This window comes from Podarcis liolepis (genome assembly GCF_965112155.1).
Source record: "Podarcis liolepis genome assembly, chromosome: 9".
Classification (NCBI taxonomy): Eukaryota; Metazoa; Chordata; class Lepidosauria; order Squamata; family Lacertidae; genus Podarcis; species Podarcis liolepis.
Window position 1 is genome coordinate 28,057,507 of NC_139564.1, and position 108,069 is coordinate 28,165,575.

The 108,069-nt window shown below is 42.2% G+C and overlaps 1 protein-coding gene across 2 annotated transcripts; it reads left to right on the forward strand.

Annotated features, from left to right (window-relative positions):
* Nucleotides 1-4,003: 4,003 nt before the first annotated feature.
* SYNPO2 (synaptopodin 2) lies at nt 4,004-100,307 on the forward strand. Of its 2 annotated transcripts, XR_014515980.1 has the most exons (6): nt 4,004-4,304; nt 67,032-67,183; nt 70,540-71,312; nt 74,876-77,193; nt 94,655-96,108; nt 96,191-100,307. XR_014515980.1 is itself a non-coding variant. In XM_083460269.1 (5 exons), the coding sequence occupies exons 1-5, from the start codon at nt 4,200-4,202 to the stop codon at nt 95,222-95,224; spliced, it is 3,918 nt and encodes a 1,305-aa protein (XP_083316395.1). In that variant the 5' UTR covers nt 4,009-4,199; the 3' UTR covers nt 95,225-100,307. The 2 variants fall into 2 exon arrangements, 1 of the variants encoding a protein (XP_083316395.1); XM_083460269.1 differs by having other exon boundaries at nt 4,009-4,304; nt 94,655-100,307.
* Nucleotides 100,308-108,069: the final 7,762 nt, after the last annotated feature.

The window sequence follows — 108,069 nt, forward strand, 5'->3', positions numbered from 1 at the left end:
GCCTGAATCATAATCAAAACAAAAAGCATCACACATTATAAATTTTAAAGAGATTTTGTGATGTGTGTGTTTTTAAAAGCAATTCAGTTTATCTTTGAAGAGTCAGTTTATGACTTTAAACTCTAGAAAGTTGAAACAGTCATTGAAACAGTCCCTCACAGGTCCCTGGATGGATGATTACGACACATAGAATCATAGAGTTGGAAGAGACCCAGAGGATTATCTAGCCAAGAGTAGGGAACTTCAGACTTGGGGTTCAAATATGGACCTCCAGCCTTCTTTGTTTGGCCCTGTGGGTTCTCCCAGTGGCCTTGCTGCATGTCCTCAGGTGCTTCCACCTGGCTGGAATGTGTCCTTGAACTGTGAAAAGGTAATGCCTCTTTGGGTGCATAAAAATCTCTAGACTTGTGCATGGCTGGCTGCTGGAATATAACACTGTGTACAAAGGTAAGATCTACATCCATTAGTCTCCCCACTTTTTGCTTCTGGCCCTTCCCACGACTAGCATGTACCTCCTGGAAAGTTGCTCATTGGGGAATGAGGCCTTCAGACTGAAAAAAGTTTCCCATCCTGGTATAAAAGGTAAAAAGCAGCAGAATTTTGTTTCTTGAGAATCTTAAACTGTGTTTCTTAACTGGCAGGAGAGCCTCTTTTCTATCGCACAAGTCACTGAAATACTGTATTTCCTCAGTAATTTGTTTAACATACATTTTGATCTCTGTTTTAGCTTTTACAGTAAGACAGCTGTTGATGCTTTTGCAATGAAGCATTTTCCGATTTATGTACAGTAACGCTTAAATCCCAAAAGAATCCAGCAAAGAATGTGGAAAGAGATAAAGATAGCAGTAAAAGCAAGATATACCAATAAATAAAAAAATTAGATAGTCGTATATGGTAACTGGAATTATGGATGCTCAATAAGAAGTAATTCGTAGAGATAATAAGGCTATGAGAACTACTTTTTAAACCCCTCTTGTGGGACTCACATTCTTAGAATGAATATTTCGCTGCAAGTTGTGTACTTATGTGACAAATGGCCTCACATTTTGATGAAGTGCATGGGTGTGATACACCAATCTTCATGCTGAATCTCAGAAATCCCTCTGTTGGGGTCACTAGGCATGGCTTTAGTAATTTGGAAAAGAAATGGGAGAGTGCTGTTTCGCCTGGAATTGCCATCTTTTACAACTCACTTTTTATACTAACCAGACAATGGTTTGGATCCAGAATGAATTAATTGCTTAGTTCCCTTTTGAAATAAATGAGATTTTAGTCATAACTAATTTTACCCATTGATTTTAATCAGAATTAAAATCAATTAACTTAGTCTGGATGAAAGGCAATGTCATCGCTAGTCTATTCTAGAATTGTCTGTGTTGCCCTCTTATTCCCCCAGTCCCAAGATATAGTTTGTAGCTGCCACCCTCCCCACCAAAAAATATGCAATTGTAGGCACAAGCCTGTCCAATGTAAAATGGTGAATTTGTGTTGATGCTTTAAAGTGCTTCTGTGCATTTAATTAGAAGTTTCCTTTCTGGAAGGCATAGCGTTCTCTTTTTCTTATTGCCTCCTCCAGCACAGCTAGCATTACTAGTAAGTAACTGCTGAATTTCCCCTTAAGGTTCCCATTTTCTTGTTCCTCACAGTGTAAAACTACTGGTTTCATTTCACTTTGCCTTTTTTCTTATCTTAATAGTAAAACAGCACAATTTCACATTGATTCTATTTTACATTAGCTACTAAGTATTAACGCATTATGTGTTAATACCCAGTAGTGGTGCCCACCCTGTGGAATGCCCTCCCATCAGATGTCAAGCATATGAGTGATTATATAACCTTTAGGAGACATCTGAAGGCAGCCCTGTATAGGGAAGCTTTTTAAGGTTTAATGTTTTACTATGTTTTAATATATTGTGTCAGCTGCCCAGAGTGGCTGGGGAAACCCAGTCAGATGGGTGGGGTACAAATAATAAATTATTATTATTATTATTAAGACTGTAAAATTTCCTTGCTTTGCCTTATTTTTATAGTAAAATAGTACTTTTCCACAAAAAATATAAAAGAAAAAGTGAAAAGAAATCAGCAATTAACACACACTTCTCCTGGCAGGAATTGGTTAATAACAGGACAATTAAGGAACAATTTATCAGTAGTAAGGAGCAGTTTATCAGAAAAGCAATGCTTAAGCAGCCATATAGGGCCCCAGTGCACAAGGAAACCCAGAAGCAGCCAAAGCACTCCTTCTCTCACAAATATAAGGCCTATTTAGACATTGTCATACCCTCCAACATTCCTCAGGATTTTTCTCACTCTCCCCAACTAAACCTCTTTGACCCATCATTGTTTTGTCGCATCCCCCCCCCCCCGACCACCCGAGCATTTCCTATCAGGAGGAGGGTGAGTGCCACAAATGAGACACAGCACACATGCTCTACACTGTCCTGAGAAAACCCCTTAACCCTGATTTTAATTTATTTTATTATTTAGTAGATTTACGAAAAAAGAAAACACACACACCAATTAATACATTTTAGAAAGGGGCAAGATTAGACACAGACACACAAAGCATTTTTAAAAAAATGAAGACTCCTTGTACTCCAATCTCCCTTTCTTCCTACTCGCATCAGCAACTCGTTTTGCTAAAGGACCACTTTGATAAGAGCTGCCATTAACCCTAGTACAGTGGTACCTCGAGTTACGAACGCCTCAGGTTACAAACGCTTCAGGTTACAAACTCTGCTAACCTGGAAGAGTTACCTCAAGTTGAGAACTTTGCCCCAGGATGAGAATGGAAATCGTGTGCTGGCAGTGCAGCGGCAGCAAGAGGCCCCATTAGCAAAAGCACGTCTCTAGTTAAGAACAGTTTCAGGTTAAGAACGGACGTCCGGAACGAATTAAGTTTGTAACTAGAGATACCACTGTACATGGTCAGATAGTCATCCATCAGATCCTGTTCCTGTAAATGCCATTTCACTACATCCCTTTGTAGGCACAGTTTCTGTTACAGTCCTAGATATCCCCTGAGTCTGATACACTTACACAAAGCATAGGTGTTTAAATTTTACAATTGCCTTCAAGACTTGAGAATTTTAAAATAATGCATTTGAGATATTTTTTCTGGCTGGGCTCTGTGGATTTGTGTTGGTCACCATGGCTTATCATTCTGTGCATGAGCCTGACTGAGGCGACACGTCCAATGTCTGTGCTCGTCTTGCCCTTAGATCCCTCCAAACACCATTGTTATTAGCATAACACCTTTGTGTGTGGGATTTCCTGCCCCTCCCTTCCACTGTGCGATCCTCCTCCCAATTGGTTCATCATCACCTCTTCTGAAACCCTGATGTCACATGCCAAGTAAACCCAATATTTAAGACCTGCCTGTTTGGAGTGCATTCATCATGGAGCAAAATGCATTTGGTACCCTTCTTTGGTAGGAGAAAAGCCATTATGGCAGCCTTAGATGTTTTCTGGTTAGAAATCCTGTAAAGTCTTTAATGGAGAGAGAAGGCCACATGTGCAAAAACCTTTGGAAGACCAGGGTGCTGCTTAATCATTGTAATAATCCCATGAATGTGAATAGCATTGTTGCTACTCCATTCTCAGTGGGACATTTCAATAAAGTGTATATAAGAGAAGAGGGCGGTGGGGGTGAACCCATCTCTTCCCAATATATATACACACACTTTGTTTGGATTAGGAGAATACAAAACGTGCTGCGATTGTAACTTAACAAGCCTGGTAACATTTACAAAAGTAAACTCTCTGCCTGGGGGAGATTTACAAGTCCTCGTCTCTGCTGTTTTGATTTAGTTGTCATGGGCAAATGCTCTTGGGTTTAAATATAGCCTTTTCTGCCTCATGGTCAAATAGTCCCTTTTGCTTGTGCTTCCTTGACATCATTTTGCTTTGCCATGAAGGTGGGCTGAGCACAGCCAACTGACGAAAGAGTGGGCTGTTCCCTCGATCCGGGAAAACTCCCTCGCTCTCAGTCAATGACTATGCTACAGAGTGCAGTGTGCAGGCAGTGTCAGCAGGAGTGAGCTTGCGCCTCTTTCTCTCTCTCCCTTTCTAACACCAAACGGGAAAGCAAGCTTCAAGTTCAGTGAACATCCACAGCATCTAGGATTTCTCTCTCTTTCCCCCCACCTCAAATTACTTCTGCAAATGAATACTGCCTAACCTCCCCAAGGAAAAAAAACATGGGTACTGGGGATTATATCTGCATCACCATGACTGGAGGAGCACCCTGGGGCTTTAGACTTCAAGGTGGCAAGGAAGAAAAGCAGCCTTTGCAGATTGCCAAGGTAGGATGGTGAGAATGTCTTTATCAATGTTTTGTGAAAAGGAAAGTATCTGCAGGATGTTTTGTTTCCTTGGGAGAGGGGTTAGTATGTCTAGTTGAGAAATCCTGATGAAGGTTATATTCCGGCTCCAGATTTAGGTTTGGGTTAATGGAATTCTCAAGTGTATTCTTAAGTAGTTGAGTTTAATTTTAAAAAGCTAACATTTCTGAAAGTTTCTTATGTCGATCAAAGTGCAAAGGTTTCCCCCTGCCTTGAACAAAAATACTCAAGTCCTATGAGATGCTGATGGCTTTTAGCTCCTGTTGAACTTGCTGAATGGTGTTGAAAGAACTCTGTACAGTTAGGACTCTGGGACTTCAACTAGCAAGCCCTCCTTTGATGAGAGATTTGTGACACTTTCCTTCTAGTCTTCTTGGCAAAGGAACGAATGTATGGCTGCGAGAGAGAAAATGTGCTTACCGTTTTGAGGAATCTTGGAAAGCATGTTGATGAAACTGTTGCTTAATATTTATCAGCCTCACACCAGCCTGAATTGCTTTTATGAGATGCTGCTTATGTCCTGATGTATATTTAATAATTTGTAGGAGATTTGTGATCTGCATTATGGATCATGTGAGAAGTTACTCTGAAATCTTCTGCATTTTCAGGAGTTTTGTATTGGGGGGGGGAATCATGTTTTAGAACTCTTTAAAAAAAAGAATCTGAGAATTACTTAGGGTGCCATTTTATTGTGTTTGGGGAGCAACTTGTGTTTACCATTGAATACGACACTTCTATGTCCATAATGCTTGAGAGAGTAAGTTTTAGATTTAATTTTGGATTACTTACTATAAATCAGAACATCTTAACTTGAAGAAATAGGTAGGCTGAGGCAGCCCTATCCTATGCATATTTACTTAGAAGGAAATGACAATGCTATCTAAACTAATTTTGGAGCAAGTTGAGTGAATTCAGTGAGACAAATATACTGCATGACTTCACTTAGGATCAAGCATTATTTAATTCAATCAAATTTACTTCTGAGTAAACATGCATAAGATTATGTTTCAATAAGAAAGGAAAAGAGAATGAGGAACTTTCATTGTCTTCTAGTTCTTCTAAACAGGTAACTAAGAATATGATGCCTGTTTAAAATGGATGCGATGATCAAGACAACTTTGTTCAGCCCTGTTAAGCAAAATAACTTGGAAGTATAAGATTATGTTTTAAAAGTTTTCCTCTGTTTGTAAAGAACATTGCCTCACTCTATACAAAAAAGACACTAGCTTTTTCTTAAACAGTGGTTCTAGGCAGTTCATATGCACAAATATCATATGCATGTATCATGATATTTGATTATTAAACATTCTGGTAACATACTAGTAGATTTCTTTTTGAGAGAGAAAAGCTTCCCATGTCTTGAATGTAGCTGCTGCTTTGCAAGAGATAGCAGAATCCTGCCACCTAGTGAAACTTTGGTGAGAGAAAGCAATAGAAACTATTTAAATAAAATAGATTGTGGTGGGGGACCACAGTCTAAAAGTGAAACAAGAATCTATGCAACGGGATAATCAGATCTGAGGGATAAGAAACAAAGATATTGCATCCTTGGGACTTCATTATGAGGTAGGAAGTTGCATACATTCAATTTTATCCAGTGCAAACATAACTGGTTATTTTGTGTTCTATTATTCCTATCACTAGGGATGTAACAATTGCCATTCTGGATCAAACCATTATCCATTTAGACCAGCATTTATTTTCTGATATCAGCCTTGTGGGAACTCACAAGGTAGCCACCCTCTGTTCTTTCCCTTTGCTTTTTGGAGGCAATACTGCTTCTTTACATGGATGTGTTTCTTAGTGAGCACACCTCATAGTCTTTTCAAGGACGATTCTTCATATGTACACCAAATCCCAAAAAAATAATAATATTTAAATAGTAATTAAGCTAATGTCTTAGATGACCACAAATTGTGGCAGTGAATTCCATAGAATCATGTACCTATTGCATGAAAAAGTGTTTCAAAAGTATATTTGGAGAAAACACTCTGAAATGAATGGGAGGCTACTCAGCAATTGTACTTGGTGGTATCATTTCATTGAAAACTGTGGAATCAACAGTTGAGTGAAATAAACTATAGCACACTAAAGCTTAGACCATAATAAACGTCTTAATCTTCAAGGTGCATTCAATTTTGGATTGGGCTCAAACTAGTGTTGATGGAGAAATAAGATGCATTTCACATTCACAGGTGAATTTAGCAAATCTGCACTTTCTGAAACACTAAGCGAACTGAAATACAACCATCACTCGAAAGTTACGATCTCCCCAATTTGGCAATCTCCAGCCAAGAAAATGTACAAAAATGCACATATTAGTGAAAATAACATGCAGAAATGCAAAGCATTATGGAAAATTGCTTGCAAAACTGCATATTTGTTAAAAGCCACATACAAGTGTATTTACTCGGAGAAATCCACACTAAAATGCTGAAGAATTTATAAAAGATTTTTTAAAATTTAAGATTGGGAAAATGAAAAAAAAGAGAGAACAGAAAATTGATAGGTTCATCCACTCGAGTCCAAAATGGCTGCTGATTTGAAGGCACTGAGATCTAGCAGAGGCTACTCACTGGAAGAAGGGAGTAGGGAGATGCTTCTTGCTAATGTGAGCCAGTGTAGTATGGTGGTTAAGGCTTTGGACTAGGACCTCTTCAACTCCCCACTTGCCCATGAAGCTCGCTGGGTGACCTTGGGCCAGTCACTGCTTCTCATCTTATCCTAACCTACTTCACAGGATTGTTGTGGGGATCAAATGTGGTGGGTCAGAACCATGTATTCCACCTTGAGTTCCTTAGATTTAAAAGTTTGTTATAAATACAGTAAATAAATTGCAATCTCCCCTTCCCTCTACAGAGTCCCAGACCTGCTCTAGAGCACCTCCCAGCCCTCTGGAAAACTTTTCCAGAGGGATACGGAGGAAAGAAGAAATTGACACACACAAAAAAGAGCCTCCACTAAAAGATAACTCCACCAAAAGCGCAACTCTGGATCCAACCCTTTGTCATTTTTGGCTGCATGCAAACAAAGAAATAAAAGCAAGAAAAAAGGGAGAATAGCATTTTGATAGAATATTAGAATCTCCTCAAGTGATTCCCAGCTCCACTCCAGTTCAGTGCTTCACTTTGCTGTCCTCTTTTTGTCGACTGATCTAAACACTATTGGCCTGAGCCATAGGCTGTAATATAAAACAAATGAGATGAAATGCTTTTAATTTCTTGTTTAAAAAATAGCAAGCTTGGGAAAAGGGGGCTTGTTTGAAGCAACCCTCTCACACACAAAAATCCATGATAGTCATGGGACTCTCTTGGGTTCTAATCTTTCCCAGCATACTATTTGCCTATGAGGGAGAGGGAAGACTGCCAAACTTCCAGTATGTTCTGATATTGAGATTTCCCAAGAGAACTAGTGACTCAGCAAACCTTCTAAGTATCCTGTTCTAACATCTAGGCTGTTATATGGAATTATAGGGTCCCAGGCCTGCCCTGCACTGAAAACTTCTTGAAGTGCTTCAATCTGTTTTTCTCTCCCCTCTTCTGTCCTCCTGGATATATGCACACTGGGATAAGGACCCAAGCATTTGATTTAGACCAGGGTTTGGGAAGCTGTGGCCTTTCAAATGTTGATCCCCTCCCAGCCATCATGGATAATGGTCAGAACCTGATAGACCATTAAACTGATCACATGGGAAAGACCCACATGATCCAACCCAGCTCTGTGGCTAGAATATACACAAGTGCCCTCCTGTGATGAGGTTAAATCATGGGAAAGTGGCTTCCACTCTGGCAGTAGTATGTATGGAAAGGAGGCAAGAGTGTAGCAAAGTTCTAACTCACAGGTCTAAATAATATACCTCTGGGTTGTACCTACTCTGAAGGTGTTAAAATGTTTATTTGAAGAAATTCCAAGCCATGTAAGAATAAAAGATAAATAAATGAAAGAGCAGTTTTATATGAACAATAGTGTTCCTATGACAGTTGTGCACATCATATTGAGGGTTGTTGTTTTTTGACAGCCATTATCTAATCTTTGTGTTACCCTTAACAATGAGCAGTTTTTCTTCTTCTCGTGTAAACTCATCTGTCTTTTGGGCATTGTACCAAATAAGCAATCATGCTAATGCAATGCTAGTTAACTGTGCGGCAGCCAATGGAAACATATTTGTATCCAAACAGACATGTGAGAGTGTGAAGAAATAAAATAAAGGATATATAAACTTTTTAAAAGGTGCACATAGCAATCAAAGATAGAGTCTTAATAGGGCCAAATCTATTCAATATGTGTAGTAAATATACCTAGTTAGGAACAGGACTAGAGTTGAAATAGCCATGAAGCTCACTGAGTGACCTTTGACCAGGCATCCTCTCACACCCTAATGTTCCTCTCAGGCTTGTTATGAGAGCTGTCCAAACTGAGTCATAGTGTCAAGATGGAAGCAACTACTGGCCTTTCTAAATGAATATTGTCCTACTACCACCTTGAGAGATCTTTGCATTCAAATATCCCAGTCCATAATGGAGTAAATCCAAAGTATTCAGACTCCACAATATTTGGGCCAGCTGAGGTCACTAAATCAATGGGGTAAATGTGGATTAAATCCATTCATTCTAGTTTACTGTGCATGGACTAGATTGGAATAAACCTTTCTGGTTAGGCCAGTCTATTATTCTGAACCAGGATGGAAGATTTACAGTCCAAATTTGGGTAACTGAAATGATTCATGTTTGTCATTACATTTGTTGGGTTCTTTTTTCTGCATGACATTCACTTTTGTATCACTTGCTTCAAAGGCTAGCTGCCAAATTTAATTGGCCCGGTTTTTAAAAGCATATGGAAATAATCTGGAAGGCAAGAATAATTTCATGGCTAATGAAACTAGGAGGGAAATCAAGTCCCAGGCAAGAAAATAATAATAATTTAGCTGTCTTCTAGGACAGTAGTAAAAAGATGGCACTAGATCAGTATACGAGTGTACATTTTAGCTTGCTATTACATAAGAACAAATGCAATGAACAAGCTGTAATTTGAAGTCTGTATCTTATGCATAAGCAAGGGTAAAGTAACTTCTGAAAACACCTGGGTCATGATTCATCTCCATGATTCATGAGACCACATGCTTGGGAATGTTGGTCGGCAAAGTGCCCAGCAGAGTTCTATTCTATTGTGTCCATCCTGATGGACTGCTTCTTCATTCATTCATCTTTTGGGGATGGATCATATGCCTTGTGATTAAGGTTTTGAATGTGAAGACTTGTGAAAATATACTGTAAGTTGCAATATAGGTCAATTCCTTCTGTAGTTATCTCTGGTTTCACTACAACAAGGCTAGTGAACCGATGGCCTTCCAAATGTTGTTAGACTACTGTTCCTCTCATCCTTGACCATTGGCCATGGAACCCACAGTATAATGTTTAGCCACCCCTACACTACAATATAAAGACCACATTTGGAAGTCACATGGTTTAGGGCAACATAAAGAAACCAAGCCTTCTCCTGGGCATGAGAGCTCCACCTTCCCTTCATCCCTTCCCATGTAGCCAAGAGAGTTTGGAATGTTGCGTTTCCACTTTTAGTTAACTGTGTAGTCTGAACTGAGAACCGTGGTTAGCACTAACTATAGTTTCAGCAAGCCAGCTTTGGAAACTACTGTTTGACGAAAACTTGCTTGAAATTAGCCAGTTATTTTATTTGTCCAAAGGTAAAGTTGGTGTTAATCAGATGATGCTGTTAACTGCTAGATGTGAAAGCAAAGGCTCTTTAAATTCTCTCCCCAGCTACTTGTAGGAAGGGTGAGTTCCTTTCAGGGAAAATAGTGGGGTATAAATAAATAGAACCATGGATCAACATAATGTTTTAATCCAACCAAGTGTACACCCTTAACTGAGGGTTGGATATCTCAAGTCCACATTTAATAACTCCTGGAATAACTTCCCTGTTAGCATTACAGATGGAATTTAAGGATGGAATACTCAAGCAGACTGAGTACTGAAGTAGTAATACTTGTGACTGAATGAATGTTTGCTTGCAGTTTCAGTTTTTAATGGTCAAACAGCATTACCTAATCTGGTGCCCTTCAGATGCTTTGGACTCCCAACTCCCATCAGCTCCAGCTACTGTGGCCAACAGCTGGAGATTCTGGGAGCTGTAGTCCAAACTATCTGAAGAGTATCCGGCCAGGGAAGGCTGCTGGAAATAATATTAACAATAGGAAAAGAACTTTGGGTGGATTGGCTGCTGAGTGGCTCTTGCGGTTTTCAGTGTCTCATGGGAACAATTTTGGCTAAAAGAGTGGTTTGAAATTCAGACCTACATTACTCTTCAGTGGGGAAAGCGTAACAGACCTTCCTCTATTGTGGCCATTGTTAAAACCAACTTGGGTGCATTATAAAATAATCTAATGAGAAGTGACGTGGCGAAATCTTTAGAAAGAACCGGGCACAGTGCAATAATTAGTTTGAGGTTTGGGGGAGACACTAATCCTTGTCCTTTATTTGAACAAACAAGGCATTGAAATAGTAACTGAGAACAAAGACATATTGCATGCATCTCTTGTTTGCCCCTCACTTGCTGTTTTCATCAGATTTTGATTTGCATAGCTGGCCTAGAAAAAAGCCCTCTTGAACACAATTAACAAAAACATACAGTTGGTACCACTAGGTGACACTAAAAATAAAACATCAGCCGACTGCTTAAATCAGATCAAACACTTGGCTTTCGCCATTGTTGCTCGGTTAGGTCGTATGATCAGAGACAGAGGACGCTTCTGTAGATGGAAATTGTGGCAGAATTCAGCTGAATTTGGGACTTCTAGGTGAAGTCTTTGTTGAACTTGAAAACTACACAAACACAATTGCCAAATCCCAGTCCTAGGCATATACATATCTATAGAGCCTTTGGGCATAATATGTCCTATAAATTATAGTAGAAGATAGCAAAGAAAGCATTCCCTACCTTACGGGTTTGTTGAAGGAAGAATAAAATTGGATAGATGGGTGCATGGTCCTATGAAGAGCAAGATAAAAAAAGGGGATTAATAAAATAAGAAATAAACCTGTAGTGATTTTTAAACTTTAACCAATAGTTTTGAAGTAATATCACAATATCACAATAAATCCCCTTCATTTCACATATCATTTGTTTGTTTATTTACTGCTTGATTGTAATGAAACCTCAAACCCAGTTTACAAAAAGAGTAATAATAATAAAAATCAGTAAAAAACCCAACTATTTAAAAGTGGCTGGGGCATCCCAGCCAGATGGGTTGGATGATGAATGAATGAATGAATGAAACAAATGACAAGCTAAAAACCAGATTAAAAGACATGCCAGCATTCAACATGCTTGGATAGACAAAGATGTTTCTAGACGGCACCAAAAAGAGATAGTGAAAGCACCTGCCTGATGTCAATAGGGAGTTCCAAAGTATGGGGGCTGCAATACTAAAAAGGACACAATTTCTTATAAATGCAGAACATTTACGTGGTCCTTCTTGAACAATGGTCACATGTTTTGTGTACTGTATAAAATGCTAATGGACCATACCAATAGTTTTGGGGTTCCAATAAGATAAGTATACCCACGCAGCCATGACCTTGTCACTGCCAGCCATGCCTTAGACCCATCCTGGTAAACTGCAGCAATACCATTATTAGGAGAGTGACTCCACAGTGACTCCATCATTAGGAGAGTGACTCCTTGATCACGCTGGTTGTTGCTGAGCTAGTGCCTATCTGATTGGTGCATGTGATCATGGGAAACAGGACAACCATGGAGCCTGTTTATTCATGTACCCTAGCTAGAATCTACAGCCCTGATAGCAAACTCCAGGATAGCTACCTCAGGACAGGAGCAACAGTCAGCACAATCTGGAACAGTGCCGTTCAGACCCGTGGGGATTTTGCCATTGGCTTTAGTGAGAGACTGGTGGAGTGCCCATTTGGGAAGGTCACCTAACTGGTTGGAACACCTGACAGTTCTTAGGTTACAAGAATCATAAACCAGCCATTTTCCATCCATTTCCTTGTATGCCATTAAGCAGAGTAACACTAGAATTAGCAGCCCTGAGTCTCAGACAACTACACATAAAGAAGCAGAAAGTTTATAAGAATGGAGCTATAGAAGATTGATTATTATACATTGGCGGCACATAAACTTTTGGAAAAGAATTCCCTTGTTGAACACAAATATTTTATTAATGATTCTATGCAGCTCTATAAGGGAAAGGTAAGTTTCAGGTCAAAATAATAAAAGGAACAGGAAACGGCACACATCTTAACTTTATTTTCATTTACAATGGTAATTACTTCTGACATCTGTTTAAAGGCTATCCAGTCCTTTAAAGTCTGTTTCCTGGAGAAAGCTGAGCTGACTTTTGTAGTTTTTACAGCTGAGAGTGTTGGAATGGACTGTTCCTCAGAATTAGATTAATGAAGATAATGCCACAACAGTTGAGGCCATTTATGAAAGCATACATGACTGGTAATCTGGAGACAAAAAGTGACACCATATGTTAGATTCCTACTTAGAAATTTGATACTTTGAACACAATAGCAAGGCTAATGGTTGCTGTCATCAGACCAGTTTTTGCGAAAATCATTAATAAAATGAAATGTAACTTTGACTGATAAATACATTTTAACTTTAGGATACTACTTTATGGCTTTAAATATGTTTGTTGCCTATTGTTCATTGCCTGGTTCTATTGACATTGCTCTCATAAATTTATGACTTATTCAGAAATGTTCCAGTGTGTGTTGAAATGTTTTATGGATTGTTCATATGCTCTAAGTTCTATTTGGATTCTAAAATATGGGTCTAGCTACCACTTTAAATTCCCATGGTAGCCTCAGTACAACCCCATGTTCGGGCATTGTGAGACATTAAAATGAAAGCTTAATCCAGCTGCCTGGTACCGATTGGAGTGTTTGACTAGAGCAGGCTTCCTTAACCTCGGCCCTCCAGATGTTTTGAGACTACAGTTCCCATCATCCCTGACCACTGGTCCTGCTAGCTAGGGATCATAGGAGTTGTAGGCCAAAAACATCTGGAGGGCTGAGGTTGAGGAAGCCTGGACTAGTGGGGAAAATGTATAGAAGGGCCAGGACAAACTTCAGCAATGGGTCATGGCAAAGAATCCCAGCTACTCACCCTGGCCCTGCATAAAGATGGTGCAAGATTGTAATGTACTAGATGAATGTCCACAGTTTAATATATCTGATAATGCTGTGGCTGTGTTAAAAGGGAAGGAAAAACAAACACATCTGTAAAGAAATCTAAACTAAGGCTGCAATTTGAAGTTCTAGGGTGCAACTCCCATTGAACTAAGTAATACGTACCTCTGCGTAAATGTGCTTAGGACTGCCCTGCAAAGAAATAATGCCCAAAATTGTGGCTTAGGGATTTGAACGCATGGATTTTGAACTATCCTAGCCCACCAGTGCCACCATATTAAGCCTACGTGGACCCATGGGTGGAGGATGAACCCCACTAAAGAAAACTTTGTGTAGGATCTCCTCACACCTAGATTTATGTCAATTTAACTGCCATGGTGCCCACCAAATAAGTTGATTCTGGGGTCAATAGTTTGGTAAAGTATTGAGAATTGTGTGTTAGAAATCCTTTGCCACCAGCTCTCCCCTCAGGACTAGCACCTCCAGTCTTCCTAGAAAGTAGGTATTACAGTGCAAAGCTACACATGTCTATTCAGAAAAACTGTAAGTCCCTTTGGGTGCAATGGGACTTATTCACAGGTAACATGCACAGGGTTGCAGCTTTAAACTGAAGTCTGCATGTAGCGTGAGTTAAGCTCCTTCAGATATTTGGAGTTGGAGACTAATATATAGGGATAGACTGGCAAGATCTGTCTCCCATGCACTGCACTGCACATTATTATTATTTTTTAGACCAGCAAAATGGCTTTATCACTGGTTTTTAAATTGCATTTGCAATATGCCTAGGGGTGAGCGAATCTGTCAATCTCAGTTTCTCCTTTCCCCCATATTAACTTCAGTTCTTCATATTTCCACATCAGCTAGTGATGTATAAAAAAACTAAGCCCTCATGAAAATTTGTCAGTATTTTAATGCAAATTTCTCCTAATACACACACTTTTGCGTGCGAAACATATTTTATTGAATTGAATGGATTTTTCTACACGACTTTCAGAAACATATGCATTGATATGCTCACTTTACATTAGTTTATGTATTTTGTACACATTGCATGGCTGAAAAAAATCCCACTGCAAAATTCAGGTGAATGTTTGTGTCAAAAGATAGCTGTACATATTTCTTCAGAAAGTGCAAACTAGGTAGGTTTGCCTTTAAATGCAAACTGACTCTAATGTCTCCCCCACCCTTAAATTTGCCCATACGCATATTAGTGGGATTAGGAAACTTGGTGTACAAGGAGAGGGGCCTTTACATGTAGGCCAATTGCAGAGTTGCGAAGAGATGCATGCTGCATAGGGAACAGATCCCGCCAAACAATTCCTCCATCATGGCCTACATGCATTCATTGAAAACATAGTTGTCCCTCCAGTACATCCCAAAGGGGCTTATGTGACTTGTCAAAAGCCACATAGTAATTGTCATGAATTAGCAGGATTTGAACCAATGATTCCCATATTCATATCCAATGACCACAGACCTGTTTGATTTACCTGCTTCAGTGAAGTTTGATACCAGTTCTCCTCTTTTCCTTTTAATTTTCTTCATAGTTATTTGTTGTATTAAATAAAAAGCAAACTTTTTTGTTTTTGAAAAACTAACTCTGACTAGCCAGTGTCAGACATTATTCCCAAGACAAATACCTTGTGTCAATGTCGGCCTTTTTCTCTGGATTATTTTTCTTTTTCACCAAGTATATTGTGGGGTAGCCCTGTGTATATGACAGGGAGAAGATGTAGCCAAATCCATTTCCTGTTTAATTCCGTTCTGATGTATTTGACCTCCTCCTGGGGGTTGGTGTGCCCTGTGGAGCTCAGATCTAAAGGGAAATACTACAAGGGATTTTGTTTTGTTTTGTTTTTATAGCTGCTATTTCCTTAATCTCTGTCAGTGAAACGCCTTGTAGAGGTCTGTGTTTTAGCAGTTCTGAAAATGAAGCAAGCTTTCAGCTTGTTTTGTCCATCCTTAATCTTGATGATCTGGCACAAAGGAAATATTCATGACTACCTTCACCAGAGTTAACTTGAGATGCAAGTAATGATGATGGCATGCAATAACACACCAATGGAGAGAGAGATGCACTCTTCACTCAGCAAAATTGCTTCCAGACAAACTTTTTATCCATTTTTAGTTGTTTGCAGGGAGATTAAGCAACGTTGACTAATTAATTAGCATGCTGCAGGTTGGTGTGCAAGAATTCAGTTATTTGCCAAAGCAGAAAAATAGCTAACAAGAAAAAGAAAAAACTAAGTACCTTAGGCTGTTTCAAATCATTTTACATATTTAATGATTGTAACTCTAAAAAAAGCAACATTCCAATATAATAAATATTAAATTTAGTGCTGAAGGAAGCAATCACTGTTCATTTTGTGACTCTGCAGTGTCCTGGTTTCCAGCAGTGGAACACTGACTTTCCTGGGTGTGAAAGCAGGTTCATTGTTTTTAATGGAACCAGGCCAAGGAGAGAAGGACGTTCCATAGTAGTTGTCCATCTCCTTGCGACAACTAGAAGTGAACTCAAGCAATTTTCCACCAGTCATGTCACATGGGGGAGGGGGAGCCACAAATATTTATACAGCTCCAGGGAGATTCTGTTTTAAACAATGAAGCTATGTGCCAACCGTGGTGCCAGGTATGAGGATGCCCTGGGCTACACCATCCTATTGAGTTCCCAGTGTGTATTGAGAGCCAGTGTGGTGTAGTGGTTAAGAGTGGTAGTCACGTAATCTGGGAAACCGGGTTCGTGTCTCCGCTCCTCCACATGCAGCTGCTGGGTGACCTTGGGCCAGTCACACTTCTGTGAAGTCTCTCAGCCCCACTCACCTCACAGAGTGTTTGTTGTGGGGGAGGAAGGGAAAGGAGAATGTTAGCCGCTTTGAGACTCCTGAAGGGGAGTGAAAGGCGGGATATCAAATCCAAACTCTTCTTCTTCTTCTTCTTCCCTGCAAGGTTGCAAGGGACAGTAGGGTTGGCACCAGTAGTGAGCAACGGCAGGGATGGACAGTGGCCTGCATGCCAAAGAGAAGCACTGGTGTGAGGAAGCTGAAGCCACCGTCATATTAGTTTCACCAGAATTCCCTTGGTCCCTCAATTGGGACTCAGAGGCATCATGGGAAACTATGATGATGCCACACTGTGGGAGATGCCCTCAGAAGCAAGAGTCCCAGTTGCAGGAGGACTTCACCTAAGTACTCACCATGGCGATCACAGCCCAAAGAAACCAAGGGTCAAGCAGAAAGAATCAGTCTAGGTCCAAATATGATTCAAAGACAAAATCAGGCAACAGTTCAAGGTCAATGTCACAGAGATTCAAGTAGGTTGCAAGGTAGCAGGGTAGCAAAACTAGACTTCCATACCCTCAAAGAATTCTCCGATAAAAATAGGGACATCCTAAGAAAAAGCAGGACATTCTGGGATCAAATCAGAAACCGGGACAGCTTCTGTAAATCTGGGACAGTCCCTGGAAAATAGGGACACTTGAAGGGTCTGGACACCTCATATACTCTGGCCTCCAAAATTACAGCTGTTGGCAGTGAACTATCATTGCTCACAAGTAGGCCCCATACTCATGAGAAGAATACTCTCAACCCTCTACTTGCCATCTGGAGACTCCAGGCCACCCCTGAAGGTCTGGCAACCTTACCGCTCAAGGGAATCCTCAGCATTCAGAGGGCCCTGGAGCTGTGGGGTGTCTGATTCATCATCTGAGGACTCTATGCCTGATACCAGCTGAGGTGTAGGCAAGGCAGATGATGGCTACTGCCTTGTCAGAAGCTTCTCTTCAGGATGCTTTTTTTTTAAAAAGTCTTTAAAAACCAAGTAAGCTGGAATCAACAGAGATGGACACTATCAAGCTTATGGTTCCTGGCATTTGCCTTGCTATGCTACATGCGGATTCCAGGAAAGCTGGGATAGCACTTGCTGCTGAATGACGAAGCCATGATATTGGGGGAAAGCTAGAAGTGGAGCCTCACTCCATGGTCCACATAATTAGGCCCTACACACTAGTAATGCATGAACAGGACTCTTGTGCTGCAGACAACATCATGTGCTTGTGTGAACTTGGAACGTTATTCGCTTTTTAAAGTTTTCAAGTGGCTAAAACAAACTTTCCAGGTTATGTCCTAATTTCTATAATGCTATATAATATGTAGCACTCTTGTATCAGTCATTGCATAGATGTACATGGTAGCGGAGCATGTTCAGCAAAGCTCTCTGCTCTTAATGCGTGTTTATCTTCCAAATAAAAGGAGGTTGGTGGTTTTGTAACTATCAGCTCTTGGGCTATGGAGAATGTCTTCAAATAGGACTGGAGAGAAGTTTATCACAGCAAACAGATCTGATTCCCTTAAAAGGAAACAGCTTCGTTTTTCTTCTGCCTCTCTGGAGAACTGGCTACAAACTGGGAATTGTTATTGTATGACTCATTTGAGGACCATAGCTGCACAGAGTTCAGATAGGATTTTAATAAAACAGACCCCAGATTACTGAAAGGCAGCTCTTTCTCCAAGGAGGAAAATCTCAAACTGTTTTAAGGCAACATGGTAATATGAACTTCTCTGTAGCAGCAACAGCCAAGGTGGAGTAAATGTTCCAGATACCGGTCTTAGCTGTGCTGGAGAAAATTCTGCTCCTTCTCAAATGAAATCCTGCATTCATTTTTATTGTTTTTTACAGCTCTGCTGATCCAGGGGGTGAGACAAGCTTTTAGAAGCCCAGGCGTGTAAAACTACAGAGAGCAGTAAATAAGCACACAATGTTTACGGTTACACATCCAGCTGAGCTAAGATATTGCAGCATGCATCTGCCCTCGCCCCGTGGCTTCCTTAGACCCTCGATGTAAAACACTACATGTCATGTTCTGCATTTGATTCCCACCCGTGATAATATATTTACGTCATGCTAATGCACTCTGTTTATAAAACTGTACAGTAAGATGTGTGATGCATCTTCCGAAGAGCCAGTTGTCCTCATGAGGAGTGCAGAATAAAGGCATAGAATCAGAATTTTAATCACGCAACGTATGTTTCTGTTGCATATGAGGAAAGATAAGCATCCTAGCCACACATTATTCATGTAATGCAAATTAGGCATACCATGCAATTGGGACACCCAGGAATTTTCAAATCATGTGACTTACCTCTGTACTGAGCAGCAGCTCATGCCTTTGGGGTTCATTGCAAACAAACATGTGCAACATGTATACACTGGAGGACAAAGAAGGGGTGCTGGAGCAGCCCACCTGGACTAAACATGGCAATGCCCTACATGCAAGTAACAGATAATAGTTTGTGGGTTAGGTGCATACTTGAATTGTTAAACTGTGGCTTTAAAAGAGGCTTAGGCAAATCTGGGGAGGAGACGGCTATTACTAGCCACAATGGCTATGTTTTACCTCCATAGCTAGAGTCAACAATGCTTCTGAATACCAGTTTCTGGGAACTAAGGGAGGGGAGAGTGTTTCTTTTGCTTGTTGGCTTCTCAGAGGCAACTTGTGTGAGAACAGGATGCTGGACTAGGCAAGCCATTGGCCTGAGGTTCATCTTATGTTTAAATTCAGTGTTAAATGCAAGACCTGCAGGGATTGGGTCCACTCTAGAGCTCCTTTTTGAGGTGGAAGGAAGACATGCATTCAGTTCTGTACGCAAGCCCCAGGAATCTAGCAGGAATCTTTGCAGCTGCAAATTGAATTCAAGCTGCAACTGCAAAAAAATAAGCTTCCTTTGAAGTCCTGACTTAAAGGTGGGACTGCAAAGGAAAGATTGGGAGCACACCTAGCATGTATGCTCAGTTCTTCCTTTAATGTTTTGTCCCCTGACATTATATGACTTGTCAAAAGTGGGTCATTGAGGGCAGGCCAGTTCTGGGCCCATGCCACCAGCTGGATACAATTCCCCACCTCAGACTATGTTATCTTCTAATACAGTAACAACCTTAGCTAGATGGATCCAACTAGATCCCAGGTGGCTTTGGTGGAGTTTCCTGCTGCCATAACTTGCGCTTCCCTCAAAACCCTGCTTAATCTCAGGAAAGGGGAAATGTTCCAGACTCAGGCAGCTGACACAGTTACTCTTAAACAACCTCTCACACTTGTAAAAGCTTCTGTGTTTTCTGGTGGTGATAAAACAGTTGGGATAAAACTGACAGAGGAAGAAATCTCATGACCAGCCCAAACAAACTAGACCCATGCACAAATGGTGTCTTGAAATTCTTCACATACTTGTAGGCAGAGAAACAGAATGGGCCATCCCAATGAATTTCCATAGAGGGATGGTTTCGCAGAGTTGGGGCTTACCATTAGCAGTAATAGCTGCAACAGCACAACTTCTTTTTTCCTCCCTAAGGTGGGGAATAGGTTTGCTGGCAACATGGCCAACCTTTTGCATTCTCCATAATGTTCCAGAATCAGCATTGCTCAAGAGAATTATGGAGGGGAAATGGTGGCTGTCACACCCACAAAACAGTGCTTTGGGCATTGGGTGTGCATCAGTCAACCAACCCAACTACTGGTTGATTTGGCAAAGTCCTGCCCACTATAAAGAGTGTATAAAGAGTGGGGGGGGGAGGAATCCAACAATGGCTGAGGCCAAGGCCTGGGTGTGGCTGGCTTTTACATCCAGAGACTGGACCCAAACATGCCCCATCACTCACCCGTGATGGGCTACAACTACAGGTGAGCCCCAGCAATCAGTTCAGCCAGTGGAGGAGGAAGCAATATCCTCCACTAGCCACACCAAAGCCAGGAGGATGTTTCAACCTGCTGTGGCCACGGTGGACCACAACCATTACTCCCCACCATCAGGCGGTATGTGGTCTCTTCTGTCCATCTTCTTCCTATGGTTATCTTTCATCTTTAGCTTGTTGAAAAGATCCCTGGAGTTGTGAAGGTGACCACCTGTTTTCTTAACTCTTGGTCATTCTGGTTTATTGAAGTAATCAGAGACAGAATAGCTGGATGGGTAGAGGAGATTATGAATGCTTCCGCAGAGAAAACCAAGATACAAGGAAGCTTGTTAAGGAATTCTCTCAAAGAAGCCTTCTTTAGCTCCTGGAGAATTACTGACCTGTGTCTAACATACAATTTTGGGGCAAAGTGGTTGTTAAGCATATGGCAGTAATCAGCTCCAGATATATCTGGATGATACTGATTTTCTTGATCCTTAATAAACTATATTTGAGCCTGGCTTTAGGGATGGCATTGTCTTGACCACCCTGGTGGACAACTTGTTCTGAGGCTAGACAGGGAAAGCATTACCCAGCTGGCTTTGTTAGTGTGGTGTTGGAGGGCTACAATTCAGTCCCATGGCTATTAGGCTATGGGTTCCCACAGGGTTCTATCTTGTTTTCCATGCCATTTAACATCTACATGAAACTGCTGGGGGTGTTTGTTCAGAGATTTGGAGTACAATTCTTCAGTATGCTTGCGCTACTGAACTCTCCCGTTCCTTTCCATCCAACTCCAGGGATGCAGTAGAAACCCTGAACTAGTGTCTGAAGTCTGTGATGGCTGGATGTGGTGTAATAAAGTGAGATTTAATCCAGATGCGACAGGGGTGGTTTTGTTAAGTAAGGAAACTGATACTTTGTTGTTGTTTTAAAAATGAGTGCATGACTGCTTGAACTGGTTATTGTTACTATGAGATATAAAGAAAATAATCACAACACGTATCCGGAAAGTACATGGGTTTTCCCCAGAATTTTAATTTGCAATGCATTTGGACATTGCACCTCTTCCCCACCCACACAGAAAATCTGAAATTGTATCTCTGTGTGATGGATTTTATGTATGTAGTGAAAGAAAGTCAAAATATTGAGGTGTCTGACTGATCTGCAATGATTGGTACATCCTGAATGAGAGGCTAAGGCTTCCTTCAGAATCATTAGAATCTGTTCCCAGAAAGCAACAATTGCATTATTATTCTGTGAATGCCTGCTAAAGTACGCCTGCTGGTAAATTATTTTAAAAGTACCTGGTGTCTTCCAGATGTTGTTGGACTACAATACCCATCATCCATGACCATTGGTTGTGCTTGCTGGGTTGATGGGAATTATGGGAAATATGCAGAGAGTGATGGGCTTCCCATTTTTGCTCTACCATAATGGTCCCCACCCTGCATGTTACTTTCTTAGATCAGCTTGCCATTCAGGCAATCTTAGGCACAATACATTGGGAATCCCATTGAAGTAAAAAGGAGAGTAAATGTACTTGTGTACATCACCTTTCCATTTCAGTGGGGCTCCCATAGGAAAAGGATTGTGCCTTTGGCTTGTGCTTGCTATTGATTCACATGCACTTGGGTGGGATACTGTGTTTATTGTAAGAAACATCCTAGTTAAAGATCTGCTAAGCTTAATAATTTCCAAAAACCTTGGATACTTTTGCTCTGTTTTGTTTAAACTGTTTGAGATTGGAGGAGCAACAGACACTAATGTTGAGAGTATAACTGCCAACATCTTGGGAGTAGTCATCTGGAAAGAAATATAGTATACTGGAAAAAAAATCACTTTAAATAAAGAGCTTGCAAAGCAAAATCAGAGAGATATATGGGACATAACTGGGCATGCTTTTTCCTATGCATTCCACTCTATCTCTGGTGTTTGTATTTGGGGTTGTAGTTTCAGAATCCATTTATCTGAAGGGTGGCCTTAGGTTTTTCACTTTTCCTTTCTTTTCTATATTTGGGGAGGTTCACATTGACCAAACCACATATGCTCCGGGTGAGCATGCTTATGAGAGCTGGGGTGGGGATTTTCATCAGGAAATTGTGATCAGCTCTATAAGGAATTTTTTTTAAAAAAAACAACTTTAAGGTGGCCACGAACATCTATTGATTGAGATAGCAGGGGGATGTTGAACTGTTTCTGCTGTGACCTTTTCCTGACCTATAATCTCCTCTTCAAAAGCTGTACTGGAGGCTGATGGCACTGGCATGGAAGGAAACACACCGTCCATCCTTATGTCTATTGCATACATTGCCAGAATAGCATGGGAAGTAGTTCATGGAAACCTCAGTGCTACCACCCTAGCAACACAGAAACAAGGGCCAAAGGATTGATGTGTGTCAATCCATTCTTCACGGTTCTTTTGAACTGGTTAGATGTTTTGGTTATTGTCAAATTGCTCTCTGATGCTTCCATCATTTGTGATGAGGATGAGGATGAGGATTTGCATTTATACCCCACCCTTTACTCTACAGAGCACAAGGTCTCTATTCTAATTTAATTCCCACAACAACTCTGTGAAGTAGGTAGACTAAGTGGCAGTGACTGGCCCAAGGTCACCCAGTGAGTTTCGTGGCTGAGTAGAGATTGGAACCCTGGTCTCCCAGGTAGTCTGACACTCTAACCACTACACCCTCACTGGCTCTGATTCACTAGTTTACTAAAGCATTATTTGCTTTTTAACTTTGTGAGGATTACATTCCTTTCTTGTTCACACTAAACATGCATGGATAGCATAATGGGAGGGTTACTTTTTGCCCAGCTGTGTTGTGTTCAACAAGTGCAGCTGGTTTTGATGTGCAGGCAGCAGACCAGAGTGAAGACTTCTGCACCATGGTCTGCCACCCTGGCTCCACCTAGCAGCTTGCCCCTGATTAGGCAGTTTGAATGTATGGGTTTTGGTAGGCTTTCCTTCTATCCACTGTGGCTAGCTGGGGAATGATCTAATGACCAGCCAAGAAAAAAGGATTTCACTTCCTGGAGTAAGGCAGGTAGCCACAAGGGGCTACAACTGCTGCTCACCCTGGATCAGGGTAAGTGGCCATTCTGGGATTTCCTGTTAAACTTCTTAAAATACTTGCTCTTGTTTCTGATTTGTAGCGTGAAGTTTAGAAACCAAGACACAAGGCCTCTGTATGATGAGCAGACTCCCAACAAGCTGTGCTGTACCATATGAGATTATAAAAATGCCAGAGAATCTTTAGATAATACATCACACAGATTAAACACACCTGGCAACAACCCCAAATTTGCAGGTGTTTAGAGTATCATTCTCAGCAGCAGTCCTTTTACAATGCCCTTCTTCCAGTCTTCTTAGGTGCCTTTAACCCATGCCAATTCTTAGCTGACCTCTATGGCCACTGAGCAGTTGTGGAATAAGAGATGCCCTCTTGTGAATCAGGAATCAGTTTTAAATAGCACGAAGCAGAGAGTATGAATAAATGGACAGTTCTCTGAATGAAGAGATGTAGAAAATGGAGCCCCCCAAGGATCAGACCTGCACTTTTTAACTCCTATCATCCCCACATTCATAGCGTAGGCTGGCAAAAGCATACATTTAGGGCCATATGATAACCACGTTGCTGTGTTGGGAGATACTGATTTCATCATCCCACTTGCTCCTCTGAAAACTGAGCAAAAAGCCTAACCTGCTTCAGGTGATATTTATATAGGAATCCTGGTGGCAAGTTCAAAAGAAGTATCACCGCAGGAAAGTGGGAGGAAAAATCCTCATGTGGTGACTTTTTCAGCCATAAATGTTCATAGGTCCATGCTAACATTAAAAGGTAGATACTGCAGACTTATTCTTGTGAGCGAGACAAATTGATGTGCACTCCCTTCTGTTACTCCAGCTGCTGGCCTGCCTAGTGTCAGTTCTATAATACGGTCAGTATCTCATTATTTCCGAGAGAGCAGAATGAGTTCATCCCATGGAAAACATTGTCCCCTTAGGGTATTATGTTGTACTTGTTAAAACCAATTGCATAGTTCCTGTTGGTTTTTAAGACAGATGTATGCTGAGGAAGAATTGGGTCGAAGAACACAGGACTTGGCCCTGCATCTTTTATGACCGGTTGTTACTACTTTTTATATATACTGAAAGCAATTATTTGGAGAAAACTCTGCTAGCTCCTAGCAGTGAACAACTCTAAATTGCCTCCTGGACATCTTCCACGGTAAAAATACGCCTCTTTTGATTCCTGCAAAACACTAAGGTTTCAGCCCTGAATTGCAATGGCTTAGGATGTAATTCCAGGTACTAGGTGATATCCAACATTAGTCATGCACATAGTAGAGCCATTGGAATCAATGGATTTAAGTCACTTAAGTGCATTTATTTTAATGGGTCTTCTTTCTTCTCCAACCAAACTTTGTGACTCCTGAATCTGGGGTGAAGTTGGCAAGGGAAGAAAGTGTGCCACAGACTCATTCCATGCATCCTAGTCCAGTGCAACAGCTCCAGTACCACCCAGGTAATATCAGAATGGGCCCACAGCTGACAGTCAATAGCAGCATCTATTGAGAGTTTCAAGCCATACAATAGACACTGAAATTGGGAGATTTGACTCCAAACCCCTAAGATTTCTATCTTCAAAGAATAAAAAGATTCATTTCAAGGTGCTTCCAAGTGGGAGTTAAAGTTTACAGTGGTACCTCGGGTCACATACGCTTCAGGTTACATACGCCTCAGGTTACAGACTCCGCTAACCCAGAAATAGTGCTTCAGGTTAAGAACTTTGCTTCAGAATGAGAACAGAAATCGTGCTCCAGCAGCACAGCAGCAGCAGGAGGCCCCACTAACTAAAGTGGTGCTTCAGGTTAAGAACAGTTTCAGGTTAAGAATGGACCTCTGGAACAAATTAAGTACTTAACCCGAGGTACCACTGTATTGTGGAACTGATGCTCCTTGTGCTTGCATCTTTTTCACGAAATAAACCAGCTCACTCTGGCCTCAAAGTAACAGCCCATATTTTCCCCTGTTTAAGCCAGATTTACCCTTTCTGGGGGAAATGCAGTAAGTTAAAAACAACAACCGCAACAATCAAGAACACTGTTGCCAATGTCTCATTTGCAGTATCTGAACAACCTTTCTGTAATACTAATGCTAATGAACTCTGCAGTCACTCATCCTCAGGTCAGGTCATACCATTTAAAAAATAGTTTAGTTTTTCCAAGAGTGCATCATGCACCCACCCACCCACGCACGCCACATTGCCAGTAACCCAATTATGGTATGTTCGGGTATCCATGTGGGGTTGGCAAAGCCCAGAAAAAACAAAAGTTCTGTGTATTCACAGGCACAGCTGGTCTGATGCTATGGCAATGCTCTTGCCCTATTTAGGAAATCATTGTGTTGGTTTTTGTGCTTCATTTGGATGTGAACTCGCAATGCAGCTAGCAACATGGTGATAAAAAATGGCAACAAGATTTATTCATTCTAAATGGAGAAGCAAAATGGTCTCAAAGATAGCCCTTGGCAATTGGTCTAGGGTCAAATTGTCTGACCGTTGGCAAGGATGTTCAAGACAGCAAGAGCTGGCTAGGTTTTGTCTTAATTCTCTGCTTCTTTTGCATGCAATGCATTGATAGGAATTTAAGAAGACAGCTTCAGGTTTCTGCATAGCATCTTCATTCTGATACCAAGGGCCAAATTGCGTGTTACCCATTAGACATGTGGAACAGTCTCTGGATTTATTTATTTTAATGAAAAACAGCAAGAAGAGGCTGATAATTTGAGCAGAGAAATGGGCCTCAGAAGCCCTCTTTCATTTGCTTCAGGTATCATGAGCAATATTTCATCTGGTCCTTAATTTATATTATACATTCACTCAGGGCTCTGTTTCAGCCAGAACTCGCCAGAACTCATTTCCAGCACCTATCAAGTGGGTTATGGCACCATTGCCATTCTAAGAGAGCAAGGTAGGTGCTCATGGTGAGATCTGGCACCTTTTTTTCTAGAAAAATAGCACTCAATTCACTGTTCGTGGCACTTTTCATAGGTACATCGTAAAACAGCACCCCCCAAAAAAGTTGTTACTAAAATACAGTGGTACCTCAGGTTAAGTACTTAATTCGTTCCGGAGGTCCGTTCTTAACCTGAAACTGTTCTTAACCTGAAGCACCACTTTAGCTAATGGGGCCTCCTGCTGCTGCCGCGCCGCCGGAGCACGATTTCTGTTCTCATCCTGAAGCAACGTTCTTAACCCGAGGTAATATTTCTGGGTTAGCAGAGTCTGTAACCTGAAGCGTATATAACCTGAAACGTATGTAACCTGAGGTACCACTGTAATGAGCTATGGAGAACATTCAGAGACTACAAAGTTTAGAATGATGATAGTCTTTTACTTTTTTGAATATTCCCTACCATGTGTTTGTTAGAATTTGTCATCGGGACTTCTCTGTCACAATTTCATTTTGGCAACAGCACTTAAAAAGAAGACGGTTGGATTAAGAGCACCACATCTGATTTCTTCTGTTACTCGTTAGACCACATTTAGCATTACTTCATCCTGTATTACTTCACCCTTGTCTCACGGAGCCATTAACCAACTTTATAAGAATATACTAAAAGTGTTTAAAATGTCTCAGGCACTTTAACCTACAGCAGACGAAGGCTTTATAGAAGAGGAATATAACCTCTGTAGCACATTAAACTTGGGTCCAAATGGATAATCTTTTCCTGTCTGCATGTAATGGAAATAGATCCTTGCAGAGTCACAGTAGCCACAGATTCTGTGGTCACCAATAGTCTAAGCTGCACGAGGCTCAGAAGTGGAAGGAAGCATTCTATAGACAGTCTTTCTCACTGGACTGATTCCATACCCTCCAATGTAAAGCAGCTCAAATCATAGAACACCATCTTTCGGGTCTGCACTCCCATGCGAGTCATGTGACCTGCATGAGATTGCGGACCAAGACAAAGCGCTTTTTCAGGCATGGCACCCCAAAATGTGTTTTGGAGTGCCACGTTAAATCATGCCCCCCCAAATGTGTCCAAAATGGCTGTTGTGCTCTGGGGGTGGGAGTGGGGAAATGGAATGTCCCATTTTTTATGGGGCGGTTAACATGTATGTGATTCTAGAAGGTTGTACAGTGGTGCCCCGCAAGACGAATGCCTCGCAAGACGGAAAACCCGCTAGATGAAAGGGTTTTCCATTTTTGAGCTGCTTCGCAAGACGAATTTCCCTATGGGCTTGCTTCGCAAGACGAAAACGTCTTGCGAGTGTTCCGATTTTTTTCCACCCCCCCCTTTTCTAAGCCGCTAAGCCGCTAATAGCCTTTTAGCCGCTAAGCCGCTAAGCCTTTAATAGCCGCTAAGCCGCTAATAGCGCTAATCCGCTAAGCCGCTAATAGGGTTGCTTCGCAAGACGAAAAAACCGCTAGACGAAGAGACTCGCGGAACGGATTATTTTCATCTTGTGAGGCACCACTGTAATGTTTGATCTAGTCATTATAGCAAACAAACAAACAAACAAACAAACAAACAAATGGTAATAGTATTCTTAGTGGCCCACAATAATATATAGAAGAAAGTAAATTTATTTCCATTGTGGATCACTTTTAAAACTTTGATTTAGAGTGGGGAACCATGCATTCAAATGTAAGAAAGATCTTCAGACTGATGAGTAGTGGATGGTGTTTGTCTGTCCAGCCTTGCAATATACCGTATTTTTCACTCTATAAGACACACCAGATCACAAGATGCACCTAGTTTTTGGAGGGGGAAAACAAGAAAAAAAATATTCTGAATCTCAGAAGCCAGAACAGCAAGAGGGATTGCTGCTTTCACTGTGCAGCGATCCCTCTTGCTGTTCTGGCTTCTGGGACAGCTGCGCAGCCTGCATTTGCTCCATAACACACACACACATTTCCCCTTACTTTTTAGGAGGGAAAAAGTGAGTCTTATAGAGCAAAAAATATGGTAAATCTCTTTGCCACCCATAAGGGCTCACTGGATCAACTTTTGTTATTCATCTGTTGTCCCCAGACCACAGGGCTGAAATTATGAGTGCATGAACGTCCACAAATAGTAAGGGTTTCTCTGAAATCTAATCACTACACAGTAAGCCCTCAACGGATGTAGGGGTTATGTTCCAGGGATCACGCCTAAAGTCAAAACCAGGCACCCCCAAACTCATCCCTCCAGATGTTTTGGGACTACAACTCCCATCGTCCCTTGCTAACAGGACCAGTGGTCAGGGGTGATGGGAATTATAGTCCCAAAACCTCTGGAGGGCCAAGTTTGGGGATGCCTGGTCAAAACACATAGGGTGCAATGGCAGGTGGTGCTGCCAAAGTGTTTTTTTCTGGATGCCTCTCCCCTTTTAATTGTTTTTTAAAATGCCAAGCACGTAAAGCTGAATGCACAGAAATAAAATGTGAGTTAAGTTGCGAGCTTACTGTACTTTAAACAGAAATAGAAAACATTTAGCATCTCACCATGATGGGGAAGGCTGCGACCAGGTGACTTGTGTGCCTGCTCATACTACTGCCCAGGTTTGAAGGGCATCTTCCGGGGCCCTGGATGCTCTCCCTTCTTAACATTCTTTAAACCAGACTTCCACTGGACAGCCCTTCTAGTTCATGGGCCTTCAAACAGATGACATTTGGACAGCTCCTTCAAACAAGGGACAGTCAGCTGTAAAGTATGACTCAGACCCACCCTGTTTCCAGCCTTTGATGACCCTTCCAGTAAAAATGCGTACACCAGTCAAAACTGCAGACAAAAATATGTTCATTAGGATAAATCTGCACTAAGACACTGAAACATTTTCGTGTTCTTGTTGTTTTTTTAAATCTAAAATTGCTGCAATAACCTGGAGAACTGAATTTAAGATTGGAAAAGGAAGAACTGGAGAGAGCCCACATTTTAGTAATGTGGCTTTTGGAACTTTTTCTTAAGGGTAAAAACAGCTACCTTTGCTTTTTTGTAAGAGTGAGAAAGCACATATAAGAAAAAACTGCCTGTGTGAACATGAAAGGACTGACATATATATATTTAGCACAGCACAACTAGTGAACTACTTTCCTACCAACAGCAATGGAAACAGCACTAGCAACCATAACAGATCTGTTGCAGGAGGACATTCTGGAGTTCTTACCAATTTAGGAAAAGGACAAGATATAAGAATAATGGACCTGCTGAATGCAGAGGGCATGAAACTCTAGTAACATGAATGTTGTTTCAGAAGGACTGCAGAATTCAATCCTATGACATAAAATGCTGCTTGGACCCTCTTTCATCACCTACAGGCACTGCTTGTTTTTCATTTTGATTTTGAAACTAGAGACAAAAACAATATTCATCCCTATCCGTTCCCCGCTTCAGGGTCTCTTTTGTCAATCTTAATCACAAAGTATTTTAATGACCCTAGTTTTATCATTTTTGGTAGAAGCGTCTCCCTTTGGTCTATAATTTGGACGCTTTGTAAGAAATTCTGACACTACAGATGCCGTGTGAATTACACATTCTGGACTCCCACTGATGGGAAATTAATCAAACTGAACACTTGGACAACTCGATTAGTATTTTTTTAAAACCCACATTTTGAAGCCCCCACCCTCCTCTCCTGAGAAAACAGTACTATTAGCTCCAACTTTGAACAGATAAAGGAATTAAGTATTTCCAGCAGGGTTTTTTCCCCTTCTTCTTCAGAAAATAAACATACCTTCAACACACAGTTTTCCATGCTAGAATGTGCATTTTCCAAGATGAAAACAAAGAAAGTATAAAATGGTTGAAGAGGTGCTTAATCGATCCTCCAATGGGCTTGGGGAAGGCTAATCTCTTACAGTTGTTGTTTCTGGCATTTCCCTTCATGTGAATAATGCTGAATGCTATTTTCTTGCTTCAGCTCCCCAGATAACTGCACTAAAATGTAATACCAAAAAAAACACAAATAAACTAATTTCATTGCAAGAAATCAATCCGTGATTAAACTTACACATCCAGATAACCGTCACTTAGCAAGTTACATGTTAGATGGGGTTAGAAGCAGGGGCCTTGCTAGGTGCTTACAAGGACTTGGGGCACTGAACCAGCACACAAATATGCAAATATGAATTTGCATATGTTAATTTGTGGCTATTATTGGCACCTGTCTGTCTTGATAGACAATGGAGTGTGCTGCCGGAGGTGAAGTCAAAGTGCTGGAGAATCACAGCGCCTGCTGTGGCTGCAGAGACCAACTGCTGTCTCCTGTGTTGTTTTTGTTGCATTAGCAGCACCCAAGTGACCTCTCTGGGGTGCAAGCCTCCACTGCCCCAATATGCACCTTTTATTTTGAGCAGAAACACCAGTGTGGTTCATTTACATGTATGGATGCCTCTGGAATAATTAAGATGGCGGGTAGCTGAGTTTTCAGCAGTTCTGCGCTTTGCACTGCCTCAGTTGCCCAGTAGCCAGTTTAAATAAAATTAAGGAAAGGGAGGAGATGGTCAATAGATCCGGACGCCACTAGGAAAACCCCAAGGCCCTGTCCCCCACGGTCAGCCACTCTACAATAATGCCAATTGCTAGAAGGCCTGGATTAAATTGTTTGGGGTTCCATCCTTCAGCTGGTACAGTACCTCACATGTTTTGTGAGGATAATATGGAGAGCTGGAGAACATCAAGCACCACCTTGAGCTCCTTGATGGCAATGTGGAATAGAAGTGTAAGAAAAAATAAAATTGGTCGTTGCTGTTATATAGCTCTAACACACACACACACACACACACACACACACACACACACCACATAGTGAGAATAAAGGAATTACCAGATGCAAAAGAAGGTCCTGTGTTTCTTATGGATGTGCGCTGAGGTGATTTCAAGAAGCGCAGCTTTTCTCACCTCTACACAGCAAACTGATGAAATCTCCTTTGCTTTGAAGACAGTGACTCACCTCCCCTCCCCCCAACCTTTTTGTTCTTTTGTGTGCGTGGCTTTGCCATGTTGGTTAAATAGCTCGCTATTATGTGCCTTAGCTTAGGTGGGAGGGATAAGGAATTTTGTTGCTGCTATGTTGGAAAAACCCTCAATAAGACATAAAAGTCAGCAAAAACCTGTTCTCCATTGCAACAGTCCCTCCTAGAGAATATAGTTAAGAAACAAGATATAAGCACAAAATCTCTTAAGCTGGTGTCTTGTGCTGTGGTTGGTCCTTGAGCAGACAGGGTGGAGGACTAAGATTCCAAAATCAACTGAAGACAGGCAGGAAGTTTAATAAACGGTATTAGTATTATCTTCTCAGGCAGTACATAGACACAGAGGAAAACAATCATCTCACACCTGAAGAAGAAGAGGAATTTGGATTTGATATCCTGCTTTATCACTACCCAAAGGAGTCTCAAAGCGGCTAACATTCTCCTTTCCCTTCCTCCCCCACAACAAACACTCTGTGAGGTGAGTGGGGCTGAGAGACTTCAAAGAAGTGTGACCGGCCCAAGGTCACCCAGCAGCTGCATGTGGAGGAGCGGAGACGCAAACCCGGTTCACCAGATTACGAGTCCACCACTCTTAACCACTACACCACACTGGCTCTCTGAAATCCGCAATGCAGAATCCTTCCCCCACTACAGAGAATGCCTCCTATAGGCCACCTCATACGGCTGAGTTTCCACATGTGCACTAAGGATGGATCCATACTGGGATGGTCTTGTATAAACTGACCTCTCAACAGATACAGCTGCCAATCTGGGGAGGGGGGATTCTTATGATTTCAGGGGCTAAGAAACAAAAACACATCCTCAGGGGCACTTGGGAGACTCAAGCAGAGACAACATTGATGCTGTTTCCACCCTAAACTGGGACTATCTTCTTTTGCAATGTGATGATAGAACAAAAAACAAACAAACAGATATGGAGCTTTAAACATCTGCAGAAAATCATGAAGCTGGAAGGGGCCAAGAGCTCTTTGCTTTTGGATTCTCTCCATGCAACAAAAGAACAGGGATATCCTACACGTGTTAACTTGAAAGTATGTCACACTGAGATCAAGGGGACTTTCTCTCAGTTTAAATGGGCATAAGACTGTAACCTAGGCCATATTTTTTCCAAATAGGGTCTGAAACAATAGAGACACAGGCTCCTAGTAGTCTACAGGAGCTCCCGTTCAACTGGAATCCCACTGCAATTCTATAGCAAGCACACCCCAATGAAACACACAGGAACAGCAGAGCTGTATTCTGAGAAAGTAAATGAATAAATGAAATAGAAGAAAATGGAGAGAAAAACAATATGAAGGGTTATTTATGGAACATCCAGCTATGACAAAGAAGGAATGTGTGACCAGAAATAGCTGTCTTAGTATTCTATGAAAAATTAAATTACAACTCACAGCAATCCTTCCACCTTTCACCCAAGCCTATCTAGAGTGCAATGACTCAGTAGGATACATACTTCCTTGTGCGTATCAAATATTGTTCCAAAATAAGTATAAAAAGCAGCATCTGTAACTCATAAGCAACATAAGCCATCTGTATTTCCAGCCTAAGTAAGTACATAGTGATCAGGGTCCTGTTCTTCAAGCTAATTAATCCTAAACCAGTTTCTAAATGGTTCACAAACTCTTAGATGCCCTTCTCTTTGTTGCCTATGACATTGTCAGTGATTAGCTACATTGTTCAGCTCAGGGTGAGATTGGGGCATCTGCAGAAGCCAAGGTATAGTTGGAGAAATAAATCCATTCACACAACTGGATCAACTTTGCCTAGTCATCTGAGGGCATGTTCTTAGTATCCTTTTCTGTGCCAGTGATGACAATTGCTACAGTCCTCTACGCAGCCGACAAAATGAGGCCCCTTCATTCCGCAAAGCAGTCACAGCTTGAAACCTTAATGTAACTTAGAACTTTGTTGTAATATCTAAGGAATTTGCTAAATCATTTTCAGGTGCCTTGAGACCTGTGTGGCCTCTGAAATGAAACTGAGCGGGAGAGGAGTATAGAGTTACTGTTTTGTTTTGTCATAAAAGGCAAGTCTTTTCCTCCACAGGGCTCCTTGCCTGAACTGTAGGTGGCTACCCCCAAAGATCCAAACTTGAAGAAAGCCACTTGCACATGCAGAATGGTCTATAGGGGCCCCCCCACTCCTCTGTGCCCACCATGCTAGAATGTGAAAAATAGGGGTCCTGTTGCATATTGCTACTTTGACTGACATATGTTTGCAAAGTGGTTGGCTTTACAGCTAAGCAGATTTGGGGCTAAGTATGTATCTCTCCCCCTTTCAAGTGGCATGAAGACTCAAATGTGAGGCACATGGTTGAGATGGGGGGGCAGTTGTGGAGGGCAAGGGGACTACAAGGAAGTTATCACGTCAGTGTTGATGGTGAGTGGGGAAATGCTAGTTTCCAAGCTGTAATAATTGCACAGACACTCAGTGAAGGAAGGTGAGAAGTTTATTGGAACTGGGGCAACTCTTGGCTCATGCTTGGAGCAATAATAAAACCAACAGTGAAACTGGCCAAAGTAGCACCTGCGTCCCCAAGGGAAAAAAGACACGTGATATTACATGCATCATTACATTTAACCTGCGGTTTCTTAAAAATGCAAGCAGCATCAATTTGCGGGGGGGGGGGGATTATAATGATCAGAATTGCTGCAGGTGTGCAGGGGAAATTTCACATTTTTCTCTCCCATTGTGGACAATCCCACCTTTTAGTTACAAGGGAATCCCCTATTGGTGCCAATGAAAACTACCAGCTTCAGAAAAGAGTTTTTCCCCTAAGGCCTGCAGTAGGAGAGGAAAGGGTTATATTCCCACTTGCAACTCATGCTATTTGATTTTTTTAAATCTACAAAGACAGTGTGGTACAGTGGTTAGAGTATTGGATTAGGACCTGGGAGACCAGAGTTCAAATCTCCACTCAGCCCTGCAGTTCATTAGGCGACCTTGGGCTAGTCACTATCTCTCAGCCTAGCCTACCTCACAAGAATATTGTGAGGCTAACAGCAGGACAAAAGTGGGGAGAAGCTACCTTGAGCTCTTTGGGGAAAAGTTGAGACATAAATGTAATGAATGAAGACTCGTTTAGCAGCAGGCTTCATTTGGACTTCAGAGTCTACCCACACATCAACAAAGGAAAGATCACCCAATTTCCAACTGTCCACAGCAACCCCTGAAATGACACAGGAGCCTGTTAGGATATAGTTCCGTTACACCTTAAAAGGGAACAGGCATGACTATTGTATGTCACATGCCTGTTTACTTCCAGCACTTGCTGGGAACTTCCATTTGTCTATAGCTTTTGTGTTTCTGCTGTTTTGCTGGAGACGAAGGGAAGCAGACATGTTTTCCTCTGTTCATGAACTATGCTGAATAAATGCTGTACATTATGCTTACACATTTCTCTGTCCGCCTCTTCTGCTGTGAGAAGATTTACACACTCTGCTGACAGAGCGTGCACAGGTCTCTAAACGTATCTGAGGCTCGTGTCACTGATTGATGCTGTTCCAAGGGAGACCGGCTGCCAGCCAGTGGCTGGAGCCAGCTGGGGACTTGCCTGATGCCTGCCTGATGCCCCCGTCTTCCTGGCAGCATCCCAACCGTGACCAATATACTAAATGTTTTGAGGGTGAGCAAGAAGGGGTTGTGGTGGCAGGCTCCTCCGCTGACCGCCCTGTCTGCTTTGCCTCTTATGCACGGAGTCTACATGCAAAGAAAGCGTGAGACTGTGGGCTCTGCTTGTACAATCAGAAACAGTGACTGAGGCAGGGTTCGGGATCATGTGGACTCATGGGGATCATTGAACAGCATTTGCCACAGCAAAATACTGCCCACAATGCCTCATTCAAGGAAGGACCCTTTCTCAGATTGGTGTACAGTATAGGTAACCACTGAGAGAGCATTTTAGGAGCACTGCTGCCATTGTAGGCAGCAGCTACTGCTGGCCACTCCACAATAGAAGGGTGGACAGGTTGGAGAAGAAGACGAATAGAAGAGTTTGGATTTGATATTCCTCTTTATCACTACCCGAAGGAGTCTCAAAGTGGCTAACATTCTCCTTTCCTTTCCCTTCCTCCCCCACAACAAACACTCTGTGAGGTGTGTGGGGCTGAGAGACTTCAAAGAAGTGTGACTAGCTCAAGGTCACCCAGCTGCTGCATGTGGAGGAGCAGAGAGGTGAACCCGGTTCACCAGATTACAAGTCTACCACTCTTAACCACTACACCACACTGGCACACTGGAGGGTAGCCTGCTGTGGTGGCAGCAGCAAGAGGGAGGAAGTGGTGGCAGCTGGCATCACTGCAGGCGAGCGGAGGCAGCAGCAGATGGACCAAGGAGCACCAATCCATTGCTTCTCTTGAGGAAAGGTGCTCCTCTTGCCTAACAAGAGGGCTGGTCCTGGCCCATACATGCACTTTCCCAGTGAACATAAAGTGTGAGAGTCACCACTACATTCAGACTTTACTTCCTCAAAAGCCATGTGGCAAGTTTGCATGTGCTTCTAGGGCCTTTTCTCTTCATTGGGGCAAGGGAAGGATCCTTCACACCCACACAGGAAGAAGTGCATGCAAAGAAAAGGGAGCAGAACTTTGTTTCTGTTTCCCGTCTGCATAATAAGCCCGTGAAAAAGCAAGGAATTCTAAAAAACAGGAATTCTTTTTTTTTTTTTAAAGGCAGTAGTATCCCCTTTCATACATGTATCTCTGGTGGGGAGCACCGATCAGAGAGAGACAGAGAGAGAACCTAGGAATGCCTGTGGGATGCTGCCCCAAGTTGTAGTGTTGAAGAAATATGAGCCCATTTTAGATTATTAGCTTTTTGTGGCAAAGCAACTAAAGAATGGGAATTAATGCAGATTTCCCTGTGCTGATGGTTTAAAATATTATCTTCTGAGTGATAGCAAAAGAAGGAGAGAGAGAGAGGATTTAGTCAGTTCCCTTTAAGGTAAAGGATGGGAAATGCAGCTCATAGGAGGACAGCGCGTCCTTCTGACCTGACACAGAGTTTCATGAACAAAGCAAGTTAAAACAATTCCTTCTGCACAAAGTACTAATCTGTAGTTTGTTGAGAACTGGTGCCCACCAGGGGAGAGACAGACTTTCTGAGCTAATTTACCTCACCTAAATTCACCTGCTGTGGTATTTCATAGATGAGGGATGGAGAATCTGTGACCCTCCAGATGTTAAGAACATAAGAAGAGCCTGCTGGATCAGGCCAAAGGCCCATCTGCTCCAGCATCCTGTTCTCACATTGGCCAGACAGATGCCTGTGGGGAACCTGCCAGTAGAGTACAAGAACACTCTTCCCTTCTTGTAGTTTCCAGCAATTTATATTCAGAAGCGTTGTTGCCTCTGACCATGGAGGCAGAGGACAGTCATCATGGGTGGTAGCCATTGAAAGCCTTCTCCTCCACAAATCCTTCCTATCGTCTTTTAAACCCCTCCAAGTTGGTGGTCATCACGGCCTCCTATGGGAGCAAGTTCCATAATTTAACTATGCTGTTGGACTTCGACTCCTATCCGCACTGATCAGCATGGCCAATAGTCAGGGGTGATGGGACTTATAGTCTTTCAACATCTGGAGGGTTACAGGTTCTCCACCCCTGCCCTAGATAGATTCTGCTTCATGCAATCCTACACCTACTTACCTGCCTGGCAGTAAGCCCCATTGGACTTACTTCTGAGTAAACATGTACAGATTTCCCCTGTTGATGATGAACTGGCTAGATGAAGCGATGAAATCTATCTTGATTGACTAAAAAGTGCCCGTGGATAGTCTTTTGGGCAAATTATTTTAAATATAAATACTTCCATGTTGTGACACATCCACACTCATATCATCATCGAAAATAAAATATTCTTTCTTTTGAACTATTTTTCTCATATACAAATTTACATGGATTTGATTGATAACTTCATGAATATACTGCACTTTTACTCCCCTTTTCCTGGGAGTAAGCCCTACTGAACTCAATGGAACTGATTTTTACAGGATTGCACTCTGAAATTTATGTGATTGATTTGAGCACAATCTTGAAGGTTCCTTAGGCCAGATTATCCAGGGAGCTGCCTCTGTTAGTGTGTCCATTTTCTCCTATCCAGTGTCACCATTGCTCATTCTCTGGCTTCTGTCCCTGGGCCCAATCTGTTGATGTCCCCAGAGGAAAAGAGCAGGGCAAGTGAATGATAGGCTCCAACACATCCAAACACATTCCTATCATTAGGCAGAGTGAGGCAGCCACTTCAGGTGACAGGTGTTGAGAGGGCCATTAATTCCCCTTAGTTGTCACATAGCTCCTCCTCAACCCTCTAATCTGTTCTGCTGTCTTGGATTTGGTAGAGGACACTCCTCTATCACCAGGATAGTAAGACTGAATGGTCAGTACATTCAGCTACATTAAATAGAATGGGGCGCCATCTTGTCCTTTGCTTGAGGTAGGACAACGCCTTGGTTCAGTGCTGATCTCATCACCCATGCACTTAAATTCTCAGAGAGGGCAAGTAAACAGTGACAGGAAAGAGAAGCAGCAGCATTAGTACTAGGATCAGTGGGCCCTCTGTAGGGGTCCTGCGAAAGTCTTGGCAAATGCCTGATCGTGCTGACCTCCAATGCCAGCTTTGCATCTGGCCCTAAAAGGGCCTTCACATCACACCTTAAAAACCTGATATTCTGTTTTGCTAAATGGAAGCTATAAAGATTCTGTGGTGATAAGAGTGTGGCTGTTGCCAAAGTTTCTCTTCCTCACGTTGTTAAGAATTATTATAATGTTATTATCTGCAGTGCATTTTAAAGCATTTTCTGGCTAGGGAGAAGAGAGGGAAAAATCTATCTGCTATATAAATCCAAATGTGGAGAAAGATGTGGGGGGTTCCCCCTTGGGTTGAATGGAATTGATATGTGTGTAAGGTAGTGAAAGAATTGGGGGAGGACAGATGTACCTAGCACTTTCTACTCCTTAACTGCCTGCTGATGTCAACCATTCATTTACAGATGCAAGAAAGAAATAGAGAGGGACATTAATTCTACATGCAAGTGCAATGCTGATAGTGTGCCAGAACTGGCTCCAACCATAAACATACCAGTAGTGAGTCAAAATCTGTCAATTTCAACTTCTTTAAGTTTCTCATTTTTCCAATCTTAGATTCAGTTGTCCATATGTCCACATCAGTTTACACACAAACAAAAAACAAATACACACACACACAAATTCATCAGCATTTGGATGAGAATTTCTCCAAGTACAAATTTCACATTTGTATTTAATTTTGTGCAATAGACATATTTTTGCAATGCAGTTTTCCTTAAACTAATGCATTTTTGTATGTTATTTTCACTAATATATGCATTTTGATGGACACTATACTCCAAATATGTGTTGTTGTTGTTTTAAAAAATTACTTGGCTCAAGAACTGTATTAGAGCATTCAAAGTGCAAATTTTGAGGGATGACTGCGCTTTGATTCTTGCATTGTTTTGGAAAGTCTGAATTAGGTTGGTTCACCTTTAAATGTGAATCAATTGAATGAATTCTCCCCATCAAAGTCAAAGCAGGCTACCTTGATAAAAATAGGGCCAAGGATACACTATGTTGATGTAGCTACATTGGCCATAAGGCACATGCTTTGGAATTATTTGTTGTAAGAATAGTATGAATCAGAACATATTTTCAGCTGACTATTTGAAGAGAGGTTTTTGGGAGGGGCAAAGCAAGATAAGTGTTCCTTAGCCATCTTCTCCATAGTTGGCAAAACACGATGAGATGCGACAGCCATGATAGGAGGAATGGAAACAAATCCAACATGCCCAGAACCTTTCTCAAGAAAGTACAGGCATCTTCCCACCTTTGACTTGTGTGCAACAGCATATACATGCAGCGCAGTGAAATAAATAAATACATTGATTTAAACTGCAAAAATGGCATGAAAAGAGTGGGGAAACAGTTTGCAATCCCAGCAGCCTTTGCACCAACCTTTGAGGCCCATGGAAAGTTGGAGTTTGAGAAAGGAGGTTTGGAGGGAGCGATTGTGGTGGAGCTTGGCAATTTTTGTGTGTGGATTTTTAGCAGAGTTTAGTGGAGAGTGGATTTACAGGCCTTTTTTGATGGTATTCCCCACTATACTCAATTTCACGTATACGCACAGTACTTGGGAACATCACCTGCATGTAAGTGGGGAGACGCCTGTACTTCTTTAAACAACTTTTCATGAATTTATGCAGAGCACAGTCGTAAGATGTGGCAACAATGGCCATTAGTTTAGATGATTTCACAAGTGGATTGGACAAACACTTGGGATATAAGCCCACTTGCTCCATAATGCGTTCATGGCAACTCCATGTTCATACCAGTGTGCCTCTCAATTCCACTTGCTGGCAGAGGGCACATATCAGGGAGAGCTGTGGCTGTCATTTCCTGATTGCAGGTTTCCCCAGCAGGATGTCGAGGCAGATGAATTTTAGTGAGATCCAGCCAGTTTTCTCAGGCGTGAGAAAGAAAAGACGTGAGTGCCGCCAACTGCATATTAAAGGATATCATAAATATATGTAATAAACATTGCTCTTTGTGCACATTCATTATTTTGAAGCAGCTATTTGATTCAAACCAGAGAATCTTTTCATTCCTCCAGCCTGAATCAAATTGGCATATTTCCTTCAGGAGAACAAGGCCTCTTGCTAAAGATTCTTCGTTCTAATCAAGACACCTTCCAAGTACTGAGCAGATCATCTGTTTCTTCTTCGAAGTGTTGGCTTGGGAGCCAGTGGTATGATTTCATATCAACTGTGAGAAAGAAGATAGAGGCATACAGGGAGAGTAGCTCTGCCAAAAAATATCAACTGGATGTTGCATTGGGGGGTCTTGTCTACTTATTCACATATCTGAGCAAGCTACAATGATCCATCATTGTCTAAATATTCTTCCAGTATTGAACTGAAGGTGGGGAGAGGGGGACTGCATTCTTATCCCATCTCTGGGAGAACTCACAAAACTGGAGAGCACAACTCATCTTTAGAAGAGGGTGAATTGAAAATGTTACACAAGCATACACAAGCATATGAAGGTTAGCTGGCCAGGCAGTAGCATTTCTGGGAAGTCTTGTGAAGTTATTATGGCCAATGAATTGAACATGAATCAACAATGTGGTACTTCAGCACAAAAAGCCAATGACATGTTGGATGCAGTCCTTATGCAGTCTTATGCAGTCTAAGAGTCAGGAACTAATAGCCCTGTTCCACTCTATATATCAAGTTGCAGGGAAATATAACTGGTATCTTTCCAGTATTTAAAAGGATGGAGCCCAGTTTTAGCTCCTGGCATGCTTGAGCAGTTGCCAAGATTGCTCCAGTGGGAATCAGCAATGATGCCTGCCCTTTGAAAAAGTGTCCTGCCATTACAAGTCCCATATTGCCCTGGGATGGCTTTACATTGTGGGCATTGCAGGCAACTTCAATAGTGACTCCATCTGCTTCTGCTAGGAAGAACTATGTTTTCCCTTGAGGTATATTCTCTGGTTCAGAGTTTTCTTCAGACTCCTTTGTTTCTCTGACAGTATTTTGAATCCCATTCAATGTGTGTTGTTGGTAAGGTTGAGGTTACCAGAAGGCATCAACCTTATCCTGCAAGTTTGTCAATTATCCTAGAGATCTGATCCTTGTAGAAGACTCATATCCACTTGACTAGACTTGTGCAAGGTTTAGTTCGATACGGGCTCTTCATGAGGCAAAAGATCAGGGAGACTTCCAGACTGAAGAAAGGCCTCAGGAAGGCCCAACAGACTGAGAGGCTTCACAAACTGAAATACGTATGTGAAGAGGCAAAAGGCTTCCAACAAACTGAAGAACGGTCAGATATCTACATAATTAAGTTTGTGTCCTGGATCTGGTTCAAGACTGGTATAAAATAATACGAGCAATAGCTATGTAGCTTTTGAGCCACAATTTTGCAAAGAGCTGCCATTAACCCTAGTACAGTGGTACCTCGAGTTATAAATGCCTCAGGTTACAAACTCCGCTAACCTGGAAGAGTTACCTTGAGTTGAGAACTTTGCCCCAGGATGAGAACGGAAATCATGTGCCGGCAGCACAGTGGCAGCAAGAGGCCCCATTAGCAAAAGCACACCTCTAGTTAAGAACAATTTCAGGTTAAGAAGGGACCTCTGGAATGAATTAAGTTCGTAGCTAGAGGTACCGCTGTATATCAAAATAGGAATTATAAACAGTACCTTATAAATATTTTTCAGGGGGGTATTATTTTGATACAGAGGGCAAATCCTAGTTACCACAATTATAACTAGGGTAGGGGACACAGTTCAGTTATGCTTGGAGATGGGAGTCTCAGTACCCATCTATGGGGAATGCAGATGATCTCATCCCCAAGTAGCTTTTGGGTAGTCTGTCACTCCCCCTTGTCTCCTCTCTTTTTCTTTCTCCCCCATTTCCTCATCCTTTCCATTCTCCTTCCTTTCTTCTTTACTGTCTTTGTTCATTCTTTTTTTCCTGGTTCCCAAAAGCATTGGGAGAGGGGTGTTGGCATCTTGTGAGTTGAGAGAGAGAGAGAGAGAGAGAGAGAGAGAGAGAGAGAGAGAGAGATCATTTCAAATAATCCCCAGCACTCCCTGTTCCAGTCACCACAGTCAGTCATCATTCCATGGCCACTTACGATATTCAGGCCTTATTGGACTGTTTTGGGTGGGTTCCCCCCCAATTAAGGCTTTCCCTCATGAATATTTTGTTATACTTCTGCAAACTGGAGCATTCCTCCAAGCCTGCTGATATCTCCCTCTTGAATATTAGACTACACAAGCATCAGTGCTCACTACTTGTACATCAGAAACAGAAGAATGATGCTGATGATGACTGTTGTCATCAATATCTCCAATACCTCCTTAACTCAAATAACTGAAAATATGTTTTTCTATTTCAACAAGAAACCCAGGCATTAATACAAAAAGTACTTTCTCATTTCCAGGCATATATGCTTTAGCTTTTAAAATGGTATTTGAATAGTGATAATTAAAGTAGCTATTCAACTTATATGGGAAACTTGGGGAGTGTATTTTTGTCTCGAGTATAATGAAAACCTGTAAAATAATATTTTGCCTGTCAAATGTGAAATTCAAGTCAAGCCTTAACTACACTTTTGCTATCATTCCAGCATAGCGGTATAATTTCCTCCAGCGAATCATATTTTCCCCCTCTTCAGTGAGTTCAGTGCCCCCTGCTGCCAAGAACAATGAACACACAGAATCTGTTGATTTCAGAGAAAACCGTTAACAATATCAATTTAGGAAGGCCTGTTATTGTTGAACTGCCAAGTGAAACATTATCTGACCTGGACACATTGTCACAGAGAAATAACCAGCGATAAATCTAGCAATTTTTTTGTTAACAGAAAAGGCCCCTGTGGCATGAAAGGAGCTTTCATTTAAAATTACCAGGGAGATATTTCACTGATGACCTTTGGGTATTCTTTCATAAAAACTGCTTGTGTTTGTTTATACTGTGTTCAACAAGCATGCACCTAGTGACATTCTAGAAAAGTAGATTTGTGGTTCATGTTAATGCTGAAGGTTTGTCTGCACTTGTGGTTTTCACCACAGTTTCCCCATCCTCAGAAACAGCAAGTCAATAAAGAGAAGCGCTGCATGGATCAATTGCCTGGCTCTTACACAGGTCAGCCAATCCTTTTGGCCCACTCATTCCCTTGCAAACAATTTGACCAATCCCCTGCCTAGTTTCCCCCCATTAGGCCAGCCTCATTATCCCTCCTATTAATCCCTCCCTCTCCTCCTTTTTCCACAACTGACCACCTCATACATGCTGGTAGCATCCTTTTTTTTCACAGGGCCCAACCAGATGCCTATGGGAAGCTGGGCCTGAGCACATCAGCAGTCTCCACACTTTTGAGTCCAGCTACTGACAAAGGCAGTTCAGACAAGACACATATGGTGAAGGGGTTCAGTTAGCTGCAGAAGTTCTGCTTTGTAGATTGGTTGCTCCCTTGACTTGCTTTTTTGGTGCAGTATGCACCAGTATGGAGTAGGAGTTGCTGTTGGGTGTCTCTACCAAGGTCAAGTACCTGTTGAAGTTCGAGGAAGAGACATCTTAGTAATGCGTCCTTAGGAATGTTCTGGAGAAAATTTGCTTGCACAGAGTGATCCTTTAAGGTCAGGCATGGCCAAACTTGGCCCTCCATATGTTTTGGGACTACAATCCCCATCATCCCTGACCACTAGTCCTGTTAGCTAGGGATGATGGGAGTTGTAGTTCCAAAATATCTGAAGGGCTGAGTTTGCCTATGCCTGTTTTAGGTAAATAAAGGGCTTGTTCCTCCTGCTTCTCATCACCAAAGTTACCACAGCTCTAAGTACCGTATAATGGATGATAGATTTTTGTGATTCCTAATGCCACCCTTTCCTCATCTAATCAACACCCCCAGACACAATTTCCATGTGGTTATTAAATGTATTGGGCACAGGTTGGCCTCATTAAAACATATTTTGTTGCTTCTCTGTCAGCTCTACCATAATGCCACCTTGTTGTTACGCAAATCCATTAAGCTATTGAGGAAACCATATAAAATTGACTTCAAACAGTGCTGGCACAGTTATTCAAGCACTAGTGACTGAAATCCAACAACTTCCTGAAGCTTTTAATGAGTAACCAAGGCAAATTGTTGGCTGAGGGGAAAACAGCGGACACTACTTAAAGTGAATTATTAATCCCCTGGAAATACCTTGCTGTGAGACATATTTAAAGATAACTTATACTTTCACAATAAGAAATGACTATCATATGCTGCACTTTAAGATGTTTATATTATGCACACTTTGAACTAAGATTCTGAAATCAGGTCTTTTATTTTCTGTACAGGTTCTCTGATAGCATTCGAGAGCTCACTATACTTTCTATGAAGTAACAGGATAAATATCTTCCATTAGTTCCCAAAGTGGGTCTCAGATCAGGAAAAATGAGTTGCTAAGAGAATGGAGGGATTATGAAAAAGGTGCTGATATTGTTTCTGCACAAATAAAAAAAATGTACTGGCCATAAATGGCAGCAGCCAATTGAAGTCAGGAGAGTCACAACTCCACAAAACTACATACACATGGAGGTGGGAGAGGCTGTGAGCACATATCTCATTCCTGTTTATTGAAAGTTTCAAAACCTATGACACATACCTTCACATGTTGGCTGGGAAAATCCAGATAGATGGCTGGGGTATAAATAATAAAACAATACTATTACTATTACTACTACTACTACTACTACTATTGTTCTTGTTCTTTAAGTTGTTGTTTAGTCATTTAGTCGTGTCTGACTCCTCATGACCCCAAGGCCCAGAGCACGCCAGGCACTCCTGTCTTCCACTGCCTCCCACAATTTGGTCAAACTCATGTTGGTAGCTTCGAGAACACTGTCCAACTATCTGGTCCTCTGTCGTCCCCTTCTCCTTGTGCCCTCCATCTTTCCCAACATCAGGGTCTTTTCCAGGGAGTCTTCTCTTCTCATGAGGTGACCAAAGTACTGGAGCCTCAGCTTCACAATCTGTCCTTCCAGTGAGCACTCGGGGCTGATTTCCTTAAGAATGGATGCGTTTAATCTTCTTGCAGTCCATGGGACTCTCAAGAGTCTCCTCCAGCACCATAATTCAAAAGCATCAATTCTTCGGCGATCAGCCTTCTTTATGGTCCAGCTCTCACTTTTGTTGTTCTATTATTATTATTATTATTATTATTGTTATTATTATTATGCAAAAATGTTTATATGTGAATATTCTTTGTTACTTTGTAGTGTCTGACAAAAGCTGGCATTTGCCAAACAATAAACCAAGCAGAACTGCATTTCTGTCAGTGAATAGAGATTGACAACTCTTCTGGAAAAATAACCTGTAAAAGCCCCTTCCATGCAGTTCCTTATTGTGTTCTAAGGAAAAACTTATTTTACCCATTACAAAACAGGCTCCAATATCCATTGTGCTAGGTTGATTTGGGGTCCAACATGTAAACGCTGCCCTTGTGTTTCTGTAAAACACAGAGATAGTAAGCCACATGAATTCTCTTTTAAGAAAAGCTGATCAAAGGGCCTGTAGAGTTTTGCCAGAAAACATGATTTAAAAACAAAATCCTTGGGAGCTCTCCAATGACCTATGTCAGTGGCTTCATTCCAGTTCTGAGGAAAAAGATGTTCATATCACCATGAAAACAAGCATTTAATTAGAAACACAGGCAGGCAATAGGCCAAAAACTGGATGGGCATGGACAATGAACCTTCCTTAAAGATGCTCCCTTCAGGCCAGGAATGGTCACACTGGCTGAAAACCTAAATATGTGATCGGGCCTTACTATCTTTCATCTTGAATGGAATTTACCCACAAAGCAGAGGATTGGAGACTTTACAATATGGGGAAGAAGCAACCCTGTGTAAAATCCTGTTGTGAGTTGGGGAGCAGAGTAGGCTGTATGCCCAAGTCCCTTCTAATTCCTGGATCCAGCAAAGGTTAAAATCTAATGGAGGATTCAATTGCTGGGATAGCCAGGTCAGCTTCTTGGTAATGCCCCCTAAGTCATTAAGGAAACAAAGGAAGTGGCTCTATATCAGGGAGCAAATGGGTGCCCCCACATTGTCTGATAGTTAGAAGCCAGACTTGAGGTGTGTGTCCTAGAAGCTAATACCAGGAAGCAAGTTGGGCAGCTGAGAGCCAGAGCCATGCCTGATTTCTGCTGGGATCCAAGCCTGTGGCTTTGGAAGAGGCAAGACCTTCTTGGAGTGCTAATACTGTGAGCCCCTCCATCATAGGCTAAGGTTGTATATTGTTGTTGTTTAGTCGTGTCCGACTCTTTGTGACCCCATGGACCAGAGCATGCCAGGCACTCCTGTCTTCCACTGCCTCCCACAGTTTGGTCAAACTCATAAGGTTGTATATATGTGTAAATAAACCATATATCATAAAAACACAGTCTTCACTGTCCCTGATTCCAAGGAAACCGTACCCTGGGTAAGCAGCTGGAACTCCTGGGATCTTGCACTACTCAGAGATTGGAGTGGCATGCAACAATACTGAGTTTGCCCATGTTTCCAACAGGAAAGGGAGATAGCAGGAGGAGGAGCCATCAGGCATAGTGCTGTCACAGGCTTCATTCTAGACATCCCTCAGCTATGTAAGAGACACAGCTGTGTAAAGAGACACAGCTGCTGCCACCATGTAAGGGAAAGTGACCCTCTTCAAAGAGCACAGTGAGGAGGAGGAGAAGAAGGCAGGAATTGGTGCATGGTAGAGCAAGATTTGTTGAAGAGTTGACCCTTGGCAGGAGAACAGAGTTAGGGGGGGCACTTTGGCACCACTTCAGACAGCAAAAGTGGACAACCCAACCCCCTGGTGGGCACCAGCAGAACTTAATGGAGCACTGGAGTCACTGCCATATCTGGAGTGTGGCTGCTCATGTCAGCCAGGACAGAAAGGCAAGGAGCAAAATTACAGTTTTTTCCTGCAGCAGTTCTAGACTGGCAGAGCAGAGAGGACAGGCATGATCCTGCAACTTGGTGAATCAGGGGACTGGGGTGCTCTGTCTGGGCACTGTGCAGGAGCCAATGCAGGAGTGTGAAATTCATACACCACCAAGGTTAAAGTTGTTAAAGCGTCTACAAGTACTTATCAGGGAAGGAGAAGACTACAGAAAATATGGAACTGCTGGCTGAGAAGGCTGGCCTTTGCAGGAAGATATAAGAAAAACTAAATTACTCAATGTCTACATTGCTTTTATTTTATTCCCCACCACCTCAATGACTAGTGTGATCACATATCCTACTTTGCAAAGGACATCTATTCAAAGTGATATGATAGGACAGTCCTCTGTTTTAAGGTATTCTCTCTTTGAAGGGCTGTCCAATCCAAGTCTAATTTATTTTAAGAATAATGAACCATAAGAAAGGGGCCTTGAAGTTGCCCAAGAACAGTTGAGCACCTGGGCATCAGACTGAGAAGAACACAGGTCACTTGGTTGTAGTCTTCTTCTCCACTATGGTGAGATGTATTTCTAATTAAAATATTTCCCCCAAATTTGCATCTATACGTATAAATGAACATATGCAAAAATGGTGCAAATTTATGCTCTCTTTTCTCCTCTTTTTTCTGGTGATGTGTAAATGACCATTCTAATAGCGTACTGAATTCTACACCAGCTATTTATTTATTTTAAAAAAACCAGCAGTCCTATGCTGGTATTCTGTTCTAAGCCCTGTGCACAAGATGGACATTATATCCTTGTCATAAAGCTTAAATCTACATTCCAAAGCCAGGTAAGGAGGTGGAGATAGACTAGGTCTGTATATTGAGCAATCCAATCCAGCTACATTATTTCATGTGTAGGAAATCATTGCATTTCACAGAGATTCATAAAATTTGTGGTATCACCTATCCTTTGTGTAACTGCAGCTGAAGAGATATCTGAATGACTCATTGCAAGAGTATTCAGTCGTCTAAAAATGGGCAGCTAACCTTTTGCATAACATTGCTGTTATAACATTGCTGGGGGGCTTCCTGCAATCACCTGAGGTTAGTCCACATTAGCATGTTTTCTATAAGAACAGAGTCGCTTGGCTCCCCATCAACTGAAAATAACGATCCGCATATTTATAAATTGTTCCCAGTTCTGATCCTTAATTAAATTCAGTTTCTTGTATAACTATCTGCAGCTGCTTTCAACAATTTAGGATAATTTTTGTTCTGCTGATTTAACCTCTGTCTGCTCAATCATCAAGGGTCTGTTGAAATTATTGTTGAAACCAGATGACTGCTTTTAAGAAGGGGTACTTCCTTTATAAGTCAATGTCTGGATTCCAAAGCCAAGTTAGGGTGGTGGGGGTAGAATAGGTCTCTGTACTGAACAACAAAGTCTATTATGCTTGTGGCAGCCTCTGATGGTAACTGAGCCTAGTGTCCAGTCGTGGGCATGGGGAAGGTCTGTAGCTCAATGGTAGAGCATCTGTTTTGCATGTACAGTAGAAGTTCCTGTGTTCAGTCCCCAGCATCTTCAGTTAAGGCTGGGAGAGATCCCCTGAGCTGGAGGTACCAATGGCCTGAGTCAGCATAGCGCAGCTTCCAGTGTTCCTGTGACATTCCAGTTGACCAAGAAGCAGTGTGATCACAATGTTTGCAGGGGAGACTCTGAAGAATCTCCATAGTGCTCAGGGCATAATGACCTCCCAGATACTGTTGGACTCCAAGGCTTCTTCATGCCAGGCAGCAGAAAGTCTATTGAATTTGAATCTGGTGACTTTGCCACGAGATGGCAGCATTGTCTTATTTTGAGGTTGTTTTTTTTTTCCAGAACTGAAAGAATGTAGTTCCAAGCATTTCTCTGCCTTGCCTTGTATGCTTGCGAACTTGTATGCAGTGTGGTGCTGAAGGCTGCATTAACCTTACAGGCTCTTCTCTCTTTCCCACCCCTAGCTAGTAAACTGAATTGCAAACTGTTCACATTCAATAATAATAATAATAATAATAATAATAATAATAATAATAATAATAATATCTTTATTGTCATTGCCCCCTCTCTGTCTACTAATTAAGGTTACCAGATTTTTTTCAATGAATCCAGGGACACTTTTCAACTTCAATGGATTTTGTATGGGGACTGATTTGTAAATCTGGAGACTGTCCCCAGGAAACGGGGACGTCTGGTAACCTTAGTCTACTTGCACAAAACCTGGAGAGGGGGACATTATATCTTCAAATCACATGACTTTAAAAAAGCCATTTATTATATCCCTTTCCAACTTTCCAAAACAAATGAGCTTCCCAGTTCAGGCATATCTGGCCATATATGCTTGAGCAATAGCAAGTTTAGTTATGATCTTCCACTAGGATGAATGGACTTTCAACAGCATCAGTGGTGGGTGTGAATTTTCTGTGAGATCGCAGTTTTACTGTCATAATTTCAGTTCCACACAATTTTCTCCCCATTCACACAACACATGCAAGGGCAGCTGACAGGCCTATAAGTGACTGGTAGCCGTTTGCTATTTCTATATATGATTTGTATAATGCTTTCTAGCCTTTGATGTTTGGGATCACTTAGCAATCTATAAGTTAGCTCATTATTATTTCCATTTCCAATCTATAAGTTAGCTTATTATTATTTCCATTTTACAGCTGAAGCTGTAAAAGCCAATGGCCATAAAATGATCCCTACCATGCAATCATTTGCGTATCTACTCAGAATTAAGTCCTATTGAGTTCACTGAGTCTTCCTGGCAAGTGTTGCATAGGATTGCAGCCTTTCTCTCCATAACGAAAGGCCAAAACTCAGCTGAACCATGCAGGCTGACCATAATTTCATTTTTAAACTGCTACCTATTGAAGCTATTGATATTAATTAGGAAAAAATAACATTGGATCAGGCTATCTATCCATCCTGCTCTCAGAGAGGCACATAGCAGTTGTTTTAACTGTTGATGGTTCTCTCCGTGTGAGATGATGATGATGATGATGATTTTTAAAAATAAGATGGTTTGGGAGAGGCCAAGTAAAATAAAACTGACATTGTAAATAGAATACAAACCCTGCTAATTCATCATAACCAACCAGTCCAAAGGACAGTGTTTCCTGTAGGCAGCCACCTCTTATGTGTATTTGTTAAACAGTTGCTGAAGATTTGAACTGGCAGGTCAAGAAGCAGTTATGGCGGTGATAGTTTCTCTGGAGCTGTGCCCAGGAAGTAGATGAACCTTCATTCTCACATTCTGGAATGCCCTACCTCTCCAGCTATAGCACCTCCTGTTTGTGATGGTTGGAAAAGGCACATTCAGTCCCAGGTGTGGGGGTGATGCTTTCTTTGGAGGTGTGCTCAGGAGCTGGATGGATCTACTAGGTCCTGGGATTCAAAAGTAATTCTGAGGTTTTAAAAGCCTCTCAGCTTCATTATGTGTCCATATATTATAAATGATTACTAAGCTCATTTTCTTATTATGGCAGAATATGCTTCACATCTGTTCCAACTATTGGTTCCAACATGCTCAACAGAATAATATCTACTAATAGAGATGGAATGATAAAAATATTACATATATGCTGTTAGTAACACACCAGTAGATATTCAAATATGATGTTGAATTCAGGTCACACATCTTTGCAAAATATGGTGCTTCTGGTTCAGTGAGAATAAAATAAATAGGGGAGATGTTTAATCTAGCTAAGTACAGATTCACTCATGTCTTTCTGACTCCTTCAGGCTGGTAACTTTCAGCAGCCCCAATAATGCCACCGGGCCTCAAATTGTTCCTTTTTCCACTCTCAGCAACCCTGAAGCGGCTCCTGATATAACTTCTGTGCGAGGCATGGACTTGGTGTCCTTAATTTAGCCTTGATATCTCATCTAACCCTGACAGTTGAAGGCCACACTGGCCTTCTGAAACTCTGCTGTGTGAACATTGTGTTTTGCAGCAGTAGCAGCTGCTAGCGCTTAACATGCCCCTTCCTCTTGTGAAGTTTTTACATAGGTACTAGAGCTGAGCCAAAATTGCTCAGAAGGCATTTTGCAGAATTTCCTCCAGATAGTTTTCACTGTCTTTTTTTGCGGTAGCTACCACGTCTACCCTGCAATGTGCTGGACTGAACATAGGTGAACAGCATTCTAGAAGATTACTTGGAGTGGGGCTTTTAGTGGGGCTGCCCTTGTTCTGTCAGAGGCATTTTTCGGGGAGCGCAAACGGTTCAGTTGCACTGGGCGCGGAGCCTCAGGTGCGCTGCAGGGGGTGTCGCAACTATGAAGTGCACTGGAAGGCAAGAGCTGGGGGGGGCACCAAATTTTGTCATCGCACAGGGGCACTGCTGAAATTTGAGACCACAAGGTCTGCCACTGGTTCTGTGGAACAGAAGTCCTGTTGAGATACAACAGGGATCCACTGCTTCTCCTTTCTGGAAAAAGTTGAAGTCATTTTGTTCTGACAGGCTTTTCCAGTTGAATAAATGGGTCATTTAACATGAAAGTAAAACTTGTTAGGATTTTAGTCTTTTTTTTTCAAATGTATTTGCTGTTTTTTCTGTTTTTAACTGTTTGTCAATTGCCTTGAGACAGTGGTTTCGAATGCAATTACTTATTTTTGTGTAATAATAGCAATACAAAAGGGTGATCAGGTTGCCCACATGTTTGCTGATGCTGCCACTCACAGCAACATCAGCAAAACAAAAGCTTCTTAGGATGAATTGATGTGCAATTGCTGCTACTGATGATAAGCCCTTCTTCTGAGAAACCCTCTTCTCCTAACTTGTGGAGAAATTTGGTTCAGTTTATGCCCCCATTGCACCAAGTCAGTGCAAAAACCTGGATGCTGTTGGATCAGCACAGCTGCCTGCATTTCTGAGCTATCCTCAAGGGTGTGGCTATGGACTCTATTTGGAGATAATGGCCATGGGAGCTTCATGAAAAGCTCCTGAACTTCAACATTTACCACTACATCACCGGGTACAAGTGGCTGGTATGCTTGTATTAGAAGTCATTATTTCGTTCTGTCCCAATCTCTTTCTCACATTTATTAAAATGAAATACTTGCTGTTTCAGAGAAGTCATACCTTGGCAGAGGATGGGAAAATGATGGGGAGGACGGGATGTGTGCATTTGAGAGAAAGAACATGTAGCATGTAGATATTAAAGCACTGAGAGTGCAATGATCTCATTTGTACTTATTTCACACTGGTATCAGTAGCATTTCTTCTAATCTACATTAATTTTCCTGAGAACAGAATCAGTCCTTTTCTTCTTCTTGGAATAACTGCCACTTTGATGTATTATACAAAAGCAGCAACCTCTCCAGCACAGCCTTATATAGATGGTTGAATAGAACGTCCCTCTAAAAATAGTGTTCTCTTTGACTTTGAGGTGCCAGGCAATATGGAAACTGTTATATTTTGAGCCAACGTTTTGGAAAATGCATCCAACAGCCCTTTAATTGTCTGGCAGCACTGTAAAATGCATGAACTGACCCACCAAGCTCTATGAAAATGGGACACTGCAAGCAGAAGCATTTTTTGTTGTTGTTGGAATAATAAGATATAGAATGCCCTTGGTTTGATGCAGCTCAAGTTACACTTTTGGAGACTTACGTCTTGTCTTAGGGTGTCACCCATATTATCTGGTGGTCAGCGGGGAAGGTGCAACTGATTTTAAAGGATATGCTTGGAACACTTGTGCCCAAACCCAAACATGTTTAGGATCAGGCTGCATGCCACTGAACACTGTGCAGTGACGCAGGATGCTGGCATTATCAGACTCAGTGCCCTGCTGTTACAACTCAGTGCTGGTGTAGAAAACAAAATCTTCCTGTAGGTTGCTAAGGTGGCTTTATGAACTGCAGCACAAGCACCTCTATTATAGCACAGGGGAGTCAAAGGGAGTCAAAATTTATTCAACGGTTGGGAATGTAATAGCTATAAGAAAACCATTTAAAAATCTGTGCATGCTGGTTTCAAGCCTGTGGACAGCCATGTACAAGTCAGGGCAAACAAACTGAGAGCAGTCAAAGCAGGTGAGATCCAGGGAGAGACAAGGCAGAGCAAGACAAAGGCAGCCCAAGAAAGCACTGGCCGATGAGCGCTAACTAGAGCGGTTGAGCAACATGCAGCAGCCTCTCCAGCTTCCTTTTATAGGGGATAGTCTTTGAGACCAAAGCAGAGCAGCTTCATGTAAACCAGAATTCCAAAGGAGAAGCAGGACTCTTCTTGACAGGAGACCCACCCTACCCCACATAGCATGCAAACCTAACTATTCAAGCATGGTTCGTTTTTCCTTTTTTCTAACCACCCCCCCCCCGAATTCTGAACAGAACACAGGATGCACATGGCAACACACATGTGACTGTCCCAGGGCTACTGCAAAACAGTGTCTGTGTGCCCAGGTAGTTAATCTCTGTATGAAAAGGGCAACATATTCTAGAGGTCTCCCTACATGATTTCTGCCCTGGGCCTACTCCCAATTTTAATCAGGTGCCAGAAAATGGGAAGGTGAATGAATGAATAAATTTATTACGGTCATAGACCAGAAGAAAAGAAAAAAACATAAAAGGCAGCAATAATTTACAAGGGAATGATGGTGTCAATTAAAAGTTGTAAAATTATACATAAAAACAATACACATATACACACACACCCACACACACACACATATACATACTCATATATGCACTACAGTATATGTATGGGCTTAAAAAAAGGGGGGGGGCTTATCCAGGGGTCAGATCTTTTACTTTTTACAGCTAATGCCCTCCGCTTGATCGCGGCCGCAGAAAACTTGGCCACTTTCAGTGTTACTTCTGGGTTTTTATCTCCTAGTAGGATTTTCAGCCGCTGAGATTCAGATCGACCTGGGAATTTCTGAACGATAGGGGAGATAAACAGTAACCTGATATCCCCGTAAAGGTCGCAGTGTAACAGCACATGTGAAGCCGTTTCCACCTCCTTCAGACCACATGGGCAAACTCGTTCAGCATAGGGTGTGCCCTCGTATCTGCCCTTTAGTAAGGCAGATGGCAATACATCAAATCTGGTAAGGGTAAACGCCCGCCTATATTTTGCGATTTGTAGGTCCAGCAAATATGGGGTTAGATTAAACCCTTTTCCATAATCTTGGATAGCTGGATATTTATCTATCTTGCTCATATGGTCCTGAAGCTCTACATCTCCTATTCGCTGGCTCACCATCATTTTAGCCTTTTCAAAGCCTGAGGCTATGAGTTCTTGTGAGGAAAGCCCCAGGCCAGGGAAGGAGATCTTTAATGCACCAATCAAACAGGTTAAAAGTCCAAAACCAAGGAGTGATACCACTCTGAACAAATGGGAATGCACTGTGTCCTGCGAAGCTACAATATATTTAAAATAGAAAATGCATTATGTCAATCGGAAGTGGATCCGAAACTCTTTATCACGCTGTTTCTGAAACTCAGCAAATGTGTAAAAAAATGAAACTTGTTCTTTCAACAACAGTTCACTTTGTCCAGAGTATTCTCAGAGAATTTAATAGCACAATTGTAAATCTAACTGGTTTTTTTGTTTTGTTTTAAACTAAGCACTCAGATGATGAGAGGAAAGTAGTGGAAGGCCCTTAAAGGGACCCCAAAACTCTAGCCACTACCCTCTGCAATTCTGTTTGAATCCTGCCTAGCATGCAGCCTTCTAAAAACAGAATCTAAAGGAACTGTCACAAAAGGTAAGGAGCCAAAGACCTATCCCTCCCGTCACCCTTGGTAATTTGAGCACCGTTTTAACTCCAGCTACAGTTGCCTTACTTTCAGGGCTGAGGAGAAGCTGCCCTTCTATATGCTTTGTGGCTCTTGGTGTTGACTGGTAGGCTGCCCAAGCAATGAGTCAAGTAGCAAAAAATATATTACATTTCAGTATTACCCAGTGACATCACTGAGAGTGATAATTGCATGCTGGGTGGAAAAGAGGCCCATAAAACACCCCTGATTCTTTTCGTGTTGCTTCCAGTATTCCTGCTGGGCAGAGTCACACATGCCTTCCTCATTTATTTATGTCATCGAGTGCAGGAAAGCAATAAACTAGACCAGTTGGAAGAAACAGATACAGGCAATAAAAGGGCAATTAGCTGCTGTAGCTGCTATGAGGCTTGCTTTTGCTAAGGTTATGGCCAAGGATGACTTGTAATGGGCATTGTTCTCTATCAGGGAAATCTGGAGAGAAAGTAAAACTTTATTCTAAGCACAGATGGGAGCGAGCGCGATGCAGATGTCATTTGCTGTGTACTGAAGAATATTCTTACTTGGGGATAGACAATAAAACTGTGATTAGGTGGAAACAGGCACTACAGACTTTGCATAAGGTATATGGAGCAAGATGCCCTCTAGGAAACATACAAGGACATTGTTTTCCTCCTTTGCAAAGTGGTTCACTGGAATCTATAAACATTCCCTGGTTCTATTCCGGCTGCCAGGTCATATTTTGATGTTGCTTCTTGTTACTTGCATCCTGAAGATCTGTGTGAACAGAAAAGCTGGGAGAAAATGGCTGAAAACTTAAGTCACTTCCAGAAGACCTTTTTAATGAGCATTCAGTTCTGATTTGTTTGCACAAAAATTGTGGGGAGATTATACACCATCTGCTGCTTATTGAGCTTTCATTCTGATTTGCTTGTGTGGAGGTCATAGGTTATCCCAAACTTTCCAGTGCATTTCCTCATTATTTACTGCAAAAAAGTCTTCTCTCTCTGTTGGTTTTTTGTTTTTTTGTGTGTTTTTTTTTTTTGTTTGGAAGCAGGCTTGCTGTGCAAGAATGTCAGATCTACTTTAACTGAACTGCGTGGAAGGGTGGTGTACAAAATTAATCCATAATAATGATAATAATAACTCTGCACCCTGAGTTTGCCAGCATGCTGCTGAATCCATCTGTGATGCAATGGATCCGTGCATCTGGCTGTTAACCAGAAGGCCATCCAGGGACATCTGTGGGCAGGATTCCTGCACTGCAGAGAGTTAGACTAGATGACCCTCAGGGCCTCTTCCAACTCTATGATTCTCTGAATCCCATCTGCAAAGTTGGAAGCAGTCTTGCACTATTGTGTCAATTAAAAACAGCAACAGGATTTCAGGAGGAATTAAAAGCAAAGCAGATGACAGATTCTGGTGCCAGTAAGAAGTAAAGGAACTTCAGTGCACATGGAAGAGAATAGGTAGTGATACCACTCTAAGCAATTATTTGTCCCTTTCTGTTGTTCCAGGGATGGAGCAACTGTGCTTCTCTAGCTGTTTTTTGAACTCTAGCTCCCAGTTAGCATGGTTCATTCATTCATTCATTTGACATTTTCCCACAAGATTGTGCCCAGCATGACTCACAACATATCAAATAAACATCAAAAGAATTTAAGAGCCTATGCAAATAATCAAAGCGCCAATAAGTAAATACATTTTTCACAAAACCAATTCATACAACATTGCACAAAGCCATACAAATAAACTAACCTGATTTAAGAGATTAAAACGAAATAAAAATGGTAGCAAGCAAGGTGAAAAAGATCCCAGTTATAAAGAATTACCATAATTAACATGCACAGATTGGAGGGGAGTCACATCTCTCATTCATAGCATCATTCATCCCAGCTTTCAACAGCATCTCTTCTCTTACTACATTTCCCATCTCCATGGAAGTAAAGAGTGCTACTCCTCTTTCACCCTCCCATAGACTCACAGTCAGGGATGATGGGAGTTGTAGTCCAACAATATCTGGAGGTTCCATTTCCCTGCCTTATTCTTTCCCCAGCCACACATACTTTAAGCTAAAACAAGCATTAGCAGGGAAAGTGACATAAGAGCCAGTTCCGTAAGACGAGAAGTTTGAGAGCTCAGACAAAATGCTGTGCTGCTGGGGGAAATGGAGACTTGCACAATATTCTCTGATGGAACGTGGAGCTCCAATGTGATGCATGGGGTTCACTCTTTGAATATGTGCTGTGTCGTCAGCTTGCCAGGTTAACATTTTGGTGAGCGTTACCTCACCCCTGCTTCGGTTCCTCACCTTGGACTTTGGCCAGGGGGAGGAGTAGGGAAAGGCAGTCCATTAGCACAATGATAAGACTAGCCCCTTTAGGTACTGCTTTTGAAACCCAAGCAAGCTTTTCCCTCCACTGAACTCAACTGGTTATTTGGACACAGACAGCAAGAGGGGCATTTGCTCTATGTGGTGGAATGGTCAGTCTCTTGCAGCCATTCATTTATTGTGGGTAACGAAACTGAAATGTACCCTCAAAGGTGGCATTTATTCGACTCTATATTTGAAACCTGTGTATCTAAACAAGCTCCACTGATGTCAGTGTTTTGGACTGGGAGGATGTGTGGAGGAGACAAACCTCATATGCAGTATATAGCATGACTGGGGAGGAGAGCTTATTCTGGAGAACAGGAAAAGTGGTGGGCTTCAGTACAGAACAAACTCTCCAGAAAAGGGGGGGGGGGGCAGAATAAAGATCAGAACTGGCTGGCAGATCACTAGGTGCAACCACTAGGGTTTCCTGTCTCCCAGTTGTTTTAACAACAGCAGCAGCAGCAACAACAACAACATAAAGCCTTAATCTTAATGTCAGTCCCCTACATTTCCAGGTCTTTTTGCTGTTATTTTTTTTTAAATTAATCATGAAAATTAATTCACATTATAGTGTAATTTCTCCATATATATATAAAACATACATTTTTTATTCAATGTTGGCTAACATTTTTGCAAAGAGACTTCCCTTACAACAGTGCATTTTGTTTGTTATTTTCACTAATACATGCATTTTAATGTAAAGTTTACCATAGAATATGCATTTTTTCTGGGCAGTTCTGTGCTATATCAATCACTGCACAGATACTGTCACTGTAAATAAATCCATCCGGTTTTATCCTAATCAAAAACCCTGGATGAATGGAGAGGTCCAGTGCCTGCTGCGGGAAAGGAACAGGGCTTTCAGGTCGGGCGAGGTGCAGCTTTACAGTGTGGCAAGAGCAAACTTGAAGAGGGGTATTCGACGGGCAAAACTGGATTATAGGCAGAGGATTGAGGATAATTTAAGGAGCAACAACATAAGACAGATGTGGCAGGGGATTCAGCATATTACCAACTACAAACCTAACCTTGGCGCTGTCGACGGTGACCCTTTGCTGGCGGAGGAGCTTAACCTCTTCTTTGCTCGCTTCGAGAAGGAGCCACCTGAGACGCCGGTATTACAGCCACCAGCCCATAGGGGCCCCTCATTCACTGTAGAGGAGCACGAGGTGAGACAAGTATTGAGGATGGTGAATCCGAGGAAGGCGGCTGGACCTGACGGCATCACTGGAAAGGTGTTGAAGGGCTGTGCGGATCAGCTGGCGAGGGTCTTTACTAAGATCTTCAACAAGTCCCTACACCAGTCTATTGTCCCACCCTGCCTGAAGTCGTCAACTATTGTCCCTCTGCCTAAAAAATCCACAATCAGTAGTTTGAATGACTACAGACCAGTTGCACTGACTCCAATCATCATGAAGTGTTTTGAGAAACTGGTGCGCCGTCATATTATTTCCTGTCTTCCATCAACTTTTGACAACTACCAGTTTGCATACAGGGCAAATAGATCCACAGAAGACGCTATCACCACCACTCTCCATGCTGCTCTGTCCCATCTGGAGCAGCCGGGGAATTATGTGAAGCTGCTGTTTGTGGATTTTAGCTCTGCTTTTAACACTATCCTCCCCCATAGACTGGTGTCCAAGCTAGAGACGATTGGACTCCCCAACTCTACCTGTCTCTGGGTTTTGGATTTTTTGTCAGAACGTTCTCAGAGGGTTAGAGTAGGGTCACATGTGTCCACAGCCCTTAGCCTTAACACCGGCTCACCACAGGGTTGTGTGTTGAGTCCCCTGCTCTATGCTCTCTATACGTATGACTGTACAGCCATCTACTCCAGCAACAAAATCATCAAGTTTGCTGATGATACTACGGTGGTGGGGCTCATTTCAGGAGGGGATGAGTCCGCCTATCGGGACGAGGTGGAGCGGCTTTGTGTTTGGTGTGGAGAGAACAATCTGGCTCTTAATACGGCTAAGACCAAGGAATTGGTGGTGGATTACAGGGGAAAAAAGGCGGACATTCAGCCCTTGTATATCAACGGGGAACGGGTGGAAAGGGTGGCGGAATTCAGGTTTTTGGGAGTGACTATGGATCAGGGCATGACTTGGAGCGCAAATACCACTGCTCTGGTGAAGAAGGCCCAGCAGAGAATTTATTTCCTCAGACTTTTAAAAAAGAACAATCTGAGTGAGAGACTGCTGGTGTCCTTCTACCGAGGCTCCATAGAGAGCATACTTACATACTGTATTTGTGCTTGGTTCTCCAGTTGTACAGCTAGGGAGAGGAAGGTGCTCCAGAAGGTCATAACCACAGCCCAAAGGATTATTGGTCACCCTCTCCCACCTTTGGAAGAACTGTACGGTTCCCGTTGCCTTAGGAAAGCAAACAACATCCTGCAGGATCCATCTCACCCGGGATACAGTCTGTTTGCACTACTGCCTTCTGGCAGGAGGTATAGAAACATCAAGTCAAGGACAAATAGACTGAAAAACAGTTTCTATCCAAGAGCTGTGGCCTTTTTGAATGCTGTAACTCGATAGTGAGACCTGGGAGTTTGATGGGTGTGGGTGTGGGTGTGGTTGGAAGGTGGTTTGTTTGGTTGTTGTTGTGTTTTGCTTTTGTTGTTTTTAAGGGATGGCATCCAATTTCGTTGCACTTGTGCAATGTTGCACTAGTGTAATGACAATAAAGAATCTATCTATCTATCTATCTATCTATCTATCTATCTATCTATCTATCTATCTATCTATTTTTTCCCCTGCCCACCTAGCAGTTCAAAAAGCACCCCTAAGTGCAAGTAGATAAATAGGTACTGCTTTATAGCGGGAAGGTAAACGGCGTTTCCGTGTGCGGCACTGGTGCTGGCTCGCCAGTTGCAGCTTCGTCACGCTGGCCACGTGACCTGGAAGTGTCTTCAGACGGCGCCGGCTCCCGGCCTCTTGAGCGAGATGAGCGTGAAACCCTAGAGTTGGTCACGACTGGCCCGTATGGGCAGGGGTACCTTTACCTTTATGCATTTTTTTGGCATTACTAGAAGTGCATGGCAAAATTCAGAAAAGTGAAAATTTCAAAGGATTCACACATTGTTTTGGAATGTTTACCCTAAATGCAAACTAAATCAGATTTCTCCCTCGTCCCTGATACCAACCAAGCACTCATACCCAAACCAGTCACACGCAACAGACCTCTACACTAGCTTCACCTGAAGGAATGGGTTTCCCAAACCCAAAACTGACTGTGAAGGCAGTTTTAAACTGCACCAAAATCCCTATTTTTCCTTAGCTAAAATGCATAAACTTGAGCTCTGAGCTCAATGCATAAACAAAAGCCTGGCTGTATAGACAAGTGCTCAGAGCCCTCTCCTTTATCAGTTGTGATGGCAACTATGGCCTTCACTGTACCAGTAGTAGAACAGGACAGAGAGAAGACACGTCTGTGCTTTATCTTACGTCCTGGACACACTCTGACACACAAACTCAAGTCTGGGAACAAACGCTGATAAGCTCCTTCCCTACAGCTAAACCTCTCTTGCATCCCCAAGCTCAGCTTTTGGGGTGTGTCCAGAATACTGTTCCATGCTCCTCTTTTCAAGTTGCTCCAAGCCTGTGGATCACTGTGGGATCCAGATTCTCTTTTTCTTTAGCCAGTATCTGTTTCATGCTGCTCAACTCTGTTCCCTTGCCTTTGTTTTCTCCAAACTAGTCAGGGTACCTTGCACAGGACACCAGCCATTCTGTTTCTACAATTGAAATGCAATGAAATCTAGAGGAGAATAAAACTAGCTTATTCAACAGTGGAGAGGGAAAAATTCAAAACCAGCTGAAAGCTGGGCAAAACAAGGGAGTTCCACAACTTGGGTGCCACAATGAAAAAGGCCCTGGAAGGCATGAAACCAAGGAAGCCTTCCAGGATGTTGGGACAAACAAAGTATCTGATGTTGAGTGCAGTGTGTAAGCAGGAGCATATGGGAGGAGGCAGCCATTCAGCTACCTCACCCTAAACAAATAAGGGCTTTCTATGTAAGAACCAGTGCTTTAAAATGTGCCCAGAAATGACACTGGAATCAGTGGAGAGAAATCACTTTTGGAATAATCCAAAAGCAGACTCCAGAAATCGCTCTGGCTTCCATGGAGGGAATTCTGGAGTTCTGCTGCTGCTATATCTGTTTTGAACTCTTGCAGCTTTCAGTTTGTATTCAGTGATTTGTAATATAGTGTTGGGGTCAGTAAGGTTAAGCTCTCCAATTTAAGTTCAGGTTTGGGTTGCATGTGGACCTATATAACTAAATCACTAAATTCAGGAAACATGCTTCTAACACAATCAAAATGCAAATCTGAATTTCTCATAGTGTCAACTTGACACTATGAAAAATTCAGATTTGCGTTTTGATTGTGTTTTCTTCTTGTGTGCAGTTCCAACCAGCAGATGGCACACTATTGAACTTACCTTAGAGGGAGAGCTGTATATTATGGAACACATCTTTCAACAGGAGCAATGCTTTGCACCAGGGGGAAGGAAAGGGAGACTTGAATGTTCCAGTAAGGCAGCTGTTGTCTAGACATATTCAACATAAGGTAGTTCAAGGCTGTAGAAAATGACTGCAGAAGGCCAGAATGGATTTCTGCTGTTGGAGAACGGATAGCATATTTAAACCAAACAACTTTAACAACTACTGTATCTTAGAGTCAAAGAAGCTAAAGACAGTCTTCATTAACCTCCTGTGTGGCAGGAGCAGTGGATTAAATGCCCCAATGGTGACTAGAGAGTTTGTTTCCTTTATATTTAAAACCCAATTTCCACCAATAATGATTAACAGCTTCAGACAGATTGAAATTGGAAAATGCTGTATTTTCCCTTGACATCACTGACAACTTTTATTTACAGCAACCAAATATTTCCCTGGAATATGCATTGTTCTTTGCTGTAAGAATGCAGGCTCCCATAAGCTACCACATATTGGCACCAAGGGTTACTGAAAATAAGAAGAAGAAGAAGAAGAAGAAGAAGAAGAAGAAGAAGAAGAAGAAGAAGAAGAAGAAGAAGAAGAAGAAAGCCCTAGATTCTGTATTGCAAGCAAAAACAAGGCATTTAATTGTTAGAGGGGCATCCCAAAGGTTAGAGACCAGGGTTCTTCCAAACTTGCAAGGGTGTTTATATATTCTTTCAAGGGAAAGATGTGCACAGCATACCACACCATATTTGTAAATGTTTATCATCTCTACAAGGAGCAATTAGGCTATGGAGGGTGTGCTTTGATATTGTTCAAATGAGTGCCAAGTATTCTCAACAGTGAAGATGTCCACAGCTATGCCTAGGATTACCCTACTGATGGTTATCTTCAAGGCATTCTGTCAGTTAGTTTCTTCAGATGACAGGCCCAAATGAGAAGCATTAAGGGAAAATGTTGAGCCAAGTATACTCTGCTCTGAGTGAGGGTGTGCTAGGAATTATTGTTTGTAACCAATAAGAAGTTGTAAGAAGCTTTAATGTCATACTATAAAATTCACCATAAGGAAGATGCATTTGTTAGGGCAGAGACAGCAAATAAATACATCTCAGGAATTCTGGCAGGAAGAAGAAGAGTTTGGATTTGATATCCCACTTTATCACTACCCTAAGGAGTCTCAAAGCGGCTAACATTCTCCTTTCCCTTCCTCCCCCACAACAAACACTCTGTGAGGTGAGTGGGGCTGAGAGACTTCAGAGAAGTGTGACTGGCCCAAGGTCACCCAGCAGCTGCATGTGGAGGAGCGGAGACGCGAACCCGGTTCCCCAGATTGCAAGACTACCGCTCTTAACCACTACACCACACAGGCTCTCAACCTTTTTTGAGGAGGTCAAATGATGCAGAGATTATTGATCCACCTTGAATTGGCATCTGGCTTTTTGGTTCTCCTGCCCTGTTCTCTGACACCAAAAGCATATTTGAAGATTGCCATGTACTGTACTATAGTGCTTTGTTGTCATGGATTAGATCCAGATATTCCCTGATTGCTAATAATAAAAGCCATTTACTGGAAAGGGCACTAGACCAGCATTCTATTCAACAGAGAATATTAACCAACTTCATAAGCATGTTTCATCCCTGCCATTCCCCATTTCAGGCATCTCTTTTATCCATAGATCTGTGCAGTGCCAAGAATTCTATAAACAAGAGTGCTTGGGTGTACTGCTGAGCACTTCTGAGCCCATTTCCCCTTCTCTTTGCAGAGATGTCCTTATTTGCTGTTGCATTGGCTAATATAATTGAGTTCTTAGATGCCCACCTGGTTAATGTCACTGCACATCTCAGAATATTATATTATTTCATAGTCCATGCGAACCATAACAGAAAGTAGATATCTTATGTTAGTCCTGGAACTCATAAAATACTAACAATTTGTCTTGCTAGTACTTCCAAGTATTAGCTGCCAGTTCCAACAATGTAAGATTCTATTTATGGCCTCTGGTGCTTTACGTGACTTGAGTCATAGATATCCCAGACCTGTTTCTTCTGCCCATGCAATCTGAGATAATCTAAGGAATGCAGACTTGCTTTAATTCATGGAACAGTTGTGTTTGGACTAAAAACACAAGGGCCACACTTCACATCTGAGGATAAAAATGAGGGCTCATTTTTCCGTCGTGTTCATTCATCCCTGCATAGAACTGGTCTGTTTGAAATAGTTTGCAGACTAAGGAATATCTCAGTCAACTTGCACAATTATAAATTACGCATTTTGTGATTTTGTTTCTTACAAATTCGCATATAAAAGTAGGGCTCTGGCATAATCCAAGTGGAAAAAGTCACCAAAAATTATCAGTCCTATCAAAGTATGGACTTGTCTTGGAATCTACTAACAGGTGCACTATAAAGTCACCATGCTTCAATTCCAAGTCCATTTTATTGAAAAAATCCACTAGGATAGTTACTTCATATTTTTGCATAGAGCTTTCTCTTTACCCTGGTGCCACGGTGGCAGCTAGGTTCACTGTGTGTCACTAGTTTGGGTTTTAAAGTTATTTTTATTGCAGCTAAGTATGACTCAGGAAGCATGAGGAGTGGTGAGTCTTGGAGGCTCAGAAGGTATCACATTTTGAAGACATTTCTTCTCACCTCAGGATGGATTGAGAGTGATGTATTTTCTTTCAATGAATTTTACATTAATGGCAAAAGCAACTAAGCTCTGACCTTGGTCTATATATGCAATGTAATTAAGTGAGCTAAGGTGCCAGTCTTGTAAGTACACACTTACCTGGGAATATGCTCCAATGAACTTAATGGAGTGGGCATGCCTAGGAATGCATTGTATGCTAATGGAAGGCTGGACTGTACCACTTCAGACTACACATGGGGAGTGCGATTTCAGAATGCTTCCTAGTATTAAGCATGTGCTATATGTGGCAAGCTTTCTACATAGGGAATAATTTTCAAAATGTGCCCCTCCCCACCAGCTTGCAACCTGAAACAATTCTGGTCATCCTACCACCTCATAATACTTCATTCTGCTCCATGAGTCGACCAAACCAAAAAAGCGAATGTGACTGGCCAGTTTATGTGAATAACTTTAAATATTGATTCCCTTGACCATCTAAGCCCACTGCAACCACGTTTTTTTATTATGCAGATGATTATGATTCTTCATGTTGTTACTGTTGTTATGCAAGCTTTTTTTCTGAGATAGGTTTCTGCATAGGAGCAGCACATGTGCAACTTAGTGTATAGAAAACAAACCCTGTCTCAGCTCAGCTGAGTGGTTGGTGGCTGGCAGCAGGTGAGTTCCAGGACCACCTCAAACCATGAGATGGACAACTCAGAGACAACTCAGATGGGGAGTAGGCTAGCCTATAGCAAGTGTGAGGAATTGGATCCAGTCAGAGGGCTAAATCCAGAAGTGGCAACCCCTCCATGGGCCACTTTGACAAGTGAGTGGGGCCACCCATCTGTCTGTCACTTGCCGTCATGTGACATTATGTCACTGAAGTTTCAAGATTCATCATTTTCAGCCCTGGTTTGAATTCAAGCCATGCTTGCAAAGGAAAAATCAAGAGTGTGCTCCCAATTCTTTTCTTGCAACCAAAATTGAGCACTTAAAAAAATAATAATTATGCCTTCTTTATGTTAGTGTGCAGTAGTGGGCTCTGGTTCTTCCTCTTTTGCAGCCACATCGTTAGGTGTGGGGAAGGTGGGCATGGTTCATTCAAAATAGCCTGGTGGGTCAGCCCCTGGGTCCTTGCAGGCCTAATTACAACCCCAGGCCACAGGTGCCCAACCAGTGAGTTACCAGCTCAAACCACTGTGCAAGGAGCTGTAATGTTCATGTATCTGTGTTCTGATGAGGCACTGTTGAGTCTGCTTCACATTGCTTTATATCATTTCCATTCACTTATTCTCTTATTCAAAGCTAGATTATACATATGCAGAAAAAGAAACTCTGTGATAGTGTATCAAGACTTGCGCAATTTCAGCAGTAAACTTGCATACCATCCAACAATTTTCTGATGAAAATCAGGACATCCTAAAGAAAAGTGGGACATTTCTGGGATCAAATCAGAAACCTGTAACTCTCAGATTGTCCCAGGAAAATAGAGAGACTTGGAGGATCTGAACCTGCTGTAGAAGCAGATGCAACAGATTCCTAAGAACTGAGTTAATGGAATTTCATTCTTCCTGTTTGCAGCTGAAGACACCTGTATGTAGCACTGACTGCCTGGTTCCTTGTGATGTCACAAGCAATAATAGTAATAATAATAATAATAATAATAATAATAATAATAATAATAATAATAATAATAATAATTTTATTATTTATATCCCACCCATCTGGCTGGGTTTCCCCAGCCACTCTGGGCGGCTTACAGCACCTATAAAAATTGTAAAACACAAAACATTTAAAATATCCTAATACAAGGCTGCCTTCAGATGTCTTCTAAAAGTCAGATAGTTGTTTATTTCATTGACATCTGATGGGAGGGCCTTGTACAGAGCTGGCACCACTACCAAGAAGGCCCTCTGCCTGGTTCCCTGTAACCTCACTTCTCACAGTGAGGGAACCTCCAGAAAGCCCTAGGAGCTGGACCTCAGTGTCCAGGCTGAATGATGGGGGTGAAGATGCGCCTTCAGGTATACTGGGCCAAGGTCATTTAGGGCCTTAAAGGTTGGCACCAACACTTTGAATTGTACTCAGAAACGAACTGAGAGTCAATGTAGGTGTCTTAGGACCAGTGTTATTTGATCTTGGCGGCCACTCCCGGTCACCAGTCTAGCTGCCACATTCTGGATTAGTTGTAGTTTCCAAGTCACCTTCAAAGGTAACCCCACGTAGAGCACATTGCAGTAGTCCAAGCGGGAGATAACTGAGCATGCACCACTCTGGCGAGACAGTCTGCGGGCAGGCAGGGACTCAGCCTGTGTACCAGATGGAGCTGGTAGACAGCTGCCCTGGACACAGAATTAACCTGTGCCTCCATGGACAGCTGTGAGTCCAAAATGACTCCAAGGCTGCGCACCTGGTCCTTCAGGGGGCACAGTTACCCCAATCGGGACCAGGGAGTTCTCCACACCTGCCTGCCTCCTGTCCCCTAAAAACAGTACTTCTGTCTTGTCAGGATTTAACCTCAATCCGTTAGCCATATTGAGTCTACTTCCCTCCAATTCTCTAGAGCAGGTTTTCAATATTTAAAAAACTATGGAACAAAATAAATGCTGAGTTATAAAAATAACCATTGAAATGTGAATGACCCTGTGAAAGAGTAAGGGAAATGATTGAGTATTCAAGAGGTACACCATTGGCATTTTGAAAGTGGAAGAAGCTAGGCACATCCCACTGTAGAAATACATTCCAAGGTGCCTGGTTTTGGTTTTGGTTCTGATACATCTGTCCAACCTGCTTTATGATGTTTTTCAACCATTCTCTATCAATCAAGAAAATTATCAAGGATTTTTTGTTGCAGCTAGCCTGCTTCTGAGGTGGCAGAGGAGTTTTAGTGAGTGTCCTTTTTTCATTCTACAAACCATCACTCTGGTCATCTGCACATTATAGCCTTCCGGTGCACCCATCCTTTGATTGAAATCAAGGGGCATGAGCTGGTGATATGTGGTCAGCAATAAGAGAGAGAGAAATTGAAAATGTAAGTAGATGAAATGTAGAAGAATTTGATAAATTACTGCAATCATTGCAGTCTTTCAAAAAATCAAAACAATGGATAAATACAGCTTTCTTATGGCAATTTGTTGCCCCATACGAATGAAATGAACTTTTTCCCTGCCACTATCTAAATAGATGCTTTACTTTTTATTTCTTTCAGATTCGCAGTAAAAGCAAAGCATCCAAGGCTGGGCTGTGTGAAGGGGATGAGGTGATATCTATCAATGGCAACCCTTGTGCCGACTTGACCTATTCTGAAGTTATCGCTCTGATGGAAGGCTTGGCTGACACTCTCCAGATGCTTATCAAGAGGTAAAGGAAATTCAGCTTGGCTACTTATACTGATAAGGTCCATGTTATAGTCCCATGGGGATTTTGGGAACCAACTTTGCACTTTCTATGCCACTTTACACAATTTTTAATATACCATTTTAAGAACACTTATTTTCACAATCACAATGCCTGGTTCTTTGCACTTCATAATTGTATCAAGAAAGTGCAAATTAATTACATGGATAATTAAATTATGTCATTGGAAAACTGAGCCTTCGACCCTGAACAATTTACTAAGGATTAATTCCCATGGAAGTAGGTATAGGATCATTCTGGCAGTCATAACATAAACTTATCTAAACTTTCAGAGGGGTCAGAGTGGTGTTCACTTCACTTTTAAACAGCATCAGCCTGTTGAAGTTCATACAGTGGTGTGATAGGAGTTGTATCACTTATCATTTATATAATAGAAAATGCATTTGCCCAACAAGAGTGAAGATTAAATCCCACAGACCAGATACAAATACTGAAATTTAAGTCCTAGAGGGAACAATGCGCTTTGTATCTTGTGGTCAGTCTCCCCACAACAGAAGTGTGACTTGGTTAATTGTAATCATCATCAGACTTTAAAGAAAGATGTTTAATCCTGCACAGCAAATGGCAAACATGTATTGTTGGGGACAGGAGATGGTGTATAAAGACTTCAAGTATATCCATAGGCAGAGAGCCTTTTAAGGGGGGAATTCTTTGTGGCTCTGTTTCTGTCTCTCCCTCTTTCTTTCCCTGCCTCCCTCATTCCCTCCCTCCCTCCTGTCCTCAGATAAACAGAAATCCAGACACACTAAGCTACCAATAAAGGCCAACATTTATCTGGCTCACTCCCAGTCTTCCTTCCTACAAGGAAATGTTTACAGATTCATAGTTTATTAAGCACCACAATTGATTGTCCAAATAACACAACATGATGGAAACCAGCTACATTCACAGGGCTGCGTAAATTAAGATGCTTGACCTTTTGGGAGCTCCGTCCATGGTTTGATAGATATTATGAACCAGCCCTGTGTCCAGGTACTGTTTCCAGCAACTGATACAGATGTGCAAGACAGAGACAAGAGTGGGACTGAGATTTGCCAGAACAGATGGCTTTTTAAGCATGTCTTTTAATTTACCAGTTTTCCATAAAATCTTCAGCCAACAGTGCCAAATCCTGCATACTTTATTCATGCTTTTTATTCAGTATACTGAACTTTTGCTTCCTCGAAGCCAGATAGAAAATTCATGGTGTATCACTTGGGTGTATGGTTGTGGGGTCAGAGGACTTACATTCCCCCCCCCCACTTTCCTTTAAGATGTGATAGCCTTGGGTCCATATTAGACCCCTTTAGTGCTGCTGAGACACCTCTCTGCAATTTGCTGGAAGCAGAATTAAAAGAGAGATCTCCATATGGCACAATACTGTATATTTTTATTTGTTAACTTTATATTTCACCCTTCATCCCAAAAAAGCTCAGGGTGGTATTTATATTAACACACTGAACAGCTATATTAACTAGCAGTGCCCTTTCCCAATGGCCAAGTGGGTTATCAATAAGACCCACAATTAAGTTCCATTCAGCAAAAGCCCCCAATGACTTCAAACAGAAATGTACTGCTCACAAATTCAATATATTTTACTGCTTCTTATTGATCCTGCCTGTGGAATTTGTGAGTAACTTCCCATTAAATAGCCTTTCTGTGAAGTACAATATTATTTAACTAATAGAAGAATTAGAGGGAAACATTAATTAGACTCTCACCACCCCAGAAACAAAAACTGACATGTCATCTCTCCTGACCAGGAACACCTCTGTTTTGCTTTTTCATATATAGTCCATTGCTGCCTCTAGGCAGTAACAAAGGGATGAATAGTTCTCTGATGACAATACTATGACTTTCATATTGTAGAATCTGGCTTCTAGGAGCCAAGGAAAGAGAGAAAAGGCCATTTTTAGATGCTTTTGAAAAGCTTGTTTAAAATGTGGGACTCATTGGGCTTGCCCTAAAAATCAACTGGGCTTTAAATGCTCAAAAACCCACAGGATTGGTTCACACATTCACTGCCAATTTTCCCCACATTCTCACAGTAAAAGATCTTGCCTTTGAGAAGGGATAGGGTATCCAATGGCAGACAGCAAACCTCGATACCACAAAGCATTCCCTTAGCTGGAAGTCACATGTGGCCTGATCCTGCTGGGGACCAAGAGGATTGCCATTTGCAATTAAGGACAGACCTTGTGAAGCCTGTCTTGTTTTGAAGTCAGCTCTCCCCCATGTATTATGCCATCATTCCTCAAAGGTAAAGGTACTTTTCTCGGGGAAATTGGAGCAAAATCGAAGGGTAGCAGGGCAGAGCTTGTCCTTCCCTCGAAGACTTACCCCATCTCCATTTTCAGTGCTAAAGGCTAAAATCCTCCAACCCTGTTCTGGTTCCACTCAGTTGTGTGGCATACACGCTAAATGAAGAACAAGCCTTGGTGACAGCTCACTGTATGTCCAGAGTGAGACAAACCATGAGCCTGGGATTTGATGATACACGAAGCCAAACTATGGCTTATTCCCAGTTAGTATGGCAGTGGAACCACAGGAGTTGTGTGGCAGCCACAACCCTCTCCAATAATCTGCACATTTGAACATTCACACTAAGCTATGGTTTGATCTAGTGAAAAGAATGTCATCTTTAACATGCTCTTCTTCGTAATACATAGGAATACATGGAAATACGTTTGAGGCTCATCAATATACTGGAAGACCAGGATAGAAAGATGCATTGGCATTAATGTCAACGCTTGTTCAGGTGTCTACGTTTCTTACTGTTAGTAAAAAAACAAAAACTTTACTAGTTTTGTCCTACAAAGCAAATGGCTGGCAGCAGTGGAACTTAATGATGCAGGATACCCAGTGCCACATCCACAGCCCTGCCACTGATGCTGGCCCGGGCAGAAGGTTGAAACTGAATGTTTGCTTTGCCAGCTCCTAGACTGGTGCAGTGAAAATGCCTGAATGAGGGTTGTTGTCACCACACAACAGCAGCAGGGTTGACTTGGGATCCAGAGGATTTCTTGCTTGGCCCAACTCCATTCTGAGATTCATTTGTAAACTCTTGGTTCTCCCCAGCTTAAGTCCAACACTGCATACACCAGGGGTAGCCGTGGTGTCCTGTTGTTGGACTATAACTCCCATCATCCTTGACCATTGAGCATGCTAGCTGGGGCTGATGGGAGTTGTACTCCAAAAGTCTGGAGGGCAACATATTGACTACTTGTGCAATGCACTGTATTGATGATGTGAACTTTTTAAAAAGTAGCTTGATACACAATTAGATTTACAACTCCGATTCACTATTTGTGTCTCCGCAGATCTTCCAGTGGAGTGAATGAGTCCTTCGGTCCTGAAACAGAAAATGGCAGTGACATTAAAAATGAGGAATATAAAGAGAGCACTACCCTGCAGATCAGAACAGCAGCCCCCAGACCTCACCAACAACTGCAGATCATAGGCGCAACCCATGAAACACTCCAGAAAGACCAGCAAAGCGATGCCGAAAGAGATATCACCCCTTCTCACAAAATCCCTCCCAAAGTGATAGAAGCCCCTAAAACACACTTCATAGAGGTGCCTGCTTTCACTGGGGAAAAGCCAGGACCAACAGTTGAGCTCCAGTTGTCCCTCTTGCATGGCAAACACAAAGGCAGCAGTGTTCCCAGTCTGACTGTCCTGGGAGCTGAACAGCACAAGTCCTCAGAAGCGGGAGCCACCCTACCGCAAGATGGGACTAGCTGGCTGACTGCAGGTCCCGCGGCTGAAAAAGACCACGCTGTCCAGTGGTCAAGCAGAACATTCCAGGCTGCTGGCAACAAAGAGGTCAAAGCAGCCCTCAGAGCTGAGACAAAGGAGCCGTCTCTCACCAAGGTAGAGGTGATCCTAGACTGCTCTGACAGGGCAAAGGAAGAGTTTGGGTCTCTGGCCGAAAAGGGGTGTGTGGATTCTCAAGTGGAAGGAGGGCAGTCAGAAGCACCTCCTTCTGTAGTCTCCTTCGGCATCTCGTCAGAAGGCACAGAGCAGGGAGAAGACGACCAGCACTCTGAAAGGGAACATAGCAGACCTCACAAACACAGGGCAAGGCACGCCAGTGAGTATGTTATCGCTTAGAGGGTGGCTTTGCTTGAGACTTACATTTTGCAATGTAGAACATTTCAAAGTGCAATTGCCTCCATGTGCTTAGGATTAATATAAACTTTAAAAGGGGGTTTCTTAATATCCCCCCTCACTTTTCTAAATGCCATTCAGTTTCTGTTGTTTTGATGTGTAGTTTTTGTAAGCCCTGTAGTAATAATAATAATAAAAAATCAGTAGGAATTGAATGTTCTTCATAGCACTGACTAGAAAGCTCGCTTTGAAACATTATCTAGGACTGCTAACTTTCTACTGCTAAAAATACTTGCTGGTACAGACAGCCTGTGGGGCTTCTTAACAAAGACGTAAAAGGCAATTTGACAGAGATTGTCCCAGAAGAGAGAAATGTTGTCAGGCATACCGTTTCTTGCTTGTAGGTTTCACCATGTACAAAGAAAGGCTGTGTTTTGTCTAGAATTGGCATACTTACGATGCTACTTCTATTAAAAGTCGAGAAGGGTTTTTTTTAAAAAAAGGAAAAGTAGTGAAGTCGTGAAGCTTGATGATGCTTGCAGAAAGTCGCTTTGACAGACACCAGCATGTGTATTTTTGGCCAGTTATATGATCCCTTTCAGTTTTGCAAGGCTTCTCTACACTGTAAAGTGAACTTACTATTCCTTCTGCCTCCCATACCTAGAGGTCAGTGCAAAATCTACACAAGGTCTTTAATTGGAAGTAAACTAGTTGACCAATAGTACGACAGCTAAAAAAGACTAACTCAGATGCAGCTTTTCTCAAAGCGTCCATTTATTGATTCAGTTCTGTTCCTTGCAGTTGTGCATTCATTGTGGACTATTTCAAGAATTCCGTCAAGGGATTTTTCATTGCAAAATGACAAAGGCTTGATGGCTATACTGTAGCATTGAGCTGTATTGCACAGGCTGTTCATGATAACCCATTACTAATTCCCCTGCAAGCATATTTTTAGAATTATAGCCGTTTGCATCAGTGTGTAAATTAAGCTGTTGCTTATGCTTGAAGTGCCCAGCTGTAATCCACATATTTATGTCATATTTAACAGAGTATAAAAGAACAGCATGCATGCTTTGCATTTTGGCAGTGAAGCCAGCAGCAACTGTGGGGTTGTGCTTGTCAGATTACACCATCGGTTTAGTTAGAAAGGGGTTTGACTAAATACCCATAATTAAGCCATTCAATATAGGAATGTTTTGCATGCTTCAAGTACCATTGCAATGAATACAAATCAGGGAGTCGTATTTCCTTTCTTAAAGAAGAAAATACATTCATTTCTAAATACATAAACATAGGCTGGTAACAAAAGAGTCACTATAGGTTTAGGTACCATATACACAAGGGCTAACGTGACCCAATATGATTTTTGTCTCCCCCGCTCTTTGAATAGTAGGCTCCCACACTCGTGTCATATCATAAACTGCTTTAGAAACAGCTTCAAATGTGTTTTACCATGAGATATGGGAGACTTCTGTTTGATAACACCCAAATCTAAAGTCTTCTGAGGTGTGCATCTTTAGTTCCAGGGCTCTTTGGCTCCCAACAAGTATCTACTATGGAAGTCTCCATGAAAACCATGTTCCCTGGATTAGGCTATCTACAGCCTAAAATATTATGTAACATTGTTGTGTTAAAATGGATGCTGTTTGTGATGCATCAAAGGGGGAAATGGGGTAGTATATCCCACATTGAAATATAAGCTAGCCTGTAAAGCAATAGGGCTCCATATTATAAGATCAATATATTCTAATCTATGCCAATCTTCCCCAACCAAGTACTCTCCTGAGATTGCCGGACTCTTCTCTCCCACCATTCCTAGGCAGTGATGTAAAATGTCAGGGATAATGGGATTTATGGTCTAAAACATTTGGAAGGCACCAGGTTGGGAATTCTGTTCTATGCTTTAGTACTCACACTACAACCTGCTTATCATGTAGCATGTGCCTGCCGATGTTTAAGATCTCATGTCTTATACAACTGTCTATTTCCCCTTTTTGCCCAATACATGCTTCTGGAAGTGGGCAACCCAACCCTATGCCTATTTATTCAGAAGTATGTCCTCCTCTGATTGATGGGGCTTACTCTCAAATAAGCGTGCATAGGATTGCTGTGATACTGGTGGAAGCATTTTTTGCATTACAATGCTTACGCTCAGGTGCAGACCTACATGTGTAAAAAATGAAATATGAGATGAAATATGAATAGAAGGAAATGCTGTTTATCTCAGGATAGCAAAATGTGAGCATTCAATAACAGTTCATTCAAGGTGAAAAGTTTATATCCTCCAGAGCTTCTTTTTTAATAAAAACTAGAGACATTAACAGAAATTAGTTATTAAAGTAGAGTTATAACATGTCATTAAAAAAATAAAAATAAATGTAAATTAATACCACTGATTTAGGTCTGCTTACAGAGTCTGCTTTAATTTTTTCACTCCCCAGAGGAAGTACTTTCCCTATTAACAGTCTGGTTACATTTAATTAAAGTATTTATTTCATATTGTTTTTAAAAAATCCAATTCTGAATAGCATGATTCAATACCATGGTTACAATTATTCACATTCAAAATGGTTTTCAGGGTACAGGGAATCAAACTTATTTTCCTGTGGATATAAATCCTGGATGATCACACCACAAGTATTGTCTTTTTCTGTTTGTAGAAGAACTTGTGATTTGTCTTGCCCTGTAATTCAGCAGCAAAATTGGGCTGCCTTCTGTAGGACCAGATATGGCACTGCTGGGAGAGTTCCCAATAGCTGCTTTGGGCATGAGAGCTTACACACCTCCAGTGGGATCCTTTTCTTTTTCTTTTACTCTCCTCTCCTTTGAACAGAAGGCTATCCATGCCTTATCATATAATCTGCTTATAAAAGCCTACTACATTGCAACCATGGTTTTCTATGCCACATAGAAGGCTCAGGATAGAGAAATACAAGGGCTAGTTGTGTCCCAGTAGGACTGTGTGTGTATGTGTATATAAAATATTCCTGGTTTTATTCAAACTCCTATTCCTTACACCATAACTTTCAGACATGTGGGGAGGGGGAGATCCCTGGACAAGTTGAACCATTTAACTATTTCAGAGGAATCGATCTTGTTTAAGTTAATAAACATAATCTCCAAACTTCTCCAGGAGCATGTGTGCCTAACTCAGCATCTATAGTAGATGTACGTCTATCTGACACTTCTGATTTATCTTCTATATTATACTGGCTTATATATATGTACACAGACAGAAGCAAATATGTGACATCAAAAGCTCTTGAAAGTGGAGCTAGCAAATCCATAAGAAAAAAATTGTGCAAAGAATGTCAGCAAGGGAGGAATGATTGCTATGGAATTTTTATCATGGCTGGAACTGTGGGAAAAGATTAATCTTAATGCCTTTCCTATGCATCTTTACATAAGGGGGAAGATTCCAGCTCTAGAGAAAGAAAGATTAGGACTGCACTCTTGCACCCCAAATAGCTATTGTGCAGCTTATGGTTAAAATGGATCTCATGTTACGCTGTTGCCTGAGATGTGTTCTTTAATCCTTTTCTGCAGGGCTCAGACGGAGCGAGAGTCAGTCAGAGAAGCAGGTGAAAGAAGCCAAGTCTAAATGTAAGAGCATTGCCCTCTTGCTGACAGGAGCTCCAAACCCCAATTCCAAGGGGGTGTTGATGTTCAAGAAGCGTCGCCAAAGAGCTAGGAAATATACGTTGGTCAGCTACGGGACTGGGGAGCTAGAACGTTACGAGGACGAGGGCGAAGAAGACGAAGGTGAAGAAGGTGAGAAAGAGAACGCTTTTGAAATTACCTTGCTAGGCACGAGTGAGTCGGAAATCGATGAAGATTTCTTCTCCGACATTGACAAGGAAGACCGGATCGTGACATTTGACTGGGATACTGGACTGCTTGAGGTTGAAAAGAAACTAAAAAGTGGGGACGAGATGTCTCAGCTGCTTCCAGAAAGCAAGGGCAAGGGGGCAGTCATGTTTGCCAAAAGGCGTCAACGGTTGGACCAGATCACGGCTGAGCAGGAGGCAATGAGGATGCAGGCAGGGCACAGCTCCTCTGAGAAACACCAGGCGGCCACAACAACCGAGAGCACCTACAAAATGAGCTCCTCCTCATATCAGGCAAAACAGGAAGAATCTTCCCGGGTGAAAAGCCATGTTAGCAAAAGCTACATAGAAGTGAGCCACAGTCATGGTGCAGCAATTCAGCAAAATGGCATCGGGATCACTCCCGAAGCAAACCTGATGTACCCATCCTCAGAAGCCCTTAAGACTGCTGCTTCCAACAGAACAGCCAAGCCTTTCCCTGGTGTACAAAACAGAGCAGCGGCTCCATTTTCTCCCACCAGAAGCATGACGAGTCCTCTGTCAGATCTCCCTGCACCACCACCTTACACTTCGGTCAGCCCACCCCCTGAAACCTTATACAGAACTGTTTTGTCTCCAGTTGCCGCCAGTCCAGCACAGCCGGCGATATGGTCTCCAACAGAGTCAACAGAACAGATCGCATCCAGGGATGAAAGGATTGCGGTGCCTGCCAAAAGAACTGGAATACTGCAAGAGGCAAAGAGAAGAAGCACCGCAAAGCCAATGTTTACTTTCAAAGACACCCCCAAGCTGAGCCCTAACCCTGCCCTTCTGTCCCTTGTACAGAACACAGAAGGCAAAAAAGGTGGTGCTGCAGGCTTTGAATCAGGGCCTGAAGAAGACTACCTCAGCTTGGGAGCAGAGGCCTGCAATTTCATGCAAATCCAGGCAGCCAAGCAAAAGGTCCCACCTCCAGTTGCTCCAAAACCCTCGTTAAAGGTTTCTCCCACTGCCGCAACGCCTGCTTCACCAGTCTGGTCACCTCCAGCTGTGGCTGTTACTCAGCCTGCTATCTTTCCAGCTCCAAACTCACCTGAAATGGCAGCTCCAGCACCTGTCAAAACAGGACAACCTGCTTATCCCCCTCCCCAACCTGTCAACATAGTAGAACCTGCTTATCCCCCTCCCCAACCTGTCAACATAGCACAACCTGCTTACCCTCCTCCCCAGCCTGCTTATTCCCCTCCACAGCCCCCAAGTACTCTTAAGCTAGCCAGTCCTTTTAAAGGGCCTCAAACAGCAGCGCCACACCAAAATTATACACCCAAAACAACACCCACCACCCCAGTAGGAAATGCTGTGCTTGCTGGAGGGGTGGGGCCAGCTTTTGAGATGCCCCCAGCTTTGAGTGGGAAAGGAGCCCAGCTCTTTGCCAAAAGGCAGTCGCGGATGGAAAAATATGTGGTAGACTCAGAAACCGTGCAGGCCAATATGGCGCGGGCTGGATCACCGACTCCGTCTTTACCAGCATCTTGGAAATATTCATCGAATGTTCGAGCACCACCACCTGTGGGCTATAACCCCATCTACACTCCATCTTATCCTCTTGCTGCTACCAAGCCACAGTCAAAGTCCCCTGCTGCTGCCAAAACTAACAAGAAAAAGCCTAAGAAAGCACTTAGTTCTTTGGAAGTTATGAAGCACCAACCATACCAGCTTAATTCATCCTTATTTACTTTCCAACCTCCCTCTGATAATAAGGAAAGTGCACTTCCTAAGCAGCCTGCGAAGTTTGACTCAGCGTCTGCCTCAAAGCAAGCTCTACCTTCAAGATCGCTCAATGCCGGTTCTCCTTCTAATGTCCGGGAATCTTCAGTGTACTCTGTACCAGCCTACACTTCACAACCTTTCTTCCAGTCGAATGCCTCTAGCCCTGTCATTGAGTCCTGTGCGTCGACAGGCTACCCTTCTTTTTCAAAGCAAGAACCAGCAGCATCCTCTATGTTTACTGCTCCCAGGCCAAAGTTCTCAGCCAAGAAAGTTGGTGTCTCAGCACAGGTGTGGAAACCCTCGGCCATTGAAGAGTAAAGCATAGATACAACTCAGTATCCACTTAGCTGGCAATGAATTGTTTGCAGTGGTAATCTGGCACTCAAGTGATCCTTGGCTTACTTAATATATTTTTTTTTCAGATTTATCACATGAAATCTGGGTCCAAAAAAAAAAAAAAAGGCTTCAGGCTGAAATCCTATGCATACTTACCTGGGAGTAAGTCCCACTGAAAATGGTGAGGCATTTTTTCTGAGTAAACATGCATAGGATGGCACAGTGAACGATTTTTAAATGAATCAAAATGAATATCAATTCGCAGTGACACACATTTATGTATGCAATCCTCTTTCATGGCTATGTATGCACAGTGTCCTAAGATGGGCACGTGCCACTTCATATTAAGTAAGCAGGATGCTAGGTGTTAGTGCTTCAGTACACAAATACACAGGGAACCCTGTTCCTGTAATTCCTCTGTTAGAACATAGGTTTCACAGAAGGTTTTTGGGGTGGGGGGTGGGGGAGACTGGCGGCCACAGGATCTGAGCACAATCAAAATAACAATGGTATTAGATTTACTTCTGAAAAGTGCCTTCAAATGTTATGTCTCTTATGAATGTTGTGTATAAAAGTAGGTATAGAGTCTTGGCCCAACTCTGCAGTTGAATCCCTATTATGAGGCATCTTCTGAGCCCCATTCCTACTATCACTGCAACCATATGTTGGGGGCAGGGATGAATTACTTCCTTTTTGTATAGCCACTGGGCATGCAAAGTGGTGAATTCGCCAGCAACATTTCCTCGATTCTCAGCTTAAGGCGAAACACCACCACAACGGATCCGTGATGGCTTAGCTCACATAAGCACTATAATAACGTGGCTGTGTTACACCTGATCCCGTGACCCCATAACTACAGGGAAATGATTTCTACAAATCAGCACTGGTCAGTTTCATTCACTGGAGGTTCAATTGCAGACTTGGGTCATTAGAGAGTAAACTGGTGATCCGCAATCATGAATTACCTCTTCAATTTCCCCCTTCCCCTGGTTAAGGGTAAATAATATTACTAGATTTGGAAGAAGAAAGCCATAGGCTGGAGAGGCTATTCAAAGTTTTCCCATTTTGGGGGGAAAGGTTGACCTCCTCAGGCCTAGCATTTTGTTCTGTTTTTGACAAGTAGAAAATTACAGGAGCCAGGAAGATGAGCTGGGTCCTACAGCTGTGGAAGTGGTGCAATATGTTCACGTGAAAGCATAGCGACTATAAACTGAAGGGACACGTCCTTGAATACCAGTTTTGCAGCCAGAGCAGTATGTGCCTTATAAATACTTGTCTAATGACATGCCATGATTCCTGACCTCATATTTCTGCGGATCGCTGAGGCACATTCTCGTTTTCACCTTGGGCTTTCCAGTCCTGCTTCTTCCACTGGTGTTTCTTTTCACTCTGCTCTTGTGCTTTCACCCTACTCTCGAGTAATAATACACTGTGGACCAGGAGGATCAAGACACTGTTACCACGCCATGTTTGCTGGGTTGAATATCCAGGGTTAGGTTCTGCCAATTTTATTTATGGTTGTGATACAAAAGAACAATATTTGACATCTCCAGTAATGCTTGAGTGTCTAGGCTGTATTCACTCTAAACAGACTGAACTCCATTGAATACAGTTTGAGTGCACACACTGAGGTGATTAAAAAAGGGGTTAAGGGATAGACTTTCCCCACTCTTCTAGCTAAACCAATATCACAAAATGAATGACAATAATTAATTTAGATTTGGCTAAATTATTCAGATGTATTTTGGACATGCAGCCATAATGGGAAAGTGCCTGAGTAGGGACAGTTCATGTGAATGTACTGACTGCTGATTAACAGATCCAACCAAGTCTGGTCTGAAAATACTTTGAATTTATATAAATGAACATACAAAGCTTCTGTGTGGCCCATATAGCCCAGTGTTATCTAGTCTGACTAGCACTACCTCTCTGGAGTCTAAAGCAGAGTCCCCCGCCCCCATTTCTTGTTATCTACTCCTTTTACCAGGAGATGCCAGGGATTGAACTTGGGACCTTCTGCATGGAAATCATGTGAACTACAGAGTTACAGTCCTCCCTCATTGTAGCATACTAAGTTCTGGAGGCCCTCAAAAACCTACTGTGGCCATAATGCCATTTCATTCCCATTTGCAGTGCCTGAATCACTACAAGGCTGGTGGTGATCATGGGAGATGTTGCCCCATTGTCTAGTGCTGAAATTGATGCTCAGCTTCACATCACTGAATCCCTCTGAAACAGAGCTGTGCCTTGCCTACAGTCCAATTCACACAAACAGCTACTGCTTGAATTTCCAAGGTTTCAGCAATGTGTGAAGGGCACATGCTGCAACACTTCCTATACCACTAAAATAATGTTGCAAGCAGTCAAAATTACTTCAATTTAATATGTCTTGACTGCCTTTGAAGATGCATTCCATAGAGAACACCATGCGCAGCCTTCAGGGCTGGGGGGGATACACCAATGGGTAGTTTCTTGGTTCCAGTTTCCACTATTGTGACTTGATGTCACAATTACAGAAATTTATGTAAGGAAGCCATACCTATCTGTGTGAACAGACTAGGTCACACAGTGAACAAGCCTCCCTTGTTGCTACCACCTCCCTTGGTGGTATACATTAAAGTAATTCCATTAGCACAAGGATATTGGAGTGCACAACAGAACTTCCCCTTCCTCTCTTCTTTCTGTTTGCCTTCTATGGAACCCCTAAATCTGCTCTGAGGTTTCTTCCAAACTTCTGGAGCAGCTTTGGAGGGGAAATGGGGCCACACAGGAGATGGGAGAGGGAGCCAGTTCCATTGTGTAGATGGAAACTTTTGTGCTGATGGATACCGCCCCATGTGATTACATTCGCTGGGCAGGCAATTGAGAACAGCTTTTCTCCAGTCATGTGGAAGGCATTTTGACTATAATATTGAAAGAACAGCCATGTACTATATAAGTAGACCAATCACCATCCAGAAATGAAAAAGTGTGAAATCTGCCACATTTAGGAAACATTTGAGGCATTTATTTCATACTTCACACATAAAAGGAGCGTTCCCTAACATGTAGGACTTATCCAAAGTCCATAGAACAAATGGAATAACTCTTTTTGACTAGCTAGAACATATTTAGTCATAAGAAGTCCTTTTGACTACGGTGGGGTTCTTGTCCAAAGCTCAACATATTTAGGGTAGGCTTAGTTAGCTGAAGTAGTCTATACTGGAAGTCAAACGTGGCTGTATCAATTTTAATTAAACAGCCCATGTTACATAGAAATATGTACACAAAGGATTCTTTTGCAACACAACATATTTAAGATTATGCGGTACCAATATTTTAATCCTCTTGGGATCTTCTTTCTGTTCATTTTCCAATTACAATCTGCTGTACTTTTTCCTCTACCATTAAAATTGTTCCTTTCTTCTTTATCTGTATTTTTTGCTTTTTCTTTGATTTCACATGTTTTTATCTGCAGTTGAAAAAGAGTTTCAAGGTCTTTCTTTCCTTCTTTTCCTTTCTCTCCTTCCTTCTGCCAAAATTGCTCAAAATGCCATTCAGTTTCTGGTGGAATGAATTCAGTCTGATCAGCAACTCAATTAAATCCAAGCGCTTAAATCTGAATAGGGTGTGAATTGAGTAGGACATCAATAGAACTGAAGTGTCATAAATCTGTTGTGCAGAATTGGTGCCAAGATGGTTATGAGGGTGATTCTACAGCTGATGACTCTGCAGTCATATATGTTAGTCTTTGCTGTAACTATCAGAGGGAGGAAAGTGAAAGAAGCCTGGTGATGTCTTTCTCTAATCACTCACCAGGCTCATACTGAACCATCTCATGAAGGGGAAGATTAAATTAAAGCTTCATTGCACAGCCCCTACAGTTCTCTTCCCTTCCTTTCCTTCTCCCTTCTGCTTGTTGCTCACTTTCCTAAATTCTGAACAGAGAAAATAATCAATGCTGCTGCCCCGTGAATTTGAGATGATCTGAGAAATGTGCTATCATTCTTCTCTGGTTGGGCCCTCAAAATGTTGGCCACATTTTGGCATTTCAAAGTTGCTGTCTGCTTCTCAGGGTCTGCCTTTTGGGAATCCTGCTTCGGGTAAGGTGAGTAGACCTCATCATATTAGTCAGAACTGGATTCTAAATTGGGTTGAGAGGCCCAGGGTCCTATAACCATTCGGCTAGAAGTTTGTACAGGAATAAATTATTCCAGTCTGGTTTCCCCAACTACGGTATTTTAAATGTGTAGAGTCAACATGAGTTGCCTTTTCAGTGGTGAGTAGACTTGTGACTGCTTCAAAATCTAAGTTTGAACTAAGACACAGTGAGTTGCAATTTGGATATGTGCTGAAGCATTTCACAAACATGATCCACCCTCTGGGCACCCACAAGAGTAAATATGTGTTGACTAATCAAAAATATTTGTTTGAATCAGAGACAAACAAATGTGTTAGGTGTTTGAATCCACAAAACAGTATCCTGAATGAGAATATTAGACTTGCAGTTACTGGATTAAAAAATGCGCCTATCAAAATAGCTGCCCAGTTTGGCTTTTTAGGAAGAGAGCTCATAGATTAATGCAATGTGCTATTCCCATCTTTGCTCTGAAAGGATATTTCTGAGAATTGTACTGCTGCATCTATCTATTGCAATGACACGGGGAAAGCCTGCCCTCTTCCTGAGTTGAGACTAAAGTTTTAGATGCTTTTCATTTTTAACTCCACAGGGAATGGGTTGCAAAGGGGACTGGTAATAGAATACAGCGCCTCTCACCTCTTGTTCAAATATGGCCTAGGGCAGGAATGACTGAAAGCCATGCCCAGCTGCTGAGTCGTCTGAGTGACATCAGTGGATGGTGACTCTCAGTCCAGTTTAAGCAGAGTGATTTGCCTCACACCCAACCACAACCCAAAGAAGCATTAACTGGCATTCTTATTGGAAGACTCAGAAAGAAAGATGTGAGCAGATGTGAAGATCAATCTACACTCACAGCTGCACAGCACACACCCAGAAATCTGAATTATCTGTCAAGGGAATGCAATGTTTTTTCAAGCACTCGTGTTTTCAAATTCTTTGGAATTTTGTGGCAAAGATTGCTAAGGCAGAGGCTGCGGCGGTATGAAACAGGCAGGGGATAGACAATTATGAAGAGCTGTGGAGGGTATGTAAAGTTTTCAGAAATTGCCAGTTACTAAGCTTTTGCTGGTGGATTAGAAATGTGTTTTTCTACAAACAGAAGCTAATTTTCTCTGGATTCCAACTTCCATAGTAAACCTACACACATGTGCCCTATGCGCCATCCCCTTCTAATAAAAGCCACAATGAGGTTGGTTAAGGCAACTCACCAGGCGGGAGTTTCATGTTATGCAGGCAAAGGCAGCTTCCCTGCCCCATGCTTGCTGAATTACATGAATGTACCGGTACATGGTGAAGAGGAATCTGTAGGGGAGAAGCCGTGTGTGCTTAATCCTTCACTGCCTGCCCTTTTCCCCACTGCATGCCTCCTTTGCCCCAGTTGCTTTCTTTGCTTTTGCTCCCAGCCAGGTTTCAGAAACAAGAAAGAAGCTCAGCTGGGGGACATGACCAGGGAAGAGCAACAGCAGAGGGAAAGCAGCAGGTGATTAAGGATTAAGCACCCGCACCTGACCTGCAGGTGTCCCAAACACACACCCCCCCATCATGTTATCTTGTAAACGTAAGATGTGGAATACATGTTTGCCCATGTAATGGACAATTCTATTTGGGGCGGAGTGGGAGCACTCTTTCACTGGTAACACAAAAGGTTGGGCACTGCTAATGGCTCTTCCTCAATAAGTGAGTCCATGTCTTTGAAAGCAGGGTCTTTGCTTTTTCCACTCATTTATATTCTAGTGAAATCCAGCTTAGACAATGAATCAGGTGGAATTTGCTAGTGGGATGCCTCTGCAGTGTAGTCCCCTTGAAGCCCCTCATCCCAAGAGACCCGGGTGTTTTATAATAAGCCTTCATGACACCATTCAGTGGCCAACCTCACAATGCCCATAAACACTGACAGAGTTCACATACGAGAGCTTTACAATGTTGTGGAGGCCACTTTAGACCAGGGCTGAGATACCTGCAGGTTTCAAGAGCTCTATGTGCACCGGTGACCCAGGACATGGAATGTATATGCCTTCTGAGGCTCCAGTAAGCTCAGGTCTTCAAAGCATTTAACAAAGGTAGCTTCTCTGGAAGTACAGTGACAGACTTTGAGCCCAAAGTTGTGTTGCTCTCATGAAGGCATAGGTGATGTTCCATTTTTCTGGATCAGTGGTTCCCAATTAGCTATTACCAAGGACCCCCTATTTTTCAAAAGCCAAGCCACAGACCCCTTATGGAACACCTCCTTCCATGTGTGTCTCCATGATCTTTGCTCCACAGTCTGTCATTGTGAGTGTGTGGAGCATGCTAATTTCTATTGTGTCATCTATCCTGTGGCACCCTAATCCTGGAAGCATGGATTCATTGCCTCTTTATATAGCTCCTTCTTCAATTTTTCATGGATTTTGCTAAACGTACTAGTATAGAATTGGTTTTTTAATGCCAGGTTTGAGCTTTGTTATTCTATTGGGGGGTTTTTATCATGGTGTTAGAAAGATAGTACATTGTCTTCAGGATAAGAAGGCACAGTATCCTTTCCTTCCAAAAAGCACTTGATGCACATTTTACTCTCTTCTGTTTTGATTTTTAATTTGTACATAAACTTTTTCAAATTGTGGCTCACAATCACAACTCAAAGAAATGACAAAATAATATAACAAAACCCACATGCTATAACAAGTCAATCCAAAGTCCTATTGAAGAGTATAACAAAACCCAAACAATTCAATTAACATGCAAGTCATATATAAAATAATGATAATGATAATGATAATTTTATTATTTGTACTCCACCCATCTGGCTGGGTTTTCCCAGCCACTATGGACGGCTTCCAGCACATATAAAAACATAATAAAACATCAAACATTAAAACTTTCCCTATACAGGGCTGCCTTCAGATGTCTTCTAAAAGTTGTCTAGTTCTTTATCTTCTTGACATCTGGTTGGAGGGCTTTCCACAAGGAGAATCTCACTTCTTGCAGTGAGGGAACAGCCAGAAGACGCCCCCCCCCCAATAGCAGCAAATATATGGTATTTAAAATACCACAGACCATGCAAAAAATTGTTGATGTAGCTGCCAGGTCCCATACCTTACAAAATTACAAATGCACAAATATAGCTGACAAGATTTCTAGCAATGGTGAAGACAAAATGAAGCCAGTTATAAAACAAGTACTTGGTGAGTTAAAATGGCTATAAATGAGGAATCGTGCAGCCTTTGCAAGTGCAATTGAAGAACCAATAGGTTCCAAAGGGGTAGCTCCCCTGCCTGGTGAGAGAGACAGGCTCATGTTGTTTGGGAAAGTCTCCACCCAGAAGACTGTTCTTGAAGATGCACAAGTGATAATCTCTAAGCAAGAAAGAACAGAATCAGGGCCCCTTGCAGGCATGGGGAAGGAGAGCCCTATAAGAGCAAGCCTGGCTTACACACAGTATCCAGCCCTTTGCCTGAGCGCGCTCTCCAGATTACAGGGATACTCAGCTGCTCCAGCTTTTCAGTGAGGAATCTCCCTGTAAGTTCTGAAAAGGTGTGAGTGCCAGGGTATGAGACAATGGGGCTGATTCTGGTAGCAACATTGGAAGATCATTTTCCTTCATGTGTTTCAATATTTTTCTTGCAGTGGCATAACTCTAGGGACAGATGATCCTACCAACTCTGGATTTAGGGTGGTGCAGGCAGTTCCTCTGCACAAGGCACCAAGCCATGGGGCGCAAAATAATAATAAATAACAAAGGAAGGAGCTATTGTGAAAATAAATATGGGGGATGGCCAAATTTTGTTCTCACTCAGGGTGCCATATTACCAAAGTCCATCCCTGTTCCTACTGTTTTCAGTATAGATAAGCAGCCAGGCCTGCTGATCTTAAGCAGATATCTGAAACATTGTATTTCCCCCCCCTTTAGGCCAATGATAGTCAACTCCAAATTCTAGCAATCCAATCCAACAACTTCTGGAAGACACCATATTGACTGCTTCTGCTTTACAGAGCACTCTTAAGTATTAGGAAGCTGACAGAAGTTAAATTAAGCCAGCGTGGTACTACAGACTTTGTTCAGAAGCAGAGATCCTGCTGGTTCAGTTGTCCTAAGCCTGAGAGAGGGAGAGGTAAGCTTTAAAATAGAGTTTGACTTACACTATCCATTTTACCAGAGTATGTTGCTCTGGCTTATCAGGTCATGTGACTAAGCCGAATGGAGTTAGGATCCAGTGGTAAATCCAATCCCCACTCGATCCCACCATATCACTCCCCTGGAATACCTGCTTTTCAGCAATTACAGTGGTGTAAGATCCACCATTCTCAGCTCAGCTGGCTGAACACTGGTTGAGCCAGAATGAAGGAGTTATGCCATGCTGTCTCTAGCTGAGCTAAGATGTGGGGCTTATGGCATCTTAGCAGGGCTGCACCAGGAATCAGTTGGCTGAGCTAGAGATGTGCTGGATCACAACTTGCTCATACCAACAGATCTTGACTTTGGGTTAGGGACTCCCAGTATTCAATTTTTTTTCTTCTACCGTGTTTGAGGACTTTGCCAATCAACTATCTAACTTTACTTTGTATAGCAGAACAAACCCAAATGTAGCATTACATGCTTCGTTTATACAGTCTCTAATATGAATTCATAACTTGTCAGTGTGCAAACATGTATGATGCTACCTCTTACCCCAGCCCCAAATTCACAGGGGTGGAGTTGTTATCTACTCAAGAGGCATATGTGACAACAACTTTCCATAAAAGAAGTTTGCTTCCTTGATCTGGGAAAAAACAATTGTGGCCCAATATAGCATTTGAAATGCACACAGAGCAACCATGAATGTTATAGTGTGACAACAGCTCCAGAATCCCAAGGTCTTCCTATGATTCACTGGATGCAATAAGAGCTGCCAGTGTCGCTCTTAACAGCCCTCCCCCTCCCTCTGTAAATAGTTTAGAGGACAGTAGGGGGAAATTACATGCCTACATAACAATGCCCCCCTCTGCCCCCCAATGAACTTCTGTTCCCAAATTTAGTGTTCCTTTGTGCAGGATTCCATTCTGTAGTCCCTACTGACGTTGATGAGTTATGCACGTAAGTTAGTAGGCCAGGATGTGTCACCATGGAATGTTTCCGTTATTATTTACAGAGCACTGTACTGTAGTTATTATTCAAAGTGCATTGAAGTCTTCATTGATTCTCAACAGTAATGTGAGATAGATGAGGCACTAAGATAATTTATGACCAAAGTAGCACTGTAATTCAAGGGCTGAGATAAGATGTGATTATTCTTAGGAGCGGTTCCATCTTCTATCCAGTGAACACCACCACAGACCCTCTAGGGCCTACAGGTGCATGTATTTATGTTACACAATGGACTGATTCGTTGGGTGCAAGTTTGTCATATGTGTTTGAAAGTTTGTAATAAGTGGTTTTTTAAGGGAGTGGGTGGTGCTGTGGTCTAAACCACTGAGCCTCTTGGGCTTGCCGATCAGAAGGTCCGCAGTTCGAATCCATACAATGGAGTGAGCTCCTGTTGCTCGGTTCCAGATTCTTCCAACTTAGCAGTTCAAAAGCACGCCAGTGTGAGTAGATAAATAGGTACCACTGTGGCGGGAAGGTAAATGGTGTTTCCATGCACTCTGGCTTCTGTCATGGTGTTCTCTTTGCACCAGAAGCTGACCACATGACTTGGAAAGCTGTCTGTGGACAAACGTCAGCTCCCTTGCCCTGAAGTGAGATGAGCACCACAACCCCATAGTCGCCTTTGACTAGACTTAACAGTCCAGGGCTCCTTTACCTTCTTTACTTTTTAAAGTTACAATTCAGGGATGAAAATTGCTCATTATAAAGTTGTCGTGAAGATGTTGGAGAATGTTGGTGTACATGGGCAAAAGTGAGGTGAAATAGTCAAGTCAGATTTGCTGCATAGTGCTATAATATATTCACTACATGGTCTGTAAATGGCTAGGACAATGCAGTGAAGAAAGAAGCCTTAAAATAACATTGCTTATGGGGGCTCCACAGTAGTGTGGAGAAATTCAAAGGTGGGGCGGGGAAACTAGCTAGCTAGGTTTTTACATCCCTCAAAAGCCTACTTCCTGCATTAAAAATAACTGAACCCCGTTAAATTAAGTGTGGTGCTGAATTTATTTTTCAAAAGTCAGGTAGGGATTTGAATTCTGCAAAGAGTTGGCAGTAAGTGTGGTCGGTGGAGCATTGCATTAAAAATAAATTTTAAATGCCATTGGAAAAGGATGGAACTGTATGTGTGTGTTTTGAGAGGACAGGCTTCATACTCTGGAAGATGAATTGTTGGATTTGGAAAATATTGGTGTATATATGCATGTATTTATGAGTATTTGTTCTGTGGCTGTGTTCACACATGATGCTAAAACCATAGTATGCTGTCCAATGTTTGTCAGAATAAACCCCATGAAATCAATGGACCTGCATAATTTAAGTTCATTGTGAATTCACATACCTGCTAGGGATAACCCCCTGAGGAACATCCGTTGCAACTTTGAAACAGCCAAGCTTCCCTTATATTGTACTTACAATTCCCGCCATTCATTGTTACTCATGAACTTATGAAACCAACATTTTCCCACAATATATTGTATTATTTCCCTGTTGCAGTTTAATTTATAGTTGCATACTGTACACATTTATATATAAGCTTAATACAGTGGTACCTCTAGTTGCAGACACAATCCATTCTGGGGTGCTATTTGCCCCCCAAAAAGCCTGCAACTAGAGCGGCACTTCTGCGCAAGCGCTTCTGTGCATGTGCAAAGCATGCAGAATGCTTCTGCGCACTTGCACGCGGCGAAACCAGGAAGTATACACTTCCGGCTTTGCCGCATTCGCAAGCGTTTGCAAGCTGAAAAGACGCAACATGAACCTAACGCAACACGAGGTATGACTGTAATTATACAGTTCTTCATGCAAGTATTAACAGACTTAAATGGCCAATTGATTTTAAGCCAAACTCTGAAGTAATGACATACACTGCACCTGTTAACAAATGTCCTTAGCATCGTGCTCTAGTAGTCAACCATGTGTGATTTTACCGTTGATATCCAGAAGGTGGCAGTAGTGAATGCCTTCTTAGTACATGTAATAAGCTATTCATTGTTTTTTTTTTAGGAGATGTGAAACTGAAGTGAGCTGTACTGACTTAGCACGAAGTGTATTCATTATGACAACTCAAAAGCTTGTAGGAACCAAACGACAGACAAAATCAAAGCAATCACTTTAAGCTGGCAATGAGTGCAGTACAGTGTGGTTTACGGTTACATGAATGGGCTGTAGGGTTGTGTTTTCATCACTACCCAGTCGTCTTCTGGCATGGATGTGTGGAGATTAGAAACTTCTACTTCCATTTTGATTTAACTGCAATTTATTGTCACATCCAAATCCCCAAACTGTGCATAACTATGGAAACAAGCCAGGACTGTAAACCACGGTTTGAAGCTGACTTGTTTTCCAAAGATTTGTCCAGGTTTGTACATAATGATAAATTGTGGTTAGTTAAAAATGGAAGTGAAAGCTTCCAGTTTTCTCCCTGTGAATATAGTGGAGTAGGGAAAAAGAAGCTGAAAACCCCAAGACCTGTTCACATAATGCTAAACCATAGTTTAATTTAATGCTACATCCGATTGTGACCACAAAGTAGTCAAAGCTATGACAGCAAACTCTTCATATTGTTGGGTGTACTGTCAGATAAAAAAAGGCAAAGACTGGTAGTATTCCCATCATGAACCACTCGCTCACCTCCTTCCTACTGTTTCAAAGCACTGAAGTGCATCTCTGCATCCGGTAGATAATGCTGTCAACTTTTTAACCTTGTCGCATTGCCTTTAGCTGTTGACTTGTCCTGGCATGGAGAAGAATGTCATCATCTACTACCGGTAATTGCTGCAGGACACATTGCTGTTAAAGGCACAGCTACAAAAATGAGTTGAAAAGTTGGCATACCTCACTGTGGGTATTCACTTACTCTTCTCTTGCCTGTGATCCTTGAATGACACCTCATTCCAATAACTCCAATTACTAGAGTTGCTCTTCTACCCATTTATAACAACACTGCTTCATCTAGACAGTCTCCGCTCAGAGAAATTTCCACAGTTATGAAGAACCAGGTCAGCAATGAAGATATGAATCTTGGTATGTGACTGCAGGCAAGATTTAGAATAGCTCACAGGACTTCCAAAGCAGGGTATGTTAGTAAACAAATCATGTCTGCTTCTTTTTGATGCTTGGTTTATTAACATTGTAGAAGGAAAGCTGGTAGTTTTTTATAGCATCCTCAAAAGACAGAGGCAAAATAAGGGCAAGGATTTACTGGGGACAAGTATTAAAAAAATAGTTATTGTCCTTGGTAAAAGGTAAAGGTAAAGGGACCCCTGACCATTACGTCCAGTCCAGTGGCCAACTCTGGGGTTGCAGCGCTCATCTCGCTTTATTGGCCGAGGGAGCCGGTGTACAGCTTCCGGGTCATGTGGCCAGCATGACTAAGCTGCTTCTGGCGAACCAGAGCAGCACATGGAAATGCCGTTTACCTTCCCGCCGGAGTGGTACCTATTTATCTACTTGCACTGTGATGTGCTTTCGAACTGCTAGGTTGGCAGGAACAGGGACCAAGCAACAGGAGCTCACCCCGTTGCGGGGATTCGAATGGCTGACCTTCTGATTGGCAAGTCCTAGGCTCTGTGGTTTAACCCACAGCGGCACCCGCATCCCTATTGTCCTTGGTAGGTAAGGACTTTTTGAGGATCTTTATTCTATCTAATCCATCTATCATCTATATCTCCAGATTGTAAGGATTGATAGTATTTATTATGATAGGATATGGTGTTTTAACTTCTTTTTACGTACTTTACTCCTTGGGACAGATGGGCTAGGCAGCAGGGAAATGCAGGGACATTTGTCTATAGCCCAGGTTTTCACGTTTTTTACTTTTAGGAAATTAGCCATGATGGGTAAGGCTTCTGTGATGGGTTGAACTATTCCCAACATATTCCCGCACTATATTAGTGTAACTTGAATGGAAAATGTTGTCTTGTTGTGTGTGTGTTCAGTGGCAGGTGGAATGGCCATGCAAATTTGGGGTGTTTCTTAAAAAAAAAAATCTTGCCTGAGTACAGTATGTGAGACTGAACAACACTGTTTGGCTGCTGCATTCTAGGAAGTCAGAACAAGCTGTAAAACTGTATTTAAGAAATAAGCAAATACAAAGAAAAAAGGAAAGCCACAAACCCCAGCAACAAAGCAGGAAGAAGAGAATGATGTAACCTGACTAGACAGTCAGAAGAAAGGAGGAAGGAAAACCTTCCTGAGGAAGAAAAACCACATTGCTTGAAATGCCAAGTTGTGGAGAGCGAAGTACTTAGAATGTTGCACAATCGTAGTTTTGTGTCTGTGTAACAGGAGGAATGTAACACAAGGTCAGTGTGACACAGTAACCTTGTGTTATGTTTCAGCAGAAGCATTGCACCAACACAAAGCTATGATTGTGTAATGTTGTTGGTCAAAATGCAGATGGTAGTTAACTTCCTGCATTGACTTTTCTAGATAAAGGGCATGGTTATTTAGGATGTGTGTAGCAGGTAGCTAGAAACCTTCCAGTTTCTAAGGTTGCCAAGATTGATACAGCCATTACATGAGAAAGCCCACTTCTTCTCTTCTCCCCTATGCAGAAAACACTTTGTGTAAAGCGGATTTTCTATGTAAAGGCACAATTATTTAGAAGACCTGTTTGCATTACTCATTCCCCTCCAAATAGTGGTGGGAAGATAGCACAAATGCAGACCTTAAACTATCTGCAATTTACTTCCCTACTCAGAATACAGTGGTACCTCTAGATACGAACGGGATCCGTTCCAGAGCCCCGTTCGCATCTAGAGGTAAACGTAACTAGCGACGGCACGTCTGCGCACACACGTCACTTTTCGCCGCTTCTGCGCATGCACGTGATGTCATTTTGAGCGTCTGCTCATGCGCAAGCACTCCATTACTTCCGGGTTGCCACGGAGCACAACTTGAACGCACTCAACTCAAAGCGTATTCAACCCGAGGTATGACTGTATTCATGTTGGGCAGTATTCAACTAAACAGTTTGGTGCAACAGCTTTTAGCTGCACAGGGTAACTTCCTCACCCACTTCTTCCCCCATTGTGCCCCAGTTGTGACCGACTCTGGGGTTGCGGTGCTCATCTTGCTTTATTGGCCAAGGGAGCCGGTGTACAGCTTCCAGGTCATGTGGCCAGCATGACTAAGCTGCTTCTGGCGAAACAGAGCAGCGTATGGAAACGCCGTTTACCTTCCCGCTGGAGCAGTACCTATTTATCTACTTGCACTTGGACGTGCTTTCGAATGCTAGGTTTGCAGGAGCAGGGACCAAGCAACGGGAGCTCACCCCGTCACGGGGATTCAAACTGCCGACCTTCTGATCGACAAGTCCTAGGCTCTGTGGTTTAACCCACAGCGCCACCCACGTCCCATTGTGCACCTACATCCCCCCTAAAACTGTTGCAATTTCATATGAAAAGCAATGCCTTCTGTTCATGCAACAGCACCTTTGGATCCAAGCTGTATATCGTATTGGCGCAAATTTATGCCGCACTCCCCCCCCCCCAAATTCCAACCGTGAAAAGTTAAAGTGCAGCTTAAATTTGCAACCTTACAGAAATTGGCTTTTACGATATTGCTGTAGGATTTTCTTCTGTGTTAGCCATTTATGGGTGTGAGTGCCTGCGGAATTTTAAGGGAGTGGCTTATATTTGGGTATTGTCTCCCCCCCCCCCCACGCCTTGAATTTTAAAGGTGCAGCTTATTTGTGTGTGTGGCTTATATTTGGGGCAATACAGTACCTGGAAGTAAAACCCAGTGGTTTGAACAGACCTGAGGCCATCTGTATGTACTTAGGATGGTATAACTCACAAATTTAAGAAATATTTGTTTCAATTTTCATCGCATTCCACCCATGCGTCCTAAAACCTTTTGTCTTTCTGCAGCCTAACAAGTCCTCTTTGTACAGCTGAATAGCCTAATAGGCAGTGTTTGTAGGGTAAGGGCATGTTGTATATGAAAGAAGATTGTGGTGGCAGTGCACTGGATTTATGAATGAAAGCGCTCATTACCTAAGCAGATTAGGATTTGTGAACTATGAATGGATTGCTCCTATAAATGGGTCAGAGTGTTCTGAAATTATCAGGGCAAAGCTTTATTTTGATTTTAAAGGAGCAGGGTTAAGTAGAGTATCATGATGGTGGAATACAAACATTTGCAATTAGGTTCAGTCAGATGTTTTGGTTTTAATTTGGCCTTCCTAACCATATTGAACGTAATCATTGGGAGGGAGAGGGATAGAAGTCTGTTAGAAAGAGTGACAAGCGTAATCATTCTCTTGAATATAATATTTGATACTGAATAGCTAAAACATAGTACCACAGGTTGATAGAGGATGTACAGTACTCTGAAGGGTACACAGGTCATCCTCTCACATTTTCTCTTTCAATTCCAAATAAGGGCCACCCTCAGAATCTGCCAGCACAAGCTCCCTGAAGTGAACAGGGGGTGCACAGCAGCAATGATTGGTGGATTGGAACTGTCCTTCATAGAAGAGCATGCTTGAGATTTTAAGTTAAGAAGAAATAACAGATGGGGAACCTGTGGCCCTCTAGATGTTCTTGGACTTCACCTCAAATCAGCCCTTGTCAGCATGATCGGTGGTCAAGAATGATGGGAACTGTAGTCCAACAAAATCTGATTGAGACAGTTGCCTCATCCCTAAATTGTTCAATGAGTTAATTTATTCACAGTTATCTCTCTAATTCTATCTAATTCATCCTCTCTCCCTCACTGTCAAATGTGTCAATCAAAAGCAAGAACCTTAAAAGCTTAGGGTTGGGACTGACTTCTGCGGCCTGCACAAGCTACCTGAATGTACAGTGGTGCCCCGCTGGACGAATGCCCCGCTAGACGAAAGGGTTTTCCGTTTTGGAGGTGCTTCGCAAAACGAATTTCCTATGGGCTTGCTTCGCAAGACGAAAATGTCTTGCGAGTTCCTGCGGGGGTTTTTTCCTCCCCCCCCCCTTTTTCCCAAGCCGCTAAGCCGCTTATCAGCTGATCCTAAGCCGCTAAGCCGCTTAACAGCTGATCCGCTAAGCCGCTTATCAGCTGATCCGCTAAGCCGCTTAACAGCTGATCCGCTAAGCCGCTTATCAGCTGATCCGCTAAGCCGCTAAACCGCTTATCAGCTGATCCGCTAAGCCCGCTAAGCCGCTAATAGCGCTAATCCGCTAAGCCGCTAATGGGCTTGCTTCGCAAGACGAAAAAAACGCAAGATGAAGAGACTCGCGGAACAGATTCTTTTCATCTTGCGAGGCACCACTGTATCACATGTGGATTGAGTTTGGCTAGTCTGGTCAAGGATCGTTCCACCCAAGGAACTGAAAAGTCACACAAAATTCTGTCTCCTTGAATTTGTCTTCCTTGACTCTTTGAGAACTATGATATTTTCTCGCTGTTTGCCCTTTCATATCTTTCTCCTTGATTCTGTTCCTTTCCATGAATTCCACCATAGATGTACTTGATTTGATCACCCCCTTAACTGTTCGCTCTGGTATTCCTGGCCGTGAACCTGCTGTGTTGCAATACTTCTCCAGACCTACTGCAAGCCTGCAAACAGGTTGGGCTAGTAATTGCTGCTAATTGATCTCCTATGTTTCTAGACCTTTCTTGTGTGCAATAATAGTAGATTCTCAAAATTCCTTTGAGGGAAAAATGTTTTATCTAAGACAGGGGTCAGCAACCTTTTTCAGCTGTGGGCTGGTCCACTGTCCCTCAGACCATGTGGGGGGCCGGACTATATTTTGAAAAATAAATAAATGAATGAATTCCTATGCCCCACAAATAACCCAGAGATGCATTTTAAATAAAAGGACACATTCTACTCATGTAAAAACACACTGATTCCTGGTCCATCTGCAGGCCGGATTGAGAAGGCCATTGGGCCGCACCCGGCCCCTGGGCCTTAGGTTGTCTACCCCTGATCTAAGAAAAGGTAGCTGAAATCTCAGGTGGCAATGGTAATGAAACTTGGAGGATTTCTTTTTCCTACAATTTTCCAGCAAATTCCATCTTTTTCTTTTCTAATAGTATTGCTCATACTTTGTTCTTTTTTATAAAATTGAGGGGCTACTTACTTATTGTATGCACAGTATTACAATAGTAGATCACTAGACAAAACCAACCATCTGTTGTTTAATTTGGAAGTCTCTGTCATTGCTATTCAGTGATTGTCATTATATTTAAGGTTTTGTTGTTTCTAGGAAAGAGGCGGAGAACGATCTTTATCACTCCCTGGATGGCCACCTTCAGCCACTTCACGATCCATGTCCCCTGTCTCTCCTGTGGTGTTTCAACCTGCTCCTGATTTTAGCAAACCACCTCCTGCAGCTGATAAGCCTGGGAAGAGGCTGACTCCTTGGGAAGCAGCCGCCAAGTCCCCTCTTGGGCTGGTGGATGATGCCTTCGGCCCACAGACCATTCAAGAGTCGATCGCTGCAAATGTCGTGTCTGCTGCTCGCCGGAAAACACTGCCTGCGCCGCCGGATGAGTGGAAACAAAAAGTGGCTTATGAGCATCCTGCTCCCAGTGCCCATGCAAAATTAGCTTCGTTTGGAAGGAGCCAGTCAGCAGCATTTTTCCCTGCAAAGAGCACAGTGTCTGCCCCGAGCTCCACTGCCCCCTGCAGCTCTCGTCTACAGTATGCATACTATGGCCAACGTGCCCAGACAGATCCTGACATGGTCTCCATGGATTCCAGGTCTGATTACTACCTGTCACTAGCTGACTCCAACTATAATCCACTTCCAAAGGGATGGAGGCGCCAAACATGAAAAGCAGAAGACCCTGTTTTAGCTTCTCTTCTTGAAGTTCTACAAGTCTTAGATTTGAGGGTGAATTGAAAATGTGAAGAAGTGTGTGGGACAGGTGTTGGCTGGCCTGATAAGATATTGACAAAAGAGATCAAGCGTGACCTAAAAAGTAGCACAGCATCCATGCTGTGGATCCATAAGGCTCTCAGAAGCACGACAGCTTTTGATCCCAGCTTCAAAGCTTTTCTTTGTCTTTGGGTGCATGTCAATCAAATTGGTGGAAGAATGAAATTCAGCGGTGAAAGCTTCAGCTGGGAAGAGTGCAACAATTGTGGGATTTGAATGTCTGTAAATTAACCAATGAGCCTTTATCAAGAACATATCCTTGGGTCTTTTGAAAAGCTGTCTTTCTGTTTTCCATCCTAACTTGCTTGTGGCTGGTTAAATGTCCACCTCATATTTGCTGACCAGCCTGTGGTTTTAAAGAAACTCCCTGGTCTCCGTTCAGTGTAAAGGTCCCCACTGACCTAAAACAGTTTCACAGGGGTTGGAGTTTTGACTAAGTCACATGGGGCTTTCCCTAGCAAATCATGGATTAGGGAAGGGCAGGAACAAGCAAAGATTTCCTAAGTGAGGGATAGCCTCTTGATGTTGTTAGGCTCCAGCTCCCGTAAGTATGGCCAATGGTCAGGGATAAGAGGAGTTGTAGTCCAGCCAATCAGAGTTGACAATGCTGAACCAGGTGAACAAATAGTCTAATGGCATATGGCAGCCTCCTAAATTCATGCACAACTTGTTGTTGAGCTCTGCTCCTACTTATAAATCTCAAAACCATATTTGCATGCAAATTGCAGGTACAGTAGACCTTTCTAAAGGGATGAACTGTGACAAATTTCCGGAAGACAGTTATAGAATCATAGAATCATAGAGTTGGAAGAGACCACAAGGGCCATCAAGTCCAACCCCCTGCCAAGCAGGAAACACCAGTTGCAAGGACAGACTTTAGCATTTTGAGGGAGGGTGGAAATTGCTCCTCTAAGGGTGTGGTTTTTTATGACGGGGCAATCAGGTTGAAAACTGGAGACAGGAGGGAGGTTCCCCTGAGTAAGAAACCTGTTAAAGCTCAGGCAAACAGTTCCCAAAGTTGTATGTTACTGGCATTTTTTTTTTAAAGGGGGGGGAGCTGGGAAATCACAATTTTTAATCGTCACCCCCAACCCCTGTTCTGAAAGTGGACTCCAGAAGGGGTGAGTACAGCTGCCGTCATTCTTCATCATGCTGCTTTGGCCTGATTGAAGTTGGAATCAGACAACATCTAGAAGGCTGCAGGTTCCCCACCTCTGCCTTAGAACAACACTGCTTGCTGTCTGATGCTACTCCAAAATTTTGAAAACCTGCAATTCATCCTGATAAACTTCCTCATCCTGTTTACCAGTTCAAAATTGGCAGCTATGCTGGGGAATAGCCTTCTTTGAAGGTTATTCAGCTTGAAATGCAGGGAGGTGAATAAGATGTGATACTACTTTTCACAGACATTCAAAGTCTAGCAAACTAGATGGCAAGGAAATAAGATGGCCTGAAGAAGTGTGGCAATGGTTTGGTGGGTTTTTGTTGTGGTTGTTTTTGATGGGGTGGGGGGAAAGAAACAGAATGTTCTGTGTTCTGCCAGATCTCTAGAACTATTTAATAGTCTCTCTACAGGCATACATGTTGTGGACAGTGAGCCTGTTGTGGCTTATTGCATCTTCGATAGCTGTGCCACCTTCTTAAAATAACCAAACACCTGTTTCCAGCCAAAGCTGGCTTGCAGAATGCGGATTGGTTGCTCCTGTGGCAATTACAAAGTCACTCCCTCTTCTCCACCACCAGCTGGGGCAAAGTTTATAGTGAAATAAACAGCAGGATTGACACTGAACCTTTTATCAGATATACAAGCTGAGTATTAGCAAAAATAGCAATTGAAAAGAATCATAGGGTATGAAGTGCAAAGCCATGGAGGATTTGAAAGCAGATAAGTGTGTTGCAAAAGGAAGAGGTAGGGGTGGGTGTCCATCTTGATTTCTCTCTGTTTCCTATTTCTCCAATCTAAAAACATCTTATTACATGGTATAGAGGCTGACCAAGCAATTGTTTTAAAATGGCCATGTGACAACTCTGATGCTGTCCATTTTGGTATGGGTTGTTACGAGAGCTGATCCATTATACTGTTGCCCAGCACAACCCAAAATGTGTACTCCAGGATCCCTTGAAATGTCATTGTGCATGTGCTTCAAATCTGCAGTCATATTCAGTCGTGTGCAATGCCACAAATAGTACCCCAGAATTCTCTTCAGATCTGAAACGGACCCTGTGATATATGCACAGTTGTCAATAGGGATGAGCAAATCTGTCAGTTTCAATATCTCTCAGTTTCTCATTTTTCCACTCTTAAATTCAGTTCTCCGCATTTCCATATCAACCCCCCCCCCACTGCCGAAATACCCACCACTTTGAAAATACACTAGCATTTAGTACATAATTCTCCTTATATACACATTTTGGTATTCACTTTTGATTAATATACATATTTTGCAAAGCAGATTTCTGAAATCTAATGCAACTTCGTGTGGTATTTTTGCCAATATGTGCATACTTGTGCATAGCCTAGTATGTGCATGTGCAGACCGGCAGACAGGCATACAACCCTCCAATCTTTAGAATAGCAACCCTGTGAGTTTCATGGCTAAATTTGGTAAGCTGGTCTCACAAGACCATCTGCTTGAAGACATGTGGCAAAGTCTGGTGCATGAAGAAATTATCCCTAGCATTTGAACACCACAGGGATAAGGATGACCTCAAAATCACAGGGTAGATAAGGTAAGTGGGAAGTAATGCCTTAGATTTTGTTCAGAGTGATTTGGAGGCACATGTCTCCTTTGGAGCTTCAGAAGTTGCAAATGTTTGTGAAATGTGAACCTTACCAACCCTTCAGTGGCTCACATTCTCTTGTGTCACTAGTATATGAGTATTTGTCATGGAACTTTTGATTTATCAAGATATCAAAACATAGATATAGTGCAACTTTTCCTCAACCAGTTGCCTCTAGACATTTTGGACAAGCTTTTAAAACATCTGGAATGCAATAGGTTGGGAAAGGCCACTATAGATCAACAATGTAGAAAGTCAGTTTTGTATAGAAGTAGATTTCTGATAAGTGTTCAGTGGTTTGAGCCTAGTTTAAGGGAGCCTGTATAGAAACATGCATTAATTCAATTCAGCAATATCCAACCTGGCAGCCTCCAGGTGTTGTTCAACTTCAACTCCCATGATCCCTCACGATTGGCCATGCTGTTTAAAGGCAATGGAAGTTTTGGTTCACATCATCTGGAAAGTATCACATTGGCTGTCCCTGGCTTAACCAAAGTTAGGGCCAGTCCAAGACATTTTATTGCCTGGGGCAAAAGGCAATATGAAACTCCACGTTGTGGATTTGAGACTCATGTGCTGGTTTACTGGGGGCCAGAATAAGTCCCAAGGGATCAGGTTTCTGTTTTGAAATAATTTGCCTTTCTATCTGGACCATGATTAATTAGCTTCCCCCAAACATAAATGTAGCCAAATGCAGCTACACACCCACCCTGCCCTTTCTCAGTATTGAAAAATCAACCATGAATGTTTTCTTTCTGAATATTTGTACGAAACCTAATATGGCACGGATAAAAGCATGAAATCATATCTGATCAGAGCATGGATACTTGAGGCCCCTTCAAATAATTTTCCCATCACAAGAAGGACTGTAAAGAGAACTTGTGTCTTTCTGTCGGGATGTTCTCTGCTCCTTGTGAATCCTGAGAACAGTAACCCTGAGGATTGTCCGCGATGCACCCATCATGACACGTCTGACCACAGGGAAGTCATGAGATAATCAGGGGATTGTGTATGGCTAGGTAACACATGATGGAACTTATATGGAATGTTACAAACCCTTAGCCCTGCCTAATATGGTGAGGGTGACTCTAGCTACTCTGGTTTTAGGCTTCCAGCCACAGGCTCACTGAATTCAATGGGAGTTTTTGCTTCCCGTGGTCCAAAGGTTTTAAGAATTAACCATATCCAAAGCCATTAAGCTAGTTGTGCCGACAGACAAGGTCATGACATGAAATCCTGCTTGGAAGAGACTCTGCCTTGAATTTTTTTCTGTTGAGTCAAACCTGACTAACAGGGCATTATATAGAGCCCATTTTCCTTTTGGCCTTGTTCACACTGTGGCATTATCTACCAGAGGATTTGGTGATGGCCACCAACTTAGAGGGTTTTTAAAAGAGAATTAAACTATACATGGACGATGTGGCCGCATGTCCTGTTTCACAAAGGGCAGCCCTTCGTTTGAAGGGCTGCCTGGTCCAAGTTCGGTTTTAAAGCCAAAGAACCCCCAAGAAGGGGAAACAAGTGCTTTGGGGTTGTCTCTCAACAGTTAGCAGCACCTGGACGGCAGACTAGGCAGGCACAAAGGCACTAGGTGGACAAAAGCAGGGCAGTGATATTGTCGTGTTTATAGGATACCCATAGGATGCTGGACTAGATAGTGTCATCTTAAGTTAGGTTCAGTTGTGGGTGAGGTTTGGTATGGACAGTGTGTCTTCACACACACACACACACACACACACACACACACACACACCGCACCAGTTGTTTCTCAATGAAAACAAATCAGAGAATGTCAAGGGTATTAACGTCTCATTGAATTCAGTAGAATTTGAGCATGCTTAACTTTCTCTGGATACATTAACATGGGTGATTAGACCCTCTAAGGCTGTAAACCTAAGCAAACTCCTCTGGGACTCCAACAGGACCTGCTTCAAGTAGACATGCATAAAATTGCGCTCACACATGTAATGCTCCATAAGACGAATTTGTCTATTTCATATTGATGACTGATTAGTCTTTCTAATTCATTGCAGGTGTGATTTTTGCACCTAGTTCCTAATCCAGTCCTTTTGGCTTTAGCAGAATTGCCACCCTCTTGTTCTTTCTGCATGGTTCTTTTTTTTCTCTCTCTCTTCTGAAAATTTAAATCCCATCTATCTCCAGTACATGACACATGAAAAAAGTAAGACAAGGAAAAGAAGGGTAAATATTTAAAAATGTGCATTGATTCAGATGATGTTCCGAAAATGTATGCTAAGCCTACAAACAAAAATCTTAAGCTGCTTCCTCCTGCTGTGCTTTACAATAGAAGGAGAGTGAATTTAAATTCTGCTCTGAAAAAACTAATCTGGATTTGCCATTTCACTCGACATGCAGGGATGTCTGCTTGGGTGTTTGAAGAAAATGTTATTAATGTGCAGAGGGGATGCCTTATGATTTAGGAGTTCAGATTTTGCAAGGTTTGTCATAACTAACTTGGTGAGGAATGGCCACATGCTTCGCTACGATCTATTCAACTCAGCTTCTCTTAAATGCCATTACTTTGTTTAGAAAACTGTAGTGGAAGAAGAGATATTGTGCTTTGTAAGATTAAACTGATGGGGCAAAAAGCAAAGTTTCAGGAGATCAGATGAGACAGCAGAAAAGGAAGTGGGAGTACAGACTCAGATGGGGCATGAATGCCACTTAAAAACTTGATGGGTTTAGTGGTTTGCGGCAACACTGGTGGTGTACTTCTCATTTTTGCAGATTCACTGACCATACATATAGTGATCAACTGCATTACGCCAATGTGTGTGGCCCTGAAATCACTACAGGCTGATAAGAATTTTGACTGTCATAGACTATGAAAAAATAAAAAATTCCTTCCAGTAGCACCTTAAAGACCAACTAAGTTAGTTCTTGGTATGAGCTTTCGTGTGCATGCACACTTCTTCAGATACCTGAAGAAGTGGTATCTGAAGAAGTGTGCATGCACACGAAAGCTCATACCAAGAACTAACTTAGTTGGTCTTTAAGGTGCTACTGGAAGGAATTTTTTATTTTGACTATGGCAGACCAACACGGCTACCTATCTACTACATAGACTATGAAAGTAAAGGTTTCAGAGGAGGCTTAATATAAAGGAAATCTTTGGAAGTTTGGACAGGTATTGCTTAAAATGCTGGGGACTGATGCACATTTGTTGCATTGCTGAATGGGTAAATAGAAGCTCAGCTTTCTTGAAATTACTCTTAGGATCCCATTTATTACTGAAATAACTGTGGAACATCAGAAGGACTGAAGTAGCTTGTGTTGTGCAGTGCACAGTTTGGTTTAGTATTACATCTTAAGCCGACTCCTGGTTTGTTTTCCCCTAACAAACCATGGGCGGTAAGAAAAATCACATTCTTTTGCTTTGCTTGCACTGTACACTTTCTTCCAGCCCCACTTCTTTGATTGAAATAGGTATATGCAAGTTTTGTGTGAGTTCTGAACATTCACTCAAGTACTTTACTTTTTTCCCCTGTGCCTGTGTGTAAAGGAACAGATCCTATCTGCTGAAGGAAGAAAATACTCTGGCAGTATTAAGTAGCTGTTACTGACATTCCAACAGATTCTTACATCACAGAGATTTCTGCATAAAAGATGCCAGAGACTCTGAATATGTGACTGAAAGTGAATTTTCCATGTTTATACTAGAAGAAAGATATCTTACTTTTGTGATTATTTTGTTTTGCTTCAGTGCAAGTTAGTACCTATTACCACTGCCTTTGCATAACAGGTAAGATTTGTACTCTTAAGTTTTTTTTTCACTTTCACCAGCTGTTAGGTTGCCAGGGAATGACACTTTTGTTAGAATGCATGAGAGAGTTGTAAAATGGTATCATCTAATAAAGAAATGATTTTACCAATCAGATGAAAGACTTAACTTTATTTTTTCCCCATTTGTGTGTGCCCAGACATAAAACTCATAAAAAAACTTACTTCCTCAGTTTGTGCCACACTGTGTTTGTCTGTCCGTCTGACCATCACGACACCGGTTCTGCAAACTTAAATAAATCTTTTTATTATTGTTGTTTATTAAATTTGTATACCGCCCTATACCCGCAAGTCCCCTGGTAATATATCCGATACAACAGGTTTCATCTAGAGACTACAGAGAACACATAGCATTACAATTTCTGCAGCACTATTTAGTCCTTTTTCATCTTTTTTTTCTCCTCCCCCACCAACGTTTTAAGGGTCACTTTTGATGTCACCCTCCCCCACTCTCAATTGATGCGTCGCCCAGCTGCTCCCTCCCTTCTGGTTGCTTAGCTACTATCTCATAGCTGGGTAGCTTCTCTCTCAACTGTGCAGCTTCTGTGTCTGCCTGTCTCTCTGCTTCTGGAAACACTGGAAGCGGTGTGTGTGTGTGTGTGTGTGTGTGTGTGAATATTTCCCCTCCTCTTCTGTTAGGAACTGACCTTCCTGCAATTGCATTCCCCAATCTTCCAATCCAGACCAGCCCCTGACACAGATAACACAGGGTTCCATTTTTAATGCCTACGTGTCATCTGTGAAATGGTGATGCCTCAGTGGCAGAACACACGTTTCGCATGCAGAAGGACCCCAGTTCAAGCCCTGCCTCCTTAGTCCTCTGCCTAGAATTCTGGAGACCTGCTGCCGCTCATTGTAGACAGTGGCTTTGTACATCTTTGTAAACCATCGTTAAACTAACCTATGGTTTAAAAGTGAGCATTCAGAGTGCTGGTGCACCAGGCTGAAATCACTTTGCTCCACCCCCACTCATGCTGCTCCTGCCAAAATTTTCAGAAGCATGTAAAAATGTCCCCTGAATTCCAAAGAGGTCTTTAGATAATTTAGGCCTGCATGTCAATGAGCTGAACAGGAATTCACATACCAGAATTCTCTCTTATCCAAGCTAGTCCTGCATATGGTAAACTATATTTAATTAATGTAATCTAGGTGCATATTTATGGTCATTGCTGATTGCATAGACACACAGTAAATTACCGGTGAAGTGGGAAATTACATTTCTTGCTTCCGCAGACAGCAAAATATCCACAGAACATTGGTTTATTTGAGCTGGGGTTTTTTTTATGTACTCTAGTTTTCTTTAGTCAGGAGTTGGGGGGAAAGGAAAGAAAGAAGAGTGGTCTTAGTCCATGTCAGTCTTCATACATGAGCAAGATTAATACAAATGGCCTGAAATAAAAGAAAATAGTGTAATTTAATCAATAATGCACGGGTTAACATACTTTCACTTCCATCAATAAACACACAGGACCATCAAAACCAATAAAAATTGTATAGTTTTTAATGTAGTTAATAAAATGCTAATCCCTTTTAGATTTAATCTGTTATTTCCTGATATTAATAGCCAGCTTTAGTATAATCAGAGCAGATCACTCTGTGTTTGCTGGAAAACATCGTATTTGAAAGAAAGCCAACGTGCTTATCCCCAAAGCATTTCTAATGCACTTTGTCTCAAGGGACAGATAAAAGATGGAAGCAATATCTGTAGGCCCAATAATTTAACCATATAAATTATGATGCACAATGCTTCTGGTATCATGACCCGTGGATCACAAGTTTTGTTTTAAATGTAACCTAAAATCCAGAATGACAGTGTCATTTGCCGGGATGCTGGTTTTCTCTGTGGTCAGGTAAACTTTCAATCACAGTAGATGGCTTCGAATGTGGAATCTATTAGATCAAGTTGTCATTCTGTTAGCAAACCAATTTTCTAGGTTGTAAAAATAAGCTTTGCTATGTGAAAACTAAAGATTTGACATAAAACAAAAATTAGGTGACTTATAAGGCGTGTTGAGTTTTTCAGCTTTCAAATTCTAAAAATGAGGGGAGCTAAATAATTGAAACATGACTTGGGAAACTTGTCATTTGCATTTCTTCTTAACTGATGCCATTACTTTCTAATGTTGTTTTACGATTACAAGGTAATGTTGTATGCTTCGTAGTATATATCTTAGGCAGAGAAACAAAAATTTATATAACATTACCTGACATTTTCAGAAGGTAAAATTAAAATTCTTTGGTTTTCCAAGAGCAGTTAATGTGTGTTTTAATCAAATGTAGATTGACCAAGCTAAATGTTGTCCAATCACAAAACATATAGCCAAATTAAATTCCTCACACCCCACAATGTATTTTTAAGACCACTCATTGAATAAATTCTCAAAAATTTAAATTTCACCCCCTAAAAAGACATTCCCTGAGATCTCGACACAAGGTTGAATTCAACTGCTTTGATCCAGGAGCTGCTTCCATATATGGGGACCTTGAGAGACTCGGGTGCAGACACATTCCTGGTACAGTACAGCCCAAGGCTGATGTACAAACAGAGAAGCCAGTACAAATATGGAGCTCTTGTTGGTGATGCAAAAAACTTAGAATTAGGTTCGGGGGGCCCAAAGGGGTCCGCTACGGTTGGAGAAGACGGGTAATGTCCAACCAAGGAGAGAAAGAAGCAAGAGGCTTTTTATTCTGTTGCAACCGTTTTCCCTACGCAAAGGTGACAAAAGGTATGCGGAACCCTGCCGAAAGGTAAGTCCAGAAATTTATACAATCGCAATTGTGGGTGGTCTTGTTTGTCAGTTTACAAGCTAAGGGGGAGGTACATGGGTGCAGGGTGCAAAAGGGAGGTTTGGATGAAAGATACAAGGTGGGGTCCCAATCCTTTCTACATGAGTAAGGTAGTACCTAGAAATCCAGGGAGAGATGGCAAATGATGTGGTTACCCGTTTTTCTAGAATAAGAATAGGGATGAGAGTTTTATCTAAGAGTTGAATTCCTCTTCCCGCAGGGTCAAAGGAAATGGATCTGGTCATCTGGCACTTTACAGAAGAAGGAAGGGGAGCTGAGTGGAAGGGATTAGGTTGAGGCTAAAAATAACGTTTACACTTTCATGGTTACAATAAAGCGATGCAATTTGAATACATGGGTTCCAGTTCTTATTTTCCTGAAAGTAGTTACAATCATTGAGAAGTTGAACAAACACTGATAAGGCACAAGGATACAAAGGGGTTAATTTCCATTGCAAAGACCCCAAATGTAACAAGTGCGTAAGGGTCAGAGTTGGGATTCACTTTTACAAGTAGTAAACAAACAATTACAAGAAAAATACCTAGATACAATTTAGAATTACCTGGATATAGTTACAAGGAAATGCTTGGATACAATTATAAAAAAAATACTTGGATACAATTACAAAAATAGAGATAGGGTAAATTCAGGAAATAGGGTTAATAGGCAGTGCAGGGAGGAAAGAAAAATGCTTTATTTGACAGAAAGGAAAGAAGGGATTCGAAAGAGGGGAATAATGGCAGAAGCAAATTAAAAGGAGAGCAGATTAAAAAGCAAAATTGAGGGAAAGGTTCATATATCTCTTAGGTTGTCTTCATTTGGTTTATTTGGTCTTGGTTTTCAGCTTCTTTAGCTATTTTTCCTACGCCAATGGCAACTGGATCGGAGCAAAAGCACATTTTATTTTATCCAAATTTATACAGAAATGGCACCGTGTTTGTAAATATTACGAGCATTTGATATTTATATGTGCCAAACAGGATTTTAATATGTTTTGTAATGGATGCAGAACACTACTGTACTTGAGAAAGTGTGATGCAGAAGTAATTTAACAAACAGCAGGCCAGAAAAGTGGTGCACTTCTAGTTCTGCCCATTAGAGGGCAGAGAGACCTAGTAGCAAAAGCCAACGGATTATTTGGTGCATTTTATATATGTACAGTACTGTTTAGAAAAGTCCCTACTAAAGAGGACACAATTGTATTCACATCAAATTCAGGGAGCCATTGTGTCAGCTCTCATATTTATCTGCTTTGATGTGGTCACTGGAGATATATGCACTCTTTCCAGCAGGCATAATATATGGATGAAGGATTGGATAAAACTGCCCGCCCCCTTTTTCACATCCTTCCTCTCTTGCCCCTGTCTTTGCTTTCCTAGAACTCATTTTTGATACCTGACAATCTACTGGCTGGGTCATTACAATCACAATATAGTCCCACTCCTCTGCACACATTACAGCAAAATCATTATACCACTTTGGGCAGTAAGGAAGAGAGACAGTTTAAATTGTTTACAGACTAGGAGACTATTGGAAAAAGTATAACTTGGGGACAGAGTGCTACCTCCAATGTTGCACTATGCACTGCCAGTAAACAGATGCTGTGCTTGATTGAGGGATTGCATTCCTGAAAATCTAGGGGGATGCGCATATTCATATGTTCCCCTTTAAAGCTCTTGTTCTAGTCTCGTTTTCCATAATGATTGATGCTTTTAAAAAGTGTTTAGAGGACTAAAACAAAAGTAGGGAGGCCCACAGAAGTGATGCCAACAAACAAAGTGAATTTTGTGAGTTTTTACTGGGAAACTTTTGAGAGTGCAGGTCTAAGGCTGTGTGCACACCATCCGTTTGAGAGACACCCTTTCCCCGAAATATTCCTAGGAACTCTAGTTTCCCCCTTAGGCAACGGTAAAGGGACCCCTGACCATTTGGTCCAGTTGCGGACGACTCTGGGGTTGCAGCACTCATCTCGCTTTATTGGCCAAGGGAGCCGGTGTACAGCTTCCGGGTCATGTGGCCAGCATGACTAAGCCGCTTCTGGCGAACCAGAGCAGCACACGGAAACGCCGTTTACCTTCCCGCTCGAGCGGTACCTATTGATCTACTTGCACTTTGACGTGCTTTCAAACTGCTAGGTTGGCAGGAGCAGGGACCGAGCAACGGGAGCTCACCCCGTCGTGGGGATTCAAACCACTGATCTTCTGATCGGCAAGTCCTAGGCTGTGTGGTTTAACCCACAGCGCCACCCGCATCCCTTACCTTTACTTTTACCAACATGTAAAGAGGCAAGCATCAATTGATCCTGCGACAATGAGTCAGGAACTATGGCTTCTCTGACACTGGTGCATTGTTTGGCATTGGGCAATCGCTTGACCTAGCTGCAAGACTGATGGGAGAGTTCCTTAGCTAATAGTTATTTTGCAGGAGGTGATCCAGGCATGTCTAACATATTCCACAGAACATTTGTGACTGTGAATCAGAATTCACAGTCATACGTTTAGGCAAGAACTAGGAACAAATTGTTTCCTCTTCAGCAACCTGTCAATGAGAGCCTCCGATCACTTGACACACTGAATGTGCTGTCACAAATCGAAAATGTACCTTCAGGCGGTTTAAGACCAGCCCTATCATTAGGCAGAGTGAGGTAGCTGCTTTAGGCAGCAGGTGCTGGAGGAGAGGTCATGGGAAGCAGCAACAAGGGGTTGGAAGAGAGGGGTGGGTGTGTTCCGAGTGGCCTGCCGGTGTCCTCATGTGCTGTAGATATGAAATTGGCAGGCGACTCCATCTTGTGCTCTGCCTCAGGCAGGAAAATGTGTTGGGCCAGCCAGGTGCTAGTGATGTGGGTATGGAAAGCAGCATGTCAAACAGCAATGCACACCTACTGTTGCTTGTGTGCACCTACAACCCATACAGGTTCATGACCACCGACTCTAGTAGTCTGGTCTGAACAACTGGCATTCTTGCAACTGAAAATGTCAGATTTCTACAGTTGGAGTAGATAATAGAAATTATTCAAATGTGTACAGACTGCCTTAATTATTTGTCTGTTTTTTGGAAAGCATTGTACTGGAGCTTGGAGCTTCAAGAGAACTGGAGCTTCAAAGAAGCTGGGAGCATTTGAAATTATTTACATCAGGCTGAGTGCTTATAAAGGAGCAGAGGCTTCACCCTATCTAGTCATCCACATGCTTAGATGCTAGGCCAAACTGTGCTAGGCAAGACCTTTTGCTGCCTAAATTTCCCCAATGCTCTCCACACCACCAGGACCAAAACATAAAAAAGTCTTGCTGCACCATTCAGAGACAGATTCCTGCCTTAATCTAAGCCATCTGAAGCATGTTGCATCACCCTACTGCATACCCCACAAGTGT

Bases quoted from the DNA above. Each gene is read 5' to 3' on its own strand.
- SYNPO2 (XM_083460269.1), top strand. From the start codon at position 4,200: ATGGGTACTGGGGATTATATCTGCATCACCATGACTGGAGGAGCACCC. The intron at 4,305-67,031 runs GTAGGATGGTGA...TATTTCTTTCAG, and splicing joins AGCCTTTGCAGATTGCCAAG to ATTCGCAGTAAAAGCAAAGC. The intron at 67,184-70,539 runs GTAAAGGAAATT...GTGTCTCCGCAG, and splicing joins CTCCAGATGCTTATCAAGAG to ATCTTCCAGTGGAGTGAATG.